Source organism: Gigantopelta aegis, chromosome 14 (assembly GCF_016097555.1).
Source record: "Gigantopelta aegis isolate Gae_Host chromosome 14, Gae_host_genome, whole genome shotgun sequence".
Lineage (NCBI taxonomy): Eukaryota > Metazoa > Mollusca > Gastropoda > Neomphalida > Peltospiridae > Gigantopelta > Gigantopelta aegis.
The window spans coordinates 29,804,933-29,949,111 of record NC_054712.1 but is presented as its reverse complement, the minus strand read 5'-3'; the positions used below and the strand labels follow the sequence as shown (position 1 = coordinate 29,949,111).

The 144,179-nt window shown below is 37.2% G+C and overlaps 4 protein-coding genes and 1 long non-coding RNA gene across 7 annotated transcripts in view; 1 reads left to right on the top strand and 4 right to left on the bottom strand.

The window, feature by feature from the left end:
* Window positions 1-9,392: 9,392 nt before the first annotated feature.
* Window positions 9,393-10,999, bottom strand: LOC121388929. Its single transcript, XR_005960023.1, has 2 exons — window positions 10,227-10,999; window positions 9,393-9,773 (listed from the first exon to the last, which is right to left on the bottom strand). It is a non-coding gene; the product is annotated as an uncharacterized LOC121388929 (long non-coding RNA).
* Window positions 11,000-45,494: 34,495 nt separating this feature from the next.
* LOC121388524 (solute carrier family 66 member 2-like) lies at window positions 45,495-59,264 on the bottom strand. Of its 3 annotated transcripts, none has more exons than XM_041519889.1 (5): window positions 59,216-59,264; window positions 53,745-54,037; window positions 51,340-51,476; window positions 49,346-49,562; window positions 45,495-46,137 (listed from the first exon to the last, which is right to left on the bottom strand). In XM_041519889.1, exons 2-5 carry the CDS (start codon window positions 53,978-53,980, stop codon window positions 45,948-45,950), a joined length of 780 nt encoding a protein of 259 aa, XP_041375823.1. In that variant the 5' UTR covers window positions 53,981-54,037; window positions 59,216-59,264; the 3' UTR covers window positions 45,495-45,947. The 3 variants fall into 3 exon arrangements, with proteins under 3 accessions (XP_041375823.1, XP_041375824.1, XP_041375825.1); XM_041519890.1 differs by lacking the exon at window positions 59,216-59,264 and adding an exon at window positions 58,631-59,195; XM_041519891.1 differs by lacking the exon at window positions 59,216-59,264 and adding an exon at window positions 57,834-58,487.
* Window positions 59,265-62,850: 3,586 nt separating this feature from the next.
* On the top strand, window positions 62,851-79,053 carry LOC121388933 (mitochondrial import inner membrane translocase subunit Tim21-like). The gene is made up of 6 exons (XM_041520481.1): window positions 62,851-63,250; window positions 65,827-65,889; window positions 69,840-69,937; window positions 75,918-75,991; window positions 76,578-76,677; window positions 78,566-79,053. Exons 1-6 carry the CDS (start codon window positions 62,872-62,874, stop codon window positions 78,653-78,655), a joined length of 804 nt encoding a protein of 267 aa, XP_041376415.1. The 5' UTR covers window positions 62,851-62,871; the 3' UTR covers window positions 78,656-79,053.
* Window positions 79,054-83,020: 3,967 nt separating this feature from the next.
* Window positions 83,021-108,455, bottom strand: LOC121389178 (annulin-like). The gene is made up of 16 exons (XM_041520784.1): window positions 108,411-108,455; window positions 105,494-105,728; window positions 104,352-104,600; window positions 103,041-103,316; window positions 101,124-101,242; window positions 98,867-98,980; window positions 97,760-97,934; window positions 95,381-95,531; window positions 93,815-93,918; window positions 92,231-92,393; window positions 90,708-90,832; window positions 89,218-89,318; window positions 87,458-87,665; window positions 86,382-86,548; window positions 84,926-85,071; window positions 83,021-84,230 (listed from the first exon to the last, which is right to left on the bottom strand). Exons 1-16 carry the CDS (start codon window positions 108,453-108,455, stop codon window positions 84,080-84,082), a joined length of 2,529 nt encoding a protein of 842 aa, XP_041376718.1. The 3' UTR covers window positions 83,021-84,079.
* Window positions 108,456-113,196: 4,741 nt separating this feature from the next.
* LOC121388126 (protein-glutamine gamma-glutamyltransferase 4-like) overlaps window positions 113,197-144,179 on the bottom strand; it is a 63,082-nt gene continuing 32,099 nt past the window's right edge. Inside the window, exons 10-18 of the mRNA XM_041519349.1 lie at window positions 140,441-140,579; window positions 138,695-138,798; window positions 136,994-137,156; window positions 129,103-129,236; window positions 127,942-128,033; window positions 126,199-126,406; window positions 117,641-117,807; window positions 116,252-116,397; window positions 113,197-114,319 (exon numbers count right to left, since the gene is read on the bottom strand). Coding sequence (XP_041375283.1) covers window positions 114,166-114,319; window positions 116,252-116,397; window positions 117,641-117,807; window positions 126,199-126,406; window positions 127,942-128,033; window positions 129,103-129,236; window positions 136,994-137,156; window positions 138,695-138,798; window positions 140,441-140,579 — 1,307 coding nt within the window. The 3' untranslated portion in view covers window positions 113,197-114,165. The remainder of the gene's footprint in view (window positions 114,320-116,251; window positions 116,398-117,640; window positions 117,808-126,198; window positions 126,407-127,941; window positions 128,034-129,102; window positions 129,237-136,993; window positions 137,157-138,694; window positions 138,799-140,440; window positions 140,580-144,179) is intronic.

Here is a 144,179-nt window from a genome sequence, read left to right as displayed (position 1 = left end):
ACTCCCTCCTTGGTCTCCTTAATTAGCTCACCTAACCATTCATCAACAGTCTCTACCTCAGGATCAGAGTCAATCTTATCGTCGGTACAGGTTCGTATGGGACACATCATTCCTAAATGAGAACCCTTCTTAATTTCAACTTGTGAGTCACCAGATACATTTATCAATCTCAGTGGAACTAACCTATTACTCCCACAAGTTACCAATGCTCTAGCAACCAATACTGATTTTGATTTGTTTTTAAATTTAGCATCAGGTTCTACAACTCCCTCATTATATGGTCTTCCTCTTTTTCTAACTATTCCATTAACTACCATTTCGTGACCAGGAGGTATTATATATGTTTGAGAAGCAATTACTTTGCAACACTGCATAGGTGAATTTTCCATACATAATTTCACTCGAACTCTACCCAGTTTCAACATGCCTCGTTCCAGATCAATAATGGCAGAGTTTTTCAATAAAAAATCCATACCAAGTATTCCATCTCCTGCTATATCCAACACCAACACCTCATGCTTATACAAATAAGAATTAATTTCAATATCAATTACTGCCCGGCCCTTGACGATTAAATGGTCACCGTTTACAGTACGATATTCCTTAGTTACTGGTATTAATAATGGTTGTTTCCCTGAAAAGAGTACATCAAAAAGGTCCCCATTAATTAGTGTCACATCTGAACCTGTATCTAGTAGAAAACAGACTCCCTGATTGTTCACCTTGGTGTCTACATACAGTACATTATTTTGGGCACCTCTTGACTGACCAGACCAAGATGTGCCCCTAATCTTGATCTCTTCTAGTTTAAAGGGCAGCTACTCTGTTTATGACCATGTCTATTACATTTGTAACAGGTACCTTTAAAATCTGGACTCATTCCTGAGACTCCCCATGCCACATTAGATCTCCCACCAGTTGGCTCCTGATACTTAACCTCATTATATACTCTATGTCTAGGTTGATAACCATCCTGAGTTGCCGAAAAACCATTTGAATTGGAAGAACTTTCCTTTATTTCCAATCGTCTTTCCAAATCTAATATTTTAGACTGCAGTTTTTTTAAGTCAGAAGCTGAATACTCTGGTTCATTTACCACCGTATTTACTTTAGAACTTTCCCCATCCAATCTTAAATAACTCTCTTCATTGAATCTTTAAAGCCTCATCCAAGTCTCGCGGTTTTTCTCTTCTCAGTTGTTTTCTAATGTCCCTGTTATCAATAACATCAATGAAATGTTGAACAAATATCTCATTTCTGGTACGGGCATCGGCATGAGGATAAACCTTTGTCACTAATCTAGTAATCCCACTAGCTAGCTCAGTTAAAGATTCACCCTTCCGTCGGGTCCTGTTTTTTAACTGTGCCCAGTATACCCCAATATCTCTTTCTGGATCAAAACGATTCAACAAGGCGGTAACAATGTTACAATAATTCTTTCTATCACTGACACCCAAATCAGTAAATACCTGCAAAGCATTACCCCTCAATTGAACTGCTAGAAACTGGCAAGATTGTTCTTCAGACCACTGATTAATTTCTTTACACATTTCAAATTGAGTGAGCCAGTTCCTGAAACTAGACTGCCCCGAATAAACATCTGGCATAACTATTGTTTTTTCAGTACGAGCCACAGGTACTGTCCTATTCCCCTCATGTATGTGTCTATATGTCATAGGTGTCTCAGGAATAGTAGTCAAAGTTGGTTCATACAAACCATTATTATCTACCCCAACATACTGCGTATCTCTGGTTGGGCCAACACTAGTTTCCTCGACATTATTTCTATCCCTAATTCTTTGTCTATTAAACCTCGTTAATTGTTCTATCTCTCTCTCCATTTCCAATATCTCATTCATCAAATTTCTTGCCATCCTATATAGAATTTTTTTTTTTTTTTTTATTTAAACCAATTTTTTTTTCAATTAGTTCAAATTAGTTTTTTTTTTTTTGCTTATTTCAAATCTATTTATAAAAAAAAAAACCCTGAACAGACTACTCATTTAACAATTTAACCCTACTCACAGCGCCAATGAAACGAAACCCAGAGTTCACTTGAAATCATGTGACTCGGTGTTTACAAAAAGGATAAATTCCCACGCCAGGTCCGGCCACCCCTTTCGGTTATGGACTTCCAAAAGGTTCTACAACTTAATACATTTTATAATAATGGTCTGTCCAGTAATCTAACGACCTGCCACAAGGTTAACCAAAACACAACAATTTTAAAACATTTATTCAACACAAAGACAAAGAGCTCTTAACAAAATACTGTGGACATTTGACAAGTTATACAATAATATTACCCTGAGATTTCCGACAAATATACTTATTTGAAAGTTCCATACCAAATAAAACACCGGTCTACATGAAAAACTTATAATATCGGTAATTTAGGCTACAACTCCTATTACAAATAAAATAATCCCTATCAGAAACTATCAATTTGATTTGAAAGATGATTTACACCAAAATCCCAAAACTACAATTCTTCCATGTTACAAATAATTTCCGCAACAGCCCCTATTACAAATGTGAATATCCCACATAGAAATTCAACAATTGGTTTGAAAGCCGAATTATCACGGAGTTCACTACACCTCCCAAACCTCAAACAAACATATCGGAAAACAAATAACTAAAATTTGTCTGCATGTTTAGAAATAATATTTCCAAGAAAAATAAATGGCGTGCACCCCCATGCACAACCAACAAAATAACAACAATTCTTTTACTAACAATGTACAACGATTAACCCCATAGCCAGTAATAAAGCATATGGAAATGGAGAGAGAGAGAGAGAGAAAGAAACTCTAAAATCTAGGCTTTAACACCCCTTAAAACATTAATTTACCCAAACCATAATAACTTACGTGTTGACCCTATGAAAACACATCAGAAAGTAAAGTTCCAAGTTTGACCACACGGGCAATACGAGGACGAAATCGTATCTCATTGGTTCATCCCAAATAAACAATCATATAAAAATTATTACCCATAACAATTACGCCTAAAATTCACCAAAATATTCTATTATTACTACAATAGTGTATCCACTTAACAAAATAAAAAAATTAATTAAAAGAAAATACAAATAAAAAAATATATATTTTACTTCCTGTTAAATTACCGTAAAACCTTTAAAAATTACCATACTTAAAATTTTATCTTAATAACAATGAATTCCATGTTTTTATCCCAGCAGTATTATTCAGTTAGTAAATAGTGATTAGTATAGTTAATACAGAAGAAATAGAGAATATAACAAAATAAAATTACAACTAAAAAAAGAAACTAGGACAGAAAAGTTAAATGGATAAAAACATGGTTCATTACAATATTATCTTTATCATTGAAATGAGTTTCCTGTAAACAGATTATGTCAACTTTTTCGGTATTTAATAAATCTAGAATAAGGGCTCGCTTTGTGTCATTATTCACAAAGCCGTTCACGTTTAGTGTGCCAATTTTCAAGTGGGTGCTGATAACTACCAACTTTTAAGCATATAATGATAGTAGTGGTAATAATAATAGTAATGGTTATGACAAGAGTTTGACAACACATGAAACAAATATAACAATAAAAGAACATGGGCATACATATACACAATACATTTCGCAACGGGTCCTGTCTCGGGGAACCCGGGGGACACCAAGTCCAACGTTCGCCCTGGCCTTACAGGCCGCAGGGTGGGGTGGTGGCCGGGGTCGTGTCCGTGATGTAACACAAAAAACACATGAAAACACACAATATATAAAACACACAACATAGGTTCGCGCACGTTTGGGTTGGTCACACATAGAAACAACACATTTACACACGACTGCACAGTGAAACACAGTATGACTCCAACGATGAAAACACACACGCACAGACAACACAGAACACGAATCATCACAGAAACACAACAATGAACACTGAAAACACTGAAAACACACAAACTGAATGCACTTACTATTATCTCTGGTCGCATAGCGAAGACACAAAAGGGGTGGTCCGGGGGCATGTCCATGTCGTCAACGTGAGCTAGGTTTAGGGGGGTGGTCGTGAATCGCAGTCCGTGGGCAGTCCCGAGTCGGTAAGGAAAGATGGGGTGGGGTGGAGACCGCTAGACCTAGGTCTTCGCGGACTTCTGGCCCTTGCTCCTGGAAGGGGCTGGGAGGGGGGGGGGGAGCGTGTGGCACGCTTTCTCCGGTGTCACGTCCTCCGCAGAGGATGACAAATCCCTCTTTTTCTCCTTCTTTTCTTTCTTTTCTTTCCTCCTTCTTTCTCTCCTGCTTTCCTCTCCTTCACTTTCTCTTTCTCCTTCTTCTTCCTCCTCTGCTGGGGCTGTCGCTGGTGTTACCGGCGTGTCGATCACCAAGTTCTCCTCCTGGTCTGGGGCGAGTGGGAGGGGGGTGCTGTCCTCTTGGGCCTGTCCCTCCTGCCCGTCCTGATCGATACCCTTAAACTCGAACTGTCTATTGGGGCAATCCCATCGATTGTGGCCAGGCTTGCCACAGCTGAAGCACAGCTCTGGATGGTTTCTGTATTTAACAGTAAACCATTCGTGGTCACACGTTTGTAATCTGGTGGGTATGTCCCTTAAAATGTCAACTTTTAGGGTCCCCCCGTCTTTACGTGGGTGTTACGCCACGTAGAGTAGTCTGCTCCTACGACAATAGTGCCGTATTTCTCCAGCAGCTGGTTTATGTAGCTGTTCTCTACGGTGAGAGGCAGACCCCTCACTCGAACCCACGTACCCCCAGGGAAACGGGGCAGGATCTCAAACTCGCGTCCTCTGACTGCGAGACCGGTCAGTTCTAACTTGTCTCTCAGCTCTTGGGAGTCCAGGTGGATTTCCCAAGTGTTCCTCCTCTTTGGCACGGCCGCTATTAGGTGTCTTACTACGGAACCCAAAGCCCTACAGATCTCCTCCCCAGTAAGGGGTGGGGTGAACCCAGGGGCGTGTAAGTATAACGGGTGGTTGTACTCACTTCCAGACTCAGCCTGAGAAGGTGCGTTGTTGTTGCTGCTCTGTTCCACTGCGGACATCCTGGTTGGAAAAGGATAGCACTGGATCGGGGATGACAAAGAGGAAAAAATAAAAACTGAAAATACACAAAAAGGCAAAACGAAAAAAGCAAAAACTTGAGACGATTTACCAAGCTCTCTGCGATGGTATTGCCACTGCGCAAAGCATGTGTTGGTATACCGGAAACGATGGTTTCCAAACTTTATCAAGTTTATTCGTTCTTTCTTTTAAAAGTTATAAGTTTGTTTTGTTTAACGACAGTACTAGAGCACATTGATTTATTAATAATCGGCTTTAGATGTCATATTTCTGCTAAATGAGTTGCAAAAGAAAACAGACGTAGATTTACGTGCACAGTAAGTTAGTAGTATTTCTACGACCGGCTTCGTGAACTGGAGTAAACGTAGACGTACACGTAGACGTAGACGTACGACACTTGTAAGTTTTACACGTAAACGTAAATTTACGATCTTTACTGATCTTTACACCGCCAACAGTGTTAAGATATTTTAATTGATCTTTTAATAATTTTTTAAGCATACACTAATTTTAAAAATACAACAAACAACACTAGCATGCATTAAATATTTTAAATAATCATACATGCACTGACACTCTTAATGTACATATTATCTATAATTTTCAATGATAGGAAATGTTTTATTTAACGACGCACTCAACACATTTTATTTACGGTTATATGGCGTCGGACATATGGCTACGGATCACACAGATATTGAGAGAAGAAACCCGCTGTCGCCACCTCATAGGCTACTCTTGTTGATTAACAGCAAGGGATCTTTTATATGCACCATCCCACAGACATGATAGCACATACCACGGCCTTTAAAATACCAGTCGATGTGCACTGGCTGGAGCGAGAAATAGCCTAATGGACCCACCGACGGGGATCGATCCCAAACCGACCGCGCATCAAGTGAACGTTAATTACCACTGGACTATGTCCTGCTCCCAATTTTCATTGTATGTATGTATGTATGTATGTATGTATGTATGTATGTATGTATGTATGTATGCGTTTATACTTAGTTATTTGTCCTACTCACCCGGACCTGACCTACCTAGACTGGCCCGGTGAGTATAAGGGGTGGGGTGGGGGGGGGGGGGGGGGGGGTATTTTGTCAGAAAGAAAAGAAAGAATTTTTTTATTTAACGACGCACTCAACACATTTTATTTACGTTTGTCAGTATCGTTAGTATCGTCATTCGCTTCATTCTACACACGAGATCTACGTCCAGTTTGCTTCAGGGTTTGATGATATTCACATTTTTTGTGTCTTATTGCATTCTATTTGGAACGAACTGGCCTCGGTGGCGTCGTGGTTAGGCCATCGATATACAGGCTGGTAGGTACTGGGTTCGGATCCCAGTCGAGGCATGGGATTTTTAATCCAGATACCGACTCTAAACCCTGAGTGAGTGCTCCGCAAGGCTCAATGGGTAGGTGTAAACCACTTACACCGACCAGTGATCCATAACTGGTTCAACAAAGGCCATGGTTTGTGCTATCCTGCCCGTGGGAAGCGCAAATTAAAGATCCCTTGCTGCTAATCGGAAAGAGTAGCCCATGTAGTGGCAACAGCGGGTTTCCTCTCAAAATCTGTGTTGTCCTTAACCATATGTCTAACGCTATATAACCGTAAATAAAATGTGTTGAGTGCGTCGTTAAATAAAACATTTCTTTCTTTCTTTCTATTTGGAACGAAGGACACCGGCCCGTGTCTAGGTCACGGGAAAGTAGGTCATGAGGGTATATAGGCCTTGTTACTACTTGTATTTTTCGAGCTACTCTCGACTCACTAATTCCAAACCTATACGTAGCTCCCTTATTTAATTTTTTAGGACGACCATTCAAAACTGCGCCAAATTTCCCTCACCTAAAATGCGCACTCATTCCCATTGGCATTATTTTTGGCCATTATCCGAATTCCAAATTCCATAGCACCACCATACCATCCGCCTGCTACCGATCATCCGGGCGGCTGGCGCTCCCTTGCGTAAGGCATGTCCCTTTTGTTGGTATTTTAAATTTTAAATGTTATTAAATGACAAAAGAAAAGAGCTCACGTGAAAGTTGTTCCACATGAACCGCTGTTGTTATAAACACAATAGAGCACTCTAAAAGACTGGGGAATTTAAATACTACAAAACCAGTCTACTCGTAAAATTATCAAAATAACTCCATGTGTATACCGTACGTAGCCCAGTGGTAAAGCGTTCGCTTGATGTGCGGTCGGTCTAGGCTCGATCTCCGTCGGTGGGCCCATTGGGCTATTTCTAGTTCCAGCCAGTACACTACGACTGGTACATGTATATCAAAGGCCGTGATATGTGCTGTCCTGTATGTGTCGGGTGGTGCATATATAAGACCCCTTGTTAATCATGAAAAAGTGTAGCGGATTTCCTTTCTAAGACTATATGTTAAGTTACCAAATGTTTGACATCCAATAGCCGATGACTAATATCTCAATGTGCTCTAGTGTGTCGTTAAACAAAACAAAGTGTAACTTTACTTACAGTGTTTTGGAGGTTGGGGTGGGGTGGGTAGGGTACAACACTAAGACAGTCAGTTGTATCTGTGTTTATGTTGTGGTACTGGAGTACATTTACCAGTTTAAACATTTGGTAATTTCGACTCGCAGTCTTCAAACGAAACCCTTACATTTTTCCATTAGCAGCAAGGGATATTTTATATACACATTCCACTTGTCGACAAATATTTCAGAAATACACTATTCCTGACAGAAGCATTGGCTAGTGCCTATATGTTATAGCAATACAGTTAATAGTGTCCAATAGCCCAGGCAAACCATTCACTAGCCCTGACAGAAACATTGGCTAGTGCCTATATGTTATAGCAATACAGTTAATAGTGTACAATAGCCCAGGCAAACCATTCACTAGCCTTGACAGAAGCATTGGCTAGTGCCTATATGTTATAGCAATACGGTTAATAGTGTACAATAGCCCAGGCAAACCATTCACTAGCCCTGACAGAAGCATTGGCTAGTGCCTATATGTTATAGCAATACGGTTAATAGTGTCCAATAGCCCAGGCAAACCATTCACTAACCCTGACAGAAGCATTGGCTAGTGCCTATATGTTATAGCAATACAGTTAATAGTGTCCAACAGCCCAGGCAAACCATTCACTAGCCCTGACAGAAGCATTGGCTAGTGCCTATATGTTATAGCAATACAGTTAATAGTGTCCAACAGCCCAGGCAAACCATTCACTAGCCCTGACAGAAGCATTGGCTAGTGCCTATATGTTATAGCAATACAGTTAATAGTGTACAATAGCCCAGGCAAACCATTCACTAGCCCTGACAGAAGCATTGGCTAGTGCCTATATGTTATAGCAATACAGTTAATAGTGTCCAATAGCCCAGGCAAACCATTCACTAGCCGGGACCAAGGGCTAGTGGATTTGTCAAACCCTGCACTTTTCCAAAGACAGGAAAGCACATACCACGACTTGATATAACAGTCGAGATGTTGGGATAATGCAATGCAAACAACAATCTGTGGTTTTTCTAGGTATGTTTTTTTTTTTTTATTATTATTTTGTTGAACGACACCACTGGAGCACATTGATTAATTAATCATCGGCTATTGGGTGTCAAACATGGTTATTCTCGTAGTGGGCACTGTTTCCACATACAGGAAACACATACCATGGCCTTTGTCCAGTTGTGAATCACTGGTTGAAACTTTAGGGATGGAGAACAATGTTTTAAAAAACAGCTGCTACATTTTTTCAATACATAGTTTGTTTTTTTGGCGACATCACTAGAGCACATTGATGTATTAATCATCGGCTATTGGATGTTAACATTTGTTAATTTTGACAGTCTTAGAGAGGAAACTCGCTACACTTTTCCATTAGAAAGCCAGAATCCTTTATTTACACCATCCCAGACAGGACAGTACATACCACGGCCTTTGATATACCAGTCATAGTGCACTTTCTTATTGACGGTGATCGACCGTGCATCAAGCGAGCGCTTCACCACTGGGCTACGTTCCGCCCGTTATTCCAATGCAGACCCGTAGGAACTGGGGGCGGGTAGCGCAGGGTCAGTTCCAGGAAATACTGGGGAGGGGCTAAGGGTAAAGGGGCATGTGGACAGTCTCGTAAAAAGGGCAACAAAGGTGTAGGTTTTTTTTTTTTTTTTTTAGGGGGACGGGTTCCCATATTGAATCCGCTTCTGCTATTCGTATTGTTAAATAATTTATCTTTCAGCATGTTAATGGACGTGCCTCACAGAAGTCATTAGAATATAACTCTGAAATCCCGAACTTATTATTTATATATAATCAAAAAACATGTAAAGTAAAAAAAAAAAAAAAAACTTTTTTTTTTTTTTAATTATATATTTTTTAATATAATGGCAATAATCACACAATGACTTTACCAAAAAAATAAATAATAATAATAATAATAATAATAATAATAATAATAGGCCTAATAATAATGACAACAATAAATAGTAGCAGTAGAAATATATATATATATATATATATATATATATATATATATATATATATATATAATTTTTTTTTTTTTTTTTTTTTTTTTTTTTTTAACATTTTAAGGTGCCTATCCATAAGCGGAAAACGTTGATTTGTTTAGATTCTTTTGGGGGTGAGGAGGGGGTGGTGATAGTTATAACATGTTTCTCTTTGGCTGGCTGTTTATGTTTGTAATACCGGGTACTTCCTCGTAGGCGGAAACTACACAACTGTAACAAGACATCATTCCTGATAGTTATAACGTGTTTCTGTTTGGCTGTTTGTTTGTAATACTTCCTCGTAAGCGGAACTTCACCAATGTAACAAGACATCATTCCTGGCAGTTATAACGTGTTTCTGTGTGGCTATTTATGTTTATAATACTTCCTCGTAGGTGGAAACTTCACCAATGTAACAAGACATCATTCCTGGCAGTTATAACGCGTTTCTGTGTGGCTGTTTATGTTTATAATACTTCCTCGTAAGCGGAAACTTCACCAATGTAACAAGACATCATTCCTGGCAGTTATAACATGTTTCTGTTTGGCTGTTTATGTTTGTAATACTTCCTCGTAGGTGGAAACTTCACCACTGTAACAAGACATCATTCCTGGCAGTTATAACATGTTTCTGTTTGGCTGTTTATGTTTGTAATACTTCCTCGTAAGCGGAAACTTCACAACTGTAACAAGACATCATTCCTGGCAGCTATAACATGTTTCTGTTTGGCTGTTTATGTTTGTAATACTTCCTCGTAAGCGGAAACTTCACAACTGTAACAAGACATCATTCCTGGCAGTTATAACATGTTTCTGTTTGGCTGTTTATGTTTGTAATACTTCCTCGTAGGTGGAAACTTCACCACTGTAACAAGAAATCATTCCTGACTTCCCAGGAGCGTGACGAGTTCTGGACCGGGGAAGATGTCGATTATAAACCTAGTGGACCCTTTTAAACTTTGGTTTACAGTTTTCTTGTCAATCTATATGGATAGCCTAAAGTAGGCCTACTGCACTGTACAAATAAATGTTTTAGCCGACACCCACATCCCCCCAACCTACACCCTTGCTCCCTAGGAAATCTACACATCTTCCATCGATTTGTCCAGTCCCATTTTTTCACAATAATATGTATGGCACAGTGTGCATTTCAAAGAGGAATAGTTCTGTTCAGTTGCAACACAGGGTATTAATTTTGTCTTCGTACCTTTCTCTGGAATATTAAAATTTAGTAGCCTATAATTATTCTCTCTTTTTCTGGAATAAAATGTTCAGCATTACTAATAGTTTTTCTTTGTATATGAACATTCGATGAACGTGCTATATCCGTCACAATAGAAATTGTTGACTTCATGAAACCTTCAATACTGATTACCCTCGATCCTTATTTTCGTTACTGACGATTTTCACCCCTCCACCCCACCACCACCCCGCCCCACCCCCATGACAACAATATCACTCTCTCACCATTCTATTGGCCCCCACCGCCTGGACCTCCTGGGCTTCTTGTATTAACGTACAGCATGGACACAAAAGAAAGGCCAAGAAGTCCCAGAACAAGCTTCCTTCGATTCCTTTTTGCTCCCTAACTTTTGCTCTTAATTTAGTACCGGCAACTAGGTTTACAATGGGGATTAAGGACATGAGTCCACACAAACCGCAACTGCTGCCCACCGCCTCGGCGTTTTTTCCGAATGTGTAGCACGGTGAAATATAAGTAATGAGGCAGATTCCTATATTGTCGAAACATCCGCACAATCCATGTTGCCAATCCCGTTGAGACATTGTTTGAGATTCAGTCCTTTGCTGTTGTTGTGGTTGTTGTTATAAAGCACCGAAAGACACCCAAGTCCACTTGTTAGAATGCTAATATTTATATTTTATAACTCGTAAATGTATCTCAAACTGCACTGTCAAAAATGATTTGTTTCCGTTACATTAATATATAATCTTGTGACGTAATTTGGGGAAGCGACGTCATAGCATTCTGAGCTCAGTGCATTGACCTGTTTAGTGTTTTATGTTACCGTAGGCCTATGTATAATTGTTATAAAGATAAAAGATAAAGATAAACTTTATTGCATATAAACATTCCACATTTGGAACTAGATGCAAAACATGTACAAGCATGGCACGGACAAACAGGATACTAAACTATTGGTCAACTTAATACATGCATATAATCACAAACACACTGTGGTGTGTGTTATCCTGTCTGTGGGATGGTGCATATAAAAGACCCATTGCTACTAATGAAAAAATGTAACGGGTTTCTTCTCTAAGACTAAAAGTAAAAACTACCAAATGTTTGACATCCAATAGCCCGATCATTAAATAATAAATCAATGAGCTAGTTGTGTCATTAGGCCTAAACAAAATGAACTTTAACTGTAGGCCCCTCTCTCTCTCTCTCTCTCTCTCTCTCTCTCTCTCTCTCTCTCTCTCTCTCTCTCTCTCTCTCTCTCTCTCTCTCTCTCTCTCTCTCTCTCTCTCTCTCTCTCTGTGTGTGTCCCTTTGTCTGTCTGTCTGTATCTCTCTAAACATATATACTTGTTTGCTTGTTTCTGTAAATTTACATAATAATTTCCACATTTATGTGAGATTCTGCTACTTCATCTATTAGTGTTATTACAATTGTATTACATACTGCCTTTTTAAACAGGATTTTGCCTCTCATCTTGTTTCATATTGATCCAGCTCAGGCCAACACCCCCCAAAAACTTTTTATCTGCATGTATGAAACGCTCCATATTTTGATGAGTTTTCACTGAGTTTTCCCCAACCCCCACATTTACAAAGTATTGTATTAGACTTTGTGCTGGGTATCGTTAAGCGTACCTTTCTTTTCAGGGGATAACCCCCTATCAGGCGCGGATCCAGTATTTTTTAATAGAGAGGGCCCGTTGTAGCTTTTGAAAATATAATTTAAAGATCCTTGACAAGTGGACGGGATAACTTTGCATTTTTGTGTATATTGTTTCACCAAAAATAGGGGGGCTGGTCCCTCTCCACCCCCCCCCCCCCCCCCCCCCACCCCCACCCCCACCCCAGCCTGAATCCGCGCCTACCTATGGCCCGTTACTGATTGTACGAAGAGGTCAGGAGTTCCTGCTGAGTATTTACCTGAAACGGCCCTATGACGTCAACAAGCACGACATGGCGCTGGTGTTTAAAACGTGAGACGAAAACACATAGGTTGTACTATACCAAATAAAATCCCATAGGTGACCAAGTTAACGTTTGTGTTTAAAAACACAATATCATATATGCAATATATCAACCAAAGTATGGTCCATAAATATAAGTACTACAACCCCTACCTCAAAGTATTAACTGCAGAAAATGGTACCTTTCATGGCTCATTTTCGGTATAACCAGATGTTTTTACAACACCCCTAGTTTCGCACAAAATTTTAGTTTTTTTCTTTCTTTTGTATCGGTTCCCCATACATGTTTCAAACACAAGGCTACTTGACAAAGTGGAACTAAATGAAATAAAATTGCATACATTTTTTGCCTAGATGAAACTTTTTTCTTTTTTTTTCACAACCAACACACTCACATTAATCACCAATCACAAGACTTGTGGTGTTAACGTCTCTAACAAAAGTCGGAGCACATCAAACTTTGACCCATCCGGAAGTTATTTGGGATAGTACTACCTTTTATATTGTCAGCTTAAAGGTAGACTAAACTCCAGCAAGAGCCTTATGTGTTGGAAAGAAGCATACCCGGACCACCAACACATACTGACACTTTAACAAATGAAAAACGCGTAATTTTAGAATTAATAAAAAACCGTGATTATTCCTGCTAACTGGGGGCAGCCATTTTGTTTCGTTTTTGTGACGACCGGTGGTACAGCTTGGGGCGAAGTGACGTCAGTTCAGGTCCAACTTCTTTATTATGCACAGTGTAAACAAATGCTCTAATTTACGACAAGGCGCTTCGCTTTCATCAACCTGACTTGTAAAACAACATAAATGACTTGATAGTATAATAAACTATTTAACTCAATATATTTCAATTTGCATCAATATAACGAAATGGAGTTATAGTAGTTTTTCTTTTAAAAAATCCAAAGAAAAAATGCATATTATTAGGCCCATTGGTAGGATACGTTCGAGCAAAAATGACTACTCACGATACCCAAGTGATAATTTTCTTTTCTCTGGGACTACGTAATTGGTCAGTTTTGTGATTTTAGATGGGAAAGTCTACTTAAGGGTTTTACAGAATTACTTACAGTAATAAAGCTGGTAAAGTCCATTACGATTTGAGGTTATCACACAATACCCTGTGATCTTAATAAAAGCGGCACGTATTTTTAGTGTGTCTAGACAGTGTCTAGGGACCGTCTAAATATACACCTGCCAAACAAGAGCCACAAGTACAGGCCACGGAAAGAAAAAAACAATTAAACAAGAAAACACTATTATTTCAGTACGTGGGTTAATTTATATACAAAATATAATAGTTATTTCAACACTTTGACAATGCTGGTTTATTTTGTACTGAAATATAAACCACATATACACGTTGCTGTGTTACTGGGATAGATATTACAGAACACTGCAATGCATCCGCAAAAATCAGGTATGTTTTGTTTCTTCATTTCGAAGACTAATTCCTGACGTGACACGTTAGGTATTACGTAACCACCAGCTCGCCAGAGGGCGTATTCACTGAGATGGTACAAAATGGCTGCGCCCTTTATATATAATAGCCGTCACATTTAACCGTTTTATTAATTCTACGCGATTATATTTGTTGATATTAAGCAATAATGTGCATTATGTATCGTTGAATATGCACACCAGTCCAAAAGCCTTGCTTTAGCATTCCTTTAAGGCGCAGATTACGTTTGTCCGTAATCTATATGCGTGTACGTAGACGTAAATAATAATACGTAGATACGCACCCTCATGCGGAAGCGTGTGCCTAATTAATCATATACCGGCCTCGGTGGCGTCGTGGCAGGCCATCGGTCTACAGGCTGGTAGGTATTGGGTTCGGATCCCAGTCGAGGCATGGGATTTTTAATCGAGATACCGACTCCAAACCCTGAGTGAGTGATCCGCAAGGCTCAATGGGTAGGTGTAAACCACTTGCACCGACCAGTGATCCATAACTGTTTCAACAAAGGCCATGGTTTGTGCTATCCTGCCTGTGGGAAGCGCAAATAAAAGATCCCTTGCTGCCTGTCGTAAAAAGAGTAGCATATGTGGCGACAGCGGGTTTCCTCTAAAAAAAACAGTGTCAGAATGACCATATGTTTAACGTCCAATAGCCGATGATAAGATAAAAAATCAATGTGCTCTAGCGGCGTCGTTAAATAAAACAAACTTTACTTTTTAATTAATCATACGTAGATACGTACCTTCATACGGAGGCGTGTAACTAATTAATAATACGCAGATACGCACCCTCATACGGAGGCGTGTAACTAATTAATAATACGTAGATACGCACCTTCACGCGGAGGCGTGTATCTAATTAATAATACGTAGATACGCACCCTCACGCGGAGGCGTGTAACTAATTAATAATACGGATACGCACCCTCATACGGAGGCGTGTAACTAATTAATAATACGCAGATACGCACCTTCACGCGGATGCGTGTAACTAATTAATAATACGGAAACGCACCCTCATACGGAGGCGTGTAACTAATTAATAATACGCAGATACGCACCCTCATAAGGAGGCGTGTGTGTAACATATCAAACAATTAACAACCTAGGTATGACGGATATATGGTTGCCTCGAAGATTTTCAAAAAAACCCCAACTTCTTGAATATATCAAATTGAGGCAGCATGACCAGTACCTTCAAACGTGGAACAATAACATTGCATCATCGTCTAGAGGAAAAAATTATACAATTTTTAAAAATCAGCTAATTTTTTTTAAATACCTTACCATAATGCCTGAAAAACTATGGATCATTATTCTTAAATACAGAACATCAAATCATTACCTCCCGATTGAAATAGGACGGTGTAATAATACACCAGTAAAAAATAGGTTATGCACACTTTGTGATTCTAACGATAATGGTGATGAATATCATTATCTATTTACTTGTGCCTTCTTTACTAAGTCTCAAAAAACACTCCTAAAACAATATTATTATGTGAACCCCAGTACCCTAAAATTTAAAGAGTTAATGACTAGTAATAAAATAGGTGTCCTAAGAAAAGTCAGCAAATTAATTAAAGAAATTAATGATACATTTAAAAGACTATAGCTATTTGTATCAACATATACCACATCACTCGAGTTAAATATGCTTTATTATTATATCACAGATATCCCTATTTTAATAAATCGAAATATACTAGTACATGACATTGTATAACAAATTATATAATGAACTTCAATTACTCTACTATGCCGAATATTATTAGCTTATTGTATATATGTATTTTTGTTACATCCACTCGTTGTATTTCAGTATTAATGTATTTATATAATTTAACTATTCATGTACTATATTATTTACTATTTAATGTTCTCCTGTAAACCCTGTCCTGTCTTGTCACATATTATATTATGTAATTATTCATGTTTCCCCATATGCCGTTGCCTAACGGCCTGGGTGTAATAAAGTTCTATTCTGTTCTGTCTGTAAAAGCGAGGCTAAGCAATGCTTGTTTTAGTGATTGGTATAAACCCGGATGATATTTGAGTTTCTAAGAAACTAATCAAACTCACGATAAACAAAATACGACGGGTCGTCAGTAAGAAGAGGGCTGAGACACAAGTTCAGTCCCGACTTTTGAAAGTGGGATATTAATATTTGACTGTAATCAAAATGTGTTCAAAACAAACCTCATTTAAAACAATAAACAGAAGAAATAACATTAGTTTATTGATTAAAATCACACGAAACAGGGGTCTGAATTTATATACATGTATAACAAAATAAATAGGAAATAAATAGAACAAAACACACATCAAAACCCCCCAAAACACAAAACAAAACCACCCAAACAAACGTTAACATGTAATAGTAGTCATTACATCATGCACGTCCATATACGTCTAGAACACAAACAGAGTAAAAGTAAAATGTTTCAATAGACCACAGGTCAAATAATGTCAACATATTTTCAAAAGTTTAAAAGGTGTAATTATAAATGACATATATTTATAATATATGCAAAACATTTAGGATGAATCATTTAGTAATTTATCTAAATACCGCAAAGTGACCCTAAATCGTTGGTATGTAAATCAAACTTATCCTGTCTGTAAATCTGTACCTTGAAATGCGGATTTATATTCTTAATGATTTTTTGACCTCCTTTCCATGAGGAAGGGAGAAAAACAATAAAAATAGAACATTATTATCAATACGTAAATACGGTGTTTGGACACAGCCTTATAAGAGTTTTTCCATTTTTCAAAAACAAGACAATTTATTAACGAAGTAAAATATATTTTCAAAACAGTTTTGTCCCAGATTTGAAATTCCTGTCTGTGGCATGGTGCATATAAAAGACTCCTTGCTGCTGATCGAAAAGAGTAACCCAAGAAGTGGCGACAGCGGGTTTCTTCTCTCAATATCTGTGTGGTCCTTAACCATATGTCTGATGCCATATAACCGTAAATAAAATGTATTGAGTGCGTTGTTAAATAAAAACATTTCCTTCCTTCCGAATTGAATTAACTGCATTCATTATAATATGTCAAACTTCAATAACTCAACTTTAAGCGGACGACCAAATAGCTCGAGTCTCATGGAGTTCAGATAACTGTTCAAGCACGCATGTCGTGGGCATCACCTCCGAGTTCTGTCCATGACAGGGAGGGGGCGGAGATATCGAGCTATCGTTTTAAATTTCCGTTTAGTATTGGCTAATTGATAGATTAAAAAATGTATGTATGTATATGTATCTATATGTGTGTGCGTGTGTGTGTGTGTGTGTGTGTGTGTGTGTGTGTTGGGTGTCCAAATACAAAATAGAAGCTTGGATAACCAATAAAGATTCGAAGCCAATTCTAAAAGTGTTATCAAACAAATACGAATAATAATAATAATAAGTGCTAGTTTGCATAGATAAGTACATTCATTTAATCTCAGCACATGGACTGCCGCCCGCCCCCGTACAGGCGGGTCCACGCCGGTGATAAGGGGAGGGAAGGAATGCAGACGGGGAACCTATCACAAAGGACTTACGGGACGATTCTTACCCATTTTGTTTCGTCCCTGTACGATTCGTACACACTACAGTTTTATACCCTAGACGATTCGTACCCAGTACATTTAGGACACGTTTTATGTCGAATTGCACAATGGTAATGTTTTAGTTAGTTGTTTGTGTGATAACGTGCTTCTTTGGGTGCGGTAGGGTATAGCCGGTTCCGGCCGTTAGGTTGCCTGGATAGGTGCCCGTGGAACATTAGGTACCTGGGTGTTGGAACAATTCTCGATTGGTCGCGATGCGCCCCCCTCCCAGTACTTTTTTCTAGGGCATTTAGCCAGTATATATTAAAGGCACTCTGTTACGGATGGTTGACCTAATTAATGACCTAATAAAGTATTATCTGAAAATATATACATTTGATTTGTCGCTAAAAGTACTTTATTTAACCATCTACATAGCTACCATAACCCTCTTATTACTGATATTTTATAGAAATAATTTAATTATGTCGACGGTCCATAATTCAGGAAAAAAATAACGGCTATTTGGAGCGAAGAGGTGTGACGTATTATTTTTGTAGTCACGTAGGGTAAATCGAAAGAAAAACATTGAAAATAAGTTATAAAAAATTATATAAACATGTACTGAATGATAATAAGCTTATACATTAATTTATTTTAGCAATACGCATTTTAAACGGCGACGATTCCGACTAGTTAGGCTTTTCACGTACAGGTAAATTTATCGTGTGTTGTACGCGGAAAAATCTAAACACCGCATTCATTTTTCACTTTGTCATATTTATTATTATATAAATATGCCATAACCCCAGCTGGTTTAGGATAGGAATTGTTACATTTTTAAAGAATACTGTGAACTAGAGTCGGTGTTTATATACGAAGTGGCTATATGGCCTCGGCTAACGAGGGCTGCCTATAAACACAGCAAAAATGTATATAGGCGGTAAATAAGTATTTGATTGATCCATATTACCGAACCACTTGGAACAGGAGGAATACATACTAAGTACAAACAGGGGAATGGAGGTTGAATGTGAATCTAGCGGACCCTTTTGGTTACGTTTTCCATAGACACCTACTCAGTGTTTTGTAAACTCACAAAACTGACCAATTACTTAGTCCCACAGAAAAGAAAATTGTCACTTGGGTATCGTGAGTGGTCGTTTGTGCTCCAACGTACAATAGGCCTAATAATATGCATTTTTTCTTTAGATTTTTTAAAAGAGAAAAATACTATAACCCCATTTCGTTCTATTAATGCAAATTCAAATATATTTAGTTAAATAGTTTATTATATTACCAAGTCACCTATGTTGTTTTACAAGACAGGTTGATGAAAGCGAAGCGCCTTGTCGTAAATTAAGAGTCGGAGCTGACGTCACTTCGCCCCAAGCTATAGACCTGACGCCACGATAGATAGATAGATAGATAACTAGTTTAACATGTCCATATACCACTAGGGTTTCGAACACGCCCATCCAGAGTCCGACCTCCGATAAAATGGCCTAAATCGGGATGGGGGGGGGGGGGGGGTACAGTTGAAAATGGGCAGAATTTTTAAAATAGCAATTAGTAAAAAAGTTAATAGAATTTTTAAAAATATTAAATAAAAGTTACAAGCCAAATAGCCAAAAATAAAAAGAATTGACTGCTTGGCCGAACATTTATATAATTTGGAGCATTTTATAAGGACAGTCCAAAAATAAATAAGGGAAAGTAAATAGGACTATTTAATAATATTAAAAAAAAAAAAAAGTAATTTTGACATAAAATTTTGAACGGAGGTCTAAAAGTTTAAAGTCCGATTTAATAATATTAAAAAAAAAAAAGTAATTTCGACATAAAATTTTGAGTGACCGCGTCGCCATACACCCAATTCACAGTTGCCCGTGACCCGGTGTATGCGACGCGGTACTGTAACATCTTCCCGTAACTAACAAGCAATCCCCCAAGGTGTGTGTGTGTGTGTGTGTGTGTGTGTGTGTGTGTGTGTGTGTGTGTGTGTGGAGGGGGGGGGGGCAGGTCGAGAGCACATGAACATACGTCCAACTTCATCGCGTGTTGTCAAAGAAGTGTGACGCCACAAAAACAAAAGAAAATGGCTGCCCCCAGTTAGCAGGAATAATCCCGGTTTTTTTATTAAAGGGACATTCCTGAGTTTGCTGCATTGTAAGATGTTTCCGACTAATAAAATACGTCTACGATTAAACTTACATATTAAATATATTTTCATGTTTAGAATATCAGTGTCTATATATCCAATGTATTTCTGGTCGTTTTAATATTTCTAAGAAGCCCAAACTGGATTTTGTCTTCAAATAATTTCGTACGTACGAAAAAATTTATTTAATATATAGTAACTAATATTTTATGCAAAAATATATATTTGATATGTAATTACAATCGTTAAAAAGTCTCTGTTAGTCGATAACATCTTAAAAATTGCAGCAAACTCAAGAATGTCCCTTTAATTATTTTTCATTTCTTAAAGTGTCAGTATGTGTTGGTGGTCCGGGTATGCATCTTTCCAACACATAAGACTCATGTTTGAGTTTACTCTCCCTTTAAAGGAAGGGACAATTAAGGTATTTGGCCTGGTATGCATATTCAACGATATAAAACGGTTAAATGTGACGGCTATTATATATAACGGGCGCAGCCATTTTGTACCATCTCAGTCAGTACGCCCTCTGGCGAGCTGGTGGTTACGTAATACTTAACGCGTAACGTCAGGAATGAGCCTTAGAACTAGAGAAACACAATCTACCTGGTTTTTGCGGGATGATAAATAGTCATACATTGCAATGTTCTGTAATAATTCACATCCCAGTAAGCCAGCAGTAAGTACATCCAGCTCTCTATATATTATTTTTTAATACAAAATAAAATATCATTGTCAAAGTGACTACACAACAAGTCGAAATAATTAACAATGGTTTGTACATGCAGTAACCTACGTACTGAAATACACGGAGTGTTTTCTTAGTTAATTGGTCGATGCTGTTAGTTGCTTCTACCTGTTGTTGTTGTTGGTAACTATTAACGTGCATACATGCCACAAAGGCTTCACGCACGCCTGTCATGGGCTTAGTCTCTGGCCTTTGTCAGTGACTGAGTCTAGGACAAGGGGGGGGGGGGTGAGTTTGAAGTGGGCAGAATTTTGAATAAGTATTTAGTTACGTCCAGCGACTGCGCGGACCGACTAGTAGACACCGAAAATGGGCCGTGTTCTGACTGGCTGAATTTCGATTCCTTCGGGTCTAACTAGAAAAACCTATATCTACAGAGACTACCTGCACCTAACATCATGTCCGGACTAGAAATTTAAACCCAAAAATAAGTTTGACTGCTCGGCCGAAAAGGTTTGAAGGTGATTTGAGCAATTGAACGGGCGCCAAAGTAAAAAGCGTTGGACTATTTATAAAAAAAATAAACATAAGAATTTTGAAACTCGATCGAAAAGTATTTTAAAGTCCAACTAAGCCCAAAAAGGAGGTTACCTGTCCTAGTTAAGGTTGGCGTCTACGGGGAGGAGATGGTGTAGCTGTTGTTGAAGTGGGGCACCAACTTCCTGAAGTCGTGCTCCAACAGGCGCTTGGTCAATGGGAGGTACTGGGCGCCGGCGATGATCTTGATTATCCTGTGGACGGTGTGATTGTCCATCTCTTTGTGGAGGATCCCTTGCCTGTACAAGTCATCCCGGCGCGAAGTAATGACCAAGACCTGCCCGACTCCCCGTAGATCCCCGGGGTGGATGGCGATCTCGTTGCCACCCTCGAAGGTCCTAAAGGTTTCCTCTAGGATCCCGCCTGGCAGTTTGTAGGGATCCGTAACGTCCCCGACCACGTACTTGGCGTACTGGCTCTTGATCTTAGACTTCGCGAGCTGCCACTGGTCCCTGGCGGAAGCTGAAGGTCGCGTCTTGGCTGGTTGGTCCCCCGGGGGGGTCACGGCCTTCCGCTTGGCAACTCCAACATCCAATGTCGCCATCGCGGACTCCCCCGTGGGTGGGGGTCTCGACGCTGATGGGCGACGGGCGAGAACCTACCTGTGATTCTTGATTGGCAGGTGTATATTTGATTGGTAACCAGACGAGCCAATTAATTGACGCTGTCTAGACACAAAAATACATACCGGTATTGTGGAATATTACCTGTCGCCCCTAAAATGGTAATGGACATGGTTTATTACTGTAAATAGTTCTGTAAAACTATTAAGTAGACTTTTCCATCTAAAACCACAGAACTGACCAATTACGCATGCATTTTGTACCACACTGAAATGATACACGGGGTGTTTTCTTAGTTAATTGGTCTATGCTGTTAGTTGCCTCTACCTGTGATTCCTGATTGGCAGGTGTGTATTTGAGTGTAATGAACAATACAGTGAACACACTGTTAACGTATTGTCCTTAAATGTATGCGGCTTGTGTAAAAAAAAAACACAAGTTATCCAGAGTTTATTGAACTTGTAAATAAATATGATGTTTTATGTTTTGTTGAAACTAAAACTAAAACAGATGACTGTGATCAAATAGAAATATTGGGTTTTCAGTTGATACATATGCAAAATAGAGTACCCATGGCTAATAGACGATCGGGCGGCATTGCACTTTTCCTTAAAAATAACCTTGTACCATATGTAAAAACTGTAATTTCGGAATGTGATTTTATATTATGGTTTGAAATGAAAGGTTGCGTTTAAATGTTGATGATGATAATTATATTGTATGGCATTGTATATATACCGCCTGAGAATTCTATTTACTCATCACCAGATGCATTTTACCAAATTGAAAATGAACTTTTAACTATGTTAGCCGAATACGAAATAATTTGTTTAACTGGTGATTTTAATAGCCGTATTTCAAATGATGATTGTATATTCAATGATAAAGATGGTGAAGATACTGAACCACTTTCTGACGCATACAAATTAGAAATACTTAACATTCCTCTTAAGAGAAAAAGTATGGACACAAAAAATAATAATTATGGAAATTTACTTATAGATTTGTGTAAATTTAATAATCTGTATATTCTTAATGGTCATGTCGGTGAAGATAGACATTTTGGTAAATTTACTTGTAAAAACTCCAGTGTTGTAGATTACTGTATTGGTACTAGTAGTTTATTAGGTCTGGTTGACGACTTTTGTATACTAGAATTTTCAAAAATATTTTTTGATGTTCATTGCCCACTATCCATTAAGCTAAAGTCTCATCAGACTTTACAAACTGATAATGATGCTGATGCTGATAATGATGAGATACATATGTCTGATAAACCACAGAAGTGGGATAGCAGCAAAATAGACGATTTTTGTGGCAATATTAATATTGATACAGTGCATGCACTTTATTATCAGTTATGTAATACTGAGTTTAATACTATTACTGTTACATTTATCAATGGATTATTTGATAAACTCAGTAAAATATTGTTAACGGCTGCAAAAAAATACATTTGGTGCTACAAAATACAAACAGAAAAAATCAGGTAAACATACTAAATGTAAACCATGGTTCACAAAAGATTGTAAATCTGCTAGACAGAATTATCACAAAGCTAAACGATTATATAAGAAACACGGTTCTGTTATTTTTTTAAATGAAGTAACAAAAAGAGACAAAAAGCTTAAGATCTTACAGAATTAGCATGAAGAATAAATTAAAAAGATTAAGATCATCTAATCCAAAAGATTACTGAAAAATATTAAATTCGAATAAAAATACCAATGAGAACAAGAACAGTATTGATATCAATACATTGTATGATTATTTTAAGAAATTGAATTCTAATGACGGTGTCAACGAAGAATGTAGACTTGATAATATTATGCCAAATATGGATTATACAAATAATGAACTTAACAGGCCTATTACAGGTGAAGAAATAAAATGTTGCATAATGAAAATGAAAAACAACAAATCATCTGGGAATGACCTGATCATCAATGAATACATCATTTGAACATGTGATATTTTGTTACCATTTTATGTTACATTGTTTAACATTATATTTGATACTGGAATAATTCCTACTGCTTGGCTGGAAGGAAATATAATCGCTATATATAAGCAAAAAGGTGATCAGCTTGATCCGAGAAATTACCGTCCTATTACACTGCTAAGTTGTTTGGGAAAATTATTTACATCTGTAATTAATAATAGACTTACGGTATTCTCTGATCAAGTTGAATTACTACAAACAAAAAATCAGTTTGGTTTCCGACAAGGTTACACTACAACTGATACTATTTCTGTATTATATAAATTATTAGAATTACTAAAAGGAACAAAGGAAAATATGTACTGTGCTTTTATTGACTTTGAAAAAGCATTTGACTCTGTATGGCGTATTGGTTTATGGAAAAAATTATTAAATTGCGATATTAATGGAAAATGTTTTAGAATAATATTTAATATGTATGACGGTATCAAATCTAGAATTGTACACAATGGCTGTAAATCTGAATATTTTCCATGTAATATTGGTGTACGACAAGGAGAAAATTTGTCACCTTTTTTATTTTCATTATATTTAAATGATTTAGAAACATTTTTAGCTACAAAAAATAGCAAAGGTATCGAATGAGTAACACATCTACTTGAGAAAGATCTTAATGTATATCTTAAGTTATTTGTGTTACTATATGCTGATGACACTGTACTACTAGCTGAAACAACAGATGACTTACAACATCAACTAGATTGTTTTCAAGTATACTGTGAAACATGGAAACTTAAAGTTAATGCAGCCAAGACTAAAATTTAGATTTTTTCAAGAAGCAACTCAAAAACAAAAAAGAATCAATTTACATATAATAATAAAAATTTAGAAATCGTAACTGAACCTTGGGCTTGTGTTGAGTAAATCTGGGTCATTCACAAATGCTAAGAAAGATCTAATCAATCGAGCCTCAAAGTCTATGTTTGCTGTATTACAAAAATGCAGACAGTTCAATTTATCAATCGATTGTCAATTAGACCTGTTCGACAGGATTGTAAAACCTATATTATTATATGGATGTGAAATATGGGGCTTCAGTAATTTAGATATCATTGAACGATTACACCTCAAGTTCTGCAAATATATATTATGTGTTAATAAGTCGACACCAAGCTTTATGATTTATGGTGAATTAGGTAGATACCCACTGTCTATTAGTGTTAAAGTTAGAATGATTACATACTGGGCAAATGTTGTTAATAGTAGAAAATCTAAATTGTCTGGTATATTATACATGTTGACATCATATAACCATAACGTTAATGCTATACCATGTACTTGGTTATCCTTTATAAAATGTATATTAGATGAATGTGGTTTATGTAACATATATTCATGTACACAGGTGGATGTTTTGTGGTTAAAACATGCAGTTAAGCGAATACTATGTGACCAGGACTTACAAAAATGGAATAGTGATACATTTGCCTCATTAAAAGGTATTAATTACAGAATGTTCAAGATTGAATTTAAATTAGAAAATTATTTGTTGAAACTCTCAACAAAAAATGCTAGAATTCTTTGTAAATTTAGAACGGGTAATGTCAGACTTCCTATTAAAACCGGTAGATGGTTTAATATTGAGAGAGAAAACAGAATGTGTCACTTGTGCAATACTGATGTTGGTGATGAGTTTCACTATATTTTTTAATGTACGTCTTTAGTTACTGAGCGAAATATGTATATACCTAGTTACTATACCAATAGAGCAAGTGCAATTACCTTTTACAAGTTATTTTCTACAACTAAAAAATCACTTTTGTGTAAATTATGTAAATATTTGCAAATTGTCATTGAGAGGGTCAGTCTTCCGGGTTAATATTACTTAAATATTATGTCCATTACCACTACAGAAAACACTTTGTAACTTATTTTGTTTATATTTTCTCCATACTGCACTCGGTGCAGTTTATGAGAATAAAATTCTTGTCTTGTCTGGTCTTGTAACCAGATGAGCCAATTAATTGACGCTGTCTAGACACGAAAATACGTACCGGTATTGTGTAATATTACCTGTCGCCCCTAAAATAGAAATGGACACGGTTTATTACTGTAAACAGTTCTGTAAAACTATTGATTAAGTAGACTTTCCCATCTAAAACCACAGAACTGACCATTTACGTACTCCCAAAGAAAAGAACATTATCACTTGGGTATCGTGGGTTGTCGTTTTTGCTCCAATGTAGCATACCAATAGGTCTGACAGTGTATGTCACGGGGATTCTATAATTCCCGTAACCGAATAAAACACGATTATCAAAATCTCTCTCCTAACTGTATATCTATTAGATCTCTCTGTAACAGGCTGTTAAACCTAGTATGGCTCGTCTCTAGGTATGATCAGAGATACGATCTTATATAAGTATATATTATTATAGCACGTTATTTCTCTAGAAAACACAACAAAAACACCATACACTATGGAATCTGTATTAATCTACGCTGACAAATGTACAGCCGTAGTAGTAAATTAATAACAACCCAGAACTGATCACTTAATTAGTTAATCTCTGGGTGTCTAGTTACACAATATGCGAATCACTTCACCGTTACACCACACCCGCACGTGTGATAATTGAGAAACGCTTACAGGAGAAGTTAATTAATAAAGGAATTACAACACCATTCCTAACTGGTTAATTTATAATTAACCCTTACTACTCGTTCAGTAACGTGTGATAATTTAGGAACGCTTCTTGGGGAACTTAATTAATAAAGGAATTACAGCTCTATTCCTAACGGGTAATTTTTAATTAACCCTAACTACTCTTCAGTAATCTTGTAACAGAGAATTAATACTTATCACAATAAAGACAATAACCTACAGTGTACCTAGGGTCTTCTAGGATGACTGGCTAAGCTTTATATTACCAAATACTCATATAATGTTAGAACAATAAGTCTACGATTTACTTCGTCAGATGACCGAAGACACTGTCTAAAGAATATTGGTATAATACAGTATTAAAATATTTAAGTCACATCAATCACATCAAGGTTATACACAGAGCAGAAATGATATTTACCAAAGTCCAAACGGACTAACGTTCCTCCGGAGCCTTCCTAATCGTTTCTCCTAGATCTCTCTAAATTCTAGCTATTTATTCCAAAATCAGAATTGGCCTGGGGGAGAACAAAGCGGCACCTCACGTATCATCTCATATTCTACCTCGGTATATTCTCTCTGATCGTCAGACTACTGACGCCATCGTCGCCAAATCGCAGTTGTAAAACCCGCACTCGCAGAGGTATTACGTAACTACTCGCCACATGGCCTCCACAGCGGGACTAAGTGCATATTGGAACGCAAGAATCGCGCGAGAAGTATTACGTAACAAGTTGTCCACCTGGGCTACGGGCAATAAACTGCACACGGCACCCTAACACAATTAAAATCGCCACAGGCGAAACAAATTAAGAGCATGTACCGTGACAGTGTACATTTTTCCTTCGGATTACTTAACAGAAACATACTATAACCCCACTTCGCTCCGTTAGTGCAATTTGAAATATATTTAGTTAAATAGTTTATTATATTATCACGTCATTTATGTTGTTTTACAAGTCAGGTTGACCAAAGAGAAGCGCCTTGTCGAAAATTACTGCTTTTGTTTACACTGTACATACAGTTTTAGTTTACTCTTCCTTTAATGGCTTTATGCGAATGGAAAATATACATGTAAGACTGAGTCCACGCCGTGTTGCACAAAGCATGCGTTCGATGTTCAAAATAAATTTGCATGTAAAAGTAGAAAAATAATTTTAACATAAAATCACGCTCATTATGATCAGTCTTGATTTTAGTTATGAATTATTAATTACTATTAGGGGCCGTCCATAATTTTCAACATTTTCACGAGCGTACAAACCCGTACGCGGGAGGAGGGAATTAAGGGGCCACGGTACACTTTTTTTGAAAATTAAAAATGTCGATCAACATTTTTCATTTGGGGATGTACACTTTTAGAGGGGGAGGGGTGCTCAAAACTGTACGGTTTGTTCGCTCGTTAAAACATTGAAAAATTATGGACGGTCCCCATAGGATATGGCAGCATAGAACAACAAAATGACTATCCATTTATGGTCTAGCGCTTTTTGCGTTGTTTTTTTTTTGCAACAATCTATTTTTATTTGTTTTTTTCTCCCTTCCTCATGGAAAGGAGGTCAAAAAATGATTAAGAATATAAATCCGCATTTCAAGGTACGGATTCACAGACAGGATAAGTTTGATTTACATACCAATGATATAGAGTCATTTTGTGATATTTAAATAAATTTCTAAACGATTCGACCTACATGTCTTGCATATATTATAAATATATGTTATTAATAATTACAATTTTTCCATTTTTGAAAATGTTTTTAAATAGTTTAACCTGGGAATCATTGCTACATTTTACAATTACTTTGATTGGTTCCAAACTTAGCATAGACGTGCAAAGAGGCTATATTTATTTTTTTGTATTGTACACGATAACGTGGCTTCTCGAAGAATAGGGAAATAATGAGGAAATACACGGTTTTAGCTTTTGGTGTGATTGGTTAATAGTAATACTTCTTTTTTCTTGTTTTTAAACGGCCGGACACACTGGTTATGTCCAGTGCCAGATTTATTAAGCTGGCTTTAATCAGACTGGCAACCAATTTGATACCCATCCCTCCGAATTATACTTATTTTGTACCATTTCGTACAATAGTCATTTCGTACCATTGTGACACGTACCAAACTCATTTTGTTATATAGTTATTTATAATTATGTTATGAAAAATCCTACTAATAGGCGTAATAAAAATAAAAATAAATGAATGAATAAATAAATAAATAAATAAACAAATAAGAATAATAATAAAAAATAATAAAAAATGTTTTCCATTTATTGTTAAATGTTTTGCGACTGTTAAACCAGGGGTCGTAGTTCCATGGTAAAGCGTTCGCCTGATGTGCAGTATGTTTGGGATCGATCTCCACTTTGCTATTTTTCTTGGCATATCAAAGGTCTGGGCCGTAACCAGGTAGAGGGGATCGGGTCACGGGAATTTGTTGCAGTATTGCGTCGCGCAGACCTGGCAACCGTGATTTTGGTGTATGGTGAGCCGGCTCCGAAGAGAGTATAAGAGGAAACGTGCCTCAGGGGCGGCACAGAGGGGGTCAAAACCGACAGCTGTTCCGCCTGGAATGTTATCTAATTTCCACTAATCAAGTTATGTCAATGTGGGTTAATTTAATTATGTTCTAAAAGGGGGAGAGGGTTCATACGATATTTATGGACCATATTTTACACGATGTCATGTGGGGTTTTTTAGGTGCATTATTGTTTTATGTAGTAACGTACTTAAAAATAATCGATTATAACACATGAAGTACATGCATAGATCGAATATTAACAATAATGAAACAGGCGTGATGTTTGAAAATCAGACTAATTTTTAAAGGGACATACCCTAGTTTCAACCCGTGAACATTAACACTGAGTTTAGTTAATCTACAAACCTGTAACACATTGGAATAAAGTTACAACTGAGTAAAACAGGAGTCTGTGACTTTAAAATGGTGAAATACCCTCTAAAATTGATTATAACTGGACTCCATAGCTGTTACTTCTCAGACACACGTGCGTTTTTAAAAATATGAGAAATGCATTTTGTGATATTAAAAAGACTAGGATGACCAAAAACACTTTGCATGTACGGAAAAGGATAATCTAAACAATAAAATCTAAGTAAGGTATGATTTCAGTTATTAAAAACGGCTCTAATAGTAAACAAAATGCCTTTGTGTTTAGAAACTAAGGTATCTCCCTTTAATATAATATGCAAGTTTCTTCTTTCCTCGTGGAAAGAAGGTCAAAAAATGTAATATCAAACTAAATTCGCATTTCAAGGTACGAACTTATAGACAGGACAAGTTTGATTTACATACCACGTCAAACATTTCTTTTTGTGCTATATAAATAGCAGTACGAAAGGTTCAAGTCCAATGTGTTGCATATATTTGAAATATGTGATAAACTAATTAACTATATTTGATGTTTTAAAGACCGTAAAGGGTATTTCAATTAGATTATCAATCTAAACTGGAAAGTTGAAGAAATTTCATTATTAGTCACCCTCAATTGTTTTGATTGAGAAAACACGTTTCATGATTGTGTGATTGATTCCACTATTTCCGTGTAAAAGCTAATTTCGTATATTGCGAATTGAAGCAAGAAATATATGAAGTGAAACTTGTATGGAAAGCAGACAGCCATTAGATACTTGTCTACACTTGATAAATATAATACGCTGACAAATACACCAGAGAAGAAAATCGATGTTATATAATATTATAAAGAGATTAGTAAGCTCGAGTGACTCAGTTTGTGTGAACATATTTAACGTTTCGCTTCATTGATCTGGGCCCGTCTTTATAAACCTTAAAGTCTAGACTTTAATAAAGTCCAGACTTTAACGTAATGCTATTTGAATGGCGTTGCCATGACGTTAAAGTGTGGACTTTATTAAAGTCTAGACATTAAGGTTTATAAGCACGGGGCTAGGTCGTGTACGTTAACATTTCATTATAGAAAATAAAAATAGAATGTGATGAATTATGAGATGGTGGTCTTTCCGATTTATATATAGATATAAAATGTTATTTCACCATGCTTTAATTATGATTCAATTATCTAACCAAACTTCGAACCAGTGCAAACCAATTCCATCATGCCTCCTTATTTAATTTTATTTTATTGCTTAAATTAATTTTATTTTCTCCTTTCCTCGTAGAAAGAAGATCAAAAGAGTATTTTCGCACTTATATTTGCATTTCAAAGGTGCAAATATCTCAGGCGTACTAAGTTTGATTTGCTTTAAACCACTGATTATATAATACTTTTTGGGAGGAATTTAAAGACTCGATTAAACGAAACCTTTCTATGTTTCGTGTATTTTATTATTATACTATGTGTTATTTTATTAATTTCTCAAATATTTGTAACTTTATTACTTTCTTGATTACAATATGATAAAAACCAATTTACAGTTGTCAAGATTTATCATATGATTGAAATGTTCTTGCATAGTAAAGGGAATAATAATAAATTTGGTGCCTAACTCATTCTATTTCCGTGTTATCTTAATGTCGTACATTAAACAAACCGTTTTGTCAACCTCACTAGATAACACTTCCGCGTGCTTTATTAATCATCGTCTATTGGATGCCTAATATCTGCCCCGGGTTGGGTCCCTGGCCTCTCAGCGATCGAACTCCTGGGCAGACATGCTCAAAACTGTGGTATAAATGTTAAAAACTTACGGAATGGAATGGATGCCTAAGGGACGATCCATAAATGTCAATGGTTTTCATAATCCTAACAATGGTAGGATTGGGATTGATCCCCCCCTCCCCCCCCCCCCCCAATCCTAACATAAAAACATTGATATAATGTGTACGAAACATTGACCTTCGATGGACCGCTGTTTTACCTGAAAAGCAATCTGAACATGGCTTTTACCCCCCCTCCCCCCCCCCCCCCTTCCGAACATTGTTCGGATTGTGAAGCACATCGATATTTATGGACCGTCCCTAATGGGTAATTCTGACATATTGCCCGAATCTTAGAGAGGTAACACGCTGCATTTTCCTGTTGTTGGCAAGGGTTGTTTTATGCACCACTTGCGATGCCTGTTATAAAATAAAATTAGGACATATTTCCAGTTTATTTTACTCTTTAATTATACCAGCAGTGGATTGACCGTTTAGGGCGGATCGATCTACAGGGGCCTGTGTCTAGGTTTTCCATGGGAGGGGAATTTAAATTCTCAGTGAGAGGTTATATTTCACCTTGGTAGGCCTACTTTAGCCCGATGTTTACGTGAAATACAAACGTTTGAATGCAACGTCTAAAACGTAAAAGATGAGAAAAAGAATGAAGTCTCTCGATTTGGGGAAGGGGAAGAGATTAGTTATCCATGACCCCCCCCCCCCCCCCCACACACACACACACACCATCACCACCACCACCTAGTGAGAGTGGAGGGTTGTGGGTCCGCGTAGAAACAAACACCGTTAACGTTCCTAAATCAGGATTGTGGTTTGAGACATGCTAGCCCGAGTAGGCCTATTCCGAGTGTAACAGAGCTGGAGAGCTAGACGGACATTTGGAAGGTTATACGCTCTCATTAGTTTGTGATGCGCGGTCAGTCTGGGATCGATCCCCGTCAGTGGGCACATTGGACTATTTTTCGATCCAGCCAGTGCACCACGACTGGTATATCAGAGAGGTACACACGCCAAGCAGGCATACGACTCGTAGATCAAATATTTGTTCACCTTGATTAAACGTGAATGTAATGTGTCTGTCTGTCTGTCTGTCTGTCTGTCTGTCTGTCTGTCTGTCTCTCTCTCTCTCTCTCTCTCTCTCTCTCTCTCTCTCTCTCTCTCTCTCTCTCTCTCTCTCTCTCTCTCTCTCTCTCTCTCTCTCTCTCTCTCTCTCTCTCTCTCTCTCTCTCTCTCTCTCTCTCTCTCTCTCTCTCTCTCTCTCTCTCTCTCTGTGTGTGTGTGTGTGTGTGTGTGTGTGCGTGCGCGCGCGGTCGGTCTGGGATTGATCCCCGTCGGTGGACCCATTGCGCTATTTCTCGTTCCACCCAGTGAACCACGACTGGTAGGCTATATCAAAGGCTGTGATATGTGCTATCATGTCTGTTGGATGGTGCATATAAAAGATCCCACATATCAATATCAATAATGGGTAGGGCTAGAGGTGACCTGAACTATATCAATAGGCGTCAGAAGCTGGGGAGGGTGGAGTTGGGGGGGGGGGGGGGGGGTGTATGCCAGAGAGTATATTCTTACCCGAATGTGAAGATTATGCACCACTCCCATCCTCCCAATATGGAATTAATATATCGCTGGAACCTTCATTTGCAAAGCGCATATGTGTAGGAAATTGTGCGGGGGGTCAAGACTGGCGAGCGAAATGTCATAGTGGGTTCGAATCATGCTTCCCCCACTCTTGCACATGCGCCTGAGTAGCTGACATCTTCCGACACCTGCGTTTGTTAAAAGATAAAATCGCCAGGGACATAAACAAAAGGGCTATGGTTGTGATAGGTAGGGACAATTACTGTAACTAGTTATTTGAGAAAGTAAGAATAATTTCCGTGATGAGTTTTTATCGACGTCATAAGCAACGGTTCTCGTTCCAACCAGTGCACCACAACTGGACAAAGGTCGATGGTATGTGTTTTCCTGTCTGTGGGTAGGTGCATATAAAAGACCCCGTGTTGCATTAGGAAACAATGTAGCGTGTTTCCTCCGAGTCAGAATTACTAATGTTTGACATCCAATAGCCGATGATTTTTCATAAGGGAAAATATCAATGGGGTGCGAGCAGGATCAGTAGACCCAGCTCTTAAGTACTGATATAGCCAGGCTTTTTTAATTGGGGAGGGGGGGGGGGGAGGAAGGGGGATGGATGTGTATTTTATAAAAGTTAATAGTTACCCCCCCCCCCCCCCCCCCCCACCGCTCTGAAGATAATGTATTACCCTTCCTCCACCCTCACATTTGGATGGCGAATGAGTGTCCGTGCGTGCTTCTGACGATGTCAGGGAGTTTTTGTGTGCTGTCATAATCATGTTTGCATGTTTGTACGGGCGTAGTTTATCATGATACATTATCATTTTCTTTGGCCAGAACCATTTGTTTTGTTCCTAATCCAATTTGTGCCCCATGACTTAAATTACTTACATGGAAGGACACATTTGCTAAGGTGGACATACTAATGTGCATATAAAATATTATTTGCTGTTGAAAAATGCAATCTAATTAAAATTAGCTCCACTATTACATGTGGATCTAACACCAGCCAGTTGGAGCTCATGACCACCAATCAAAACCTTACTTGCAGAATCCTGCCAGTGATTTAAAACTAACAACACTGCGTAGTCCCCAATGTCCAGGTAACATTTCGTCTGTAAATAATAATTTAAATATTGACCAGGTCAGGTCATAGGGTTTTACGTGCACATTCAGAACAAGCTGTTGTAGCGCGCGCCCGGCTCCTCCGTCTATGACAGGAAAGGGGGGGGGGGGGGGTGGGGTGTGTGTGTGGGGAAGGAGGGACCGCCTACGCTGGCAGGTGCAAGGGAGCACCAGCAGCCCGATTGAATCGGTAGTAGGCGGGTGGGGGTGGTGGTGGTGCTATGGAATTTGAATGGAGCCGTTAATGCCAAAGAGAAAAGGTGCGCATTTTGTTGAGGAAATTGGGCGCAATTTTGAACGGTCGGTCGAAAGGTAAATGGGCGAGCTAGTATAGGTTTTGAATCGAGAGTAGCTCGTTAGTGGGTCGAGAGTAGCTCGTTAATTATAGACCTTCATGATGCTGGTTGTCTCCCTAGGTTGTCCGTAGGGTCCTTATAAGGACCTGACCTCTTCTAGTCGTGGCATGACAACCCAGAGGAGACTCGTGCAATTGTGTAGACACTGGTAGGCAAGGCGTTTTGTTCCGGGGTGGTCGACGTGCTGATGTTGGCAGGGTGCTCTGTTTCCTCCTTAGTGACACCAAGTACAAGTTTCCAGCAGCAAGTATTTGGGGATTGTGTGGGGGAGGCCGATATTCTTTTGTTCGGCCTCCCCCGGGTGCATTGCAATTGTGTACTCGGAACCGGTATTCTTTTGTCCGGTTCCTTATTAGAGCACGTGCAGGGCCATTAAATGGGGGGCGGATGCATTGTTATCATTAGTCAATGCATCCTGTGTATTGTTGCGGTGAGCATGTAGTCTTTATGTAATCCTAGTTTGGTGTTAAGGTTGTACTTATTGTCTTACGTCCCTACTCTAATGAATCCAATGGTCATCATCACCACCCATCCCCCTCCGTCCTTGTGTAGCATTGGGCAATGGGCAACTATATTTACGTGCCCCCCTATCCACGAAGGTTCAGGCACGCCCACTACGGATTTAGCCTCCGACTTCGCCAGTGACCAACTCCGGGGCGGGGGGGGGGGGGGGGGGGGGGGGGGGGGGGGGGGATAAGTTTGAGGTGGGCGGAATTTGGAAAAAAGCCATTTAGTAAAGTCAACGCGAGCGCGGACCAAATAGCACACACTTCGCAGACCTCAAGTAACATCGAGTGGGAGCCGTGCTCTGATTGGCTGAATTTCGATTCCTCGGTGAAGCCTGTAATTTACCTAAGTCTACAAAGAGTAACTGCATCCAAAAACATGTCTGGACTCTAAATTTAAACCCAAAAAGTTATGACTGCTCGGCCGAAAAGTTTTTAAGGTGATTTTGAGCAATTGATCGGGCGCCAAAATAAAATGCGTCAGACTATTTATAAAAAAATAAACATAAGAATTTTGAACTGCTTCGAAAACGTTTAAAGTCTAACTAGCCCCAAAAAGGAGGTTGATACCTGTCCTAGCAAAGGTTGGCGTCTAAGGCGATCCGATGAAGTCGGTGGTGTCCAGATGTGGAAGATCAGGCCGGTAGGGGGAGGCTGCTAAACTCTTGGTGATGAAACGGTAGTCATCCCCCGCTATGGTTTTGAGGACACGGTGTAGAGTGGGGTTGTCCATCTCCTCGAGTAGCAGCGCTTGGTTGTATCTCCCCCTCCGGCAGATGGTGACGCAAACTGCGTTGATATCCACATCAACTTGGACTCGGTGGACGGCGAAGTCCCCTTCATCGGGATTGGCTGGCAAAGGGTGGTAAGCTTTGTGCTTGGGCTCACTGATGAGTTGGCGAACGTCCTCCAGGTTGGTTTTGATGAGTTGATGGAATCGCGGATGTAATTTGCTGGCCTTAAGTGTCCACTGTCTGGTTGGTTGTTGCTCTGGCTTCGGCGAGTGGGGCGACATGGCCTGGCTGGGGTGACACTCGGGGGAGTGGTCGCCTTCCTCTTCACGACTGCCGTCTTCCGGGCCTGGACCTCTACGGGCGTCGTCATTTGAATTGGCGACACATCCGGAGGTCCAGAAGTAAAGTCCGGTGGATCGGGTCTGTTGTAGGGTGTGACACAGATCGCTGTGTCAGACTCATTCAGATCCTCATTCTCCGTCGAAGAGACTGCGATGGATGGAGCCGGGGCCACTTCCTTCTTCGTCTTCTTCTTCGGGGGGTCGGCGTTGGGCGGTCCAGCAGACGGAGTCGCTGCCGGCGGTTTAGACTCCCCCTGCGCCGCCGCTGGCGCACGTCTCCTCTTCCTTCACCTTCCTTTCTTCGGAACTCTATCTCCGTACACCAAGGTCAGGGTTGCCTGTGACCCGGTGTACGAGATTTTGTGTAGCATTTAATATTGACCAATCACACTTCGCATTTTATAACGTTATTTGGGAGCATACAAATTCTAAAAATATCGGGCGAGTCTATTTTAGTGGCCGAAGTACAGCGAACCATACCAATACGTACGGGGTGGGTTATCAGTCTTCAATTTTACATTAAAAATTATTTATTTTATAAAATAAAACATGTTTTAAGGCATTCGTAATTCACACGAACATGTCGTATACCCTCAGAATAATTCGGAATGTTTTCAAATTATTTTTAAATCACTGGGAGGATTCAGCAAGTAAGGTTTTGATTGGTGGACATGAGCTCCAACTGGCTGGTGTTAGATCCACATGTAATAGTGGAGCTAATTTTAATTAGATTGTTGAAAAATTATGGTTGCGAGAAAACATTCATTGACCTACTGAACAATGAGTTTTTTGCAGAAAAAAAGTATTAAAAAGTATTGTCATGTGAAAAAAGTATTAAAAAACCCTAATATAATAAAAGTATAATATAAAGTGGCAGCACTGCTATTTCTTGTTCTAGCCAGTGCAATACCACTGGTATATCAAAGGCTGTGGTATGTGCTATCCTGTTTGGGATGATGCATATAAAAAATCCTTTGCTACTAATTGAAAAATGTAGCAGGTTTCTGCACAAAGACTGAATTACTAAAATTAATGTTTGACATCCAATAGCCAATGATTAATAAATCAATGTGCTCTAGTGGTGTCATTAAACAAAACAATTTTTAAACAAAGTGCTGAAGTGTTAAACTCCATCCAAGTAATGCACAATGTAAAATATTAAATGGTATTGAATCATATTAATTTTTAAGAAAATATTTATTGGTTGTTTGTAAACATTGAGAGGATTTGCACAATTATGGTGATGTTTAAACAAGTAACAAACTTCAACCATTTACAAACTTTGCAGTAGGTTTGAGACCATTTTGCTTGATGCACAGAAACGTTTTTCTGAGTATGAATAAAAATTAAGTACTGAAGAAACTTTTATTTATTTTTATTCACATGTATGTATGTACATTGAAGTTAAAAAACTTTCATCAATAAATCAACAAATTTCCACAAATGAAAAAAATATATTTATGCATAGAAACATTAAAAATAAAATGTTTAATTAGTCGGCATGTCTGATTGAACAAATATTATGTAATGCATGTGGATTCTGAACAACAGGGAGCGGGAGGTAGCCCAGTGGTACAGCACTCGCTTGATGCGCGGTCGGTCTGGGATTGATTCCCGTCGGTGGGCCCATTTCTCGTTCCAGCCAGCACACCACGACTGGTATATCAAAGGCCGTGGTATGTACTACCCTGTCTGTGGGATGGTGCATATAAAAGATCCCTTGCTGCTAATCGAAAAAAGTAGCCCATGAAGTGGCGACAGTGGGTTTCCTCTGTCAATATCTGTGTGGTCCTTAACCATATGTCCCGACGCCATATAACCGTAAATAAAATGTGTTGAGTGTGTCGTTAAATAAAACATTTCTTTCTTTCTGAACAACAGCTAAAGTAAACCATCTCAATTTAATTTCAACTGCTAAAAAGTTTACGTTTAAATTATATTATAATAAACAACAATTACACTTTGATGTAATAATTAAAGGATCATTCACAATTTAATTTCAAACCAAGGAAAGCAGAAAATTTCAGCAGATTATTTATTAAAGTTGCAAAAACTGATATTTTCTGACAAAACATCAATCATTAGATGACATTACATGGCCAAATTGAAATAAAATCCATCCTAAAATTCAGTTTGTGCCAGAGCTACATGTAGCCCTACAAATACTGAAACATCTAAATTTAATATTAAAGGGATTATCTCAAGTTTGCTACCATTGTAATATGTTTAGGACATACAGAGTCATTTTGATGACTAAAATTTAATATTTACTTTCTTGTTTAGAATATTGGTATCTGTATAAACAAGGTGTTGTTAACACCCTGTTTGTCATAGCCTAAACTGGATTTTACCTTCCAATGATTTAGTACAATGAACAAATATACATGTATGTTACAAAGTAAAATGACTGCTACAATATTTAGCATACAAACACACTGAATATACAGACACTGGTGTTCTAAACAAGAAAATGTATTTTATATGTAATTTTAGTCACAAAAAAACACTCTGGTAGTCAGAAACATCTTAGAATGGCTGCAAACACAGGAGTGCCTTTAATATTAAATTATTACTAATGGAAATTGCACTTTGACATAATTAAAGGGACATTCCTGACACTGTAACATGTTCGAGTTACTACAACAAGAAACACTGGATTCAACGACTTATGTCCTAAGTGAGAAAATGTCAATAATATGTAATTTTAATCAAGAAAGGGATACATTACATGTACAAATGTATATATAAACCGGAAACGTTACGGTGGCTGAAAATGTCCCTTGGAAGGACAGCATTCTCTAATGAATACATTAACAATAATAGTTGGCCCCATACTGGTCAAAGTGACATGAGGGGAGAGATGAGAATATTAGACAATAATGCTTTTAATTTTCATTCTTGTTTATGAATGTTTTCTAATTTTTATTTTAACAATACTGGCCAACGAGCAGTGAACTCATAATTTTTTCTCCATCCCCTTGTAGTTTTGGGAACCTATAAAAGACCCAGCTTCAAACAAGGTATGCCAAATAATACAGCAGTTGTATGGGGTGGGGGGGGGTGTTCAGTTTTGAAGAACATTGCAAATTTCAGTTTCAAAATAATAAAAAATTTGGGTAAATAAGGAAGGAAATGTTTGATTTAATGATGCACTCAACACATTTTATTTATGCTTATATGGTTAAGGACATATGGTTAAGGACATATGGTTAAGGACATATGGTTAAGGACCACACAGATATTGAGAGAAGAAAACTCGCCACTTCATGGGCTACTCTTTTTCGATTAGCAGCAAGGGACCTTTTATATGCACCATCCCACAGACAGGATAGCACATACCACTGGCTGGAATGAGAAATAGCCCAATGGGCCCACTGACAGGAATCAATCTTATATCAATCGTGCATCAGGTGAGTGCTGTACTACTGGGCTACATCTGGCCCCCTTATTGGTAAATAAACCCTCAACTCATTAAAAACTCTCCCCAACCATTGTTGTAACAGCGTTTCATATTAACTAGGGAACAAAGTAAACTAACTTTGCCTCTGTTAAGGTTAGTCCAGCCTCAGTGGCATCGTGGTTAGCCATCGATCTACAGGCTGGTAGGTACTGGGTTCGGATCCCCGTCGAGGCATTGGGTTTTTAATCCAGATACCGACTCCAAACCCCCGAGTGAGTGCTCCGCAAGGCTCAATGGGTAGGTGTAAACCACTTGCACTGACCAGTGATCCATAACTGGTTCAACAAAGGCCATGGTTTGTGCTATCCTGCCTGTGGGAAGCGCAAATAAGATCCCTTGCTGCCTGTTGTAAAAGAGTAGCCTATGTGGTGACAGCGGGTTTCCTCTCCAAATCTGTGTGGTTCTTAACCATGTGTCTGACGCCATATAACCGTAAAATAAAATGTGTTGAGTGCATCGTTAAATAAAACATTTCTTTCTTTCTTTTTGTTAAGGTTACACACCACCATTCATTACTCCATGCAGTTCAATACAATGTCGGTCAGAATATATTCTGTGAAAAATACAACAGTTGAGAGGGTCATGTGACTACTAATTATAGTGCTCTCAACTGACAAGTACCGTGTAAAAAAAATCAACATAGATCGACCACAAATTTTTTCAATTAATGGCCCCTATGCCGGACCACTGCCTTGTGTTGCTGTTGCACAAGTGGCACCATACCACTTACACAGTTATCAGTTAGTACTACATATAACAAGTTAATTCAAAGCAATGGGTTATTTAAATACTACAGAAGTTAACCTATGTGTAATTATCAAAGAAAGATTTCAAAATGCATATCAGAATTTTGATGTATTTTTTTTTACAAGGAACTATTTCCTAAACTGGACTATATTAAGCCGGTACAACAAGTAACGACACAACAAATGGTGGTGTGTTGCCGTATAAATTTCATAAGCTAAAATTAAAATTGCTAAGATTACAGTGTGACAGGTATGAAATGACAATTGAGACCCTGTAACCGAGGTTGTAGAGGTAATTGTGCAGACTGTATCAGTATGGTATTCCTGTTAGCAGTTATCTGAATAGTGTTCCAAGTATTTGCCTTGGTGGTGTATAAGCCATCAGACTTGCCTGAGATGCCTGGGTCATAGGATGGAACCTCCTCCCATTCTCCATTTGTGTTTTGCCCATCTCAACCAGCGCTATATGACTGGTATATCAAAGGATGTGGCATACGTTGTGTTTTCTGTGGGGAAAGTGCAATAAAACATCCCTAGATGATGATGGGAAAAACACCAGCCTCAACTGGTACTGGTGATACGATAGTTCCGGATCACCTATAGTTAGGGACTTATACACATGTAGGTAGGGCATCCACGAGATATTAACACTTGAGTACTCAAGGGTCAAACTCGACCTGGACCCAACACTTACACTAGATGAAGAATGTAGAATAGAACAGATGTTTAACGACACTCCAGCACGAAAAATAAGTTGGCTATTGGGTGTCAAACTGAGAATAAGGAATAAAGTAAACTAGCATTATGTGTCTTAATACCAGCTGCATCTTAATTCCAGCGCTGAACATGGATGTCAAATCATGCCACTGTTCTGCATTCCACATATTCAACTTTTGTTTTCTCTCCATGTCTCATAACCCTATAATGTAACATGAGGCAGAAATGTGGCAAAATGGAGGCAGATATATGGCAAAATCACATAAAAAAAAAGTCTTGTGAACGGACTCAAGTGTTGCTAGACTTGGCCCCTGCCCGAGTACTCATTGACGCCCTACTGATAGGTACTGTGTTCACATCCCGGTACAGACTCTTATACAGAGCAAGTTTAATGACTCAGTAAGGCCACTACACCCTCTTCTCTCTCACTAACCACTAACAACTAACCCACTGCCCCCGACAGACAGCCCCGATAGCTGAGGTGTGTGTCCAGAACAGTGTGCTTGAACTATAAATAAAGAAAAATGTACAACTTGTGAAGGGTTTCCTCTGAAGACTACATGTACATGTGTAAATGGCCAATGTTTGACATGTAATAGCCAATAGTGATTTACTCAACTCATCCCATACCAGTTCACACACAGGACAAGTGGGAAAGGTGTAAGACCATTACACAGACTTCATTCTCATGAACACTTAAATATTATGTTGAATTCATTAACATACTGTATTGGACAAACTAGATAACAGAGGTGTGTGCTTGAATCTTATTGAATACAAGCACATATTAAATAAATTAAATGAATGAATTATTAAAGGTTTTCTGAATCGTATTTGAAAAACAAAGCTGCCATGTTGTTGGTATTCAACACTACATCTCACCACTGGCATATTATTTTTGAAATAGCTGTGAGGTTTACTAAATGATCTCTCACTCACTCACTCACTCACTCACACACTCAACTTATATCCAATGAGGTCAAACAGGGCCCGTGCTATTAAAATGTTTAGAGTCCAGACTTGGATCTCTAATGACATCACATACATATAATTTGCATGGCATTGTCATGACATTAGTGTCTTGGACTCTATTTAGGTTCTTGAGTCTCAACTCTCAACATTTTATAAGCACCAGGCCAGGTACATGTATATGAGTTGTAATATCCCAGAGAGATCACACACTGTCATGTAAATAATATACAAAGATCAGTCCAAGACTGAATACTTATGGACCAGACCCAGGGTTTCTGCCAGATGGTATGAAGTTTAGAGTTACACATGTACGTACATGTATCCAGTGATGTCATTAAAAATAAAAATAGCAGGTGAAAATCAAATTACAGGCGGCCATTAATCAACAAAAAGTCGATAAGCATTGTTTATTGGAAGTTCGATACCCGGCGAAAAATCGCCCAGTGCCGGCTATTAATGACATCCCTGGTATCGTAAAATCTTGGAAATTAATGGATACATTTTAACAATTTTTAGAAAGGTTATAGTAAGAGAACCACTGTTTAAAATTGGTCAAAGTACATGATTCAAAAGATTTCACCTTATAACCACCTAGAAGGTGCACGTTTTTTTAAAATTGGGTATCCTCAAATTATTTTCTGACAGAAAGCCCAAGATTACTGACATACATTTTCTTCAACATCATCATTTCAATGATACATATACTGGTACAAGTTTGGTATTGTTCACAATGTAGACAATTATTGCATTATGCATACTGACATATAACAGTAATTGAGGCTGTTTAGCACCTGATCACAAAGGAGATACAAATAGTACACAACCATCTGCTGACATTTCTCGACATGAGCAAATACAATGTACTGAGTGTAAAAGACTCAAAACAGACCAATTTAGTTAAGTATAGAAGTTGTGCTTTTGTTTTCTGTAACACATCTATTCATTCATTAATGTATTCAATATTCCAAGGCTTGAAATGACAGTAAATGCTGCTTAAAATACACAAAGCTTCTTGGTATATGCAGAATTAAAAAAAAAGAGCTTTTATCCACATTGATCTCAGATCTTCCACATTGTTATTAAAAAGTTACATTAAGAGTCTCACAAGAAATCTAATTTGGGTGAGTGAAGACTTTTCCATGCTCCTATACCACTAAGGTTTCGAGCATCTAATTTGGAGACTAATTTCTTAAACTGCTTCTCAATTTCTAATTTTGTTTTTAGGAAACAATCTTTGCTTCTCAAATATTAATCTGGAGGCAAATGTAGTCATTGCAATTAGTCAAGAATGATCGTTCAGGTTACAATGGCTGCACTCATTACAGTCCCTTTAACATAACAATTTCATTTCCTTGAAGTGACAGATCCTATTACACTTAGGCATGAGCATGGCTACATATAGCTGTGTGTGAACAGAACATTAAAATAACAATTATTACATGAAATGTATTTGCCAAATTAATAAAATAAAAATTGTTTTTAAAATATTTACCTGGCGAACTGGGTGAGTGCCAGAGCTAGCCCTGCATGAGATGATGCGGAAAATAGTTCAGTTGGTAGAGCGCTCACCTAAGTGCAATGGGCTGCAGGATTGATCATCCTCTACGAAATTGTGTTTTTCCGCAATTCAGTGGTTCATTAGTGGACATTCAAAGGCAGTGGTATGTACTGTCCTGTCTAAGTGGAAAGTGCATACAAAAGATCTTTTGCTGTTTTATTGGTATGTGTAACCTATGTGGTAGCAGCAGGTTTCCATTCCTTCCTCCTCCCTCTCTTTCTCTCTCTAAAATCTAGCAGGTTTCCTCTCTAACACTACATGTCAAAATTACCAAATGTTCGTCATCCAATAGCCAATGATTAATATATCAAGGTGCTCTATTGGTGTCGTTAAACAAAACAAACTAACTTTTAACTCTCTCTCTCGTTCTCTCTCTCTCCAATAGTTAGACACCAAATAGCTGTAGTTTAAAGTGTGCTAAGGTGTCATTAAACAAATATTTCTTTCCTTCCCTTAGGTAAGAGCTAAACATCTTTAAACAAAAACATTGCAAAATAATTTGAGCCCAATGGTAAAGCGCTCGCCTGATGCACGTGCAGTCTCGGATCGATCCCCTTCGGTGGGCCTATTGGACTATTTCTTGTTCCAGCCAGTGCACCACGACTGCTATATTAAAGGTTGTGGTATGTGCCATTCTGTCAGTGAAATGATGCATATAAAATATCCATCCTGTTAATGGAAAAATGTAGCGGGTTTTCTCTCTAAGATTATGTCAGAATTACGAAATGCTCGACATCCAATAGCTGATGATTTATCAATATGCTTTAATGGTTAAACAAAACAAACTAACCCTTACAAATTCCTGTACGTATATGTCAAAATACTACAGATATTGAGAGAGGAAACCCGCTGTCGCCACTTCATAAGCTACTCTTTTCGATTAGTAGCAAGGGATCTTTTATATGCACCATCCCACAGACAGGGTAGTACATACCACGACTTTTGATATACCAGTCGTGGTGCACTGGCTGGAACGAGAAATAGCGCAATGGGCCCATTAACGGGGATCGATCCCAGACCGACCGCGTGTCGAGCGAGCGCTTTACCACTGGAACATACCACAGCAAATAATTCTGGATTCCCCACATGTATATTAATTGATCATCTAAACAAAATCTTTAGAAGAAAACTAATAATAAAACTCACTGAAAACAGCCTTCTTTTTATGATTATATTTATGTGGCAAATTAGAGACCTGGTGGTCTCAAAATAAACAAATAGAAAATTCCAAAAGAATACACTATTCAAATATTTTGGATTTTAAATAATATATATGTTTATAGAAAAATACAACTAATATATCATGTATATCTAAAAACAATACCAACATGTCTAGCCAAGAAAAAAAAGAAAAGACTATACATGTACATATAAACAAAATTTCTATTACCTGTAATTTATAAAAAAAAAAATATTAAAATGAATATTAAATTTAGCAGTCTTTACAACTTTTACCCACCTTTATAACAAAACAAAACAAAAGACCCCCAAAAATTAAATTGTAATTACTGGTAGTATAATACATTAAAAAAAAAAGTTGCAATCAAAACATACAACCGGCATAATTCAAAGGCACATGAAAGAAATGCAAAATGATTGCAGGGAACGATATTTCACTTAAACTGCCGTTCTGTTCATGTGTCGGTTACGCAAAATTAATTTACATGAACTACAAATCAGTTACACCCTGACCTGATGCGCAGCAAGCCAGTAGACAACGTTATATTTCAACAGTTGTAACTTGCGACCTGTCTAAACTAAATGCTTTGCATAGAGTCAAGCCAAAGGTTTTAAAGAAATGTGCAAAGACCACTGGGGGAGGATAAATTATCTACTGCCATTTATCTCTAAAGGAATATATATTAGACATAATATTTTACAAATGTTGAAAACAGTTTTGACATAAACAGGAATCCAAAAGTGTCACACACAAAAAAAGGTGAAAAATACTAACATGGCATAGCCTAATGAGCTTTAAAAAAACAAAATTTTTCAAACGTTACTGTATTATAGAAGTACCATCGATAAAGTGAAAGTAGCATTGCCACTGCAAAAAAAAGAAAAGGAACCTGGAAGTGTATCTTTTTTGTTTCAGTACTGGGGCTGATATTTAGTCCTTTTACAATATTGTTAACTTCAGCAAGCATGAAAGGAACTGTTTTATAAAATGTTTTCTATTGTATATTGTTTTAACTTTATGTTTGGGCTAACAATTATGTATTTAAAATATGATTTCAACTTAACTTTGAGGTAACCGATCAGGTAACCCATGGGTTACGCAAATATATTTCATGTAACTGAGTAATTGGTTACCTAGGTAAAAACCACGTGAACAGACTTCCGGTTACCTCAGATTTCGAAATATTGTCCCCTGTGAATGTAACATAAAAGTATTGCCCCCCCCCCCCCCCAATTCAGGCAAAACAGTGGGAAAAATTCGGGCAGTTTTTATCTAGGTAAAATTTCGGGCAAATCAACCCCTCCAGCCCCCCTAAATCAAAGAGTCCCCATACACCCATGACTGATACCCTAAACACGAAGAAAAAATATTGATTACTTAATTTTAGTTTTAAATGTTTTAAGAATGCAAGCAAACTTAGAACAGTGTCTTTCACATGATTTAAACAGGGCTAGCTGTGGGTGAGCAAAACATTTCGCCAAATTATCTAAAAAAAATGCAAACCCATAGTTATTTTGCAAGAAAACACCAATTATTACATGAAATGTTTTCGCCAAATGAAAATAAAATTTGCCAGTTTATCCTAAAATTTGCAATTGTCGAATCTGGTGAGTGGCAGAGCTAGCCCTGTTTAAAGAATGGCCGTAATTCTATAATATCTCATATATCAACAATTTGTCAACTCCGTGCAGCCTTGACCACGGTGATGGGTGGCCTGCGTCTGTATATGAGGACCTGCATGAAAATTGCGATGTCTATGGACACCTGTAGTGCCCCACAGATCCAGAACTGTACTGGTGCCTCACGCAGAATAAAATAACCAGTTTTAAAAATATCCCCACACGTCCACATGGCAACCATTTTTTTGCTGAAAATACAGAAGAAGCATAATAATTATAAATCCCGTAAAAACTTAAAGGCTGCTCTAAAACTGACAAAATGGAGTGAGGCAATTTTTAAATATACCAACAACCCAGAAAATAAACTTTCATTTAAATTATAATACTAATATATATATAAAGCATAGATCACATTAGATGATGCAACTCAACTGAACGGTCACGTTGCAAGCCACGACATGCTATACAACGACTGTCATGTGTGACTGGTTTTTCAATACACACTACTAGGCATGGGACAATTATTCAATGTTACTGTTCATTTCAATTTAATTTTTTTGTTAAATGGTATATGTATAAACATTTCCGCACCTTGTTGGTAACCCCCATGACCTGTGAATTATTTTGGCCAATCACAGCATTTGATTCCCTTAAACCTGACATGGGCCATAGGTGCTATACAGATCCTGCACAGAACCCGCAAATGTCTTGCCGGGACCGTAAAAATTGTAACCTCCCAAAATAGGGACTGACTACAGTTATTAATCCGACAAGAGAATAAACATTTTAAGTATGTTTCGTCCCAGTTGGCAAAATTGAAAAAAGTAAAGACCTGTTAACTTCAAGAATTATAAAATTGTGCTCAATTTCCGTCATATTAATTTAAAACAAATTCAACATCGCTAATTTCCATAAGTTTTTATCGGGACGAAATCGTCCGCAGATCCAAAGCTACCTTGTACACAAAGTACTCTGCATTTTTTTTTTAAACTTTTTAAAATAAATATTTGCAAATTGTTTTTTTTTTCATTTTCAGTATGACTAAAAATTAAAATAATAACTAGTTAAATAATTCACTATTATATATTATATGCATGTACTTGTGCTTACTTATCTTTTTTTTTTTTAATCAGTGATACCTTTTTATGTAAGTTTTGAGTTAAATAATCAACAGTAGGCCTATATATTATGTATTTGTGCTCAATCTAATTAAAATTAGCTCCACTATTACATGTGGATCTAACATCAGCCAGTTGGAGCTCATGTCCACCAATCAAAACCGTACTTGCAGAATCCTGCCAGTGATTTAAAAATAATCTGAAAACATTCCGAATTATCCTGAGGGTATACGACATGTTTCGTGTGAATTACGAATGCCTTAAAACATGTTTTATTTTATAAAATAAATAATTTGTAATGTAAAACTGAAGACTGATTTAGTTGGGGTTTTTTTATAAATAAATAAATAATTTTTAATGTAAAATTGAACACTGATAACCCGCCCCGTACGTATTGGTATGGTTCGCTGTACTGCGGACACTAAAATAGACTCGCCCGATATTTTTAGAATTTGTATGCTCCCAAATAACGTTATAAAAGGCGAAGTGTGATTGGTCAATATTTAAATTATTATTTACAGACGAAATGTTACCTGGGCATTGGGGACTACACAGTGTTGTTAGCAATCCGATTAAAATTAGTTCTACTGGTCTAAATAAGGCATTCGTAATTCACATGAAACATATCATATACCCTCAGTATAATTTGGAATGTTTTCAAATTATTTTTAAATCACTGGCAGGATTCTGCAAGTAAGGTTTTGATTGGCGGACATGAGCTCCAACTGGCTGGTGTTAGATCCACATGTAATAGTGGAGCTAATTTTAATTAGATTGATTTGTGCTTATATTGAGTAATCCATAAAAAAATACTTCTCATCAAAAAATATATATATACTTCTCATCAAAGATTTGACATTATCAAAATAATAATAAACATTACAGAAATATGTCTTGACATATATCTTTCTTTTAGACTTCTATAATGTGTACATGACATTCATACATTATGTACTGCAGAATGCATCTAAAGCCAACTGAATTAAAAAAATAAATAATAACATACGAGAGAGACTATTCCTAGCATTCTCACCCCCCAATTATTTTGCCAACCCTCTGAACTCAAATCCTGGGGGGACACACTGCCCAAGTATTCCAGACGCAACACGCTAACATAGCATGGTTAAAAATGCTAATTTTTTTTTCAAGTCAAGATATAATTTTATATTTAAAATTATTTTACAAATGACCATTAAAACTAAAATGTCTTGCTCTTAAAATAGTTTATAAAAATGTATGTATGATAATTGGCGTACTTGTACTACTTGTGAAAAGTATCACAAATAAATCGAACCATGGACCAAAAGCCGAAAATCAAACCAAAAATAAAAAAAACGAACCGTCCCATTCCTACACACTACACAGCGCGATGCGACAAATGATTTGCGTCGTATAATGTGATTGTGACTTAATATAAACTTACCTCATTCACAGTATAGACACATTAAATATAATTTTTTCAAAACTGTTAAATTAATTCAGTCACCTCATACCCAGTGTAGATTAATGAATGAAATTAACACACTTTTGACATATTCAGTGTAGACTTGTTAATGAATTTTTTATAAATAAAACTGTTAAATTATACAGTAACATCAGAACTATTTTTGTTAATATATTCACTTCATACCCAATGAAAACATATTACTAAAATGTCTATAAAACTGTTTAATTAATATACTTACCTCATAGCCAGTGTACAATGTAGACTAAATGTCTATAAAATTACTAATAGTTAATATACTTACCTCATACCCAGTGTAGATCTATTAATAAAATGTCTATATATGTTTAATTAATATTCTCACCTCGTACCTAGTGTAGACTTATTAATAAAATATTTATAAAACTGTTTAATATTCTCACCTCATACCCAGTGTAGACTAATTAATAAAACATCTGTAAAACTGTTTAAGTAATACTCATATACATGTAACCCCCCCCCCCCCAAACCTCATACCTAGTGGAAACATATTAATAAAATTCTATAAAACTGTTTACTTAATATACTCAGCTCATACCCAGAATAGACTGTTAAAATTACTCACCTCATACCTACTGTAGAATTATTAATAAATTTTGTAAAAAACTTAAAATTACTCACCTCATACCTACTGTAGACTTATTAATAAAGTTTCTATAAAACTGTTAAAATTACTCACCTCATACCTACTGTAGACTTATTAATAAAGTTTCTATAAAACACTGTTAAAATTACTCACCTCATACCTACTGTACTTATTAATAAAGTTCCTATAAAACTGTTAAATATTACTCACCTCATATCCAATGTAGACTTATTAATAAAGTTTCTAAAAAAACTGTCAAAATTACTCACCTCATACCCACTGTAGACTTATTAATAAAGTTTCTATAAAACTGTGGAGTTCCTAGCATGGCCTCGGCGAAGACGGCCATAAACCCAAGCACCTCGATGTAGAAGCGGTTATTGATGAGTAAGAATGTGAGGATGCCGACGACGAGAGAAAATGTCACCGTGAACTCAACATAACTCAGGAAATCTGTCCACTTCCAGAAATACTCAATATCAAAATCTGAAATCAGAACAAAAACGTTATACCACAATCTGAAATCAGAACAAAAACGTTATATCAAAATCTGAAATCAGAACAAATACTTTATATTACAACCTGTCCACTTCCAGAAATACTCAAAATATGAAATTGGAACACACACTCAATATGAAAATCTAAAATTAGACAAAAATCTTCAGGTTCTATAAACAGATCGGGGAACATTTTGTTGTAACACTTTTGATTGGTAACAATTGGAGATCAGTTGAAAATTCTACAGTACATGTATTTAACATTTTAGAATTGTGTAACACAACTTTAGATCTCACTAATTTGGGCACAACGGGGACTTTTATTTTTTCTTAGTGCAGGAAGCTAGGTCATTTTAGTTCAGTATTGTCATTAACAGCTGCTGTAGTTTTCAGAAATGCATTTCAAGTTATTTTAATCTAATTACAATTTCAGTGGTTTTGAGGTGAAATATTTTGAGGTCAGCTTGCTTGAACTTAATTTGGTCATGATTATTTTGGGTACAACATTTATCATCTGGTCTTTGATGAATCTCAAAACCTGTGCAGCGATCTCTGAAATTTTTTAGTGAATCGCATCGTGACACTGAACAAAATGTTCTCTGTAGAGGTGTGTCTTGTGTCAGCTGTTTCCAACAAACATTAAATAAAGTTTATTTAATCTGGGTTCATACACATTTCATGACTTTCAATGACTCTTAAAGTAATTTTCCAAGACCTTTTTTGAATGGGTTTTTTTTTGTGGTTCTAAAAATAGACTGTGTTTTGAGGTAACCTGACAATTAGTTCTTTTTGTGCTATTTTAAGTGGCCAAAAACTATTATAAACCAATTCTTATTTTCCCTAACTTTCCATGAAACAACAAAATTTTATGACTTCCCAGTTCTGGAAAATGACGGTTTTGCAAATTCAATGACTTTGAAGAATTTAGAATTATAGTATGTCGGAACTCCATTATAGGGACTCCTACAATATTTGTTTGGAATGTAAAGATTATACCTTGAAAAAACCCACATTGAGAATAAATACATGTAGTTACTGTTCTTAAGATATCAGCTTTACACTGCGAAGGTTAGAATGGTGAAGGCCGTAAGGCTCTGCCAAACCACATTCGCCATTCGAACTGAGCAGGGTAATGCCAATATCTTAAGACAGTAACAGGTTATTCTATTTATCCTGCAATCTACATAAAACAAAAAATTAATGAAATAAACTGTTTTAATTCACAACTTTACTGTACTACGTCCACATGTGCTGAATGCCATGTCACATATTAAAATATCTATACACAAAAACAGAATTGTTCTTAACAACAATTTATTTCTTATTTTTAAAATAAAAATTATCTTCAAAAACGGTTTAAAAAAAAAATCAACTGGAAAGTAAAGAATAAGTAACTTTTCACAATACAAATTTCTTTTACTGATCGTAAGTAGTTCTGTCCTAAAAAGCTAAGTTTGGTCACTTGCCAAAAATACAGAAATTTATCTAGTCACCATATTTTGACAATAGTGTATATTGACTGTACGATAAAACTAAATAAATTTCTTTTTCTAGTATAAATATAAATAATGTTATCGGTAAACTTAAAGAGAGCGACCAAAAGGCTAAACATACAAGTATGATATCACATACAGTATACGCTTTCCAAAGATAATTCTTAAACACAAAGAAATGGTTGTTATTTTGATGGATATATGTAATGTAAACATTTTTGTTTACTTTCTATTTCAACACACACTCAGGATTCTTGTGGAAAATAAACTAACCTAAGAAGTGTCTATTTTTGGCTGTAAGAATTTCACTTTTCGAGGCTACGCTTACACACAGTTTAACCATAGCCAGCATGGCAAACAGCATCAGGATACTCTGAGCCAACAGTGGCAGTTCGAAGTGGCGGCCAAACCTGAAAATATCATTAATTTTTTTTAAACAAATGTATATGTATTAGAGGTGTAATGATATGGGTTGGTTGTACATACACATACTAGACATGGGGCAACTACCCCACTAGTGCTGGTGCAAATCCTTAAGTTTGGGCAAAAATTATACAGATATTCAAGCAAAATTGGCTTAACCAGATACCTTTTTACCATGTATTTTCATCATTCTACCCTTAAAATTAGTTGTAATCCATTTAAAAATGCACAGTCATTCCTTTGCAACCCTATATACCTGTGTAGCTGTTAGGCTGTAATGCTAAAGTCCAAACCAAATTGTTAACAATTACGATAAATTACTCTCCTACCTTTAAATACAGTTACATTTCCCCCAAATTTTGTTCAGGCACAAGTTGTGAAAAAAACATTACAGTGACACAGGTCAGTGTTCGAGATTAAAATTTTTGGCCAGTATCCCGGATACTAACATTTTAAAATCTGGTATCCCACCTGAGAATTTAGTATTATATGGTATCCCGGTGGGATACTGGGTTCTTGAAGTCTGGTATCCAAAATTAAATTCTGGTATCCCCGGGATACCGTTAATCTTGAACACTGCAGATTCCACATATGAGACTTTAACGATGTCGCCAGTATCGACTTCGCTGAGATAGCATAGGGCAAAAAAGATGTAAATTTCTGCCGTCTGCCATTTTGCTTTTTTATGGAATACTCTTCAAGAGGGGTGAAAGCCTCCAATGTATGTGACATAATTAATATAAAATAAATGCTCTCTGGTGGTATCTTTAAACAAACAAATACTACTACTAAAAAAAATCATTAATATGACGTCATCAGGTTTGCTTTTAGCCTATATCATAACATGTTATGATGTTGTTAAATTAGGTCATATCCTTTCACCCCTCTTGGAGAATATTCCATAAAAGTCAAAATGGCAGCTGGTACAAAATTACATGCTTTTTGCCCTATGCGATCTCAGCAAAGTTGATATAGCTGACAATGGTTATCATCTAGTATGTGGAATCTGTGTCATTGTAATGTTTTTTTTCAAAATTTCTGTCTGGACAAAATGTGGGTAAAATCTAACAAAAAATAAAAGTAGGAGAGCAATTTATCGTAGTTGGTAACATTTGGGTTCGGACTTTAATATGAATAAATGTTGTTATCGAGATTTGAGCATTTTCATTTAATTCAGACAAAAGCCAACCTGCCCCCTACAGAAATGGGAGCCTGCACACCATACGTTTTTAATACATTTCATAAAATAACATTCAGGGTTCAAAATAGGAAGTAAAATATACCCATGTGTTGTTTTTTAAAATTAGCAGGTCATGCAAAAGTAATATGTCCTGCTAAGAAAAAATATGGCCTGCTGGTAATAAAACAACAGGTCTCACCCTGTCAATTGCCAAATTAACCAAGTGCTACAACATTTAGTATTGGAGCACTAAAATGTTCTTTAAATGATCCATTTAAAATGAATTTTCAAGGAAATATTCCATATATGATGTGAAAAATGACCCAAACAATTATTATTTTCAGTTTGAGCCCTGGGTGAGGGGAGAGTTTGGGACAGTGCCAGGGCTAGCTCTGCCACTCGGCAAATTCGTCAAATGCGAATTTTAGGAACAATTGGCGAATTTTATTTTAATTTCATGTTATAATTGGTATTTTTTGGGAAAATAATTGTGATTTAGCATTTTCTAAGATAATCTGGTGAAATGTTTTGCTCATCCAGCTATCGCCGAGTGCATGAAAAGTTATCAGCTCTGAGATGATACATGTTTAGTGGAATTAAACTATAAGAGAATAGCAGATTCATGAGATAGTCATACATATACATGTATCTGTCTTTTGAAAAATTACCTGCAATTTTTGTTTATGGTCTTAGCAGGTGAATTTCTATTTAAAACAGGGCTTCATTATGGCAGCCCCACTCCCATGGTTAGTGATATTCAATGTTGGGCTAGTAAATAACTACTGTTGCCATGCCCGACGGCTAGTGAATTATTTTTGGTCAAATGTTGCAGTTAAGTCTATTTTGTAAATATGAATATCCTGCCCCCACCCCACCTCCCAATGTTTTTTAGCTCTATCTCCCTCTTTAGGTGTTATATCCGATTATTAATATTATTTAGTAAAATTGTATTAACTTAAAGTAAAGTAGGGCTAGTGAATGTTTAATTGTGGCTAGTACATTTTTAAAATCACCGATCCCATGGCTAGTGGATTTTATAAAAATTCTAGAAGCCCTGTTTAAAATGAACTCTTACCAGAAGAGTATTCTTAAAACATTGGCGATGATGAGGTTGAGGCAGACAAACGTTGAAAACCCCTCTGCGTGGCGAGTCCTCCGTATGTCCAGGTACTGCGGGATGAACGGAATCGCTCCGCCAAATATCATGGCGCTCGCAGCAACCCAGTTAATGAGGTTCAGAATTGTTATGTCAGGCATCTTTATACTCTCGAAGTAAGCAGCGTAGTTTACATCAGAAATAGAATCAAACATGTTACTCACAACTAACAAATGCTAGTTATGGTGCCAGTCATTTTCTCCAGAAATGACCTGTGATAAAAAAAAAAAATAATATAAAATATTAACATTGTAACATTTTAAATAATGTTTATGCACTAAAATAAATAAAAATGAACTGAAAAATTCAGTGTGATGGCATCGTACATTAAGCAGCCTTAAAGGTTAACTTTATAATGAAATGATTAACTAGAAGCTAAATGTATATGTATGCAACCCTATATAGCTGTGTGGCAGCAATGCTAATATGAATAAACATTGTAATCAAGATTCGGGCATTTTTGTTTAATTCGGGCAAAAAATCAGTCTGCCTCCCGCCCCAAAAAGGGGAGCCTGTACGCCCATGTAGGCTACTAATAAAATAAATATCAAACAAAAAATAAATCTGTAAAAAAAATCAAAACAAACATTTTACCAAAATATACAATGTAGGCCTACTTTTTTTGTATCATATTACAAAGCATAAACACATACTTATTGTTTATTACATAGAGAATAATACATGAGTGGCCGTTAGATACCATTTATCTTACAATGAGTTGCTTCAAAATGGGTCCAACGAGCAAAAGTGAGTTTGAAACGTTTTTAAATGAGTTGTTAAATAAGTGGTATCTAATGAACATGAAGATATTATTCAATTTCCTACATACATGTATCCTCAAAAACAAGGTTTTAAGCAAATGTCAACATCTTTTTTGACTAAAGGTTATTTACAGCCCTTTCACTTGTAGCTAACTTATGCGTCATAGACAAATGATTGTCATGTTAACTATATGTCACAGTGTACTCGATTTCAATTGTGCTGGGTTTTTTCATTGGATATATGGCATTGGTGACCTGCATGGTCCTCACCTAGGAGCAGTCAGTCGTTTGTCTTCAAATTGTTAAAACACATGTGTTAACAAGTATGTGTTATCAAAAATAACAATGATGATCTAACCAACAGGTGTGTAAGAAAGTAATGTTTGGATGGTTATGTCAGCAATTAAAACTTTAGATCTGATCTGTTTAGTTCATGTTCTGTGTGTTCTGCTGCCAGACTTGTAATTTGTGCCAGCACAGATGCAGTGTGTTTTGTCAGTTTCATTATGTTTCTTTTATAACCGACACCATGCTCGCCAGACACTAAAATCGACGGTCGCCCAACGGACTATTTTTGTAAAATTCTTAGTCACCCTTAGCCAATAAAGATCGCCACGGGTGACCAGTCTAATGCTAATTTTTAACCAAGACGTCACTACCAGCTTGAATCTAAACAAGGAGCTATCGGGGTTTTTTCACTCTGTATTGGAAATGCTTCGAGTCAAGCTACCAATGTTAAGTTTTATAATGTAATAAATATTACAGGCACGTTATTAATATTTGTACAGCAATATTTTGGTACTAAAGAAATGCCCCACATATCAAAATTCATTTACAAGAAATTCTGCAAAGTTACTAGTTGCCTTTCGACAGCAGACATGTCAAAGTGATAACATGTACTACATGTACAATGTACATGTATCACATGGGCTGTCACTTTACACTGACCAATACAATTTACAGAAGACCAATAGGGTTATCTCTTATTGTCATTTCACAGTAAAGTTCATTCCAGTAATTTCCATTGGGGCCTGTAGGTCTACATACATACATTTACATAATAAACCAAGGTGGTTTCGTGGATGTGGAATTTATTCTTAAAATGAATCTTATTTAATAATTCTGTATCTCCGTCAGAGTAGTAAGGTCACACTCTAAATGTTAGTGCCTTTTGCACATAGAATGAGAAATAGCCTTTCCTCTATAACAATAAAATTATACAAGTTATGTGTGTTGTCAGTTAAAGCGGTTTATTGGGGTTTTTTGGGGGTTTTTACAATTTACAAACATTTTCTGATTTCAATACCACAAGTAAAATTTTATGTAGGCCTACAAATTACTGCAATGTAGGCCCTATAATATTAATAGTACCATAATAGGGTGCACAGTAGCAATTCATATTTACTCAACAGTTGCCTAGCGAATGAACAAAATCACTATCCAACTTGGGGGTGCTACTCCCCAGGCAACATATCAAGTTTTAATGTGGACCTTGTCATTTGAACCTTGATTTGACAGAATTAAAAAACATTACACCACTGTTAATATCAGGACTACAGAAAGTACTCGCCCGCTCGCCAAATCCTGACGGACAAGTTAAAAATGCAACTACCAGCCTGACGGTCTATCTGTCTTTTTTATTTTGTTTGACACGTGATGTTGATCTCTTATCAAGTGTTTTGTCAGTATATCTATATATATCATTTGAAGTGTGATGACACTATATTATAATATTGTTAATAATATACTGTCCTACAGACTAGCGGACTAGTAGAAATTTTGGCGGGCTACTAAATTTTAGTTGGTTCTGGTCCGGCAGGCTAGTTAAATAAATTCCATTTCTGCACACCTGAATATGGTCACTGCAAAATCAGGGTCGAATTCGGCCAGACCAAGCAGAAAAAACATAGCAAGGTTTCTGCCAGAGTAAAATGGATATGGCGCTATACCCATACATTTTTACAGATTTTTTTTTAAAGTTCACCTTTTGACAAAATTAATTATTCTTATCATTAATCTCTACTTTTCTTAACCCTAACTTTTAACGTAACCCGTTTTCTTTCTGTGGGAGGCCCCCTATACCCTTGTCGACTGTGGTTGCATTCAATTTCATAGCATCATACCTCAAAAAAACATTCTGGTAGAAACACTGTATTGCTATACACAATCTTATTAAAATTAGCTCCACTATTACATGTGGATCTAACACCAGCCAGTTGGAGCTCATGTCCACCAATCAAAACCATACTTGCAGAATCCTGCCAGTGATTTAAAAATAATTTGAAAACATTCCGAATTATCCTGAGGGTATACGACATGTTTCGTGTGAATTGCGAATGCCTTAAAACATGTTTTATTTTATAAAATAAATAATTTGTAATGTAAAACTGAAGACTGATTTAGTTGGGGTTTTTTTATAAATAAATAAATAATTTTTAATGTAAAACTGAAGACTGATAACCCACCCCGTACATATTGGTATTGTTCGCTGTACTGCGGCCACTAAAATAGACTCGCCCAATATTTTTAGAATTTGTATGCTCCCAAATAACGTTATGAAAGGCGAAGTGTGATTGGTCAATATTTAAATTATTATTTACATACGAAATGTTACCTGGACATTGGGGACTATGGAGTGTTGTTAGCAATCCGATTAAAATTAGTTCTACTGGTCCAAATAAGGCATTCGTAATTCACATGAAACATATTGTATACCCTCAGGATAATTCGGAAAGTTTTCAAATTATTTTTAAAAAACTGGCAGGATTCTGCAAGTAAGGTTTTGATTGGTGGACATGAGCTCCAACTGGCTGGTGTTAGATCCACATGTAATAGTGGAGCTAATTTTAATTAGAGTGTGCTATACAGTGGTTTATGTGCTTCACAGTAAACCAAACAGCCAAGTCAAGAACCAATCAAATAGCTTGCAAACATTATTTGGGGTAGACGTGTTTCCCAGGAGATTAAATCAAAGTGAAAATTTAACAAGTGAATATTATAATCGTAAATACATACATGTATAAATGATATGTATATCTAAATTGCTACATGTTTTTGTCGTGTACCTTATAAAACACTTTATTTAAAAGAAAGCATTAATTTTGCAGAACAAAACATTACGATCATCTAGAAATAAAATTGTATGGACAACAGATATCTGTATTTATTTTAATATAGAAGCAAACACATGGCCAGAATTAAGTGTAAAAATTCAATGATGTTCAAAGTGTTTTAAGAGTTCACTTACAATCCGAATATTATGTGTCATGAGGTTTGTGGTTCATGAAGTATTCAAAACAGCTTGATTATCTTTAAAACTTTGTGTTCGATATACTACTGCAGTATGTATGATTCACAACCACAGTCCAAAACATGCAAGTTTATGTTTATGGTTTTGATCTCCATGCATGTGTTATCTGACTGATACTGTAAACTAACATTTATGTCATGTAATGACAGCCAGGTGTGAGAAAATAATCTGCTTTCAAAAGACAAGTGTTTTGCAAATTGGGGTTATAGCGAAAACGGCACCATCCCAAAACGGACACCAGCAAAAACGGAACCAAATTGGACAAAACAGAACCTAATGTTAGCTAAAACGGCATCAAAATCTATGGACAAAACAGAACCTAGTGTTGGCTGAAATGTCACCAAATATTTCAAAATGTATGGCTAAAATGGAACAAGAATCATTACAAGTAAATTTAATAACCACCAGCCAATGTTTGCGGTAGCCCCGAGCGACTCACAATTACCTCTGTCCTGAGCTCTAAATCCCTTGGACAGTGTGATTCAAGATCAAAATGAACGTAAGAAAATGTTAAACAAACAAACCAGACGTAACACAATGCATCGATCTTTTAACTGTTAGGTCCTATATTAAAAAAAATAGGTAGTGGTGCCGTTTTAGCCTGATCCCGCAAATTGTAATCACCACAGCAGAATTTCACTCCAAATATTGCACCCTGCATAATACAAACAAAAATAGACACCCAATGAAAGTATCAAAAACATATGACATTTGTTAAAATATAGTGGAATTACCATTATGAGTTAGTGCTGTAAAATATCCGCTGTTACCAATCTATTCATACTCGTAGGCTATTAATTAGTCTGTCCCATTCTCCTACAAAAATGTTTTTTGTAAATAATTTTACTTTAGTTTGACGTTAAAAAAAAGAAGAGTCAAAGTGTTTTGGAAATAATAGTGTTTTTTTTTTTACTAGTTTTGTGTGCAGTGTGAATGTAGAAAAGAATCAGCTGAGAAATAACTAACTTGTAGTTGTACTGTACGCTAGTAAATTCTATGGAAATAAAGACAATATGTTATGGTTACGCCGTTGGGGTTAGGAATGGTTTTATAGTTATGGTGAAGTTCCCTGTTTAAAAATGTATCTACATAATGAGTGGGGGGATAATAGTCGGAAATCTGTCCAGTTTAATAAAACCACCCATTTTCTGATTTTTTAGCCTACATCAAAATTCAAAGACGGCATCAGTAAATTGAACAATAACGACTCCCATTGTTTAAACAGCATAATACAACATACACTATAAATATATCGAACATAATGTGTTAGAGGGGAAGAGAGTAACAAGAAACGAAAACTTAAATAAAACTTCAATAACCTGCAAGCTGACAACACAAACCAGCGTACATATTGATAATACAGGAACGTATATCCGGTTGACAAGAGTGTTCTCCCTTCAACAGCTAGAATAATATAAAACCCCACTCAGCCAAAATACGGATGCTCTTGGTAGCTTCGGGGACGAGGCGTTTCTTCTTCAACCAGAGATTCAATCGTTTGCTTAAGTTTCTGTTCCTTCGCTTGTTTTATTTATGTTTTGGTTTTAATCCTAATGCTTATTTAACATGTTGTATGTTTAACAAGTATGTATTACTTAAATTTTAATTGCAATAACAATTCCAGTACAGCACAAGACTGAACAAGAAAATATCTGCAATATCCACTTTGACTAGATATAAAACAACACCAATATATATATATATATATATATATATATATATATATATATATATATATATATATATATATATATATATATATATATATATATATATATATATATATATATATATATATATATATATATATATATATATATATAAAGCATTATTTACTCAGGTAAGTTTTTGTGTTTTGTTAATAAATATATCATGTTAAACCCTATTATTAAAACATTGTATGTTTGTTTGATGAGGTAACACTATATTTTAGTAGGTTGTACACCGTGACATGAAAATAACTGAGGGGAGTTATTAAATTCTCCCATAACTTAGATTATGGGGGGCAATTTAAAATATTATTAATATTCACATGCCAAAGGGAGCTATATATTATTCTCCTTGAACTAATCTCAGGGGAGTGATGGGTAGCTAGAGAGAGATATAACTCCTCTTAGATGACAAGGTCTGAGGTTGGCTATATTTTATTATTGCTATTTTCTTTTCGCCTGCATTCAACCGGTAAGAAAGGCCAACATCATGAGATAATTTCACAATCTGTAAAAAGAAAATCATTTCATTATTTCAAGAAACGGGTTTTTTTTAAAAAGAATAAAACAATGTATTCAGTGGAACATTTTCACTGTTGCCATTACATCTATATAATAAGAATGACAATAATAATACTGTAATTTAAAGTTGTAAAGTAACAACTTTGCAATTGTTTAATTATATCATAAAAATAATTATCTTGAATCATACATACAAATTTTATTATTATACATACAAATTATATATTTTGTAGCCCACATGAATAATTATTATAATATTAATAATTATCTTATTATTTCAAAGTTGTTAAAATTTATAATTAATATTACCTGAAAATTGTATCAAAAAAATATTATATTCTTATATATAGATTGTATTAATTCAGATTCCCGTTGTTCGCTTCTGTTATATGACAACCCAAGCTGCTATAATACTCATAAGACATGCTGCAACTATGCGTTAGCTGCAAAAAATAAATGACAATATGCAAGGCATTCAAAAAGTTAGTATGATAATTTTATTCTATGTAAAACAGTAATCACCAAGGCTTTGCTTCACCCCCCCCCCTCCCAAAGACCCGGATGATCAGTAACTAGGCCGTGTGACGTCACGCCGGTTCCGAGAATTAACAAGCGGATCACCTAAACAAGACAGCCATCACCCTATGGTTGTCCTTAAAGGCGCAGACCCTAATTTTAACCCGTAAAAAAAATCGACACTAAGTTTAATTAAGTTACAAACCTGTAACTAAAGTTACAATAGAGTGAAAGAAGAGTGTGATGTTAAAACAGAAAATATCCCTAATATAATAAAAGACTAGAACTCGAATCAATAAACCGCTACTTCTCAGACGCACGTGCCTTTTTAAAAATATGGGAAAATTGCAATTTTTGGTACTACAAACACCAGGAGGACCAGAAACATTTCGGAAATGGATAATCTAAAGAATAAAATATAAGTAATCTTTGATTTCAGTGGTCATACACGGCATTAATAGTGAAACATATGCAGTAGTATTTTAAAACTAGGGTCTGTTCCTTTAATATTCTCCTGTGACTAAAATGGGCCACCACCTTGTGGCCCATACTTAAAAACGACTATCACGTTATAGTCTTAAATAAATTGGGAGGCCAACACCTTATGGCATCCGCCTAAAGTAAGGTATTATATATAAGGTATTATATGTAGTCTATCCCCGCGATGGTCTTCAAGATCCGATGTAATGTCGAGTTGTCCATATCGGGTATCAGCAGGGTCTGATGGTACATGTCCAGGCGGCTTACAGTGACACGCACCGCAGCGCGTCTCTCTTGCAGCTTGACCGTATGAAATGCAAAGTCTCCCTCTGCACGGCTAGCTGGCAACGGTTGGTAAGCCTCGGGCTTGGGCGTACTGAACACTGACGTATGTATCACGTATGCCCCCCCCCCCCCCCCCACTTTTCATGTATTTTGCTTTATATTTGCTGTATAATAGTGTAAAAGTTTGTAAATATAAAAGTGTGACCCCCACCCCCACCCCACCCACATACACTTTTTGGCACCTTCCTACGCCACTACTGAAGATCTGCCGGACGTCTTCGATGTTGTGTTTCACAAGCTGAAGCGGTGGTGTAACTTGCCGGCCTGCAGTAATCAATTTTCAGCTTGTTCAACTTCGGGTTTCGGCTGTTGCGTCGGAGGGCCTGGCTTGGCTGCTTGCCCTCTCGGGGGAGCGGTTGCCTTCCTCTTTGCAACGGCGACTGGTCGGGCCTGCATCTCAACAGCGGCACTCTTCCTCTGTGGAGATAGTGTCTTCGCTGGTGGCGCTGGAGTTGGCGGTGATACAGGTGGGTGGGGGGGGGGGGCGATTCCTACACCGCTTGGTTTAGGTCCACTCCTGGCGAGTCTGTCTGGTCCGGCTGTGCTGGCTTAGTTGGTCTCGCTTGAGTCGATTGGTGCTGGGGGCGCACAACAGAAGGAACCGCCTGGCGCGCTTTTCTTCTTCCTATATCCCCGAGTCCACTTCGGTACCGGGTCACCATACACCCAAAGTCACGGTTGCCCGTAACTTGGTGTACGCGACTCGGTACTCAAGTAGCTTTCTGTATGACTAATATGTTCCCCCCAGGTGTGTGTGTGTGGGGGGGGGGGAGGTGAGCGGGGCGGAGGGGGGTGGATGGGCAGGTCGGGGCAGGTCGAGACAGCACGTAGCAACGGCTTGCCTCATCGTAAGTCAGAACTGGATTGGATCTCAACTGAAATTATCTACAGGCCTTTATAAGGTATATGGAGAGGCTCTATTAAAGTTGGGCTAACGATTTCCCGTCATAGCATGTTAAAGTTTTGAATGGATAGAGACGTATATATTGAAAACACGTAACATTTAAAGACGCAGACGTCAAAATACACTAGACCCAGAGCCAGACCCAGTTTTGGTGTGTTTTGAGCCTAGGAGATTTGATAAATCAGTAAAGTAATCAAAGATCACGATTATATTAGGATGTAATTATGATTGGGGTTATATGGCATTGTGTGTGTGTGTGTGTGTGTGTGTGTGTGTGTATGTGTGTTTATTTATATTTATGTCTTACCATTCATCGGTATTATTTGAAGAAACGTATACATAAATATGAGTATTCTATTATCTTTACGAATATTCTAATAACGTTACCATTTATTATAACCTGGGTTTGTGGCAAAGGATTTTATACCATTTTTGCTTTAGATAATTCAGGGGGAGATTACTCTCATAAAATAAACGGTGCAAAAAAAACCCCACGAAAATGTGTTCAGCTGGCAGAAATGTTTTAGGAAAATGCAATAATATATTTTTATTAGAAACGACATACAAATCAAAGCTGTTACTTAATTACACACAATACAGATCTTCTAGTCTGAGTATATTTCGTTCATGTCTTTTGACAAGATGTCTTTCTTCCTGTCATAATTTGTTTTCTCAAATAAGATTTCAATCGTCACGTTCAAACTATTTGAAGTCAAATAAAAACACTTCAGACTTCCTCAAACATCGATGTGACTCGTGGCAGGTCACAAGGAAATATGCAGAACAAAAAGCCAGCAGCACATCTGGAGAAAGTGCTAAGAAGGAAATTGTCGAAGCTAAAGAAAGTCCTTATGCACATCTGACCATGGCAGAAAAAGGCAAGCATCCCATCATAGGGGCTTGCGGTGAACTCGTATGGAAAACTTACTCGTATTGGGTGAAATGCAGTGAACTCGTATGGAAATCCAAAAGTGAACTCGTATGGAAGACTTACTCGTATGGGGGAAAATGCAGTGAACTCGTATGGAAATTACAAACTGATATATCCAATACTGTATACTATATATAGCAACTTCAAGAACTTGTGTGTAGTTTTTATGCAGAGTTCGACAAATCTGCTAGCCCACTATTTATTATTCATTGGATGCTTATTACAGAATAAATTAAACATGATTGAACATACGGGTGACACGAAAATAGGTGACTGTCGTTGACGCACAAACTGCGGTTGACACGCAAATAGTTGACTGATGGTGACATAAATAAGAAGCATGTATACAAAAGAAGTGTCAAAATACACATTTAAGAGAACTATCAAAGTATATCTGCATATCCATACATCCCCATACGAGTTCACCGTTATTTTTTACATACGAGTTCGTTTTTCATACAAGTTTTCCGTTCATACGAGTTCGTTTCCATGCGAGTTCACTGCATCCCATCATAGGACCCATGGGCATGACCGTCACATTAGGCTCGGATATCATTCAGCCCTGTCATGTTTACATATGGAAATAGCACTAGAGTATACTCAGTGTGGAAAACCAACTAAATACTGTGTATAAAACACACATACTTTCCTAAATCTGACACCTCGGACATTTAGTTTAAACTGTTAAAGGGACATTCCTGAGTTTGCTGCATTGTAAGATGTTTCCAACAAATAAAATATTTTTACGATTAAACTTTCATATTAAATATATTTTCTTGTTTAGAATACCAGTGTCTGTATATTCAATATGTTTCTGGTCGTCTTAATATTTGAAACAAGTCCAAACTGGATTTTGTCTTCAAATAATTTTGTATGTACGATTTTTTTTAGGAAATCAAATGTAATTTAACCCAGTACAAATATTAGAACAACCAGAAACATGTTTAATATACAGCCACTAATATTTTATGCAGAAAAATATATTTGATATGTTATTACAATCGTTAAAAAGTTTTAAACATTTCAGCAAACTGAGGAATGTCCCTTTAATAATTTTCAAGTTCACTTATGAGATGTTTTCTTACATGTTGATGTGTGTTACAAATGCTATAAGACAAAATCTGACACACACACAGGGGACAATATTTCAAAATGTTATGTAATCGAAAGTCTTCTCGCGATGTTTTAATCTTAGGTAACCAGTCTTTCAGTTAAGTGCCTAAAATGTTTTAGAAAGTACAAAGTTTGTAAATCTAGAACAGCCTTATTCCATGAAGCAATCTTGGTACTAAGTTCACATCAAGTGCATAACTATCTTAAGGTGATCTTAGCATAAGATTGCTTCAATGAATGGGGCCCAGAACAATAGTAAAATGTGTTCAAAAATTAATTTGAAGCATTTATGAAATACATGAATCAAGTTCTAGTGAACTTGAAGTTTGTATTGTTCAATACATAACTGATTAGTAGTTTGTGTACATTTTTAAGTTGTGTAACTGTTGCACAAACCCAATAACAGTTTACATGAAATATTTCCGCCTGTATTCCTATTCAAAATATAGCTCAGTGGTACAGTGCTCGTCTGATTCGCGATCAATCTTGGATCGATTCCCATCAGCGGGTCCATTGGGTTATTTCTTGTTCCAGCCAGTGCTCCACAACTTTTGTAACAAAGGCAGTGGTATGTACTATCCTGTCTGTGGGATGGTGCATATAAAAATCCCGTAATGCTAATCGAAAAAGAGTAGCCCATGAAGTGGCAACAGTGGGTTTCCTCTCAATATCTGTGTGGTCCTTATGTCCGACACCATATAACTGTAAATAAAATGTTTTGAGTTTGTCGTTAAATAAAACATTTCCTTCCTATTCAAAACAAAGTGGGTCAGTTTCTATATGATATACTAGAATATAGAGTAAATGTAATATACGTGTATGATATACTAGATATACTACAATATAGGATATACTAGAATATAGAGGACATGTAATATATGTGTACAGTTTACAGGTATTTTTGTCAAACAGTTTGGAAACAACAAGATGCAGAAAGCAAAGTTTAAACCATATTTTTAAACGCACATTTTTTGACACATTATGTAATCTCTTACATGAGAATTTGGCAGTCACATTACTTTGTTTTCACTAGCTTGACACCATACATTGTAAATTTACATTCTGAATGTTTACAAGTATGTGATCTAGATTGTAAATATATTCTAAAGAAAATTGAAGAATGGTGTATTATAGGAAGAAACCAAAAGTTACATGCTTAAATATTAAGCCTATACTTCGTGATTGAACCACATTTGGTTGAGCTTATGATATACATGTACATTAAAGATGCTATGTCAAAGTTGCTATATATGGCGGTTCCCAGCAAAAACGTTATTAATGTTTCCTTTAGAATTTGTCTCCCACGGCAATTTTTGAAAGTGAGAAAATAATGAATAGTTTCAACTTTGACAAAGGACCACAATACAATTTTTAATTTAAATAATATTTAGGTGTTTTTTTTCTTTTCAGTGAAGGAAGCTGGTAAAGATGCCACGTACACTGGTGTCATAATTATTGGGGTCGGTGTTACAGGTATAATAATCATTATGTTACACATTTATTAACAAGTTATTAATGCTGATGATGGTGGTAAACAAAGGTATTATTAGAAGTAGTAGTAGTAGTAAGTGTGCGAAATCGTACTAACGCTCTTGTTAAGTTTCAATTCATATGCGTCGGAAGCTGAGAAGTGGTGGTGGTTGTGTGTGTGGTGGGGGTGGGGTGGGGGGGTGTTTTAGGGTGATGGGTAGTAGTAGTTGTAGTACTAGTAAGTGTGGGACATAACCCATTGGTAAAGTGCCAGTTTGATGCACAGTCAATCAAGAATCGATCCCCATTGGTGAGCCCTTTCAGCTATTTGTCATTCTGGCCAGTAGGGATACATGCACCAGGGCTGGTATATCAAAGGCCGTACGTGGTATGTGCTGCCCTGTCTATGGGAAAGTGCATATATTACCCCATCATTACTAATGGAAAAATATAGCGTGTTTCCTCTCTAAGACTAATATGCCAGAATAACCAAATGTTTGACATCCAATAGCTGATGATTTATAAATCAATGTGCTCAAGTGGTGTCATTAAACAAAATAAACTTTTTTCTTTTTATATTAATGCTTATGGGGAGGTAAATACGGTTATTAATAATTATTATTATGATGATTATTATTATTATTAAAGATTATCATATTATAATATTGTTCTTATTATTTTAATGGATGAAGTTCGGTGGTAGGTCCATCACCTGATTTAAAGTTAAAGTTTGTTTTGTTTAACGACACCACTGGAGCACATTAATTAATTTAATCATCGGCTATTGGATGTCAAACATTTGGTAATTCTGACACGTAATCAGAGGACACACGCTATTGTCGCTAATGTAGCAAGGGATCTTTTATATGGACTTTCCCCCAGACAGGAAAGCACATACCATGACCTTTATCCAGTTGTGGTGCACTGGTTGGAATGAGAAAACACCTAATCAGTTGAATGGATCCACCAAGGTGGTTTGATCCTGCAATGTAAGCATCTCAAGTGAACACTTAACTGACTGTCACTCACCTGTGATGCAATACGAGTTGCAGGATCGATCGACCTCTAGTCACTTTGACTTGTTTTTCTATTCCGAGCCCATGACTGGTACACCAAAGGCTGTGGTATGTGCTATCCTGTCTATGGGATGGTGCATATAAAAGATCCCTTGCTGCTAAGCAAAAAGAGTAGCCCATGAAGTAACGACAGCGGGTTTCCTCTCTCAATATCTGTGTGGTCCTTAGCCATATGTCTGACGCCATATAACCATAAATAAAATGTGTTGAGTGCATTGTTAAATAAAACATTTCCCTCCTTCCTGCTATTCCCAGCCAATGTCCAACAATTGGTACATCAAAGTCCATCGTATATACTGTTCTATGTATGGAAAAGTTGATATAAATTTTAAGAAATCCCTTGCTGTGTTTTTGGTAACAGCAGGTTTTGTGGTGGCTGCAGATTTTAAGAGGCGATCAGTTCTATGATCTAGTGGATGTGTGAGGGATTCAACGAAAGTAGCCCAGCATAATCATGTTTTATTATACTAAACATGCATAAACACCATTATAGGGCGTCAGGTACATTGCTCTTTATTTAGACTTACGGTACTTGGGAAATTCCTCCAAGACACTTGGGACATTAATATATGGTAAACACTGTCACTGTTCTTAAGGTACTTGGGAAATTCCTCCAAGACACTTGGGACATTAATATATGGTAAACACTGTCACTGTTCTTAAGGTACTTGGGAAATTCCTCCAAGACACTTGGGACATTAATATATGGTAAACACTGTCACTGTTCTTAAAGTACTTGGGAAATTCCTCCAAGACACTTGGGACATTAATATATGGTAAACACTGTCACTGTTCTTAAGGTACTTGGGAAATTCCTCCAAGACACTTGGGACATTAATATATGGTAAACACTGTCACTGTTCTTAAGGTACTTGGGAAATTCCTCCAAGACACTTGGGACATTAATATATGGTAAACACTGTCACTGTTCTTAAGGTACTCGGGACATTCCTCCAAGACACTGGACATTAATATATGGTAAACACTGTGTTCTTAAAGTACTTGGGAAATTCCTCCATGACACTGTTAATATATTAAACACTGTCACTGTTCTTAAACTTGGGAGATTCCTCCAATACTTGGGACATTAATATATGGTAAACACTGTCATTTGTTAAGGTACTTGGGAAATTCCTCCAAGACACTCATATATATGGTAAACATTGATTGTTCTTATAGTATTGGGAATCCTAGATTGACACTTGCGACATTAGTATATGGTAAACACTGTCACTGTTCTTAAGGTACTTGGGAAATTCCTCCAAGACACTTGGGACATTAATATATGGTAAACACTGTCACTGTTCTTAAGGTACTTGGGAAATTCCTCCAAGACACTTGGGACATTAATATATGGTAAACACTGTCACTGTTCTTAAGGTACTTGGGAAATTCCTCCAAGACACTTGGACATTAATATATGGTAAACACTGTCACTGTTCTTAAGGTACTCGGGACAGTAATGGTCTGCCAGTATTGGTCAGGTGTGTGCGTGTGTGTGTATGTATGTGTGTGATCTTATCAGTGTGACTGGGGTGAAAGAGAGAGAATATGTGGAAGAGAGAAAGACATTTGTTGCCAACTCTCCATATCATATATATTGCCATCATTGATTGAACAATATATAATCTAGATTGAACTTGCGTAGTGTTGTATCGGGGTGCTTTATGCACTCAGCCACACATGTAAGGCATGCTCTTCACTACTAAGCTTTGTCCAACTTATAAAAGACATATCGAATTAATTAGTTTTGTATTGGTTGTTTGAAAGTCTTAATTATTCTTATTTTATCATTGTCCTGTAAAAATCTATGTGTTGACTGTGTATAGTAGATGTATATATAGACAAAGAAATAGATTTTGAATTGGCAAAATAATGAAAGAATTCTAAAATTATTACTTCAAGAAATAAACTATATAAAACAAAACAACACCCCACAAAAAAAAAAACCCAAAACCCCAATATATTTATATAGTTGACTTAACTGACACATATATATCCCCTCACATTCCAGAGCTCAAAAATAATTTGTTAGCTATGACAATTTTGAAATGTTTTTGCCATTGGCAAAATGCTCACATATGACAATTTTAAGCAGCCTACAACAATTTATACCAGTATCGTTTGCAATGGATGGCAATAGTTTTTATCCAGCAGCAAAAATCTATATCATTGGTAAAGCTGCTAACATAGAGAATTTTATATGGCAGCTGTAGCAATTGCTGTTGGTGCCACCATTAACATTGTTCCCTGCCCTCACTTAAACCATCGCTGCTTGTGGTTTAATTTGTATGTTAATAATTTGTGCATGTCATTATTGGGCCATACAAAATGTATTGCTGGTTTCTGGTGCGCGCACGTCAATTTTGACCCTATGCTCCTTGTTTTTCAAATTTCCTGCGATAGCTACAACAGTGTCATGTATACCAGGAATAATGCTGTGTTGCCTCAACTAATAATATTGTGATGCACCATAATATTTTGAATCCAAATGAGGAGACGAGGAGGACATAAAAAAATATATATATATGCTCCCCAACCAAAAAACGTCAAGCATCAGTGCATCAATTTTGGAACTTTGGTTTGACCAGAGACATTTCAAAGGTTGCGGTATGTGCTATCCAGTTTGTGGGATGGTGAATATAAAAGATCCCTTGCTACTAATGGAAAAATGTACCAGGTTTCCTCTCTAAGACTGCATTTATATGTGAAAATTAACAAATGTTTGGCATCCAATAGCTGCTGATTAATAAATCAAAGTGCTCTAGTGGTGTTGGTAAACAAAACAAATTTTAACTTTTAACTGACCAGAGCCCCACTATACACTGTACGTTGTTGTTGTTGTTTTGGCTGGACTGAGTTTTGTTTCTGTTTCAGCTGTGATGTTCTTTGCAATTGGGCGAGAGCTGTTCTCCTCGCAGAGTCCTAGCGGCTTGTACGGAAAAGCTTTGAAGATGTGTGAGAAAAATGATCAGGTTTATTTCACATTCCACTCTTCTGTTTTCATGAACTGTTTTGTTATAAGTTGCACAATTCAGCTGATTTATGTGATTGTGTGTTTTAGTTCCATAACTTGTGTGCTTTTCATGTCAGGTTCTTGTCTCACCTGGATGAAGATCTTTCATGAACTGTTTTGTTATAAGTTGCACAATTCAGCTGATTTATGTGATTGTGTGTTTTAGTTCCATAATTTGTGTGCTTTTCATGTCAGGTTCTTGTCTCACCTGGATGAAGATCTTGCTTTTATAGTGATAACAACTTTTGCATTTGTCTATAATTTGGAATTAAAAATTTAATCCATTGATCACTCAAAACAGGGCAATGAAACTTGGGTCATACTTAAAACTAGGGTTATAGCTGCACCTTTGGGTGTTTATATCAATGAATATTAATTATATTCTACCATGACTTTGGAAAATACTCAATTCTGATTGGCTACACACCTTAAATTAGAGGTGTTAAATTTACGATAACCACATCTGATTTAATTAGGCCGCTTTACTCGCGTAGGAATATGAATAGGTGCTTATCAACAGAGAATCCAAGATGACAGCTACGTTTGACATCGGAACACTGGTGGATATTTTCAATCCAGAAATAAATAAATCCTGAATGGTTCGATGATGACATGGAACCCATCGGCGGGCAACACAACGGAACAAGCGAAGAACAGAAAGAAAGTTAGCGCACTTATTGTATTTTTTACAAGACTAAACAGTAACTAAGGTCGACGACAGTCACTTTTCGCACCTTTGTTTTGGCTTCGTACATAATAAATATAGCATATCTTACCGTAATTTCACTTGAGATCCATATTTCATAAAAGGTACAATTTTTTAATCACAAGATTTTCTTCAAACACATTCAGGTGCATTAGTAATGTTCAAACAAAAACATTTCAACCAATTTTGCATTGGAATTTTCCAGCATTCTTAAAATGGAAACGTCATGTACCCAATTTTGGTTATTGTAAGGAGATGCAAAGTGACGTCATTTGAATACTGACATCATTCAATTCAAAATTAGCTATATTATTACAATGCTTCACCACATTAAAATAAAAACTGGTCTACTAACCTTAACCCATGTCATATTTCAATAACAAGCAGACAACACTGTTTACGGGTCTTTATTTTTGACAAAATATTAAGTTTAAGTTTTAAAAGATGAAATAAATAAAAAGTACCTTTTGTCATATATATCATATCAAAAAATTACCGTTGGATATGTTTTATTTATTGTGTACGAAGCCAAAACAAGGGTGCAAAAAGTGACTGTTGTTGACCTAATGTAGCGTGTGCAGAACAGTTGCAGACGATCAAATTATAGGAGATAAACATCAGCTGACCGTGACAGAAAATAGTTTGTAACTCTACATATATTTATTTATTTATTCTGGTTCATGAATTTTTCTTTATAACCATTGATTAAATGTGTTCAAAGTTCTACAGTCGTATGTTGTGATTTAATTGTCAACAGACCGTTAGCGTTTAAAGGCTGACCCAAACCCAACAAAGATGGCCATGTCTAGCCAATTCACTACATTTTTTTTCACGGATTAAAAATAGTTCCAACATTGAACGTGTTTTTAGCCATAGTAGAATGACGGTAAACATCATCTCACGTCAGATTGGAGGTAGTTTATCATGCATTTAACACGGCTAAATGTACACTTAAAACACCGCATGCTAACGTGCTCGGGTTGGAAGGTTGTTTAGCGATGTTAAATGCATGATAAATTACCTCCAATCTGTCAGATGATGTTTATCTCATAATTAAAAACAAAATTTGTTGTTAAATAAGTTTCTAATTTATTCAAAACCTCAATTAAAAACTGGATTAAAACTCTATATAATAATTCAATGGCGAGAGCAATTCAAAATGGCTTTCTGTCAGAAACATTTAAATTAGAAAGAGGATGTAGACAAAGTGATCCATTTTCCCCATATATTTTTATTATTTGTGCTGAAATTCTAGCTATATTAATAAAAAAATAACGACAACATAAATGGAATAACAATCGATGGTGAACAATATTTAATATCCCAATACGCAGACAATACAACTTTTATACTGGATCTCTGTTTAATACTTAACAATATTAGAATATTATGCCACAGTATCTGGATTAAAATATATTATACAAAATCAAAAGCTATTTGAATAGCAGTAAAAATACTCAAAAGACGTTTATCACCATTCAAGATGGAAATTGGAATGGAATACAACAGAATTTAAGATGCTCAGAATAACATTTACAGTAAATTTACAATTAATTGTTAAAGTGAATTACCCCACAAAATTTAATGAAATTAAACTATTGATAAAACAACATGTATGGTTAATAGGGAAGTTAACTGTCTTAGGAAGAATAACAGTATTAAAATCACTAATAATACCTAAAATTACGTATCTATACTACCTGCAACTGAACTACCAAACCCATCCAAAAAAGTTGTTGACAATTTGAATAGATTATTTCATAAATTCATTTGGCAAAATAAATCCAATAAAATAAAACGAGTCTTATTAGCTCAAGAATTCAAAGATGGTGGATTACAAATGTTAAATATATATAATTTCATGATGGCTTTAAAATGATCATGGCTTAGGAGACTATTTTTAGGTAACCCAAAATGGACTAAACTGTTTGAATCTACTACTAACTTATCCAATAGAGACCTTGTAATAAATGGAGATTATTACTTGAATATAAAAAGAAAGAAATTAAAAAACATGTTTTGGAAAGATGTTTTATACAGTTGGGAGTTAATTCAACAAATTTTTTTTTGGAAAAAAACTTACGCTCAAATATCTGGTATAACAGCAATATAACAATAAATACAAAACCATTGTTATAAAAATTATTTAGAAAAGGGAATAATATTTATAAATGATCTTCTTGATTAAGATGAACATTTCTTTACATTTGAGAAATTAAAAAATATATATAACGTAAACTCACACTTTTTAGAATATTCATTGCTTATAAACAGACATTAATAAATAAAGCAGACAATGTTAGAAATGGCCACTTTACATTGTTAACTAATCCTGTATTTCCTTAGAAATGTAATATTATACTTAAAAGTCAAACAGGTATTAAAGACCTGTATAAACTATTAAATCACTTTATTACACAAACATCACAAATAAGATGTAGAAACCAAGGTTTTGCTTTTGACTCAAAAGAATGGGGAAACTATTATAAATTGCCTTTTATAAGTGTCAAAGATACAACTTTGATATGGTTTCAATACAGAATTATACACCTGGGCCCCGTTCCAGGAAGCGATCTTAGTGCTACGATCACCTTAAGTGCGTAGAATAGTTATGTACTTACGGTGATCTTAGTGCTAAGATTACTTTGTGGAACGGGGCCCAGGTACTAACAACTAATACTTTTTTTCACATAAAATTAAATACATAGATACTAACGAATGTATGTTCACCAGAAACATTAACACATTTATTTTACTATTATAATAAAGTGACTGATCTGTGGCATGCTGTTGTAAATTGGATTTTAAACAAAAAAGGAATTCGAATAAAATAAAATAAAATAATTATTTTATTTGGACAAATAGGTGATACAAAAGACATATTTATAAACTAGCCGTTAATAAATATTAAATATTATGTATACAAGACAAAAATAGAAAAAAAATAAATAAATATAATAGCTAGGTGCTCAAAACATTTTGCAAAATAATTACGAAATAGAAAAATATATTATTTTAAAAAACTGTAGATATGAAGAGTATAATACAATCTGGGCACCATGAAAACGACTTTTCAGTCAAGAAAGTTATTTGATGGAAGCAAGCGCTTGACGTGAATTTTGACATTATCACTTATCACCTTAATTATACTACTACAGCTTTTCTTGTTAACAGTCCTTCTTTCTAAACTTATATCTGTTTTATGTCCCCATTACATCAACCAGCCTATTTAAATATATTTCTATTAACTAGCCATTTATAATTTGTTATTAATATTACTATCTACATATACATATGCATTAATATTAAATATATCATCTTCTACATTATTTGTATAAGTATTACTACTATTACTATAATCAGCATTATCAGCAATGTGTATGTACTCCAAGTATTTGGCGTGTATAATTTAATTCATCTTCTGTGAGCCGATGAATAAGGGCACCCCAACCCTGGCATCGTCAAAATGAGCTGGGGACAATAAAATAATTTTAAAGTTTTTAATTTATAATTATTATTATAATAATATATTATTACTTTATAATTAGTAAATACAGGGAAATTGATCATGAAAGTTCTGTCATCATAAAGATTTTTTTTTTTTTTTTTTTTTTTTTTTTTTATTATACACCGTACCAGATTATGGTAGGCAAGTCATTTAAACTTGCAGAATTCTTGTTTGGTAATTTTGCCATACTTGTTGAAGTGTGTTTGTTATACATACTAGTTACACATCCAAGGTATGAATAAAAAAATCATCCGCAAACTTATGTGAGAACGGCTTCGCCGATTCACACAGTTTACGGATGATTTATTTTGTTCATACCCCGATGAACGTAAAAGAAATAACAGACACTCCTTAAATAATAATAATGATATATAAATATATATAGAGTGATGACGGCTCTGTACAGGACGTTCCTACACAGGTCCGTCTAGTATTTTATATACTTAGATATGGTGGAAAACACATTAACAGTAAAGAAAATAAATATATTTTGTATAATACAATTGAGTATTGTCCGAAATATACATATATTTTCTATATATACAAAATATATATTTATTTTATTTTATTTACTGTTTACTACCATATCTAAGTAGAGAATACTAGACCGCCCTGTATAGGAACGTTCTGTACAGAGCTGTCCTGACTACATGTATTTTTTATATATTTACACACGCACTCGTTATATATATATATTTTTTTTTAGTATAATCCGAAATATACATATATTTTCTTTATATACAAAATATATATTTATTTTCTTTACTGTTAATGTGTTTTCCACCATATCTAAGTATACTAGACCGCCCTGTGTAGGAACGTCCTGTACAGAACCGGTAAGGTTTTGGTCCCTTATGCGTTCACTGGTTTCCCTCCTACAAAATGTGCCGAACAAACCCTCGTACTTAGAGTAACATTAAAATCATTTTCTACGTGAAATGATTACCCACAAACGTTTCCGATATCCATTGGCTGGATATTGATGGAAGGATAACGAATTTCCCGGAAATATGCAATTGGAACAGTTAATAATTGAACAATGGTCGTGGCCTCCCATTGCTTTTGCCCCCCAATTTGCAGATAGGTCTATTTTGGCGAGATCTCGTGGTTTGCGTCCTCGAGTAACTCCGCAACGGGCACATGCGCAGTGGAATGAGAAAGAAGTCTATTATGACAATGAACAACACGGGCCGTTGTTTTGACGCCTACTTATCACTTGTATGATCAAGACTATTTGCTGTCAGCTGAAGTCTAAATTAAACCATAACTCAATCGCGGTTTATTTTCTTCTAGGCTACCTATGCAAATTGTCAGATAATTGTTTACAAAATTAATATCTATTATTATGTTAAATGATTTACAAAAATCCACCCTAAAACAACATGTTTAAATAAAAATAAATGAATTTGCTTTTCTCTCTCAGTTATTTGGCTACCAATTTTTGCTGAGGGCTACTAGATTTTATAGCCTATAACCTACGGTCAAGGCCTGATATCAGTGGATCCAGTCAACTGATTGGGTTTTTATCGTTCCCACCAGTGCACCACAACTGGTCAAAGGCCGTGGTATGTGCTTTCCTGTCTTTGGGAAAGTAAATATAAAAGATCCCTTGCTGCATTGGGTAAAATGTAGCAGTTTCCTCTGATGACTGTGTCAGAATTACCAAATGTTTGACATACAATAGCCGATGATTGAATTTTTAACATACTAGTTTTACTATTTCAGCTCAAGTCAATGTTGGGAGAGCCTATGAAGGGATATGGAGAAACGACTCGCCGTGGAAGACGCAGATACGTGAGGTAACATATTTTATTCAGCATTTCATCTACTTTGAGAAAAAAAACCTTCAAAGGTTTTTAATGATAAATTTAAAATAATATAAAATTATATTACTGAAATATTTTAAACGTTCATTGACTTTCTGCCAAAAAAATAATTAAAGGATACATAATAAAAACTCATGCTTCCAATACAATTTGATATTTTTAATGTCATGGCAACACCATACAAGGTGTATGCATATGACGTCATTGAGTATAGTTCGTAAAAGTTTTGTAAGCAATGGCCATGCTCTCCGTAATGTGAGTGGATCAGGGGGGGGGCATACACCTCAAGTCTCACCTCCCAGCACCACTGTTTTGAGGGTGTTCATTTATCTTTGACATGCACAAATGTGTACATAAAATACAGGTCCAACAAGATTTCACATGTACCGTCTTTAACATTGCATGCATTTACATTTCATCACATAAATAGCATTTAAAATATTTGAGCATTTGGTTTCTAAAATTTGACCAATTGTGACAGTGTAATTTGCTGCTGTATAATAAACATCTTAAACATTAACTTGCATATATTTACATATTTTTCATATTAATTTTGCAGTCATCAAGAGTACATTGAGAATGGAGTCAAGTACATGAGGATTAGGTTTTACATCGAAGGACCTTATGCTAAGGGAACTGTCAACTTGGAGGTCAAACAGGTAATTACTGACATTTTTTTTTATCTTAGTGCTGTCCTAGAATGATCCCATACAATCTGATTAAAATTAGCTCTACTGGTCTCACCAGTAGATCTAACAACATTGCATGGACTCCCATGTCCAGGTGACATTTCATCTATAAATAACAGTTTAAATATCGACCAATTACACTTCGCCTTTTATAGCGTTATTCGGGAGCATACAAATTCTAAAAATATCGGGCGAGACTATTTATGCAATAGGCGAACTTGTTGGTCTATTTCAACATGGAAAAAACAGGGGGAAAAGTGCAGTAATAAACTCTGGATTGTATACTAGTATAAACAGATTTTATGGCTATACATCACTTTTTTTTTTTTTCGTCTTGAAACAAATGTTATATTGAAATTAGTTTCTGGCATGTTTTGTAATTCACCTGAATCATTTCGTATACCCTCTGCATAATCCCGAATGTTTTCAAATTCTTTTCAAATCACTGGCATGATTTTGCAAGTAAGGTTTTGAGTGGTCGATTGAAAGGTCAACTGGACATGAGCTCCAACAGGCTGCTGTTAGATCCACATGTAATAGTGAAGCTAATTGTAATTCGATTGGATCCCATAAGGAGGGGATAGGATTTATCTCAGTGGGTAGAGCCAGAGTAAAGCTTTCGTTTGTGGTGTTTGGGCACTAGGATCGAACCTGCTCCATTACTAGAATTTTTTTTTCCTTTTTTTTTTCTTTTTTTTTTAAAACAGTATAAATACTCAAAACCTATCAACGGCACTGATTGCAACTGGTGTGACTCTTGTTCCCTTCCCCCTAAAATCATGAATTACAGAAATGTTAAAAGTTTTTAGTCCCTATTTTTGATAATATTTATTAACGTGAATCTCTCCTAGGTTACAGCACATTTACTGTTAAAAATAGAGGAAAGTTTATAATGACAGATTTTTAAAATACTAGAATTAAAAGTGCATTTTATCAGGGCTAGCTCTGGGTGATCAGAAAATGTCGCCAAATTGTCTTAAAAAAAAGCAAAACCTAGCGCTATTTTCCAACAAAATATAAATTATTACACAAATTATTTTTGCCAAATTAAAATAAAAATTGTCAGTTGTTCCTAAAATTTGCAATTGGCGAATTTATCGAGTGGCAGAGCTAGCCCTGTTTATAGCTGCAAATATATTTCACGATCTTTAAATTTAATTGTGCATACCCCTCCCCCTACCCCCCAGCCCATTGCTACATGTAGAAATTGATATTTAACATAATATATGCATCATTAAATAAGACTGTAATATGAAAATTGTAATGTGCTGGCTTCATAAAAAATTCTTAGACAAAAGCAGTAATTGCACACAAAATAAACATTATGTATCTATTAAGATAACTCTACCATGACAGATATGTCATAGACGTCGAAAGCACTCCCCTCTCCTCACCAGTGAAACTGGTGTTGCTAGAATACATGTGTGCTTTGTCACTCCTCAGATGAAAGTCAAATTAATAACAACCCCCTCCCCTCATTTGATGATGTCAAATATTGAAACATGTTTTGCATACAAGTAAGATTGTGACTGAATGATATTATGATATTATGTACTCCATTGATAGGCCATTGTTATCCTATCTTTCACCTTTCTCCTTTGTTATAGTAGAAATATTTTGTAACTTCTCCATTTAAGACCTAGGCCTAATTTGAGTTAAAACTTCATCTTCTCCAAGGTGGTTTTGTTGCATTTAAGCTTAAATACAAAAAATTTGTACCACTATGAGCAGAATTGTGAAAGGTACTTTTAAAATTTATTTTTAGTTTATGTGTGTTAAAATACATGTATAAACATATTACCAATACCAGCCTGTGTTAATATATAATCTCTGTCAATATCTATATTTGTGTTTGCAGAATGAGAGTGGTAAATACGAGTATCGATACATCGTGGTTGATCTGGACGGATACCCACGAAGATCCGTGCTTGTAGTGGACAACACGTGATACTGTGTGTCAGTTGTACAAAATGGACATGTATTAGTAGGCAGCGGGACCTGGGGGCTGGGGGTGGGTTAACAGTTTATCATATAAAGAATAACCTGTATTGGTAACTGATGACTGAATTTGATAGGATATTTGGAGATATACAGCTAACATTGTACATGAATAACTGTCAACTCCATATGGTTTTTCTAGGTCATGCCCTTTATCTCATGAACGTGAATTAGTGGGTCTGTACGGCACAGAAAAACAATAATTGAACACATAGTAATGCAAAGTTAAATTAAAGTTTGTTTTATTTAGCAACACCACTAGAGCACATTGATTTATTAATCATCGGCTATTGGATTTTAAACATTTGGTCATTCTGACATAATCTTAGAGAGGAAACCTGCTGCATATTTCCATTAGTAGCATAGGATCTTTTATAATTTAATTATGCACCATCCCACAGACAAGATAGCACATATCACAGCCTTTTTGGTATACCAGTCGTGGTGCACTGGCTGGAATGAGAAACGTTGTGATACAAGCATATAACTTGGTAGATATGTTGACTATCATTTTGACAAATTATATAATTATGTGTATGCAAGAGCAGTAATATATAATTAACTTGATAGTAAAATTTTAAATTTGGAATTCTTTAAGCGAGTTTGAAATATCAGATCTTGTAGAAGTCATTACCAAGAATTTAAGAACTAATTAATACAGTAGAATTTTTTTGTGTCTTTTCGCACCCATCATTACTGTAATAAACTGGTGGCTCCAAAACACAAGCATGTTTATGTCTATGTGAGCCGTTATCTTTTAAATCCGTATAAAATTTAGAAGTGAATGAACAATTTGTTAAAAATGTCAGACTTTCAAATGTATATTAAAATTAGAAAACGAATTGTGGTTGTTAAACAACTTGCACATAAACACACAGCCCGAGTACTCTAACTGCAGAGGGCTAGATGGACATTTGGACCGATACAACTAAATTAAATAATTTAATTAATTACTATTGACTTTATCTTTCATAAGAGGAGGCAATACGTAGCACATACTTTTGCCGTATCCTGTCAATAATACCCTAAATGTATCTTTAAAATTCAAAATGGGATCAATAATCTGTAATTGTTTTGGTTTAATGATGTAATTAAATCCAAGTTCATCCAAAACGGCATTAGCCAACTCTTCCATGTTGTAACGTCGCTTGGTATGAAACGGTCCCTGTAACTTTGTTTAAGGCGGAATCACCCAGTGGACGATCATGTCACTTAATACGATATAGGTCAGCAAGCTTTGTAATTCTTGCGACGGAATGTTCCGAAGTAACTCGAAAATTATCTACGTAAAGGTATTTGACGTCAAACATAGGATTGTTGTGGTATTAGAGCGGGATTCTGTGACTACCGTGTGGTGGGCATCGACTGCCAGAAAATTACATAGCTTGGCTGCAAGGGCTGAATATCTGTCCAAATGTCCGTCTAGCACTCTACAGTCAGAGTACTCTGGCTAATACACACTATATTGAATGACATGCCATCAAAAAATTAACATCTCCTACTATATACGTTTTAGCCAATATTAATTGCCTGAAGTTATTTCCCATTTTACAAACATAATGTAAAATGACTAAATACATTCTGTTACATGTATGTTAAGAGAAACATACTTCAGACTACACATGAATCCAGGTGGTACTGTATTATAGCCAGGTTTCCTAAATTATGTACAGGTTGTTGTGTGTATAGTATACCTGAGTGGGCATGAGTTTTATATCAACTGACTGTTTGTTTTTACTTGCAAGATTTACTTTAATACAAAATTTACAATCTCTGTGTTGTCTTCATTTGTCAGTTGTAAGAAAGGCGAGATATACATGTTACTTCCCCCATATTCATTCCAATTTATTTTTATGCTTATATCCAATTAAGGTTCCAGTTCGCTGTCCTGGACACACACCTCAGGTATCTGGGTTGTCTGACCAGGACAGTGGGTTAGTTGTTAGTTGGTTAGTGAGAGAGGAGGGTGTAGTGGCCTTAAGAACTCGCTCTGGGTTGGAAGTTAAAAGTATTGGTTTGACTGGAATTCATTCAACCAAAAGTTTGTTTTCACCATTCATTTAATGACTACTTCAGGCGTCGATGTATTGTCATAGTAGAGTTAACTTAGACTGAATATTTCTGTCTAAGTAAAGCTTTATTTCATGTTTTATATTTATGTTTTAATCATTTGTCTATTTTATATTTACAAGCCATTGAACATATGATATAAATATATGGGGTGGGGGGGCCAAAGTATTCTTGGAACGAACGAGCATACCTAAAACGGTTAATAAGAGGATTTTCTTTAAGTTTCTATTTTTATCTCTTATTTTTTTTTTTTTTTTTTTTTATTATTATTAAAAAAATTTTGGGTGGGTGGGGGTGGGGGGGGGGGATTTCCCCGCTAGCTACGGCCTTGTGATCCTATTGTTAGCAACACGTTTATTAAGGGATTTCATTTTGTCTTCGATGTCATTATGAAGATGCCCAGCGGGTCGTTCTCAAACACCCCAGTCAGATGAAACTGCGTAGCGTAGCGTAAACTCTATTAACGTGCCTCTATCCAATTAAGGTTCAGGCACGTCTCTCCCACACCCAGTCTCTGGCATGGCCAGTGGTCGAGTGTGGGACAGATAATTAATTTTTAATGGGGCAATTTTGAATTATTTATAAAAGGCATAGGGGGGGATTTTGATGCGTCGTTGAAATAACCTATGGTATTTAAATAAAAATTAATTTTAATTACTTTAGTGTGACGCTTGTTTTTGACTGGGCATTTCCAAACAGGTAAATGAAAAATGAAAAATTAAACAATAAATATGCCCTTAAAAAGATTAAGAGTGAAAAAGATTATATACCCTGGACTGATCCAAAAGTATGCCTTCGGGCCAAGACAAAAGTGAAGAACCCACCCCAAGAGAAGAACCCGACCCCAAAAAGGAGACGAGACGCCCCGGACCTACTCCGCCCCAACCACGGGTAGACTGAATAAAAACACCCGAGAACATTTATTTAATTAAAAACATCCACCCCCATATACAATGTATTATTAAAGTATATTAAAAATAAAAAAATAAAAAAATAATAATCCCCTAGGTTAAAAGACCGAGCTTCAAATTATATTTAAAAACATATAACACAATAATTAATAATAAAACACATTTACAACAATATTTGCTTTTTAAAAAAAATGATATAAACACATTAAAAACTAATGTTAAAAGAGGTAGTAAAACGGGGAGCAGGAAAGTGTTAAATGCGTAGCGTAGCGTAAACTCTATTAACGTGCCTCTATCCAAATAAGGTTCAGGCACATCTCTCCCACCCAGTCTCTGGCATGGCCAGTGGTCGAGTGTGGGACAGATAATTAATTTTTAATGGGGCAATTTTGAATTATTTATAAAAGGCATAGGGGGGATTTTGATGCGTCGTTGAAATAACCTATGGTATTTAAATAAAAATTAATTTTAATTACTTTAGTGTGACGCTTGTTTTTGACTGGGCATTTCCAAACAGGTAAATGAAAAATGAAAAATTAAACAATAAATATGCCCTTAAAAAGATTAAGATTGAAAAAGATTATATACCCTGGACTGATCCAAAACTTATGACTTCGGGCCAAGACCAAGGTGAAGAACCCGCCCCAAGAGAAGAACCCGACCCCAAAAAGGAGACGAGACGCCCCGGACCTACTCCGCCCCAACCACGGGTGGACTGAATAAAAAACACCCGAGGACATTTATTTAATTAAAAACATCCACCCCCATACACAATGTATTATTAAAGTATATTAAAAATAAAAATAAAAATAAAAAATAATCCCCTAAGTTAAAAGACCGAACTTCAAATTATATTTAAAAACATACAAAACACAATAATTAATAATAAAACACATTTACAACAATATTTGCTTTTTTTTAAAATGATATAAACACATTAAAAACTAAGGTTAAAAGAGGTAGTAAAACGGGGAGCAGGAAAGTGTCACTGCCAGATGACACTAACCACCACCGAGCCACACAAACATACATCATACATCCACCACCAACAAACTACACATTAAAATAACTATATACAACAACGGCAAACACTAAAAACTACCCCCCCCCCCCCCCCCAAAAAAAAAAAAAAGAAGAAAAAAAGGTTCCTGCATGTCATAAATAGTAGTAGTAGAGATGAAACTGCCGAAGTAAAGAATCAAAGCCCAAACCTTGGGAGCTGATAGACAAGCGATATACCAATGTACACACTCAAACAGCACCGTCAATTAATAATTGTAGTACAAATAATAACAATTATAAAATAGTAAAATAAGTATTTTATTATTCTAAAAACTGACTTAATAATATATAAACAATAAAAATAATATATAAATAAAAAAGTAAATACATATACATGTGTATCTGGTAAAATATAAATACATAAAATGTATTTTGAAGCTGCATATAAATTATCATTTGAAGCACTATTCATAAGCATAAAGTTCTAGACTTCTAATTCGACTTTTCTCTTATTTACTAAAGCAAAGCACAAGTTTAGTATGTCATGTGTTTTCTCTATCAGTGAATATTGTTATAATAATTTTGTCTCGTCGCAAATATCAATACAAAGGAAAACTAAATGAGCCTGAAGCAATGTGCCTTCATAGTGTTGGATATGGAGAAAAACCAGACCATACAGAGCAGTGGACGGGTTATATTGAAGATGTCCATTGAACGATGGAAGTATTCGATCCATGGACGGGTATAAAATAATAGTATTTTGGCAGGAGGGAATATTTTTATGCAGTCTGTTTTATTCTGAAAATAAAATTATCTTTTGTTTAAAATATATATTTCAATGATTGATGTAATACTATGCAAAAGAGAATCTAATGCAGAGTAAACTAGTTGAGTCATATTATGCAATAAAAATCGAGGCCATAGTAAACTAGTCGAGCCATATATGCAATCGAAATAAATGATAATAAATATATTATGCGGTACAATATCTATTCCAAAGTAAACTAGTCATATATGGAAGTCGCAGGATATGAGTATTTAAAGTCCCTATTTCATTATGCAATGGAAAACCTATTCTGAATTAAACAAGTGTCATATTTTGTATCTTAGTAAATGAATCTTATTAAAGTCATATTATACCACAGAAAATTTAGTACAGAGTAGAAGTGTCAAGTCATATTATGCAATAAAAATCTGAAAAAAACCTGTCAAGTCAGGCTTATGTCACCTGCTAGATGAAGAAGTCCTAACATGCCAGTACAAACGGAGGTAGCAAGGTAAATGGATCAGTAGGAATACCAAACATATATTGTGAATTTCAAAATAGTGTTATTATGCACCAATATTTGTGCAAGACAGTGTCTCGAACATCTGCTTGTGACAGCATGTTTCTAATCCACATCCACGGAATATTTGCCAGTGATGTCGGGCATCTCCTTGCAGTCAAAGCTGGCCGAAAGTTCTCTCACTTTCTTGTTTCTTTGAGTGCCTCTAGCTTTCACGGTCAAGGTCGCCTCCCAAGTTTCTTTTGCCTTTATGTCTCTACAGGTGAAAAAAACATGATTATTATAATTATATTCAAGTCTTAAATGCATAGACGTACGGGCTCCCACTTTTGTAGAGGGGCGGGCTGGTTTTTTGTTTTGCTCTAATTAAATGAAAATGCCAGAATCTTGGTAACATTTATTTATATTAGAATTACTGCCAAACAGTTGTATACGGTTATATACGAACCATTATGCATTTTTACATGGATTACAACGATTATTGTGGTTAGAATGATGGAAATACATGGTGAAAACGGTTCAGGCTAGCTCATTTTGTCCGAATTTGATGATCCCCCCCGTATCGTACGCTTATGCTTATATATTCATATTACATTTTCATAGAGGGTGATATAATGGGGTCAGGTGGTGTCATTGATAATAATATTCATATATTCACATAACACAAGCATTTGTCTCATTTGAGGAAACCGGGGTTTGAGCTGTCAGATTGTTAAGAAAGCTATAAAAAAACAGAAGAGGTGCAGTGTGCAGGGATTTTAGCGCTGGGGATGGGATGAGGGCAGGTGTGTGTGTGTGTGTATGTGTCTAGACTGGCAGCCGAAGCTGATAGCAGAGGTCGAGTCATTGAGAGAAAAAAGAAAATCTGCTTGAGCAGCTGGGGTTTCGAACCCCGGACCCCTCCACCTGCACACGCGTCTGTACACGAGGCAGTGACTTAAAGGTACGTACGGGAACTGCATCTCGTCGTCGGTGGGCGACACACACTCGAGACTTCCCTCGATGCTGAGCACGCAGTTCGTGAGCGAAACGTTGAGTGGATTCTTCAGGCTGACCTTCACCTCTATCACCTCGTTCTTCTTACACCGGCTGGGTCCCTAAAACAAGTATAACAAATATACACATGCTGGGTCCCTAAAACAAGTATAACAAATATACATATGCTGGGTCCATGAAATAAACATAACCAATATACACATGCTGGGTCCCTAAAACAAGTATAACAAATGTACACATGCTGGGTATCTAAAACAAGTATAACAAATATACATATGCTGGGTCCATGAAATAAACATAACCAATATACACATGCTGGGTTCCTAAAACAAGTATAACAAATGTACACATGCTGGGTATCTAAAACAAGTATAACAAATATACATATGCTGGGTCCATGAAATAAACATAACCAATATACACATGCTGTGGCGATGAAACAAGCATAACAAATATACACGTGCTGGGGCTTGACACCGACGTAACAGATTTACAAAAGCTGGGACCTGGAAAACAAACGTATAAACATGCTGGGGCCCTGAAACAAACAACAAATATACACAGCCTGTTGCCATGAAACAAGCATGACAAACATGCGTGTACTGGGGCGCTGAAACAAATATATACACATGCTGGGTCCATCAAACAAGAATAACATACATACACATGCTTTACACTGAAACGAGCAAGACAAAACCACCAGTCGAAAACTAGAACCTCTGATTTCAGCACGTAAACATCTATAATTATTAATGGATGATCAGTATTTTGAATACGTACGTCGACCATTCATTTGAAGTGAAGACACTGTATCTTATAATATTGTTAATAATATATTGTCCAATAGACTAGCGGACTAGTAGAAATTCTGGTCCGGCGGGCTAGTAAACTATTTTCCATTTCTGCACACCTGTCAAACTCAGTTCGGGATTTCTGAATCTGTATGTGGCAGATCTTTAGCCGTGGGTGCCTAGGTTTTCTTTTAAGTACATACGTCAAAGTCGAGTTCTGGAATTCTGAATCTGTGCATGGCAGTGACCTGTGTTTTGAGTTCAGGGCTCGAACCTAACGGCGGCACCGACGGCAATTGCCGTCGTTGAGATATAAATTGCCGTAGGTAGAAAGCATCACCGATGGCATTTTTGTGCCGTCGATAAAGCTCCTCAACAATGGCGAAATGTATACACCTGGTGTACATTATCTGCCAATATTTAACATTTGCACATTTAAAAGATGTCTACATATAACAAGATAGCCTTTCAGTTAGGTTTATTTGCTGCAAATGCCACTTTAAAAAAAATTGCCATAGGCAGGTTCAAAATTGCCGTCGGAGGACTGTTTCACCCATTGCAATTCTTTTCAAAATTGCCGTGGCAGACAAATTCTTAAGTTGGAGCCCTGGAGTACATACGTCAAACTCTAGTTCTGGAATTCTGAATCTATACATGGCCTCGTCAGTCACTTTCTCTTGTCTCTCCCCGACCAACACGTCGGCGAACGCGTCAACTCTCATCGCAAAGCCTTCACGAGTGGCGCGCAGGGCAACCTCACCGGGGACTTTTGTGGTAAACTTTTTCTCTGAAAGTAACATGCAGAAAGTTAGTTTGTGTGAGGCGACAAACTGACATTAAATGAATTGATAATGTTTTTGTTTTTTAACAGAATTTTGTCATCAAGTTTATTTATATGACATAGTGGGATTCAATCATTTCTCACAGACCTTTATTTAAAAAAAAATTCCAGTCGCCGTTATTATAAAAAAAAATTTATTTGTATTTAGGAGAGTGCCTCGTAATTTGGACAACTTGTGGCCAATCCTTTTGTATATTAAAATATGTTTTCAGTCAAAATTGAGATGTTTATATGACATAGTGCTCAGAGTATACAAGCAAAACGTTGGAGCCGTCTCACTGACGAACCTGCGAGATCCACTCTTTCGAATCCACCGTCTTGATATTGCCAATAAATATTTTATCAGGTGTATATGCTTTCATCTTTTTCATATAAACCTTGGACCTCTTTTATCGTTTAGGTAAAACGGAACAAACTCTGCTCATGATGTGTTTCACAAATAGGATCGAATCCCCTAATGGCGCCATTCTTTGCTTCAGTTATTGCCCGTCCCAACTAGTGTCCCACGACTGGTATATGAAAGGCAATGGTATGTGCTATCCTATCTGTGGAAAGGTACATTTTGAACACTCATTGCTGTTAATAGTAAACTATTTTCTCTAAGACTATATGTCTAAGACTATATGTCAGAATTACCAAATGTTTGAAATCCAATAGCCAATGATTAATAAAATGTCCAGTCTAAGAGAGGAAACCCACTGCATTTTTTATTAGTAGCCAGTGATATTTTATATGCACCATTCTAAAGACAGGACAACACATACTACGGTCTTTGAAATACTAGTCTTTGTGCACTGGCTGGGACGAGAAATAGTCCAATGAGCACACGGACGAGGATTGATCCGGATAACATACCTTTGCCAGGTCGTATAGGACACACGTCAAATCTCTCTCGGTGGAATGGTTCGTTCCCGACCGGTTCCCCGGTGTACATCGTCGCTGTAAGCTTGACGGTCACACGGCAGACGCGAGTTTGATCCGTGGAATTTTTTGCCAGAACTTTTATGCTGAAATCTGTGCCAGGAAAAACATCCTCATCAAAGTCGATTTCGAGAACTACTCCCTAAAATATAAATATAAAATTAGGTAGCAACGACATATTAAGTTATGTAAATGAATGATATAAGTAACATCTACTATAATCATGTTTATGTAAATACCGTTCTACATCCATACAGGATCGATCGTAGGAACGATATGTGAAGAGGGTCACACACACATTTGTTTTTATTTAGATATACAGTTGAATAGTAGAACAAACATGTACATTTGTTGGGGCGGGACGTAGCCCAGTGGTACAGCGCTCGCTCGATGCGCGGTCGGTGTAGGATCGATCCCCGTCGGTGGGCCCATTGGGCTATTTCTCGTTCCAGCCAGTGAACCATAACTGATATATCAAAGGCCGTGGTATGTACTACCCTGTCCGTGGAATACAATGTGTTGAGTGCATCGTTAAATAAAACATCTTTGTAAATTTGTTTGCTGTCACATGTATAGGGCATGATAAAAGAAAATATGTACAACACACGTATTACACGCAACTGAAATAAATTAGCTACCAGAGGCGTACGGTCTCCCATTTTTGTAGGGGGGCAGACTGGCTTTTGCCCGAATTAAACGAAAATGCCCGAATCTGAATAACAACATTTATTGAAATTAATTTAGCATTACTACCAAACAGCTATATAGGGATGCAAACGAATCGCTGCGCATTTGTATATGGATTACAACTAATATTGAGAGTATAAAGATTAAAAAACGTCTCAAATTAGCACATTGTGCCCAAATATCTGTATATTTTTTGCCCGAATTTGAGGTTTTGCTCCAACACTAGGGGGCATTCGCCCCCACCCCTATCTCGTACATTTATTATGTCGTCCAATGAATGCCATTTTATATGATCCATATATGAAATAAATTATTTGAATTGAACTGAATTGCTATCATACAACTTTGACAAACAATAATTTTTATAAGTATTTAGTGCTGACTCTTAATGTCATCTAATTTAACTTCTAAAAGGAATTAGAGAACAAACATGGAACGAAAGGTTTACCGACATCTACACTTGTTGTCAACTATGATTATCAGTGGCGTAGGAAGGTGCCAAAACGTGTGTGTGGGGGGGGGGGGGGGGGGGGGCACTTTCATATTTACACACTTTTACATTATTATAAAGCAAATATAAAAGCAAACTATCTTCCTACGCTGGTGATTATTAGGAAATGTTTTATTTAACGACGCACTCAACACATTTTATTTACGGTTATATGACGTCAGACATATGTTTAAGGACCACACATATATTGAGAGAGGAAACCCGCTGTCGTCACTCCATGGGCTACTCTTTTTTATTAGCAGCAAGGGATCTATTACATGCACTATCCCACAGATAGGATAGTACATAGCACGGCCTTTGTTACACCAGTTGTCAAAGAAATAAAAGTATATGAAAAATTGTTGATGAAAAATTGGTTTTTACTAGGTGTGCTACCCTAATTCAACAATGAATTTATGACACCATGAATATCATCAGCATCATCAGCATCATCATCATCACCACCATTATCATCATTGTTACTGCTACTTCGTACGTAGCATAGAGTTAAACAAACCGTCTCAATTTCTGTGACATACGGGTCTGTGTCAACACTGGAGTGTCGTTTGGGAGCTGTAGAGACAGCACTAGCGACAGCAAATCTCTCCCTCCTGGATCCTGTTGACAAGAGACAAAACAAAGAAGAGTAAGGCATGTTTAACATCCCATCAGTACATTTTAAACTATACCATTTATCAATTACGTCATCAGGGCATAAAATTTGAATTTCGTGTGGCTTTTGTGTTTGCACTAGGGCCTCCACGAGTCCAAAATATTGGACTCGAGTACTCGAGGGTCACAGTCGACCCGGACCCGAGTACCCGACATGTACACTGGTAATCCAGGCAATCTGTGCCAAAATATATGCTCAGTGGTCTCTCCAGTATTCAGGAAAGGGATGGAGGGAATCGGTAGAGCTAGTTCCACTTATAGGAAGGGATGGTACGTAAGATTTGCAGGGTACAAGTACTTCGAAAATGTCTTGTAAGCGACGATGAACCTGATTACTCTGGTAGTTCAAGACGATGGCATGACTTATGATTTTGGATGGCGGCCTAAATAAACGGATGGCGGACTTATTCGAAATTAGTCTTAAGAGATGGGGGGCCCGCCATTGCTTACGACATGTAGCGAGACCCCTGATGCTATACCCATCACGAATTGCAGAAGTAATGAAATTAACAATGTCTGTTGAGAATTTAGTCAGGAATAAGATATTAAAAATGTTGAAACATATAATTAGTGGAACAGGTAGTAATTTGGCTTTAAAGTTAGGATAGCGTGAGCACTGACGTAATCAATATTAAATTAGTCCATATTTTGTAAAAGCGAACTTCTCAGGGCATTTTTAGCAACTCAATTGATCTTACATAATTTGAGGATGCTGATATAAAGAAAGATATGTTACCAGCTGATGTTCCTATTATTTATCCTTACAAATAAATATATAAATCCATGTGTACATATATAAAAACCATCGCTGCTGCTACAAAGTGGGGGACTGTTCCCCCCCCCCCCACCCACCCCCACCCCCACCCCCCACCGCCCGCTTCCCACGCCAGTGCTAGGGCAGGGATTTCCCACTGCACGCAGTCTTCCAAAACTGATGATATTAGCCAACATGCATTAGTTTGGATTTTAAGAATGTGAATAGCACCTTTTAAAAGTTTTAGTGCGGAAATAGCACGGTTTGAGTAGGAATATCACCTCTTTGAGCGGCGACAACACCAGCATCTTGCTGAAGACTCATTGCACTATTAATTTATCTAATATCTTTAGAAAATGTTCACAGGTAATAAAGATATTTACCTTCTGGGTGTTTAAACTGAACAGGCCCGTAGCCAGCCGGTTTTATATGGGGAGGGTGGGTGCGTTTGGTAATTTTGCGGATCTAACTCCATATGTCGCATGGGTGTTTGTACGTTCACTGGATGTTATATAATAAATATATTTACCTTCTGTGTGTGCTCGTACGTTAACTAAATGTTATATAATAAAGATATCTACCTTCTGGGTGTTTGTACTGAATGGTGACGTCTTCTCTCTCGTCGTCTCCGAACAACCCAAAGAAGATGGTTTTACCTCGGTACGGTTTGCCAGTCGGCTTGTGGGTGCTGATACATCGCCCAATCCTGGCATGAAACACAGTATACAGGAAAACAATCACGTACAACGTCTGACACATACAACTAAAATTACACATTGTCGCAAAGTTGTGCAGCGAGGTTAAAGGGACAGATCCTAGTTTTAACCCGTGAAAAATAACACTACATTTAGTTAATCTACAAATCTGTAACACATTTGTATAAAGTTACAATCGAGTGAAACATGAGTCTGTGACTTTAAAATAGTGAAATACCCTCTAAATATAGACTAAAACTCGATTCCATAACTGTTACTTCTCAGACGCACGTGCGTTTTTAAAAATATGAGAAATGCATTTTGTAATATTAAAAGCACCAGAATGACTAAATACACTTCGAATGTACGGAAATTGATAATCTAAACCATAAGTAAAGTATGGTTTCAGTTATCAAAAACGGCTCTAATAGTAAACAATATGCCTCAGTGTTTAAAAACTAGGGTATGTCCCTTTAACACACGGTAATAATTGTGACACTTCTAGAGATTGAGAGAAGTAACCAGCTGCATTCTCGTAGGCTACTCTTTCTGATCTCTAGCTTGTAGGGACATTATGCTCAATTTTGTTTTTTGTAACGAAACCTCAAGAGCACATTAATTAATTAATTAATTAATTAATTAGTGGATATTAAATTTTTAATAATTCCCTACGGAACATTATGCATGTATTTTCTGAATAAGCTTTGTTTTCTTTGTAAATACAATGATGATGATGATGATGATGATGATGATGATGACGATGATAGTGATGATGCTATTGATGGTGATAACAATGAAACAATAACAACAATACCAATAATAATAGTAACAACTAATAACAATAAGATGATAAATAAAAATAAGAAATGTAATATATTATTTATTTAATAGCATATATAAGATTAAGAATATCAATTTTAATACGTTTTAATGTTCCTATCCATCGTTTCTTTGAACAGCCGAAATAAAAATGGAGATTCCATAACTGGAGTTTAAACTGGAATTCTCTCGTAAAAGAAACGAAATACATATCTTACAACAACAAAACAAAACAAAACAAAACAAATCAAATCAAATCAAAACAACAACAACAGAAACAAATAGCATATATAAGATTAAGAATACCAATTTTAATATTTTAATGTTCCTATTAATCATTTCTTTGAAAAGCCGAATTAAAAATTGAGACTACCCCAAAATTGGAATTCTCTCGTAAAAGAAACGAAATACATACCTTACAACAAAAACAAAACAAAACAAAACAAAACAAAACGAAACAAAACAAAACAACAACAACAACAACAACATTTTTTTTTTTAAATATTATATATATATATATATAAACAGATAAACAACAAAACCAAAATCATAAAAGAACCACGCACACTACACCAATTCTGCTCACTTACGCGTTTGGAGCCCTTTTAATAACTTCATATTCCGCGTGTGGAGTTTTCCTCCAGTGAATGAGGTCGGCGTTCACCTCACTGAACACGAACGGAGTATCGAACCCTTTCAGTACATCACCACGTTTGATTGCCACCACTGGTGCAGGGCCGCAACAATAGACACCTACAGACAACAAAAAACAAACATGTAGAGATATTTAATATGCCTCGGTGGAGTCGTCGTTAAGCCATCGGACATAAGGCTGGTAGGTACAGGGTTCGCTGCCCGGTACCTACTCCCACCCAGAGCTAGTTTTAAGAACTTAATTGGTAGGTGTAACACCACTACACCATCTTCTCTCTCATTAACCACAAACAACTAACCGTGCTTGAACTTTAATTGGATATAAGCACGAAACTAACTTGAAATGAAATGAAATATGCAAACAGATCACCAAGATATGCTTTATAAATAATAATTAAAAATTATGTTTTAATGCTATAAAAGTTATTTTGAAAAGGAAATTTGAAATAGAAAGAAAGAAAGAAATGCTTTATTTAACGACGCACTCAACACATTTTATTTACGGTTATATGGCGTCAGACATATGGTTAAGGACCACACAGATTTTGAGAGGAAACCCGTTGTCGCCACTTCATGGGCTACTCTTTCCGATTAGCAGCACGGGATCTTTTAGTTGCACTTCCCACAGGCAGGATAGCACAAACCATGGCCTTTGTTGAACCAGTTATGGATCACTGGTCGGTGCAAGTGGTTTTCACCTACCCATTGAGCCTTGCGGAGCACTCACTCAGGGTTTGGAGTCAGTATCTGGATTAAAAATCCCATGCCTCGACTGGGATCCGAACCCAGTACCTACCAGCCTGTAGACCGATGGCCTAACCACGACGCAACCGAGGCCGGTGAAATTTGAAATAGAGAAATACAGTTATTTTAAAAATTGCGAGTATGAACAATTTAATGACTGCTGGGGCAAGTGGCTTGACATTTTTATTTGAAAAAAAAAGAAAGGAAAACAAGATACACAAATTCAGTAAAATGTCTGTCTGCTAACTGTACTCATTTGTCTTATCAGTATTTCTACTCCATCAACCCCCCCCCCCCCCCCACCAAAAAAAACACACAAAAAAAACACACACAAAAAACAAACATAAAAACCAAAGAAAACACTAAATTTCACTTTTTCATTTATTCATTCTTATTTCTTTCTTTCTTTCTTTCTTTCTTTTCTCCTCAGATCAAAATTTACTCAGGCACGAGTAACAAAATAATTTGATACATTTAAATCACTAAAAATATATGTATATATCTGTGAAAATATGTTTATGTATGTATACATTATGTATAATGTATGGATATGGATATGGATATGTATGTAACAAACACTTTGTAAGTCAATGATTCAAGGTACCCCATCCTTGACATTGTCACATTGATCTGGAGCAATAATAAAATAGTAATAATAATTTTTAAAAATAATAAATAAATAAGAAACTAAAAATAAATAATAATAATAAGAAAAATAAATAAATAAATAAATAGACAGACAGACCGAGATTAGCAGCCAGAGAAAGACAATCTACCATCACTCTTTTCCTGAGGTGTGGAGTCGATCACCTGCCAGCCATCACAGTCGTCTCCAAGATCCTCTCTCTTCATCCACACTTCATTCCACAGGTGGAAATTCCTACAAACACACCATTCACACACCCGTAACAAACTTTAATAAAGGTTGAATACTGGGTTTGACTGAAAATATATTTCATTGCTTTTATTGCATATAATATATGTACGTACGTATGTATGTGTGTATGTATATATTGATGTATCAATATCTATATATTGTATATGTCGAGGTTGACTGTTACATACATAGATATTAACGCACTGGCGCAGGGGATAATTAAATCCTTTCTGTCTCATGCCGTTGCTGGGACTCGAACCTGTGGCACCGAATCGCCCGCATGCATGCATATATTTTTTTTTTCTTACTCAAATCGTTGTATATGTTTAATGTATTTGTGAACATGCTCAAATATTTGTTTATTGGTATCATCATTAAACGTATCTCGACCGTTTAATATCAACTGGATATTGGTTCAAAACTGACAAATGATAAAATTGACATTCAAAGAAATAATGATGTGTGCTTTCAAAGTAATGTCAACAATTATATGACTACAACGATATAGGTCTGCATTTAAAGTACTACAGGCATGTCTTAATCTGGTATGTAAAACATTTTCTTTTCGATTTCCGCATAAATGTAATTAGGTATTTTGTAAACATCCGATGCTATTGTTTTTTAAAAGTTGAAATTCGTTCACAATTTCGTATATTTTAACATTAATGCATTTGGTATATTTTAATATTAATGTGTTGGTATATTGTAATATTAATTAATATATTGGTGTAGTTTAATATTAATGTATTGGTGTATTTTAATGTTAATATTTTGATATATTTTAATTAACATAAGGGTGTAGTTTAATATTAATGTATTGGTGCATTTTAATATTAATATATTGATGTATTTTAATATTAATGTATTTGGTTAACAGTGTCAAGTCCTGACTTTTTAGAACCACATTTTCCCATTGCTTCCACCCCATGAATTAAATTAATCTCCATACATATAATAGTAGAATGAAAATCCTTAATTAATTTACAGAAGGAGCATATCGCATAAATTTGTATTAAAAATATTATAATAAATAAAATAAAATAAAACATCAGAAAATAACAACAGCAATAACAACAACACAAAGAAAATAACAACAACAACAACCAAGCAAAATTAAGCGATAAAAAAAAAAAAAAATAGAAAAAGGAAAAAATTATGTTTTAATGACACCCATGTACATTTTTGTTATCTTATGTTTGGCTATTTGAAATTTGAATTTGGTCACATATTTTGGGGTCCAGCATACACAGCGTGTACAACACAAAGTAACTGTGGAAATAAGACCAAAGAGAGAATGACCCACCACAATCAATAACCCACCACACAAATAGGAACAGAGAGAGATTGACCGGCGACACACCAGTAACCCACCACACAAATAAGAAAGAAAACAAAAATGACCGGCGACATACCAGTAACCCACCACACAAATAAGAACAGAGATATATTGATAACAGTAACCCACCACACACTGTCGTCCGTCATTCGCTCGTCCAACACGAGATCGCCGTCGGAAGTTTCGTCAAAGAACTTGTCAATGGTCAGAGTTGTGTCCGAGTCGTGTGCCGACGCGAAATTTGTGATACTGCGGCACGGCAGCCCAACAGCTCGGCATACTGCAACAAAAACAAGTCCAAAGGATGTTTGTCATACTGTTTATTCGAGGCCTCGCATGTAAAATAGTTAACTATTTCGCTATTCTTTTAAAAGTAATCTAATGGGTCGGACATACATTAGCTCGAGTGTCGTCTAGCTGTGGTCTGCGTATACCACGTAGACCACGCCTAGAGGACAGTCACACTCGAGATAGACATGTAATAAAAGTTATGAATAGCTAAATAATTTAAATATAGAGAAATGGAATTGCTATATTTTATAAATTTCAGAAATTTTGAAATTTTAAAGCGATTAGCTTTACTTAAAGGGACGTTCCTGAGTTTGCTGCTATTTTTAAGATGTTATCGACTAACAGATACTTTTTAGCGGTTGTAATTACGTATTAAATTTTTTTTTTTCTGCATAAAATATCAGTGGCTGTATATATTAGACATGTTTCTGATCGTCCTAAATCCAGTTTGGGCTTCTTACAAATATTAAGACGACCAGAAACACATTGAATATACAGCCACTCATATTATCAACAAGAAAATACATTTAATATTTAAGTTTAATCGTAGAAATATTTTATTAGTCGGAAACATCTTACAATACAGCAAACTCAGGAATGTCCCTTTAATAGCTATTTTAAATGATTTTTGGCAGATAAAATATTTCAGCATTATTAAAATTACAATTTACTTTAGACTCATATAGAGAGGATGCGGTGCGTGTCGGTTAAACAAAAAAAAAGAGTAAGTTTGTTTTATTTAACGACGCCACTAGAGCACGTTGATTTGTTTTATCTTATCATCGGCTATTGGACATCAAACATATAGTCATTATGACACTGGGTTTTTTAGAGGAAACCCGCTGTTGCCACATAGGCTACTCTTTTACGACAGGCAGCTTCCCACAGGCCGGATAGCACAAACCATGGCCTTTGTTGAACCAGTTATGGATCACTGGTCGGTGCAAGTGGTTTACACCTACCCATTGGGCTTTCACTCAGGGTTTGGAGTCGGTATCTGGATTAAAAATCCCATGCCTCCACTGGGATCCGAACCCAGTACCTACCAGCCTGTAGACCGATTGCCTAACCACGACGCCACCGAGGCCGGTCGGTTAAACAAAATCAAAATACATTAGTTTCAATGAAATTGTCTAGACTGGATATGTGCGTCTGCAAGGTAACTGTGTGTGTGTGTGTGTGTGTGTGTGTGTGTGTGTGTGTGTGTGTGTGTGTGTGTGTGTATATATATATATATATATATATATATATATATATATATATATATATATATATATATATATATATTTACATGTATGGTGTACACGCTCAAAATGCAAGCCGCAGACGCACCAGACAGAATAGTCTTTATTACCAATATTATGGTGTAAAATATTTTGATACATATCAAAGTGATACGTTCCGTCACTACAATCCTACACTTGTTATAGGAACGTCAACTAAACGAGTTGAGTGATATAAATGAATATCGATTATAGGTAATAAATAGTATGTTACATTCGCTACCATTCGTATCACATTTATGTCCTGAGTGAAATCATTTTCAATTGTCCAAGTGAAATCATTTTCGATTGTCCGAATGAAAACATTTGCAATTGGTTCGTGAAATCATTTTCAGTGTCACTCACTAATGCTCGTGACAACTAAAAATTATAACGGAAGCACGTTTAATATTCACCTACATACGTTTACGTTTCTTTGCGTAGAATATGAATATGTCTACAACCAATGCATTTCTGAACATCGTGACCGGCCTCGGTGACGTCGTGGTTAGGTCATCAGTCTACAGGCTGGTAGGTACTGGGTTCGGATCCCAGTCGAGGCATGGGATTTTTAATCCAGATACCGACTCCAAACCCTGAGTGAGTGCCCCGCAAGGCTCAATGGGTAGGTGTAAACCACTTGCACCGACCAGTGATCCATAACGGGTTCAACAAAGACCATGGTTTTTGCTATCCTGCCCGTGGGAAGCGCAAATAAAAGATCCCTTGCTGCTAATCGGAAAGAGTAGCCCATGAAGTGGCGACAGCGGGTTTCCTCTCAAAATCTGTGTTGTCCGTAACCATATGTCTGATGCCATATAACCGTAAATAAAATGTGTTGAGTGCGTCGTTAAATAAGACATTTCTTTCTTTCTTTCTTTCTTTCTGAACATCGTGATATTTTATTGCATCTGAATATCAATTTTTGCGTAAAATAATTTCAGTAGTGACACACCTGTGGTGAGAATCCCGGAGAAGACCCAACACTGTCCGAACTTGACAGGTTTATGTGACGTCATGTACTGTCGGAGAATCTTCACACTGCCGCACCAGGAGGTGGGCGATTTGCCCCCGGCGTACTTGCCGCTCCAGTTGCCCGCCAGGACGCCGTTATCGTCGCAGTTGTTCACCTGAGAGAAGACGTATTGCACAGAGGTTGTTAAAATCAGATCTCACCTGCCCGTCCTAGAGCAGCGTTAATGCAACACATCAAAACAGATCTGTCGTTTTAAAGGTGCAATCTCACCTACAGTAGAGTACACTTTTAACGAACATGCATAGAACGAACTATTGCTTAGAACGAACTGAACGTGAAGTCCCGTTTTATCTCCCTATACATTAATAACCAACTTGTGCAAATGTGTTCGACGAACTACTGCTATTACGAACTTATTATCAGGGTCCCTTCTTGTTCGTTATAAGAGTACTTTACTAACATACATACAATTAATGTTTTAAAGCTCTTCTCTCACCCACTCATGCTTTAAAGTATTTCCTATTGCTAAACACAAGAACACCTACACGATTAATAAACGCACACTATGATTTTCCATCCAGTAAATTAGTTTAACCACGCATAGTATTAAAGTCGAAATTAAATATCCCACCGCGTTCCCCTAAGCTATTTATTTATTCAAAGATGCAGACATAAGTACAGTATTAACATTAACGTCACTCCCAACCCCTAGGAATGAATGAATGTTCGGCTACAGGCGCATGCGCAGGACGTTTAGCAGATAGGGATGTCCACTATGGCGACCGACGTTTATACCCGGGTTAAGACATGCTCTCCTGGAAAATTATATTGAGAAAAAAGAAAATGTGCTAAAGCAGGGATGGATTTCTACCCCAGAAACCCTAGCCCTGCACACCCGCCTGGACTATTGGGTGATAAACCTAGGATACTGTTTACTGATATCGAACACACGCAAACACAAGTACATCACAATGCCGAGTTCAGAACCATTTGGTGCAAACATGCACGTACATTTACACAAAAAAAGGCACCAACGCATGCATACTCACATACACACATAATACAAAGTAAATGAATTCCACATACCATCTTGCTTAAAGCTCGTGAAATCTGCACTGCACTGCCCATCGACGAAGACACTTTATATCCAAAACCTTTTCTGACCAGGTGCAAAGCAGAGTCTAGAATACCGTTATCAAACTGAAACAGAACAATACACAACACTCTGACCAGGTGTAAACAGCGTATAGAATACCGCTATCAAACTGAAACAGAACAATACACAACACTGAGCAGGTGTCAACAGCATCTAGAATACCGCTATCAAACTGAAACAGAACAACACACAACACTCTGAGCAGGTGTAAACAGCGTCTAGAATACCGCTATCAAACTGAAACAGAACAATACACAACACTCTGACCAGGTGCAAAGCAGCGTCTAGAATACCGCTATCAAACTGAAACAGAACAACACACAACACTCTGACCAGGTGCAAAGCAGCGTCTAGAATACCGCTATCAAACTGAAACAGAACAATACACAACACTCTGACCAGGTGCAAAGCAGCGTCTAGAATACCGCTATCAAACTGAAACAGAACAATACACAACACTCTGACCAGGTGCAAAGCAGCGTCTAGAATACCGCTATCAAACTGAAACAGAACAACACACAACACTCTGACCAGGTGCAAAGCAGCGTCTAGAATACCGCTATCAAACTGAAACAGAACAACACACAACACTCTGACCAGGTGTAAACAGCGTCTAGAATACCGCTATCAAACTGAAACAGAACAATACACAACACTCTGACCAGGTGTAAACAGCGTCTAGAATACCGCTATCAAACTGAAACAGAACAATACACAACACTCTGACCAGGTGCAAAGCAGCGTCTAGAATACCGCTATCAAACTGAAACAGAACAACACACAACACTCTGACCAGGTGCAAAGCAGCGTCTAGAATACCGCTATCAAACTGAAACAGAACAATACACAACACTCTGACCAGATGCAAAGCAGCGTCTAGAATACCGCTATCAAACTGAAACAGAACAATACAGAACACTCTGTCCAGGTGTAAACAGCGTCTAGACTACCGCTATCAAACTGAAACAGAACAATACACAACACACTGACCAGGTGTAAACAGCGTCTAGAATACCGCTATCAAACTGAAACAGAACAATACACAACACTCTGACCAGGTGTAAACAGCGTCTAGAATACCGCTGTCAAACTGAAACAGAGCAATACACAACACTCTGACCAGGCGTAAACAGCGTCTAGAATACCGCTGTCAAACTGAAACAGAACAATACGCAATACTCTGACCAGATGTAAACAGCGTCTAGAATACCGCTATCAAACTGAAACAGAACAATATACAACACTGAAACTATTATAAGATTTGACTGCATAAAATTGGTAAACACCAGAAGAAGAAATGGTGTATGAATAAAAGTATAGTGACGTTCAAACGAATATATACCAAAACATGTTTTAATATGAATATTTTACCCCTAGTGCTGTATCTGAGAACGGTAAAATTCACTGTTGATTATTGTGTACATTAGTGTTTATACCTCACCGTATGATTACACACTGATAGAAAGAAACAACGGATGGCATCAATAGTAACAGCAACTACGGTCCTTCCCACAGGAAACGCATGTTTCGTACTGTGGACTTTATTACAAGTTATTTATTTCTGAGCCGATTGTGTGTTTTTTTTAAACTGCACACAAAAACAGCATGTTTTTTGCTATTTCCAAGAAACGTTTACTTTTGTTCTTATGTCAAACCAAACTGAAATTATTCACAAAAAAACATTTATATCTATGCTATGCTAGTCTTACATGTACAGTAAATGTGGTGTACAACGAAATATGTTCCCTTAGTTTTTTCCATCAGTATTTTGTTTTGAATTACAACACTTGTTTTGCGTTGTTTTTACTATTTTGAAACAAAAAACAATGTTCATTGTCTGTACATATTTATCTTTTTATCGTGGCAAACAGCATACTATATGATTGTATGAAAGAAACCCTTTTTTGTTTTATAAAAACATAAAATACTTATGAAAATAATAATAATAATATAATAATAAGGATAATGTTTTTTATCGATACAAAAAAAAAAAAAAAAAAAAAAAAAAAAAAGAAACCTTGAAGAAAAAACATTAAAGCATGTCTAATACTTAAAAAACATGAAATCTACACTAAACAACAAATGAAATATTAGGTTTTTTTGTGACTATTAAAAATAACATTGTCTTGAGAACACTTTAGGCCTATTTTAATTTTCTGTTTCTTCCGTATATGATTGAATACATACCTGTCCAAAATACCACGGTTTTGGTCCGATTTGCTTGAATGTTCCTTGAAATAAGACGCCGTCGTCGTTCAAGACGTATTCGTTTAGCAGCTCCGTGTCCGACATATACACCTCATCCTCTAGCGAGTAAAGGAAAAGAAAATTAAATGTTATATATATTAATTAAAATCATTAACATAAAAGACAGAAGGGATGGGGGGAGGGGGGGGGGGGGTCAGAAAACAAGTACTAGTACTATAAAAAAAAATTGCCTGAATAGTTGCAGTCGTCAATTTTGTTATAGTATTAACACAGTGTAGGTTTTTTTTTTCTTGTGTTGTTTAAATGAATGTCAAATGAATAACAGACGTCACAAGTTGGTGATGTAGTTTCTATTTCCTTTCCAACATGAAGCATTGTTTACAACGTGGTACTATATAAATACTAATATAGGTTTCAGCTCTTGGGTGAATGACACGCAGGTCTCCCGATAGAGTTGACATTGCGACTGAGAACCTTAAGGTTTAGGATCAGCTCTTGGGTGAATGACACACAGGTCTCCCGATAGAGTTGACATTGGCACTGAGAACCTCAAGGGTTAGGATCAGCTCTTGGGTAAATGACACACGGGTCTTCCGATAGAGCTGACATTGCGACTGAGAACCTCAAGGGTTAGGTTCAGCTCTTGGGTGAATGACACACGGGTCTTCCGATAGACTTGACATTGCGACTGAGAACCTCAAGGGATAGGATCAGCTCTTGGGTGAATGACACACGGGTCTTCCGATAGACTTGACATTGCGACTGAGAACCTCAAGGGTTAGGATCAGCTCTTGGGTGAATGACACACGGGTCTCCCGATAGAGTTGACATTGCGACTGAGAACCTCAAGGTTTAGGATCAGCTCTTGGGTGAATGACACACGGGTCTCCCGACAGAGTTGACATTGCGACTGAGAACCTCAAGGGTTAGGATCAGCTTCTGGGTGAATGACACACAGGTCTCCCGATAGAGTTGACATTGCGACTGAGAAACTCAAGGGAACGAACAGCAGAGCTGTCCTCCTTGAGTCTTCCATTGGGTCTCATTTCGAGTCTCGTTCATGGTCAGGTCAGGTCAGGTCAGGTCATAGGGCTTTACGTGCACATTCAGAGCAAGCTGTTGTAGCGCACACCCTCGTTCATGGGTAAATTATCCTTATTTATAGCACACATACTAAACACGTATCCATGTAATAATATATATCTGTCCTGGTGTCCTCGTTAAAACGCCTCCACTACCCGTGACAACAATTTGATTTCAACTTATTTTCGTGCTTATATCCAATCAAGGTTCAAGCACGCTGTCCCGGGCACACACCTCAGCTATCTGGGCTGTCTATCCAGGACAGTGGGTTAGTTGTTAGTTGGTTAGTGGTTAGTGAGAGAGAAGAGGGTATAGTGGTCTTACACCTATCCATTGAGCCCTTGAGAATTCGCTCTGGTTTGGAGCCGGTACCGGGCTGCGAACCCTGTACCTACCAGCCTGTAGTCTGATGGCTTAACCACTGCACCACCGAGGCCGGTATTAAACGACATTGAGTCTTTGGTTGCTCGGAACCTATTTTATTAGTGCCTGACACTAATTGCTCTGATTAGCAGATCGCGTACTATTTAGAAACCATGGCACACGTCAGATTACCAATTACCTTATACTAATTGCATGTAAAAATAAATATATCAAGTTCAATCCTTTATGTAAAAATAAATACATAAACTGCATTGTTATAAAATTGAAATTGTAGCACTGCGAGTTTATTGTAATTTGAAGAGAGCCTCATAGGATGTGTCACAAGATTCTATGGTCTCGAAATCTTCAACATTCTCAACTCATTCCATACATTTCAAACCTACTCATGTAATGTTGTACATGGACACACAATACAGAACACTTGAATACCTTTGCACCATGGATTCAGTAGAATGGTTGGATCATCAGGCCAAATGTATTCCCATATCTCGACATCACCCTTGTTTTCTCCCTGCACTATCGTCTTGACGATGAACTTCCAGTGTCCAATGGGACAGTCAGACGGCACGAACACGGCGATGGTCATCTTGTTACCATCACGACTCACAATCCTGGCCCCCCAGAAGTTGGGTTTGTATTTGACTGTTCCAGTCTCGTCCAAGGGGAATGTAGCTAAAGTCTTTCTTTTTCTGTTTGGAGAATTTCCTACAAAAAAGACATATAATTCGGGGAATCCAAGATTTTTTTTTTTTTAGATTTTTTTTTTAGTGATTTATGAATCATCAGCTATTTGGTAATTTTGACATACAGTCTTATGGAGAAAACCCGCTGCATGTCTTCCATTAATAGCAAGAGGCAGAAAGAAAGAAAGAAATGTTTTATTAACGACGCACTCAACACATTTTATTTACGGTTATATGGCGTCAGACATATTGTTAAGGACCACACAGATTTTGAGAGGAAACCCGCTGTCGCCACTATATGGGCTACTCTTCCGATTAGCAGCAAGGGATCTTTTATTTGCGATTCCCACAGGCAGGATAGCACAAACCATGGCCATTGTTGAACCAGTTATGGATCACTGGTCGGTGCAAGTGGTTTACACCTACCCATTGAGCCTTGCGGGGAACTCACTCAGGGTTTGGAGTCGGTATCTGGATTAAAAATCCCATGCCTCGACTGGGATCCGAACCCAGTACCTACCAGCCTGTAGACCGATGGCCTACCACGAAGCAAGAGGCAGAGAAAAAGATAGATAGAGAAAATAGTAAGAGAGAGAGAGAGAGAGAGAGAGAGAGAGAGAGAGAGAGAGAGAGAGAGAGAGAGAGAGAGAGAGAGAGAGAGAGGGTTTTATAGGGAGAGATAGATATAAACTGAGGACAGAGTGACAGGGTGTGTGTGTATGTGTGTTTAGAGAGAGAGAGAGAGAGAGAGAGAGAGAGAGAGAGAGAGAGAGAGAGAGAGAGAGAGAGAGAGAGAGAGAGAGAGAGAGAGAGTATAGGGAGAGAGATAGAAAGTGAGGACAGAGAGACAGGGTGTGTGTGTGTGTATGTGTGTTTAGAGAGAGAGAGAGAGAGAGAGAGAGAGAGAGAGAGAGAGAGAGAGAGAGAGAGAGAGATAGAAAGTGAGGACAGAGAGACAGGGTGTGTGTGTGTATGTGTGTTTAGAGAGAGAGAGAGAGAGAGAGAGAGAGAGAGAGAGAGAGAGAGAGAGAGAGAGAGAGAGAGAGAGAGAGCTCACCCGTTTTGAAACACAGACACATGTCATGCTCCTCTTTGTTGTACGGTCTGTCGAACTCGATGGTTATTTCGAACTCTTCACCTCGTCGTATAAGAAGATTCGCTTCCAGCTCCTCGCCATTGTACGTCCGTTTCTCCGTACACTCGAACATGTCCGTCCGGTGTTTACTCGTGTTTTCGTCAATGTGAAGGTCGATGTCCTTCACGTGCAGTTTCTCAGCAAGTGTCTCTTGAGGTATAACCTCAACTTCTGAAATAAAGATGCATAATATTTAACTGATTAAAACCTCAATCTTGAATCTCCGAATTTAACAACTTCTACTAATACCACGCCACCATAAGACAGGGGGTTGGGGGGGGGGGGGTGTAATTCCCCTTAGTGCTAGAGCAAAACCTTAAATTCGGGCAAAACTGATACAGATATTCGGGAAAAATGTGCTAACCTGAGACCTTTTCACCGTGTATTTTCATCATTCTATCCTTAAAATTAGTAAAATGCGACCTCACCCCCACCCCCCGAAACACACTCCAACAACTAAAAACAAAACAAATACAAACACAAATACAACTACACCGTCATATAACTAATGCAATAATAATTTAAAAAATTAACAGAGAGAGAGAGAGAGAGAGAGAGAGAGAGAGAGAGAGAGAGAGAGAGAGAGAGAGAGAGAGAGAGACTGACAGACACATAATCACACACACACGCACACACACAGAGAGAGAGAGAGAGAGAGAGAGAGAGAGAGAGAGAGAGAGAGAGAGAGGAGAGAGAGGAGAGAGAGAAAGACAGACAGAGACGGGGGGGGGGGTCAGATATAGTGTGTGTGTGTGTGCGTGTGTGTGTGTGTGTGAGTGAGAGAGATAAACTGACAGACACACACACACACTCTCTCTCTCTCTCTCTCTCTCTCTCTCTCTCTCTCTCTCTCACACACACACACACACACCACAACACACGCACACACACACACACACACGCACACACACACACACACACACACACACACACACACACACACTATATTTGACCTCTCCCCCAAAAAAACAAAAACAAAAACACATAAAGAACAAGGAGATGAAGAAGAAGAAAAATATAAAAAGAAGAAAACGAAAGAGAAGAAAACAGGTGTGAAGACAAACCGTTATCCTCATCATCAGAGTCGTAACCATGGAACTTTTTGTCTTGTTCGTTATCGCCGAGACTTCGTTTCTGCGGCCCGTAACGTTTCCGCTTCCATTTGCTTTCTGGCGCCTTGTACTTTCGATCTTTGAGTTTCTTGTTTCTTCCCGCAAAGTCGCTGTTGGTGACCTCGCGGCGAAAAACAGGCGGAGCGCTTTTCTTGATCCTGTGTTTGTTAGCGTACATGATGTCCACCTGTAGAATATAACATACTTTATTAAAAGTAATTGGTCCTCTTACAATATTTCGTGCTATTTCTGCTTAAAGCATTCTTGCTTTACAGGGACATACCCCAGTTTTTAAACACTAAGGCATAATGTTGACTATTATAGCCATTTTTGATAACTAAAATCATACTTTACTTAAATTTTATGGTTTAGATTATCAATTTCCGTACATTCGAAGTGTTTTTGGTCATCCTGGTGTTTTTAACGCACGTGCGTCTGAGAAGTAACAGTTATGGAGTCGAGTTTTAGTGTATTTTTAGACAGTATTTTACCATTTCAAAGTCACAGACACATGTTTCACTGAATTGTAACTTTATCCAAGTGTATTACAGGTTTGTAGATTAACTAAACTTTGTGTTAATTTTCACGGGTTGAAACTGGGGTCTGTCCCTTTAAGTGATGGAGTTTTTCACATCTAGTCATCAAGGCGGATCCAGGATCCAGAAATCAAGGGCCAAAGGACACATGGATCAACTCCCTGAAATCAAATTGTTAAAAAGGGGCACTTTAATTTGTTTATGGAGGTGGCAAGACCTCCTGGTCCCTCCCCTTGCACACGCCCTTGCTGATTTAATTAAATTTCGACGGTAGCTCAGTGGTAAAGCGCTCGCCTGATGTGCAGTCGGTCTGGGATCGATCGCCGTCGGAAAGAAAAAACGAAAGAAATGATTTATTTAACGACGCACTCAGCACATTTTAGTTACGGTTATATGGCGTGAAACATATGGTTAAGGACCACACAGATAATGAGAGAGGAAACCCGCTGTCGCCACTTCATGGGCTACTCTTTTCGATTAGCCGCAAGGGGTCTTTTATATGCACCATCCCACAGACAGGGTAGTACATACCACGGCTTTTGATATAACAGTCGTGGTGCACTGGCTGGAACGAGAAATAGCCCAATGGGCCCACCGACGGGGATCGATCCCAGACCGACCGCACAGCGAGCGAGCGCTGTACCACTGGGCTACGTCCCGTCCCTCGATCGCCGTCGGTGCACCAAGACTTGCCTATATCAAAGGTTGTTGTGTGTTTTATACTGTATGTCGGATGATGCATATAAAAGATATCATGTCACTTAAATGGAAAACAAAAGGTAGCGGGTTTCCTCTCTATGACTATATACTATGTCAAAAATACCAAATGTTTGACATCCAATTGCCGATAATTAATAAGTCAATGCGCTCTAGTGGTGTTGTTAAATAAACAAACTTGACCTTTTCCCTCGCCTGTCTACCACTGATTTAAATCCGCTTTAAATACTTGTTAAGATCGCCACAGTACTATTACATGTCCAGACATGGTCGCCATTAGAAATGACCTTGTCAATGCATATTTGTTCGAACGAAGACATTGTTTGTATTTCTATAAACTAGTGCTGAAGCGTAAATAAATATCCCGTAGACTGTGCTATGGCTTTTTGAAAAGGATATTTGACTGTAACACAGGGCGTTATCTAGAAATAGCATGCTAATAACTATTTGGGCTGAGCATATATGTAGTTAGTTACTGACTGACTGACTGACTGACCCATCCATCCATCCATCCATCCATTCCTCCACTATCCATTTGTTTATTTATTTACGGGGGTTTGCGCAGGGAATTTCACGGATGGATTTAGACAATGGCAAAAAGAAGTTTTTAAGGGGGTCTGATCATGTTCCCACGAAATATATTGAAAAAAAAACGCTTGGAGCAAGAGGGGGTTTTGACCCACAATCCTACATTCTATACCCGCCTGAATTATTTATTTATTTATTGTTTTGCTTATGTTTGTTTAATGATGAAATGGCGAAAACTTTGAGATAATATTTTAGCAATATTACAGATTGCGATACGCAGCGAGTACGAGACATTATAGAAATCAGGAAAAGTTAAAAGTTAAAGTTTCAATCATCGACAATAGGATATTAAACAAATGGTAATTTTGACATGTCGTAAAGAGGATTATTATATACTATGTGCAATCTCATGACAGCGGAAATAAAATAATCAGAGAGATGATAGAAAAGGGGAGAAGAATTTCTAGGGGAAAGTGGATAATAGTGGCATAGCCAGAGAGGAAAACAACACCGAGGTAAACCTGTAAAATAAATATCAGTGTCATGGTGGCTACGCCATTGGTTACATTTAGCTTTTAGTAATTCAGCATGATACACTATCGGTGATAAATGTTAAAATTAATGAAGAACTTTGCAGTACAATTTAGTTCTGTACTTTGCCTTCCCACCATTGTCGCCAGGTGGAAGTTAGCAACGATCATGAATATTATCGATTAGTACTAAACAGTTCATGGTGGATACGTGGGATTTATTTGCATATCGGTTTCCTTACCATTATTATGTAATTACGTAAAATAACTTACTGACTGGTGAAACAATAGTGACGTCACACAGTAATTACTGTAACTGTCCAATCAGAAGGTTGCAGAGAAAGAACTATTACAGTTTAACTCGCGAACATCTGTGAGATATTTATTTTGATTCTGACAAACTAGACAGTATTATGTGCACACCGCGCTGTAAACACGGTATCCAAGAGGGGAATAATAGAATGGTTTCCATTGGTTGTGTGAGTCTTGTTTCGCTGCCTCCAGATATTAATGTGAAATGCTTTTGATATGTCCTGGTCTAATGTATACACTCCTCACGCATGACCGGTCACGTGTTGCCTTACTGGCTGAAGTCGCAGTCATTGATACTCACTGCAGATCAATACACTGTTGTCGGTTATTGTTTATCAAAGTAAAGACACGCAATTGTGAGTATTAAAAGTTTGTCTTATTTAACGACGCCACTAGAGCACATTGATTTTTTATCTTATCATCGGCTATTGGACGTCAAGCATATGGTCATTCTGACAGTTTTTTAGAGGAAACCCGCTGTCGCCACATAGGCTACTCTCTTACGACAGGCAGCAAGGGATCTTTTATTTGCGCTTCCCACAGGCAGGATAGCACAAACCATGGCCTTTGTTGAACCAGTTATGGATCACTGGTCGGTGCAAGTGGTTTACACCTAGCCATTGAGCCTTGCGGAGCACTCACTCAGGGTTTGGAGTCGGTATCTGGATTAAAAATACCATGCCTCGACTGGGGTCCGAACCCAGTACCTACCAGCCTATAGACCGATGGCCTAACCACGACGCCACCGAGGCCGGGTTTTTTAGTCTTATGCCCTGTATTCGAAACTGTTCTGATGCAGGGAAGTTGTTCGACATAGGTTTCAAATCCCGCACTACAGTCCCGCAGTTTCGAATACACGGATGGTTAAAGTTTGGTTTGTTTAATGACATAACTAGAGCACATTGATTTATTAATCAGCGGCTATTGTGATCTTTGATATACCAGTCGTGGTGCACTGGCTGGAACGAGAAATAGCCCAATGGGTTCACCATCCCTGTCCCGAGTCAGACCCCCGATCCTATCAGATAGGCGTGTTCGAAACCCTAGTGGTATATGGACACGTTAAACCAGTTACTAAGCTAAGCAATGGGTTCACCGACGAGGATCGATCCCACACCGACCGCGCTTTACCACTGGGCCCCTTGGTAACGAAAAACATAACACAACTATCTTGTATTCAAAACTCTGTTCTGGTGTAGGGAATGAAAGAAAGAAATATTTTATTTAACGACGCACTCAACACATTTTATTTACGGTTATATGGCGTCAGACATATGGTTAAGAACCACACAGATTTTGAGAGGAAACCCGCTGTCGCCACTACATGGGCTACTCTTTTCGATTAGCAGCAAGGGGTCTTTTATTTGCGCTTCCTACAGGCAGGATAGCACAAACCATGGCCTTTGTTGAACCAGTCATGGATCACTAGTCGGTGCAAGTGGTTTACACATACCCATTGAGCCTTGCGGAGCACTCACTCGGGGTTTGGAGTCGGTATCTGGATTAAAAATCCCATGCCTCGACTGGGATCCGAACCCAGTACCTACCAGCCTGTAGACCGATGGCCTAACCACTACGCCACCGTGGCCGGTTTTGTGCAGGGAATGATGTTCCAGGGGTGTAGAAATGGAAAATATTTCAGGAGCCCGCCGGACCAGAACCAATTAAAATTGACTAGTCCGGCAGAATTTCTACTAGTCCGCCAGCCTATTTTAACAATATATTATTGTAACGTTTAAGAATATTATATATAATGACAAAAAGTGATCAACATCACCTGGCAAACGAACGAAATTAAACAGCAAACCTTGATTGAAATTCTTTTTGAAATATTTTGGTAAAGACTAACCTTAACACATTTCTTTCATATAGATTTACAAAATTCAAGTGGCATCAAGCAAGTAAATAAACATATTTTCAAAACACAGCGGCAACATACTTTGAACGTAAACGAATATAGACCTTTGAAGGTTTTTTTTTTTTGGGGGGGGGTTGGGGTGGTGGTGGTGGGGGGGGGGTGGTGGGGGGAACCTTCAATGAGAATAAATTGGAATGAATGAATGAATGAATGAATGTTTAACGACACCCCATCACGAAAAATACATCGGCTATTTGGTGTCAAACTATGATAATGCAAACAAATAAGGTGATGATCAACAGGAATATAAACATTCAAGATTTAAATAAAAACAGTGTAAAGAACTGTGCGAAAATACAAATATCACAGATAGATACTGACTTTTACTCAAAATTTCAATTTGTGCTGTACTGGCCATTCTCAAAGAGAATGTTACACCCCTGCATCACGGTGAGGTTACAGCACGCGCGGGGGAATCACTATTAAAACGAAACCATTTTCGTTGGCCAAAACAGAACAGACTTGGCTATAATGGCACCTGTAGTCCGTCCCACAGGGACGCCTTTTTTTCATACTATGAAAACTAAAAGTTATTTATTTCTGGGCCGACTGAGTTTTAAATTGCACAAAGAAAAGAGTATTTTTTGTTGTTGTTATTTCCAAAACACTTTTACATTTTTTCTTACGTCAAACCAAACTGAAATTATTTACAAAATATTTTTTTTATAGAATAATGGGACGGACTATAACCGCATTGGCGAATATTAACACATAATTAATATAGCTGTTGTTTGATTGAAGATATTATTGTTCACAACTTGTAATGACGTTTTAGCCATATATATTTTTTTGGGTTCAGTACAAGTCATATAACCATAGCTTTTGGTTCCGTGTTGTCCAATTTGGTTCCGTTTTCGTTTGAGGCCGTTTTGTCAACCTTTGGCACTGTTCAGTTTTCGCTATAAACCTTTATCCGGAATGTCGCGTCTGCGTACATAGCCAGTGAATGAATGAATGAATGAATGTTTAACGACACCCCAGCACGAAAAATACATCGGCTATTGGGTGTCAAACTATGGTAATGCAAATAAATAAAGTGATGATCAGCATCAATATAAAAATTCAAGGTTTAAACAAAAACAGTGTAAAGAACTGTGCAAAAATACAAATACAAATACAAATATCACAGAATTTTACGGACACCGAATTTTACTCTAAACTTCAATTTGTGCTGTATTGGCCATTCTCAAAGAGAATGTTACACCCCTGCACCACGGTGAGGTTACAGCACGCGCAGGGGAACATAGCCAGTGAAGTAGAGTAGACAATCCGCAAGAGAGAACTTGATTGAAACATATTTTATTGCTTTTTAAAGAACAAATGAATTAGACACAAGTTACACAACTTACTAGGCCTTTCTTCAAAATACATACATATTACGACAGTAATGTATTTTTGCAATTTAAATATGAACAGAAATAAATATTATTGAGAAAAGAAAGAATAAAGGAAACAGAAAAAAGAGAGACAAAACAGAGAGAACTGAGAACATCCTGACAAATGTTTTGTCCATGATGAACAGTGGCAGATCCAGAAAATCTATTGGGGGGGGGGGGGGGGGGGGGGGGGGGGGGGACATGAGGCGGAATGCCAAGGGAACTTTGGGGAAGGTTTGGAGGGGATCGTAAAAAATTAAAATTAATATATATTGTACCACGCTTTGGTGTTGGTCCCTTTGATTTTACCCGTGGTGCATCCCATAGTTAGACCACGGGCTTGTCTGACCTAAATTTTAGCGATTGCTGAATGGCTGAAGAAAGTTACGCCTACAGGTCACATATAGATCAGCATGAAGTAAATTAGAACATTGTTTTAAAAAGTAACACTTTCACTAATATTACTAATAAAGCTATAATATAAATCTGTAATGGGGGCGTGGTATAAGCTAGTTACATCATCCTTTTCCGAGAGATTTGTCTAGATAGACCACGGTTATTGCGGCCGTTGAGTGACGGGTGTAATAGATCTCGGTCTACGCCCTCGATAGTTACACCCGTCACTCAAAGGCCGCAAAAAACGTGGTCTAACTAGATAAATCTCTCGGAAAAGGATGATGTAACTATAGCATAAAATTATAACTGTCGCAAAATTTAGGGGGGGGGGGGGGGGGCGGTAGTCGCATGACTGTCGCTTTCAACATATCAATCTACCAACAGTGTTCTCCAGACACCGTCTGACTTCCATCGGTTTCCTAACCTGAACAAGACGTTAGCTGGCAGTCATTGCGCAACCGATAGTCATGTCATTTCCGCAATTGAGAAGTATTTCGATCTGCAGGAAGAATCCTTCTTCGTCGTGAAGATCCACGCGCAGCAATGCCGTTCAGAGAGAGAGAGAGAGAGAGAGAGAGAGAGAGAGAGAGAGAGAGAGAGAGAGAGGGGGGGGGAGGGGAGTCAGAGAGCGAAAGGGACGGAGGGAGAGACAGGTACAGAGAGAGAGAGAGAGAGAGAGAGAGAGAGAGAGAGAGAGAGAGAGGGGGGGAAGGGGAGTCAGAGAGCGAGAGGGACGGAGGGAGAGACAGGTACAGAGAGAGAGAGAGAGAGAGAGAGAGAGAGAGAGAGAGAGAGAGAGAGAGAGGTGTCTATATTTCTCGTTCCAGCCAGTGCACCACGACTGGTATATCAAAGGCCGTGGTATGTGTTATCACAAGCATGGCGGAAGCAAGTAGATATTAGGTGTGTGTGTCAGGGGAAGGCTGACTGAGATCGAGTGCGCAAAGCTCGAGTTTCTAGAGAGGTTCCGTGATTTACTACCAATGTTAGTATTCAGAATTATTGCCTGCTATCCTGTCTGAGGCATGACGCATATAAAAGATCCCTTGCTACCAATGGAAAAAATGTAGCAGGTTTCCTTTCTAAGAGTATACGTCAAAATGACCAAATGTTTGATATCCAATAGCCGATGAGTAAGAAACCAATGTGCTCTAGAGGTGTCATTAAACAAAACAAACGTTGGTCAATCATGTTTGGTCCCACAGGTTTCGACTCGGGCCGGCAGAATTTGTTGCTTGCCGGACCGAAAATCAGGCAGAAATTATATCCAATTATGACCCATGTTCATCTATGTATTATAGAAACTGATTAATTACGGTGGTGCACATACAATAAACTCTGATTTACAAAATATACGACATTTAATTGAATCGTTCGTAAAGGGAACAAATCTAAAAAAATACAAAACACGCTTTAATAAACTGCGGAGTCGCTACCCAATGATCTTTATGACGTCAGAACTCATTAGCATTCTCTTTCCGGTTCATTATGGTGATGAGATACTGAAGTGACAAAACACACTATTAAACATTTATAATAAATACAACATTCAAACAATCGCTCTCTCCTCCTTTCTCTCTCACTCTGTCTCTCCCTCTCTAAATGAATGAATGATTGAATAAATAAATAAATAAATAAATACGTAAAAAGAATCATTGGGTATTGGTAATATATGAACCCAAATGTATTCCTGAACTGAAAAACACAGCATCTAATAATTAATTCTGACGCCATCGGTATGTGGTACATGATATATATATATATATATATATATATATATATCAGCAAATTTATATATACATAAAATTACATGATATTTTGCAACTGGTCAACATACATACGTAAATAAATAAATAACTATAAAATCATATCATATATACAATACAAAGGTGTTGAGTAGTTTTTGTTTGTTTTTCAATGTTGGTGGGCTCCTATAAGATAATTATCTGTTTTAACATAGAATTCTGTTAATACATTATTCCACAAATGAATGTTTCATAAAACGTTTTTAACTCCTTGATATCGAAGTTAAATAACTGATAATGTTGTGGATATATTTGTTGGTGACCGTAATAAATGGTCTTCTATTTATTGTTGGTGACCTCCTTAATAAATGGTCTTCTATTTATTGTTGGTGACCTCTTTAATATATGGTCTTCTATTTATTTGTTGGTGACCTCTAGGATATAAAAGTTATCAGAAAAAAGTGTTGATACAATACTCTACAATTTAACTGATAAATAAATGTTCCATCGATGTGGGTTTTTAAAAAACGTTTTTGTACAGGCATTCTAGGTAGCACCGAATGCACTTATTCTACAATCTGGACGACGTATGTTCCATCAATGTCCGTCAGCTCCTTGGTGTCCAGGGTGGCTGTCAGTTCCCGGATAAGCTTGTTCCTCTGAGTTTTACGAGCGATCAGCGTCAAGTTGCGAGTCCACGTCGTCTTCGCTGGGATATCCCTGGAGACAAGAAGACAAGAACGTTGTATTCCATGGCACAAACACACATTCATTTTACACTATGACTCACAGACTGACTTCTAGTCTGGACGACAACACCATTAACGCGATCAATATCATATCTCCACACAGAATAGTTTGTTTTGTTTAACGACATCACTAGAGTACATTGATTTATTAATCACCGGCTATTGGATGTCAAACATTTGGTAATTCGTCTTAGTTAGGAAACCCACTACATTTTTCTATTAGTATCAAGGGATCTTTTATATGCACCATCCTATAGACAGGATAGCACATATCACGGCCTTTGATATACCAGTCGTGGCTGGAACGAGAAATAGCCCAATGGGCCACCAACGGGGATCGATCCTAGCCACACAGCAGGGAGTCCAAAGAACAGTAACAAGGTTGTGATTGTTTCCACGAATCGCTGGGCGGAGCTTCAACTACAGGACTGCCATCCCCCAGGACACAACATCTTTACGCCATATGTAGGAAGACTGCCACCCAAAGACCGGTTTCACAAAGCTAGATCTGCGTCAAGCGAAGCTCGCTGAATACTGCCTTAACATATCGGCTTTATCCTGCGAACGTTAGGATGACACTCGCTATTCGACCTGAGCACAATAAAGCCGATATCCTAAGGTAGTAACCGGATATTTCGTTTACCCTGCATTTCAGCAAGACTATTTATAAATTATTCCACTTTTTATTAGCACATTTAGTACCATCAACCTAGCAACGTTTTTATAGTAGCATGCTAAAATATATAATGCCATTTTTGACCTAGCTACATTTTGTCACATTCAAAATGTGTTTCTAAACTCTAATTCATAAATAAATATATAATTGTTTTATTGTTTTTGTATATACTGTACTGAAACAAATGATGTAAGCAATATGTTATTTAACATCTAGTCTGACAATTTGGTAATTCTGACATGTAAGTCTGACATAGCGAGGAAACTCACTACTTTTTTCCATTAATAGCAAGCGATCTTTTATATGCACCATGCCACAGACAGGATAACACATACCACTGTCTAGTCGTGGTGCACTGGCTGGAAAGAAATAGCCCAATGGGCCCACCGACGTGGTCGTTCCTAGACTGGTCGCGTATCAGGCGGACGCTTTTTAGCACTGGGTTACGTCACGTCCTGAAAATTACTGAGGCCGTGGATGAATAATTACAGTTACTTCCCCAAGCTGAAGAACCGGCCTCGGTGGCGTAGTGGTTAAGCCATCAGACTACAGGCTGGTAGGTACAGGGTTCGCAGCCCGGTACCGGCTTCAACCCAGAGCGAGTTCTTAAGGGCTCAATGGGTAGGTGTAAGGCCACTACACCCTCTTCTCTCTCACTAACGAACTAACAACTAACCCACTGTCCTGAACAGACAACCCAGATAGCTGAGGTGTGTGCCCAGGACAGCGTGCTTGAACCTTAATTGGATATAAGCACGAAAATAAGTTGAAATGAATGAATGAAGCTGAAGATCTATGGTACTTTTAAACTAAGATGCATATTATATTTTGGAAATTTTACGGGTGTGTGTGGGGGGGGGGGGGGGGGGGGGGTGGGGGGGGGGAGACATCGACCCTTCTTGCCACTACCCCCACTGGTTATAGTCCTGGAAGCACAAATAAAAATCCCCACAATTTACTAACGAACCCACAAAAACAACAACAACAACAATTTGTTTTAGGAAAATAGTTTCAGGAAATGTCTTCCCCCTTCTCTATCAGAGCATCGGTGTGGGAAGTCTGGTGCGAGTCAATTGAAGTCACTGCCCCTACTCCTTCCTTTGCACCCACAACTGACGATTATGCATTGCCCCCCCCCACCTCCGCTGATTAAAGGTAGATTAATATAATACTGGCCCCATCCGACGTGTATGGTCACGTGATTAAATTTGAGATAAAAATACGCACGGCAGACTCATCTTGTCTGTCGTGGGTTCCACGGGACTAAGACTTCCTTCAAGGTCAAGGACGCACTGCGTCAGAGGAACGTGTAGAGGGTTCACCAAGGTGACCTTGACCGTAATCACTTCGTTCTTCCTGCACTTCTTAGGACCCTGCAGGAAACATAACACATACTATTAGTATGAGACACGGGCAAAAGATAAAGTTAAAAAGTTTGTTTTCTCTAACGACAACACTAGAGTACATTGATTTATTATTCATCGGCTGTAGTCTTAGCGAGGAAATGTTCTGCATTTTTTTCGATAGTAGCAAGAGCTCTTTTATGTGCACCATACCACAGACAGGATATCACATACCACGGCTTTGATATACCACTCGTGGTGCACAGGAAAAGATATGTTTATTCAACAAGCCAAAACATTATAACTTTCGGCTACTAGGAAAAACAAAAGGAATGCTTGATTAATGACACCGCATAATGGTCATTTAATATGGTATGAGAGTAAGAGAGAGAGAGAGAGAGAGAGAGAGAGAGAGAGAGAGAGAGAGAGAGAGAGAGAGAGAGAGAGAGAGAGATATAGAGATAGAAAGAGAAGACAGGGCGACAGTGTGTGTGTGTGTTTGTTTAGAGAGAGAGAGAGAGAGAGAGAGAGAGAGAGAGAGAGAGAGAGAGAGAGAGAGAGAGAGAGAACGAGAGAGAGATACAAAGAGAAGACACAGGGCGACAGCGTGTGTGTGTGGAGAGAGAGAGAGAGAGAGAGAGAGAGAGAGAGAGAGAGAGAGAGAGAGAGAGAGAGAGAGAGAGAGAGAACCCTGTCAGCTACAACTAGAAAACAGCAAGGGATCTTTCATTTCTAGATAAGACAATCTACCCCTGAAATACATCGCCCACTGAATCATACGTGTAATGTCGCACTGCTATTAACCGACACACCCAAACCAATGTCCCGTGCATCTTTCCATCAATCTGTCCATCAGTTAGTCTTGGAATATTCATCCATTCATGCTGTAATTCATCCACCCATCCATCAATTCACCCATCCATCTATCTACACACCTATACATCCATCCTTCCAATACTCCATCCATCCCTATATTCATTCATGATTTTCATCCACTCATCAACCCACCCATAAATTCACCAATTCATCTATCCATTAATCCATCCATCACTTTACCAATTCATACATCCTTTCATTCATCGGTATGGGTTCATCCCTCAATCCATCCCTCAATCCATCCATCTATATATATATATATATATATATATCTCTTCGTCCATCCATCCATCCATTGGTCCATCCATCGATCCATCCATCAATCCATTCATGCATCCCTCCCTCCCTCGATCCAACCATCTATTTATTCATCCACCCGTCTGTCTGTCCGTGGTACCTCGAAATCCATCTCTGGCAGCCTGTATCTGAAGATGTGGAACAGTTCTTGCACGTCAGTCATCGCGCCGATATTCGTGAGGCACTTCACGAGGATCTTGAACTGGAAGTGTTCGTCTGCCGAGTTAAACGCCTTGAACCCGTTCACCGTGTACGCCAGTGTCACGTCTGTAATCAGGGATCGAATTTAACACAACCAGGTTACATAATGACCCATGCCACCGTTTTAGTGGGTGAACTATGTGCGGCCGTATCTTTAATGTCCAGACTAATGTTAAATCTTTATCAGTATTTACACTTTAAAAAAAACGTTTATTGCCCCAGAAATATGTTATGGTATTGTCAGGGATGGCGACTTCATTACCTTACATGTTGCAAAAATACCGACATTGTTAATATTTAACGACAGAAATGTTGAAAAAACGTACTTCTCAGAAATTATTTCAAATTATGATCATTTAGTTGTGTGTACATTGAAGGTCCTTTATCAAACATAGTACCGGCCTCGGTGGCGTCGTGGTTAGGTCATCGGTCTACAGGCTGGTAGGTACTGGGTCGACTCCAAACCCTGAGTGAGTGCTCCGCAAGGCTCAATGGGTAGGTGTAAACCACTTGCACCGACCAGTGATCCATAACTGGTTCAACAAAGGCCATGGTTTGTGCTATCCTGCCTGTGGGAAGTGCAAATAAAAGATCCCTTGCTGCCTGTCGAAAAGAGTAGCCTATGTGGCGACAGCGGGTTTCCTCTAAAAAAACCCAGTGTCAGAATGACCATATATTTGACGTCCAATAGCCGATGATAAGATAAAAAATCAATGTGCTCTTGTGGCGTCGTTAAATAAAGCAAACAAACAAACTTATCAAACATTGTGAAATACCAAGTATATGCCAACACAAATTGTGGTTATTTTAGCGAAGGGGCCTTTCTGAATGTCTGTGAATCGGCATAGATTGATACCATTGCTATGTGCCGTTTGACGGCTCTTTTCTCATTATTTAAGTGATGTTTTCAAATACGTAGCAACATTTTTTTTTGCGAACGATTTTGGTGCAACAGATTCTGTGCACACGACTTTATTCTCACATAACTAAGCGAATTCTCTACGGATCGCGGTCTATTTTGTTTTGGTAGGGAGAAGACCGCTTGCCAGTTATATTTATAACAAACGTCATTTGTCTTTCTATTCTATAAATAGGTCAAAATAGCGTAACGTGTTTTGTTTTCTTAAAATCAAATTCTGGGTTAGAAATTTGCTCATATTACATTGACCGTTTTTCAATATACTTGGTAAAATTTAATAATATTTCATTTAAATACGCATATGCTAGTGTAGCGTTGATAGATATTTTAAAAGCGATTAACAGATTAAGTCGTGTATGTTGTACATGCAGAAAACACTTATAAAAATCACTTATTGTTGAAGACAAATGTGAATAGCCAAAGCAAAACAGGTATACCACGCTTCAATTTAGTGCAGTCGAAGTTGACATACTGCGTCACACGTAGGAGTAACACGTTGTCAAAATTTAAAAATCGTGTTAGCGACATTGAAAAAATTACGTTTTTCTGACCTTTGTCGGGTCAGAATTTCGAAAATATTTATTGTACCTATGATAACCACTGATCTTCTGAATCGTCTGTACGCGAAAAAATAAACCATTACGTCAGTGCGTTCGAGAGAAATGCTGCCGAGTCGTATTTTTTGAAAGTTAACAATGTCGGCGGTTTTGCCCATATAGCAAAGATACATTACATAATCTTAATCAGAAAGTAATATAACATATTGATATCAGAATGAAATAAAGAAATTACAAAGTGGAAATAAAACATAGTCTAAATAAAGATATAAGGTAAGGATAAAAGATAAGAAGATATACTTCCCAAACTGGCATTGTGATTAAAAAATACTATATGTAATAAAAGTACTAAGTGTCTCAACTGTAGCGTTCTTGAACTCTCAACCAAGGTTCCCAGTTGTCGTCGAATTGTGATTGTAAAGAGTTTTTATAATATATATATATATACTTCTCTATTTGTAACTTGTCTTTGATGAAATTGTTAACTCCAGTTTCATTTAGTGTACTCTTTTGTAACTTTGTTTTATATATGTAATAATTTACGTTAACAATTAACCAATTTACAAAAGTGTTTTTACTATTTATAATTCCAAATATAACTGTTCTATTCATCTGGATAAAATCACCTTTTTGTAATAACCAATCTGCTATAGTACTCCAGAATTCGACGACATTATGGCAATAATAAAATGGATGCTGGTGTTTATGGCTCGTGTGAGCAACAATTACAAATATTAGAATCAATTAATTTTATTTTGTGTAAAAAAGTATTTGTTGGTATAATTCTATGTCAACTTTGATACTGGAACCACAACAGTGTTGGGTCTTTCAAATAGCAGAATGGTAAACTGTAATACTTTGTCCATTCTGAGGAGGCAAAAACACATCCTTCTGAATATTTATTTGTGATGTTGGATCAATAGGTGATTTAATTAGTCCTTTATAGAAAGGTTTCCTTCCCGATTTTTCCTTTAAGAGGAGCTAAATTGTTTATGGAAATATAGGATGTTTATCTAAACTGAATGTTTGGTTATTTGAATTAATTTTTTCCTGTATAAAATATTTGACTGCCATTAATAAAGATGTATATTCTAGAAAATTTGATTTTATGTTATATTTTTCTTTAAAGATATCAAAATTCACGTATCGTCCTTTGTCGTCTAATAAATCTTGTATAAATAGTATGCCCTTTTCAATATATTGTTTATAAATTATGGGGTTTTTTGGTCTATTAATATATTGTTATTATACCAAATATTAGAACTTAATATGTCATCTTTATTCCAGATGAGTTTATGTTGAAATATAAACCACCTATTCAGTACATCTTTCCAGAAAACAATCCCCGTATATTACTAACTGTTTAGTTGTTAAACCTATTACAGAATGAGAGCTATTCATTTGGAGTGTGACAGAAACAGTCGTCTTATCAATGCTAATTTCAATGCTGTTGTAAAATGTATGATGTCTAACATTTTAATTACACCAATCTCATAATCTTACACCAAGACTTCTCGTTTTATTTTATCTGGTTTATTTTGCCATATAACATTGAAGAGCATTTTATTTATTTGTTTTAACAGTACCAATAATGGATTTGGTAACAAAATTAGTAGATGTGCTATTTTTGGAACAATTATAGTTTTTACAACAATTCTGCCAATAACTGTAAGTTTTCTTGTTGATCAATGTTTCATAATATATTTCATCATTACTCCAGCAGGCACTCATAACGGGGAAAATAAAATCGTAATTTCCCACAGAGGAATTATCATGCATTTGTCTAACAAACAATACTATGGGATGATTTGACGCTTACAAACCAATGACCTTGTCGCTACTAAATATGACGTCATCACGATTTGGCAAAGCACACACAATGACGTCATGTAGTTTAAAGAGGTTACGTTTACGACTATGAACGTGATTAAATAACAAAGTTATAGCAATACTGAGAACAGTGCGTAAAGTGGTTATATCATTTTGATACATGTACGTACATGTGTGTCGAAAATAAAGGCTTTTAGAGAAAAATAGCTCAGATAATAAATAGAATAACAAACTCGGTACCAATTATTATCAAATTTATGTCCCTCGCGAAATAATTTTTATTTTTCACTCGCTAAAGCTAGTGACAATTGAACATTATTTCACTCGGGACATAAATTTGATAATAACTGGAAATTCGTTTATTATCCTATATTCATTTCAAGTATTTTTGGTTCTATATTTTGCAGAATCATATCTTCTAAGTTCAGTGACAAGTTTACACCGAATAAAGTGAAGTGTTCGTTCCCCTATTCTAGTTTACATTATGCTGGATGAAAAACCTCTTGAAAATTTCTTGCGTCCTATCCATACAATTTGAGATTTAGAGTAGTTTATTTTCAAGCCAAAACAAACAAACCCCAACAACAAACATTTAAACCCAACAAGTAAAGAACTCGCTACTACGGCATAAGCATAAGCATATAATTAAGTGTTCATAAGAGGCTATATAACCAAAATAGTGTATGATACACAATCTACGTTTATGCTGTTGTACCACGTATACAGTTGTATTAAAAGCGTGTGCCTAGATCTGTGTTCGTTGTATTGATTTGCAGATAATATAGTGACAAAATAAATGAAGGTAAAACAAATCGTATTTGTTCTTGTCCATTCTTCGTTGCAAAAACACTGCCATCGAAAAACCAAGTGTCAGTAATGTGCTCGCTCGCTCTCAGTCTGTTCATTAACAATGCTCACATTTAAGCGCAATCACATCGTCCGATAACCTCACTTTTTGTTTTTCCCTCATTGTTTTACGCACTAGTATCACCCTCATCCGAGTAGAACAGCCAGCTTGACAATCACTGGTCGTGGCTAACTATAACTGGATTAATACTGTTAAAAACACACTGAATAACTTGGGAATGGGTGGTATCTGGATAAGACAATCTTTCATATCAGTAAATTGTTAAGCCATCGGACTACAGGCTGGTAGGTACAGGGTTCGCAGCCCGGTACCGGCTCCAACCCAGAGCGAGTTCTTAAGGGCTCAATGGGTAGGTGTAAGGCCACTACACCCTCTTCTCTCTCACTAACCACTAACCAACTAACAACTAACCCACTGTCCTGGACAGACAGCCCAGATAGCTGAGGTGTGTGTCCAAGACAGCGTGCTTGAACCTTAATTGGATATAAGCACGAAAATAAGTTGAAATGAATGAATGAATAAGTAAATTGTCTCTCACAACAAATTAAACAAAGACAATGCGATCAGTATTTACAAACATGGAAAAATAACATATCACTGTCATCGAGAGGCAACACTTACCGATTATACAAAAAACTACTATTTTTCGAAAGCTATATCAATAAACTACCAGAAAAACTGTGGACAGCACTCTTAAAATTTAGAACGTCTAACCATTACCTACCCGTTGAAATTGGACGTTGGAATAATATACTCATAGAAGATATAATTTGCACTTTATGTAATGTAATAGACATTGGCGACGAGTTCCATTATCTTTTTATTTGCCATTTTTTCCATAATTCAAGAGTCCAGTTGCTACACCCATATTATTATACGCGACCAAGTACTTATAAATTTAGAGAACTAATGGAGAATAAACGAATTAGTACCCTAAAGAAATTATCATATTTCATAAATATAATAACTAATGAATTCAAACGCCCTTGACTACAAACACCATCAAAACCAAACATAATTAACAAAATACTATCATTATCCACTGCACCATATATAAGTTTAACAATCTATTCGTTTATAAGTACTTGGATACCCGTATATTTGTATTAAATATCTGTATTATTACATAATATATTGATGTGCGTGATTGTATATGTTTGTATATGTGTTTGTGTATGTATTGTTATTAATGTATTTACTGTCAACCATCTTGTCACGTGTATATAACACAATGTTTATGTATATATTCCTCCTGTGCCGTTGTGTAACGGCCCGAGTGTAAATAAAGTCTTGTCTTGTCTTGTCTTGTCTTGTCATGTCCCGGTAGCCTGAGAATTGCCTGAATGTCGTTCGGATCAACGTCCTCCCCAACGCTCTTCAGCATATCGACGAATTTGTCCAAGATATTTTCACCACTTTCTTCTGTCATACCAAACACTTCGATTTGGCCATTTGTATTGCTGTGTTATGATTTTTAGTATATGTTTCCAAACGTTCATCAATTTCTTTCATTTTAAGTTTATAATCATTGGTCTGACCCACGGCACTATCTAACGACCGCCGGCAGTAGGGGTGCATAGTAGGTGGTTACAAGTGCCTCTTAACAATGCCCCAAAGTGGTCACATTAAGCCCACAGCTAAAAGCTGATGGGGAATGGCAGGTGTGTGGCACATAGCCACAAGAGACAAGCACCTATCGCGGATGGAGAGACAAGGACTGGAATGTGGAGGTGGACAGCGAAAGTAGTTGAAAGATAGGAGGAGTTGCCACATCGGGAAGAAATGAGACGGAATTCAAAGGAGAGAAAGGAAAGGGGGCAGTGGGATAAAAAAAACAGAGAGTTTATAATCATGCTGTTCATTCTGTAGTTTCTCTACTTTATCCTTCTCTTTTGATCATTTTCCATTTTCTCTTCACATTTTTCAGTATCGGTTCTGGCCTCTTTGCATATTTCAATCATTAGTTTCCCCCCAATTTTATTCAGAACTCTACAGACTATTAACTATATGCCAATTGTACGGGGGAAACTTTTAAACTCTTTATAGTAGTTATTAAAGTTTTATAAATCAGGGGTCTATTTCACAAAACATCGTAAGTTTATTCTGCGACCAGCAGTTATAACCGGGCATACATTTACACATGCTTGGCATCTATTAAACGAATAAAAGTACATTATTACAGAAGAAGGAGCATTTTAAGGACAAAAGAAAATGAACTATATGTACCTTTAACTGTATTTGTTATACTATAATATTAATAAAAATTGTGGTTTAGTCGTAAAAAACCCCAACAAAAAACAAAACAAACCCCCCCCCCCAACCCCCCCCCCCCCCCCCCCCCCCCTCACACACACATACAACAACAACGTTATCCGTAATCAAAACCGTATCTCCTCACAAGAGAAAGAAGTTTAAACGGTATTTTGGCAGTGATGATGGCTTCCGTGAATCACTATCGGGTGTCCATTGACTAAGCCAGGATTCTACATTGTGGTGGCAAACACACTGGAGATGTTTAGCAACCACATGGGTATTGTAACCGATAATAAAAGGTCACCACTTTGAGTACAATTGGTGTCGTCATAGCAATTTGTTTCTCAATCTTTTCGATTGAAAACCCACACCGGCCTCGGTGGCGTCGTGGTTAAGCCATCGAACACAAGGCTGGTAGGTACAGGGTTCGCAGCCCGATACCGGCTCCCACCCAGAGTGAGTTTTAATGACTCAGTGGGTAGGTGTAAGGCCACTACGCCCTCTTTTTCTCTCACTAACCACTAACAATTAACAACTAACCCACTGTCCCGGACAGACAGCCCAGATAGCTGAGGTGTGTGCCCAGGACAGCGTGCTTGAACCTTAATTGGATTTATGCACGAAAATAAGTTGAAATGAAATAAAGACCTGCTAAATGTAAATGCATGTATTTACACGTGACTAAACATAAACAGACTTTGTAAATCTGGCCCATTGTGTTTGTCAGTAAAAGTAATGGTGTTGTTACAAAACCCCTCCATTGTCTATGCCAGTATGAGTCGTGGTATTGGGAGATTGGAACATATATATATAAGTGGTGGAGGTTAAAAAAGAGATGTAATTGAGGAGCGGAACATGGACCACATCTAGCTACACCAGTGTTGGTGCCTCGTGTACAGGTGGAATACAACTTCTCAGAAGATTCTTTTCAAACCGTTACTCCTAGACCGGTGTGAAAGGAATTTAAGTCTGTTAGGAATACAAGTCCTAGGCTTACTATATGTAAAAAATATAAAAATAAATCCTGAATGCAAGTCCGGGTAGGACTAATATTCCCAAGGAATGAAAGTCCGATAGAAACATTGTTCCTACGGACCTCGGTTCCTACGGACTTACGTTCCTTTTACACCGGCTTCAGAATGAGCTACGTGCTACCCGGAGAGGACATTATGCGGACCTGATTTTTTGTATTCCTCATCATATATGTTAACAAAACAGTCTTAGTAAACGGGCTTCTAGTGGTGGGTGTGGCAAATATGGTGAATCTAAGAAGGGCCCCCTCCCCAAAACAGGGTCAACTACTAACAGCACTACTGATAGATCAGATAACTGGGAGAACCTTTCAAGTGATGATGGAAGCATACAATTTGGCACAGATCTACCAGGGACATTCGTCAAATTCAATCAATGAACCACTTGAATTTTCAATATGGCGGCCAGCTTAAAAAATGGCCGCCATATTGAAAATTTAAGTGGTTCATTGACTGAATTTGACGAATACCCCATCTAAAACGGTTATTTTATTTTTCTTGTTATGTATGCTTATAAAGTCATGAACATAATTTTATCTCTAGACACACACACACACACACACACACACACACACAGACAGAGACACACAGACACACACACACACAGAGACACACTCACACACACACACACCACACACACACACACACACATACACACACTCACAGACACACACAAACACACACACACACACACACTATATGTGCAGATGTCGATAATATATTTAGACACAAATCTGAATGGCAAAACTGTATTCCGTGATAAAAATCGTATTTATGCATAAGGAAGAGTCGAAAGTACGTTTTAGTCAGTCGTGATTGCTTCCATGATCCAATACCAAGTGCCCGTCCACATCAAAACCGCCACTCCCATTGGAGATACATAACAGGATCTTCCAACCCTCCTGCACCGCCTGTAAGAGGACTGCCACTCCCAATACTAGCTTAGAAAAACTAAACTTGCATGGGATAAACACAAAAACAAATAAACTGTCACCGTACCTCTCCTGGGGAAGACCTTTATTGGGTTGAATTTTTCTTCGTGCACTGGCATTTCGAACATGATCCCGGTGTAAGTCATGGCTTTCACAAGAGAGAGAACTCGGCAGTTGCGCACTTCTTCCGAAGAGTTGTGAACGGTGATGGTGACCTTGAAATCGTTAGCGCCCACCATTATATGATCTGGTGCGTTGATCGTCACTGTAATACCCTAGAAAAATAACATGGTTGATAAACGCCATGTATACCTTTGACGTCAAAACAAATGGTCACATTAAGACAAATGGTCAAATAAAGTCAAATTAATGGTCACGTGAAGATGAAGGGTCACGTCAAGACGTGTGGTCATGTCAAGACAAATTAATGATCACGTGAAGACGAATGGTCAAGTCAAGAAGAGAAATTGTCAAGTCAAGACGAATGTTCACGTCAAGACGAATGGTAACGTCAAGGCAAACTGTAACATCAAAACAAATGATCGGTCATTTCAAGACGAATGGTCATGTCAAGACGAATGCATGCATAAGGTGACGTCAAGACGAATGAATGGTCATATCAAGACGAATGAATGGTCATATCATGACGAATGAATGGTCATATCATGACGAATGGTCTCATCAAGATGAATTGTTAGGTTGAGAAGAATACTCAAGTCCAGTCAAGACGAACGATTGGTTATGAATGGTCACGTCAAGATAAACGATTCTCTCGTCATGATTAATAGTCGTATCGAGACAAATAAATGGTCATGCCAAAACAAATGGTCTCATACAGACAAATGAATGGTCATGTCAAGACAAATGGTCTCATACATACAAATGAATGGTCATGTCAAGACGAATGGTGATGTCACATCAGTTTGAATTGTCACGTCAAAACGAATGAATGGTCACGTCAAGTTTATTGGTCACGTCCAGACAGTGAACAGTCATGTCAAGATGAATGAATGATGGCCTGTACACCCCCCAGAAATGATAAAAGTGTGAGAAATTTTATTTTTAATATTTCATGCATACCTGTTTAATTCATTATTTTTTTTAAACATAAGAATAATAATATTGCTTTTACTTTAAAAATTAAATTTGAATATTTGGTCCCTGTTTTGTGACTTTCATCATCCTTCTTTTAACAATGAAATATATATTTTAAAAAAAGCTTTATAGTTGATTAAACCTCAATGTTATAGCTTTTAAACGGTACAAATTATTGCATTTTAAACCAATATAGATAAATTGAGTGGAAGGTTTACCTTTTCATGGAATTGCCCTCACGCGAGCCCATTTATATTGGACTACGTAAGCGAGAGAGAGAGAGAGAGAGAGAGAGAGAGAGAGAGAGAGAGAGAGAGAGAGAGAGAGAGAGAGAGAGAGAGAGAGATTACGAATACAATTTAAGGAAACCAACAACATGGATTCACGAGAGAGAGAGAGAGAGAGAGAGAGAGAGAGAGAGAGAGAGATTAGGGAGAGAAGAAGGAGAGGAGCGAGGAGGGAGAGAGGAGAGAGAGGGGGAGGGGGGGAGAGGATGAGAGAGGCGAGAAGGGGAGGAGAGGGAGAGAGGGAGTTGACCAACAACATGGATCACGAGAGAGGAGAGAGAGAGAGGATGAGGGAGGAGAGATTTACGAATCAATAAGGAAACCAACAGAGAGAGAGAGAGAGAGAGAGAGAGACTAGAGAGAGAGAGAGAGAGATTAGATAATACGAATACAATTTAAGAAAACCAACAACATGGATTCACTCTAACCTCTTCTTTGATGATGTTGTACGGATCTCTGACGCTTAACACAGCCGAGAACCTGCTCGCTCGTTTCACAGCCGCCCGCTCTTTCGTACTTCCTGGCAGTACAAGAAGGAAGTTATGGTTAACGAACCAATAGAGCACATTTACTTATTAATCATCGGCTATTGGATGTCAAACGTCTGGTCATTCTGCCATTATAGTCTTAGAGTGGAAAGCCGCTACATTTTTCCATTAGTAGCAAGGGATCTTTTTTATGTACCATCCTACAGACAGAATGGCATAAACCAATGTCCATTCCCGCTAAACTGTATATAAGACATCGCCAGTTAATCGCCCTTTATGGGGCGATCACACTGGCCCGAATGAGCTTCCGTTTGTTTTCCGTATACGAAAGTGGTGTGATTTTTTAAACTGGCCGAATGTCTCTCCGAATGTGTTTTCCCCAATGTATCACCGAATGCTTTCCGTTTGTTTTCCGAATGTTTTCAGTATGGTTTCAGAATGCTTTCAGAATAGACCGAATACTTCCCGCATGTTGACTTCGAAAGGTTTCCTTTCCGAACGCTTTCCGTATGCTTTCAGAACACGGCGAATCGACCTAGAATGGACCGAACTCTTTCCGCACGCTTTCCGAACGTTTTCGGCTTACTCTGACGTCCGGCCGAATGCTTTAAGAACCGCCCGTATAACGTTCGGAAAGCATTCGTCATGTTCTAGGTCCATTCGGGGTGTTCGGAAAGCATACGGAACCCAGCACCTCCAAATTTTCATTCCGAATGCACCAAGAACTAGACGCATGCTTCCCGAACGTTTTCCGTACATGCCGTATGCTCCTAGAATGCTTCCCGAATATTTCCTGAATACACATGGACGCCACATTCGGATGGTCGATGAAAATTATTTTGAACATGCACAACAAATTTTTGGAGCTACCGAATGCCGTTCCGTATGCATCCGTACGGAGCCGAACAGCCAGTATGCTCCTAGAACATACCGAATGCTTCCCGAATATGATCCGTTCGCTCCCCGAACACCCAAATTCCTATTCGGAAAACAAACGGAATGGCATTCGGGCCAGTGTGATCGGGCCATTAGATTAGACATCTCTCTATGCACAGTCCTTTAGATAGATCACCCCCCGTAACCACCATGTAGGTAACTTACCTTCTGGATACTTGTACTCATGGGTGATGTCCAATCTCTCTATCCTTTCATCCACATTGCTGATCAATCCATTGCGGTATCCCCCTGTTAGTGGCCTCCCTGTGGGCATGTGCGTGCTAATGTTTCGGCCAACACTATTAAACAATAATAGTAATAATAAATAAATGAATATAATAGTAATAATAATAACAATAAATAAACAAACAAACAAATATAAATAAACAAATAAATAAACGAATAATAAATAAACAATAAAATAGATTAATAAAATAAAATAAATAAATAAAATTAATAAAATGGATAAAAATAACAAAATTAATAAAATAAAAATTAATAAAATGAATGAATGAATGAATGAATGAATGGTGAAAGCAATTAATAAATAACATATAATTTTGGGTTGTTCCATCATTTCCCTTGAGTTTTATTAAGATTTTTGCTCGTTGTTGTTTTTTCTCCCAGATAAACTCGTGTCACCAATAATCACCTAAATCCATGATGGCCGACATAAGCAAGCAGTTTCTTAAAATGAGTGTCCTATCAAATTTCTAAATGTGGAAAGGTTTTAACTATTTCACTTAGAACTTCCAAAGAAAAATGTTTGATTAAACATAATAATACTATTATATTAAATCCAAAATTGTTGTCATAAGTTGGATCCTGTGAAATTACAAACGAGATTGGTGAATGTAGCACTAAAATCCACTATGTCCAAGGTGCTCGATTTTGATTGGTTGATAGCGCCATTTAAAGGTCCTGTAAATTGGGCCCAGTTTGTTTTGTTTAAAGGCATACTGTCACGCATTTAAGGACCTTATTTCTCTAAAAATGGATAATAAATAAAATTTACATTAATTGTTGGTAACCAAATCTAGCTATCGCATCACCTTAACTGAACCATGAGGAGTGAAATCTATGTCATCCCTCTCAGCAATTCTAGTTTTTGAATTATGGACCATTGCCATAATTAAATTATTTTTACAAAATGTCATTAATAAATGGAGTATGGTGGTTATGAAGATGGTTGAATAAAGTACATTTAGGGACAAATCAAATTATTTTTGTTCAGGTAATACTTTGTTAGATCATTAAATAGGTCAGTGATCTGTGACAATGTCTTTAACGACACCAATACAGCATATTGATTGATTTATTAATTATCGATTATTTGGTGTCAAACATTTGGTAATTTTAACATGTATAGTCTTCGAGATGAAACCCACTATAGTTTCCATTTGTAGCAAGGGATCTTGTATATACATCATCCGACAGACAGTATAGCACATACCACGACCTTTAATATACATGTTGTGGTGCACTGGTTGGAACAAGAAATAGCCCAATAGGCCCACCGACGGGGATGGATCGTAAACCGACCAAGCATCAGGCGAGTGCATTACCACTGGGCTACGTCCCGTCCCACCAGTGTACACAGTCGCTTTCGTTACGACTATTTGTCCGAACCAAATTGTTAACAACTACGAAACATTACTCTCCTACCTTTAATTGCCGTTAGATTTCCTCCAAAGTTTGTCCAGACACAAATCGCAAAAAAACCATTACAATGACACAGATTCCACATACCAGATGATAACCATGTCACCTATATCGACTTCGCTGAGAGCGCATAGGGAAAAAAGCATGTAATTTTGTATCAGCTGCCATTTTGACTTTTTATGGAATATTCTTCAAGAGGGGTGAAAGGATAGGACTTAATCTAACAACGTCATAATATGTTATGATATAAAAGCAAACGTGATGACGTCATATTATTATTATTTAAAAAAAATATTATTATTATTATTTTAATGATACCACTAGAGATCATCGATTTCATATTAATTGTGTCACATACTTTGGAGGCTTTCACCCCTCTTGAAGAGTATTCCATAAAGAAGCAAGATGGCAGACGGCAGAAAATTGCATGTATTTTTCCCTATGCAATCTCAGCAAAAACAATATCGGTAACATCGTTGCAGTCCCGTGTGTGGAATCTGTATATTTGTAGTGGGTTTTTTTGCGATTTGTGTCTGGACAAACTTTGGAGGAAATCTAACGGCAATTAAAGGTAGGAGAGTAATTTTTCGTAGTTGTTAACAATTTGGTTCGGACAATAGATACCACATCGTAACATATGACATCGGGGAATTCCAAATATCTGGCAAGTTGTTTGCTTTGGGGCCGTCAGAGAAAGCATCTGATGAGTTGCGCGAAGACAGCAAATTCGTTGACAACATCCGCCTGGCATAACGTTAATTACGGTATGTTCTCCTCTACTAAATGAACCCAGTTCTGTTGGCTGTCCGCTAAATATTTTCCAATTGAAATACTTTTTCTTCTACTAGTAAATTAAATTATTACCCATATGGTTAAAAATATTTTGGTACATATCAAAGTGATACGTCCCACTAGAACGCCAAATGAGACGTAACAGTTCGTGACGTCATCGATTGGCGCACTACAACCTTACAGGAATGTCAACCAAACGAGTTGAGAGATATACGGGTAATAAATAGGATATTAAACTCGCTACTATTTCGTATCGTGTTTATGTCCCTCGTGAAATAATTTTCGTTATCACTCGTAACAATTGGAAAGTATTTCACTCGGGACATAACCATGATAAGAAATGGAAGCTCGTTTAATATTCTATAATTATTTAATTGTAATTTTGTGTAGGAATTTAGTTGAAATACCATTTTTACTAGCAAATTAAATTATTGAATTGTAATTTTTTGTCGGTATTTAGTTGAAATGTTAGGGTTGTCTTACTATTAAATTAAATTATTTAATTGTAATTTTTTGTGAGTATTTAGTTGAAATACGTTTTCTTCTACTGGTAAATTCAGTTATTTAATTGTACCTTTTATTGGGTATTTAGTAGAAATTGTAATTTTGTGGTATTAAGTTGAAATACTTTTTTTCTACTAGCAAATTAAATTATTTAATTGTAATGTTTGTAGGTATTTAGTTGGAATACTTTGTCTTCCGCTAGAAAATTAAATTATTTGATTGTAATTTGTTGTGCGTATTTAGCTGAAACAATCTTTCTTCTACTAGTAAATTAAATTATTTAATCGTATTTTGTTTGTAGGTATTTAGTTGAAATATGTTTTCTTCTGCTAGTAAATTAAATTATTTAATCGTATTTTGTTTGTAGGTATTTAGTTGAAATATGTTTTCTTCTGCTAGTAAATTAAATTATTTAATTGGGGGGTTTTGGTGGGGTTTTTTTGAAATATTGTTTCTTCTACTAGTAAATTAAATTATTTAATTGTATTTTTTGTAGGCATTTAGTTGAAATACGTCTTCTGCTACTAGTAAACTAAATGTAAATGTAATTTGTTGTGGGTATTTGCTATTTTGTTGAAATAGTTGTATTTACTACTAGTAAATTAAATTATTTAATTGCATTTTTGTGTGATTATACAGTTGAAGGCAAAGGGGATAAGGCAGGCCCGTAGCCAGCAGTACACGGGGGGGGGGGGGGGGGGGGGGGGGGTCCCCAGATATATATATATATATATATATCCTCTTGCCAAACAATGTGCTGACACCGGTTACACTCGAAAATAATACACTAACTTTTGTTGCAAAATATACGTTAACAAGTTGCATTAAGTTGTGGTATGCATGTAAAATGGCCTGGCACAGAGCCACATAAAGAAACTGGTTTCAGTCGTACCAATGTTTTCATAATAAATGGTACATGGCAAAAATTGTAACAGATTTAAGCCTACTGGAACACATTGATTATTTATTAATCAGCGGTTATTGGATGGCAAAAGTACAGTTATATCGATACTTGGACACAGAAGAAATCCGCTGTCTTTCCAAATAAGAGCAAGGGATCTTTATGTGCACTTCCCACATCCCACAGACAGAATATCCTTTGATGGACCAGTTATGGATCACTGACTGGGACAGGGAATTTTCAAACGGGCCCACTGAGGAAGATCGAACCTTCAGTAGATTGAACCTCAGAGAGACGTTCTGGCTACATCCCGCTCCCTAACTTGCATAAGATCATATCATTTCATTGTATGAATACAGAGTCGAGTTGCATTTTCCTCGGGTGCTGTTGGGCGAATAATATTGCAACCTCGTTGACATCTATAATATCTTGGTCATAATGAATCGTTAAGAGCGTCAAATTAGAAAGGCGCTCCTGTTCCATAGAGGCACGCATGTATGTATCTATGTATATAGTCGCCGGATGGTGCTAAAGCATTAATACATTGTTAGTATTTAACCATACCGCTATAACTGATTTGGCGATTGAGGAGTATGACGTGTAACAAACCCGACTACGTTATACCGGTCATTTGGGGACAAGGACTTTTATATATAAAATCCGATTTTTTTTTGGATTTGAGCGGAACTCTCATCCTGGGGGGGGGGGGGGGGTCATTCGATCCCCCCGATCCCTCCCCCCCCCCCTGGCTACGGGTCTGTAGGGGACGAATTTACAAAACCTGTTTATGTACTGTCTTACATGTGTGTAACTACATACATTTACAATGCTTAAACACCTGTCTTACATGCGTGTAACTACATACATTTACAATGCTTAAACACCTGTTTATGTCTTACACGCGTGTAACTACATACATTTACAATGCTTAAACACCTGTCTTACACGCGTGTAACTACATACATTTACAATGCTTAAACACCTGTCTTACACGCGTGTAACTACATACATTTACAATGCTTAAACACCTGTCTTTCGTGTGTGTAACTACATACATGTACAATGCTTAAACACCTGTTTATGTCTTACACGCGTGTAACTACATACATTTACAATGCTTAAACACCTGTCTTACATGCGTGTAACTACATACATTTACAATGCTTAAACACCTGTCTTACATGCGCGTAATTACATACATTTACAATGCTTAAACACCTGTCTTACATGCGTGTAATTACATACATTTACAATGCTTAAACACCTGTCTTACATGTGTGTAATTACATACATTTACAATGCTTAAATACCTGTCTTACATGTGTGTAATTACATACATTTACAATGCTTAAACACCTGTCTTACACGCGTGTAATTACATACATTTACAATGCTTAAACACCTGTTTATGTCTAACACGTGTGTAACTACATACATTTACAATGCTTAAACACCTGTCTTACATGTGTGTAATTACATACATTTACAATGCTTAAACACCTGTCTTACATGCGTGTAATTACATACATTTACAATGCTTAAACACCTGTCTTACATGCGTGTAATTACATACATTTACAATGTTTAAACACCTGTTTATGTCTTACACGTGTATAACTACATACATTTACAATGCTTAAACACCTGTCTTACACGTGTGTAACTACATACATTTACAATGCTTAAACACCTGTCTTACACGCGTGTAACTACATACATTAACAATGCTTAAACACCTGTCTTACATGCGTGTAACTATACATACATTTACAATGCTTAAACACCTGTCTTACACGCGTGTAACTACATACATTTACAAAGCTTAAACACCTGTCTTACATGTGTGTAACTACATACATTTACAATGCTTAAACACATGTCTTACACACGTGTAACTACATACATTTACAATGCTTAAACACCTGTTTATGTCTTACACGCGTGTAACTACATACATTTACAATGCTTAAACACCTGTTTATGTCTTACACACGTGTAACTATACATACATTTACAATGCTTAAACACCTGTTTATGTCTTACACACGTGTAACTACATACATTTACAATGCTTAAACACCTGTCTTACACACGTGTAACTACATACATTTACAATGCTTAAACACCTGTTTATGTCTAACACGTGTGTAACTACATACATTTACAATACTTAAACACCTGTCTTACATGTGTGTAATTACATACATTTACAATGCTTAAACACCTGTCTTACATGCGTGTAATTACATACATTTACAATGCTTAAACACCTGTCTTACATGCGTGCAATTACATACATTTACAATGTTTAAACACCTGTTTATGTCTTACACGTGTGTAACTACATACATTTACAATGCTTAAACACCTGTCTTACACGCGTGTAACTACATACATTTACAATGCTTAAACACCTGTCTTACACGCGTGTAACTACATACATTTACAATGCTTAAACACCTGTCTTACATTCGTGTAACTATACATACATTTACAATGCTTAAACACCTGTCTTACACGCGTGTAACTACATACATTTACAATGCTTAAACACCTGTCTTACATGTGTGTAACTACATACATTTACAATGCTTAAACACATGTCTTACACACGTGTAACTACATACATTTACAATGCTTAAACACCTGTTTATGTCTTACATGCGTGTAACTACATACATTTACAATGCTTAAACACCTGTTTATGTCTTACACACGTGTAACTATACATACATTTACAATGTTTAAACACCTGTTTACTTACTGTAACTATGTCATTTACACACGTGTAACTATACATACATTTACAATGTTTAAACACCTGTTTATGTCTTACACACGTGTAACTACATACATTTACAATGCTTAAACACCTGTCTTACACACGTGTAACTACATACATTTACAATGCTTAAACACCTGTTTATGTCTTACACACGTGTAACTACATACATTTACAATGCTTAAACACCTGTTTATGTCTTACACACGTGTAACTACATACATTTACAATGCTTAAACACCTGTCTTACACACGTGTAACTACATACATTTACAATGCTTAAACACCTGTTTATGTCTTACACACGTGTAACTACATACATTTACAAAGTTTAAACACCTGTTTATGTCTTACACACGTGTAACTACAAACATTTACAATGCTTAAACACATGTCTTACACACGTGTAACTACATACATTTACAATCCTTAAACACCTGCGTTTAAAAAAAACACTGGCTTTGTAAATTCGGCCCATAGTGTATCCTGCCTGTGGGAAGCGCAAATAAAAGATCCCTTGCTGCTAATCGGAAAGAGTAGCCCATGTAGTGGCGACAGCGGGTTTCCTCTCCAAATCTGTGTGGTCCTTAACCAAATGTCTGACGCCATATAACCGTAAATAAAATGTGTTTAGTGCGTCGTTAAATAAAACATTTCTTTTTTTCTTCTTTTTTTCGGCCCATAGTGCATACATTTCAAAGCAAAAGTTGAAAAAAAGAAGAAAAAGATTTTTGCAGTAAGTTGCCGTTATGTAAATTTGTGATAGCACCTTTAATTAATACGGCTTAACAACTACAGCAGTGCCCGAGATCTTCGTTCATCTTTTACCAGCCCAGTTTGCTATCAGAGAACTGGACAATGATCGATATAAAGGTATTAAACGTCAAACACAGGATTGTTGTTGTATTAGAGCGGGAATCTTTGACTACTGGGTGGTAGCCACAGATTGAAAGGTTTTGACATAAGAGTTTTCTTTGGTGGTCAAGATAGCATTATAACTGTCCACATGTCCGTCCAGTGGCGTAGCGAGTGGATGGGGTGGGCCCACGGGGGGAGGAGGGGAGGATGCCCCCAATCATACGTTTTTTTTTACTGTATTAAATTTTATAAAAGTATACATACATACATACATACATACATACATACATATACACAGACACACATACATACATACATACATACATACATACAAACATGCATAGCGTGGGTTGGTCCCTCCCCCAATATAAAATACTGGCTACGCTATTGTATCTGACCTGTCCTGGACAGAGAAACCGGCCGAAGCCGGTTCCTGTGCCCAAGATAGGCGTGCGCTACAACAGCTAGCTCTGAATGTGCACGTTAATCACCAGTTCCAGTTGTGTCTGTCTTGTTCGCTTACGGTCATAGCACTCGTACTAATCTGCTACATGTACCTGGATGTATTGACGTGTAACACTTTAAATTCGTCATTGCGCATTCTCATCCACGTGATTCTGTCAGAGTTCACCTCGGCGAAAATAAACCTCGAGTCCTGCCCCACGTTGACATCCCCCTCCTTTATCGCCACCTGGGGGGCGGGACCGCAACAGAAGATGCCTGCACAAAGAAAAAAGTAAAGTAAAGTTTGTTATATTTAACGACGCCACTAGAGCACATTGATTTTTTTATCTTATCATTGGCTATTGGACGTCAAACATATGGTCATTCTGACACTGTTTTGTAGAGGAAACCCGCTGTCGCCACATAGGCTACTCTTTTACAACAGGCAGCAAGGGATCTTTTATTTGCGCTTCCCACAGGCAAGATAACACAAACCGTGGCCTTTGTTAAAACCAGTTATGGATCACTGGTCGGTGCAAGTGGTTTACACCTACCCATTGAGCCTTACGGAGCACTCACTCAGGGTTAGGACTCGGTATCTGGATTAAAAATCCCATGCCTCGACTAGGATCCGAACCCAGTACCTACCAGCCTGTAGACCGATGGCCTAACCACGACGCCACCGAGGCCGGTCTCGTTATTTCTGATAACGCATACTAATAGCACACACACACACACACACACACACACACACACACACACACACACACAATTGGCTGTTCCTAGGTGATGACCTAGTCGCCACTGCCATACCATCCAATGAAAAAAAGCACGATCGAAATCGGTTGCTTTGTGACGTTCAAGTTAAACTGAAGCACTAGGGCCGTAAATCAGTTTTGTTTGGAAACGATGTTTAAATTTATTTCAAACGTGTTTTTTCTAGGTTATATAAGAAATAGAATACTACATTCGTGTTCGTTTGATACCATGCATCTTACAACTCGTTGTTTAGAAATGTATACAACTCGTTGTTTAGAAATGTATCCAACTCGTTGTTTAGAAATGTATACAACTCGTTGTTTAGAAATGTATCCAACTCGCTCTCGCTCGTTAACTACATTTTAGAACTTGTAAGATATAAGGAATCTAGAACGGCCACTCATGTAGTATTCTGTATTTAATTACGGCTATATGAAGTGGGACATATGGTTAAGGACCACAGATAAAATGAGAGAGGAAACCCGCTGGATGCCGCCACGCAATGTGCTACGTTTCCCCCGATTAGTAGCCAGGGACTCTTGTATAAACTTTCTCACAAACAGTTGACAACACGGCCTTTTTGCGTACCAGTAAAAGATGTAATGGGGAAACGTAAGCAATGGGTCCACCGATGGACATTGATCCGACGGCACAACTGCCGTCGAGTGCTGAACCAAGCATAATACATGTGAATACAAACGGATCAGATTTTACTCGAACAATGTTGTACCTGTGATCAAAAACTGCTAAATACAAATATGACACCAGCAAAGAATTACAAAAAAGGGCGCACCCGCTCTTAATTAATTGTGTTCAGTAATTAATCACTACTGCGCTCATGGAGTACATACATTCACGAAGATCTGATTTAATTCACATTTGTCAGTGACGTAGCGACTGGGGGGGGGGGGGGGGGGGCAGTTCTAAGAGAAAAAGGTACGCCGATGAAAGAGGAGGCACTTGAATATATGTAGCGGGGGAGGGTACCGTTGGCCCACTGGATCTGCCCCTGTATACCATGTGCTGATATAATCATGTATATAAACAATACAGACCTTCACTTGCTTCTTGCGGTGTAGCGTCAATGATCTGCCATCCACAGTACTGTTGGCCCAGGTCGGGTCTCCGCATGTGCGCCTCATTCCACACGTGGAAGTTCCTGACACAGATCACCAACAGATATTATTGAAACAGGAGCATGTTTCAAGTATGTGTGTGTGTATGTGTATGTGTGTATGTGTGTGTGTATGTGTGTGTGTATGTGTGTGTGGAGGGGGTTGTCAGAGGTCGAAACCCCTCCCGGCTCAAGCAAATGTTCTTTATCACATTTTTTCATTATATTTTCCGGCGGAGCATGACTAGACCCCACTTATAAATTTCGGTCGACGGTCTAGACCCTATACCCCCCCACCCACCCCCTGTTAAAATTCTAGCATGACTAGATCCCACTTATAAGTTTCGGTCGACGGTCTAGACCCTATAACCCCCCACCCACCCACCCACCCCCTGTTAAAATTCTAGCATGACTAGACCCCACTTATAACTTTCGGTCGACGGTCTAGACCCTATACCCCCCACCCACCCCCTGTTAAAATTCTAGCATGACTAGACCCCACTTATAAGTTTCGGTCGACGGTCTAGACCCTATACCCCCCACCCACCCCCTGTTAAAATTCTAGCATGACTAGACCCCACTTATAAATTTCGGTCGACGGTCTAGACCCTATACCCCCCACCCACCCCCTGTTAAAATTATAGCATGACTAGACCCCACTTATAACTTTCGGTCGACGGTCTAGACACTATACCCACCACCCACCCCCTGTTAAAATTATAGCATGACTAGACCCCACTTATAAGTTTCGGTCGACGGTCTAGACCCTATACCCCCCACCCCCCCCCTGTTAAAATTCTAGCATGACTAGACCTCACTTATAAATTTCGGTCGACAGTCTAGACCCTATACCCCCCACCCACCCCCTGTTAAAATTCTCGCAGACGTGCCTGTAGATGCAGGTGCGGCTTGTATATGGTATATTAAGAACGCACTAACTACGTTTCACATGGGGTAAATTAAGTTGGTTCTGTTCAGTAACACCACTAGACTACAATGATTTACTACATATGGCTATCGGATATCAATAATTTTGCAATTTTCACACAGTCTTAGAAAGGAAACCCTTTACATGCTTCCATTTGTAGCAAGGGCTGTTTTATACACACCATCCCACAGACAGGATAGCGCATACCACGGTCTTTGATATACTAGTTGTGGAGCACTGGCTGGAACGAGACATAGCCCAATGGGCCCCGCCAACAGGAATCAATCCTAAACCGACCGCGCATCAGGCGAGCGCTTTACCACTGGGCTACATTCCGGTCCTTTTGTTATTAATATTAAAGGCATACTGTCACAGATTTAAGGACTTTTCTCTAAAAATGGATACTAAATGAAAATTACATTAATTTTTGCAGACCAAACCTAGCTATTGCATCTCTTTAACTACACCATGAATGAGTGAAATCCATGTCAACCCTCTCAGCAATGTTATTTTTTAAATTATGGACCATTGCCATAATTCAAATATTTTTACAAAATATCATTAATAAATGGAGTATGGTGATTACATAGATGGTTGAAAATAAAGTACATTTAGGGACCACTCAAATATATATTTTTTCAGGTAATACTTTGCTAGGCCATGTAATAGGTCAGTGGTCTGTGACAATATGCCTTTAATGGCTTCTTGAAAAGCACGTATAACTGATTGGTGGTGTGCTACCATTACACAGATACTAACCAGACTGAGTCGGAATTCATTCGACTCAGAGTATTCTCATCTTCGTCGACGAATTCATCGATCGTCAGACTGACGTCAGTGTCATGCGCAGAAGCGAAATTCGTGACACTCCGACACGGGATGCCAAGAGCGCGGCACACTAGAAGAGAAACGGCAACTGAGGCAAGGACTGGCAATGTGGAGACAAAGACTAGACGTGAAGACAAGGACTGGGATATAGAGACAAGGACTGGGATGTGGAGACAAAAACTGGGATGTGGAGACAAGAACTGGGATGTGGAGACAAGGACTAGGATGTGAATATAAGGACTGACATGTGGAAACAAGGACTGGGATGTGAAGGTAAGGGCCAGGATGTAGAGACAAGCACTGAGATGTGAAGATGAGGATATGGAGATGGGCCATTCCACAAACAATGTCACTTTTATGTCCCTATACAATTTCTTTTGTATTTATATATTGAAAACAAGGTTTGTTGTCTTTAATGATACATTATTAATAATACCATCCTGTCATAGCAATTTTTGTATCTCTGCTGATCAGCTTTGATAGAGATTTTATTCAGGATTAGTGTAACATGTCATTGGTGTTACCTGTCCCTAGCACAACACTATACATATCATGCACTGTTAAAATATATATTAGAAGACATAACACTGAATAACTTTAATGTAATACGTACTGGTGGCTGACCTACTCACTAAAGAAGGAATCTTGTAAATAGTTTCCGTATTCAAAAGATGGTGGGCAATGTAAGTTTGTCCCTGAATTTTTATGCCATTGGTGGTACTGTATGTAGAAAGAAACTGAATGCTCTCCACCAGTAGATATCGGCCATCAAACATATTTGTCAAAAACAACAGACATATGAAGAATTGTGAGTAGTTTTGTTTAAATGTCATGACTATGTTGTCAAAATATAAAAGTATGTTTATTCACAGTCATTGGTGTTTCTACCTTATTTATGTAATTGTTAATCATTTTTAGAAGCTTTGTGTATGCTATTATAGACATAGTATGTCTGCTGCAACATGTACTTTTTTCTGTTTCTGTATAAATGCATTTAATTTGAAATTAGATCCAAAAAGTTTTTGAAAAAGATATTCCACATTCTTAATAAATTGTTTTTTTTCGGGCAGTGGAAAAAGGCGTGTAAGACTGTGTCGACGTCATTTGCATTCAAGACACACTGGCGAGGACACAATCTTCCAATCACAAAGGTGTTTCCTTACTGCAATTACGTTATGAATTATTTTGTAAATTATATCAAAATCCCAATTTTCAATCAACCCAGAATGAATGGTTTTCCAAACATTTTTCCAAATTAAGTTTTCACCAAACGTTTTTCCCCATTTGGCCTTACACAATACGTCTTTATATGTTTTCGTTAGCATGACCGTATACAAGTCCTTCGTGGTCGCGAACTGTACGTCGGCGAGCGTCTCGTCGGTTTCTAGTAGAAAGATGGCGTCTAACTCACCATCGTCAGGGTCTGCGGTTTGTAGAGTCCGTAGCCATTGTGGAGGAACATTTTCCTTTATGTCTGTGTAATGTCTGCGAAAGTCTTTCGTCCGTATGTCCCAAATGTCCATAACTAAAATTGATCGTGCTCCTATTAGTCTGCTCTTAGTCGTGTTTTGTGGTATGTACTTATTGTCGTGTAGAGGTTCGTCCAAGATTTGCTGAACACACTCTGTGTCACGTTTTAAGTGCATGTCCGTCCAAGCTAGTAACATTTGCTTGTAAATGTTCGGCATTGATCTAAAATACTGTTTTCTGTTGATAATGTTACATTTTAAAGCGTGTCTTTCGATATTTAAATATTTATACTGGCCTGAAAAGTGATCGGCTAGTGATTTCCAAATCCCATCCCCCTCTAAACTGAGTAGCCGTGTTATGAATTTAATTCTTTGAGCTTTGATTTTTAACCGAACATTTACAACTCCCAACCCACCTAACCCCTTAGGTAGTTAAAGTTGCTCTCTTGATATAAAATGTGTTCTATAAGACCAAATGAAGTCTGAAATCATTATGTCAATTTGTTTAGCATATATTTCTGGTAGTTCAATTACGTTTGACAAATACCAAATTCCGCTGTTAGCCAGTGAGTTTACAACAGTTACTTTACCATGTAGTGTTAGTTTTCGTTTACTCCAAATATTTAAAAGTAATTTAATTTTTGCTATTTTTGGCTGCCAGTTATCTTTAGAAACATCAATATTGCCGAAATAAAAACCAAGTATTTTGATTTTTTCATTGGTCCATCTTATATCAAGTTGAGTGTCTTTCTAGTACCTAAGTTGAGTTTTTTCGAGATTGACTTTAGCTCCTGATGCTCGTTCATAAATGTCTACAAGTAAAAATAATTTCTTTACTGAATTAAAATCTGAAAGTGTTGCGTTTCCGTCATCAGAATATCCTACCCATTTACTTTCTAGACCATCTGGTAATTTAATCCCATTAATTTCCGACTCCACTCGAACAGCTTCCACTAAAGTTTGATTTTTAAGTCCCCTGTTGTTAGAATTTGTTTTCAATTATTATATTCGATCTGCAAAAGGTATGCTGCATTTATTTTGCCTCGACTGTAGTGAATAGTAAACATATAATCCATTTGTAACAATTGTAAATAATGTTGAGTGTATAAACTGTGTTAATTAAGAATCAATTCATTAGAAAATTTACATTTTAAAATCTATTCACTTGTATGAACATAATGGCTATCTGTATTGATATCAAGTTTTAGCGATGGGTGTTGGTAAAACGCGGACCGGATCTGAACGCTGGACAAGCTGAATTATTTCTATAAAAAAATATTAAACAAAGAGAATGGTGACATAATTTGTTTGATTTGCTGTATTTGATGTACTGAAAACATTAGAATAACGTCACGTATCTATAAGGTGTCCTCATTTTCTGAAAACAAATTGGAACATTTAGCGTAGATTTTTGCAGAGCTTACGTGAAAGCAAAGGTAGGATTAAAGCCATACTGTAGTTCATCAAGATGAACCTCGAATGCACGTGCAAGCACACCTGTGCTTGTACATGCTTTCCAGGTTAATCTTGATAAACTAAGAGGTATGCAACTGACAGTCCTTTGTTGTATGGTTTATTGTTAGTGCATATTTGATCATTAGACCTGAACTAAGTTGTTTCTGGATACATGATTCACACAGCTTATATGTGTGCCCAGGATAGCGTAACTGGGTCTTAATATAAGCACAAAAATAACTTCATAAATGAATGAATGAATCTTTAACTTAATATTTAAAAAAAGAAAAAAAGAATTCAGTATCTTAATTTAGTGGGTTTTTTTAAAACTGTCTGACCGGCCGTATCTAACTTTTATCAATGTTCACAGAAAGACAGAATTATTCTATAGGTCTTTAATAGCTGTAGGTTGAATTTGTTTTGTTTTTTAATTAAAAAAATATTAATTGCATACGATTGCTATCAAGTAGTGGTAGTCTCAAGAATAATAACTAGTATTTCAAGGATCCAGTCTTGAATGTCATTGGTATTTCACATTGTCATTGGTGTTACTTTTTTGTCATTGGTGTTACTCAAGAATATTTTAAGTGTCATTTCTCTAGAAACTTTATTTTTGAAATTTAAATTGTTTATTAAGGAAAGCATAGCTTCCACCTTTGCGACTTTGATGAAATTTATTTTGATAGGCTCCGTATTTTTAAATAATCAAAACTGCCACAGTGAATAATTTAAGTCACTTATAGAAG

Bases quoted from the DNA above. Each gene is read 5' to 3' on its own strand.
- LOC121388524 (XM_041519889.1), bottom strand. From the start codon at position 53,980: ATGTTTGATTCTATTTCTGATGTAAACTACGCTGCTTACTTCGAGAGT. The intron at 51,477-53,744 runs GTAAGAGTTCAT...TGATATTTTCAG, and splicing joins GTTTTAAGAATACTCTTCTG to GTTTGGCCGCCACTTCGAAC. The intron at 49,563-51,339 runs GTTAGTTTATTT...TTCTGATTTCAG, and splicing joins CAAAAATAGACACTTCTTAG to ATTTTGATATTGAGTATTTC.
- LOC121388933 (XM_041520481.1), top strand. From the start codon at position 62,872: ATGTGTTCAGCTGGCAGAAATGTTTTAGGAAAATGCAATAATATATTT. The intron at 65,890-69,839 runs GTATAATAATCA...TTTCTGTTTCAG, and splicing joins TATTGGGGTCGGTGTTACAG to CTGTGATGTTCTTTGCAATT. The intron at 76,678-78,565 runs GTAATTACTGAC...TTGTGTTTGCAG, and splicing joins TCAACTTGGAGGTCAAACAG to AATGAGAGTGGTAAATACGA.
- LOC121389178 (XM_041520784.1), bottom strand. From the start codon at position 108,455: ATGACTGCGACTTCAGCCAGTAAGGCAACACGTGACCGGTCATGC. The intron at 89,319-90,707 runs GTAGATATCTTT...TCTTGTCAACAG, and splicing joins TCAGTACAAACACCCAGAAG to GATCCAGGAGGGAGAGATTT. The intron at 85,072-86,381 runs GTATGTACTCCA...TACTTGTTTTAG, and splicing joins TTCCAGAACTAGAGTTTGAC to GGACCCAGCCGGTGTAAGAA.